Source organism: Dipteris shenzhenensis, chromosome 25 (genome assembly GCF_047967505.1).
Source record: "Dipteris shenzhenensis isolate YYH24624 ecotype China chromosome 25, Dip_SZ_1.0, whole genome shotgun sequence".
NCBI lineage: Eukaryota > Viridiplantae > Streptophyta > Polypodiopsida > Gleicheniales > Dipteridaceae > Dipteris > Dipteris shenzhenensis.
Genome location: NC_141620.1, coordinates 20,821,085 through 20,957,909, shown reverse-complemented (window position 1 = coordinate 20,957,909; position 136,825 = coordinate 20,821,085). Strand labels below are relative to the sequence as shown.

At 42.9% G+C, this 136,825-nt stretch overlaps 2 protein-coding genes and 1 pseudogene across 2 annotated transcripts; 1 reads left to right on the top strand and 2 right to left on the bottom strand.

The window, feature by feature from the left end:
* Positions 1 to 41,894: 41,894 nt before the first annotated feature.
* Positions 41,895 to 42,853, bottom strand: LOC147885587 (enoyl-CoA delta isomerase 2, peroxisomal pseudogene; annotated as a pseudogene).
* A 20,751-nt stretch (positions 42,854 to 63,604) lies between these two features.
* LOC147885586 (disease resistance protein ADR2-like) lies at positions 63,605 to 99,257 on the bottom strand. The gene is made up of 5 exons (XM_087396155.1): positions 98,715 to 99,257; positions 97,394 to 98,579; positions 95,712 to 97,208; positions 63,838 to 64,032; positions 63,605 to 63,733 (listed from the first exon to the last, which is right to left on the bottom strand). The coding sequence occupies exons 1-5, from the start codon at positions 99,251 to 99,253 to the stop codon at positions 63,605 to 63,607; spliced, it is 3,546 nt and encodes a 1,181-aa protein (XP_087252281.1). The 5' UTR covers positions 99,254 to 99,257.
* Positions 99,258 to 117,812: 18,555 nt separating this feature from the next.
* On the top strand, positions 117,813 to 119,474 carry TLP18.3 (thylakoid lumen 18.3 kDa protein). Its single transcript, XM_087396704.1, has 3 exons — positions 117,813 to 118,358; positions 118,462 to 118,654; positions 118,924 to 119,474. The coding sequence occupies exons 1-3, from the start codon at positions 117,924 to 117,926 to the stop codon at positions 119,169 to 119,171; spliced, it is 876 nt and encodes a 291-aa protein (XP_087252830.1). The 5' UTR covers positions 117,813 to 117,923; the 3' UTR covers positions 119,172 to 119,474.
* The last annotated feature ends 17,351 nt before the right edge of the window (positions 119,475 to 136,825 follow it).

Here is a 136,825-nt window from a genome sequence, read left to right as displayed (position 1 = left end):
CCCCCCTAGGTGTGAGGCCTTTGAGTGTGAGGATATGGGTGGATAAGGGGGAGCTAGGGCACAAGCACATTTACAAACGGGAGCTCGAGTTGCTGCAGAAGGGGTTGGTGCAAAGGGAGCAGAAGGGGCTGTTATTGCTGCAGAAGAAGCTGCTGCAGGACTGTGTGGGAAGGAGCTGTAGAGGCAGGGGGATGGAGAGCATGAACCATCAAGGGGGTTGAGAATTTGTTTCAATGAAGGAAGGGAAGGCTGCCTTTTTTTTTTGGGGGGGGGGGGGGGGGGGGGGGAGTTGTGCTTCAAACATGGGAATTCGTGCCCATTTTGGCATAGAGGGCTGGCTGCCTTGTAAATGGGTGGGCTGCATGGGGGCTGGAGTTCCTGCAATGGCAAGTGGTGCCATGGTTCATGCATGGCCCTCCATATGTCTACACTAGCGGCCATGTGCCATGTGCCACCTCATGGGCTTCCATGTGTCCCATGCCACATGGCATGGCTGCCACATCAGCATGCCACTTCAAATTGGGTGATCAATACTACTATGATTTTATTTCTGTTCACCCTTCTGGAAGTTAGCCCTATTCAAAGGGCTAGGGTGAGTTTGAGTGTGGTTAGCCCTCTCACATAACCAGCCTATTTGTTTGTCTTGTCTTGTCTTGTATCTCTTCAACTCTTTCATGTTCACAGGCCCACACCCAAGGCTTCTACAAAATTCTCTTTAATAGTTACTGGGTCGGTATAATTCTATGCATTTGATTTGGTCCCACATTTGGGTATTCGGGTGGGGTATGGTCTTTACATGTCTCATATAGCGATCTGTCTCAACTTGTGGGACACTAATGCCCATAATCCCTTCAATGGGGGTCGACCCTCAAATGCTACACCCTAGCCAACTAGTACCTAACTGAACAGTATGAAAACATATGCATTCTTTTGACAAACATCCTAAATTTATAGATCTTGAAATTTCCAAAATTTAAGATATTCCATGAATTACCAAGCAAGTGGATATGTGTTTTGTGAAGAGAAGTGACAGTTCGAGTTGCTACCATTAAAGAGTTGTCCTAGGCATTGAGTTTGCTGTGTTTCTTGAGAGCTGCCCTTTTGCATGTTGCTGCCTAAGAACTATCCAGTCTTCATGCTGCATTATGATTACTCTTGATGCTCAGTCATGACCAGCCTTCATGCTTAGTTTTACACAGTCATGTGCTCTCATTTCACAGACAACTTACAGCTTCTGACAGTCCCAATTCAAGTGAGCAAGGATAGTTTAGTTGTAGCCATCTCAAGTGTATTTTGAGCAGTCCACTCAGCTCCTACATCACGGAACTAGTCTTTTCTTGCACGCAATTTTTGCTAAGTCTCTTAATTTGCGTAGAATACTGGTAATAAACAGTATTATGGAATTAATGTTACAGAAGTTTGGAAACAGGGATCTACTGCAGGCCTCTTCCCTCAGGACTAGAGGGAGTTGTTTAATCCCACTTCACAGTGAGTATATTGTGTAGTTTGGTTTCAAATCTTTATTCTAATCCTCCTTTGTAAGTGTTTTTAGACAAAAAGGACCATGTATTGGAGATGGCAAACTCTCAAAGGGTTCAAAGTACCAAGGAAGGATGGTGGAGTTTGGCAAAGTTTAGTCATCCAAGGTCTTGAGGAATGATTGCCATTGGTAGGGGCGATCCCATGACTGAAGATGACCATGATAATGCTCCAAATTATTGTTTTTTTCGTTAACAGATCTGTGGAGAAGTTGAAATGAATAAATAATAAAAAGGGTGAGAATGAGGGGATAGGACCCCCATATCATAGTTACCAGGGAACGGCATTCCGACATCCGGAACGCCGTTCCAAGAAGCAAGGCGAAACCGGAACGGCCCCGGAATGTCCCAAAAATAAATCTATTTGAAAGTTTCAAATGGGTATTTTAGAGCTTATATAGAAATATTAAAGCTGTAAAATGTTAGTTTCTTTCATTTTCTACCATAGTTTTATGTCATATCATGATGTGTCGTGTATGAGGTCGCGTTTCAGTTCCCGTTCCCCCTTCTTGGAACGTTCCCGTTCCGACATCCAAATTTCTGGAATGTTCCCGTTCCTTGGTAACTACAATGATACATTGGTCAAAAATCCAGTCTGGAAATTTACTGTTATTAATAGTGCATGCCAATATAGTTTTCAATGTCAACATGTCTAATCTAGAAAGAAGTCCCACAACAATCAAAACTACTTCAATTAGAATAAAGAAACTGGTGATATATCTGTTTAAGAAAAAAATTTCAGCTTGCACTCTTTATATTTGCTTGTGCAGGTGATGGAATCTTCCCAACAACACTACTGACCTAAAAAAGCACTTCAATTAATATTTATTAGTACTTAGCTCTTAAAAGATAAAAAAATTCCAAACAGTTAAAATAGAAGCAAGAAGTAAGAATCCAAAAGGTGGCATACACATATTCTCAGGAAATCTTTTTATGATTGTCTATGTGCTCCTCAGATAGATTCCTCTATTTACTTGCCCTATATCGACATCTTTTGATATTGTAATTGCATGTTTCCTCTTTGGGGACTGCTTCTTGTAATATAAACATACATAAAGTTCCCTCCTTAATGAGCCTTCCTTGATTTTGTCAAGATCAATGTAAAAAAGATTATCATCTTGCAGCTTTGGATCCATCTTCACACAAATCGATCCTGAGTGTCCACCTGAATCAAGCCATCAAGTCTGATATACTTAGCATTTATTTTTATTGTAGTCATTTTAACCAATTCGCCCCTCTCCCTCCCTTTCTCCAATCTATTCTAACTTCTCAAACTCCCTCCTCTCTTGCTCAACTCACACCTCAATCACACCCGCAAACACATTCTAGATCCAACTTCCCATGTGATGTTTTTATGTCAAACTTGAGTGCCTCTTTTCTAAATAGATAATGGATAAATTTCTTTCCAAGTGCATCATTCCTAGATCCAATTTCCCATACTATGTTTCCTCTCTTGAACTTGAAAAGAATTCTCCTCAAGGAAACCACTCACATTTGGCACAAAAGATCACAAGGCATTTTACCATGCACTAGATAGATCACACCATCTCTGCCTTATTCTTACCAGGCGATGAAAATTATTTCCGAATGGGATGGCGCCTTTTCACAAACAAATAACCACAATGGGGATGCATATGTTTTCCAAATGGCATCATGCCTCTCCACAAATGAACAATTACAATGGGGATGCAAATAAGCACAGAGTTGCTAGAGTTTCTGTTAAAACAATAAAGAGCTGAGTTGCTAGGGTTTTGGTTAAGAAAATACGGCCAATAATACGAGTCTCTGAATTCAAACGTCATGATTCTAAGTGATGACTGATTTTGCCCCTATATGTGTCACATGCATCATTACTAATTATAATACTCCTATTTAATCTGTTCCTAGATTAAGATATTGTGTTGGCTTTAGTACTACTAATTGTTCAATTCCAATTCAAGTAATAGTCACCAGCATCTCAGCTATCTGCATGTAAATACCACCTAGGTTAGATGTGTGCAAAGTATTGTGTCCATCGAATATGATTTGCATGGTCGATCACGCATTATACACCGTTTTCCCCCTAGTGTTATGCACCACCATAAAAAAACATAGTCCTAGGTGTGTTATTCGAACAAGAACTTATTGTATGGGTTAGCGAATTTGTATGCAATTCCATACCATCCAGGTTGAGGTGCATGCAAAGTATTATTCCCATCGCATATGCTTTGAATGGTCGATCAAGAATTAAACATTGTTTTTGCATCGTTTTTGCCTTAGTGTCATGCACAACCATATAAAAACATGGTCCTAGGTGTGTTATTCCAACATGTACTTATCGGATGGGCGCTCCACATAGATATCTTGTATGCTCTCTCTCCACGCCTCTTCTCTCTCTCTCTCTCTCTCTCTCTCACGCCATGCTGCTCCCTCTCCATGCCTCTTCTCCCTCCACGCCTTGCTGCTGCTCCTCCTCGCCACACCTCACCATCTCCCTGCCATGCCTCTCTGCCACACCATGCTGCTCCAACTCCCCGCCATGCTTACATCTATTCCTACTGCAGATCACGGGAGCAACACCGATAATATCCTCCCAGCCAACCTTGCTGAAGCACACGAGCTTACAGAGAATTCAAATCCGAAAAAACATTACATGAATTTCCATCTCTTCTCTCTCTAGCTTCAACAAGCCCTGTCTCCCTAGATGGATCTAGATGCCACATGTCATCATCACAGGGCCTTCCTAATGCAACATTTCACCCCTCTCTTGGGATGCATTAATATCCTTTGCCCCTAGGCACATTCCTTGCATTAGGCCCTTAGCCTTAGATCCACCTAGTCTGGTGCTATCAACCCTCACCTAGGACCTTGACATTAATTCCCTCCCGATCATTTACATGAAGCGCAAACAAATAATTACAAACATAGATCCTTTAAGGGAAATGTCAACTGATTCTTCCGAGGTCATGCTATCTCGGCTAGAGCGTAACATTCCTTCCCTCTTCAGACATTAGCATCCTCGATGATAAAGTCTGGGAACACTCTCCGCAACTGGTACGCGGATTCCCAGGTAGCTTCGGATAGAGGGTGACCATGCCATGCAACCAACACCATGGGTATCTTCCGATTTCGTATTTGCATTGTTCCTCGGTCCAGGATTCTTGTTGGTTTGCGCCTCGCATTATCCTCTATCTCCTGAAACAAAACCACACCTTCGATTAGTGAGTCACCTATATGTAAAAATTTCTTTAAGCATGAAACATGAAAAACCGGGTGCACCTTACACCTCTATGGCAATTCTAATTTATAGGCTACCTTGCCTATTCTCTTTAGAATTAACCACGGCCCACAGTATTGAGGTGATAACTTAGCACACTCTCCTGAAGTCAATGACTTCGAGTGCGAAGGAACTCTGAGAAAAACTTTTTCTCCTTCCTTAAATACTCTTATAGACCGGTTTTCCTCTGCATACACCTTGGCTCTATTTATAGCCTGGCAGATATTAGCTCTCGCAAGTGCTAGCATCTCCTGCATCTGAACCACAAGGTTCACGGCACTAGGCACTTTCTGAGGTACTCCAACTATAGTTGGATTTGCTGGTCTATAACCATAGTTCAGCTCAAACGGACTGAACCCTGTAGAGGAATGTTTTCTATCTTTGTAGGCAAACTCCAACAATCGCAACCACTTGTCCCATGTATGTTGCCTCAATGACACATATGCCCTCAGCATATCCTCTAAAGTCTGGTTGACTCTCTCCGTCTGACCATCCGTCTCAGGATGATCCCCACTACTCATTCCCAACTCAGTCCTCAGTGTCTCAAATACCGCCATCCAAAAATGACCGGTAAATCTGACATCTCTGTCTGACACTATGGATTGAGGCAATCCATGCAGACGAAATATATGTCTAATGAACAAATCCGCTACTTGCGGGGCACTAACAGACTCTCCAGTTGGAATGAAGTGAGCCATCTTGGTTAGACGATCAACCACCACAAGGATAGAATCATACCCTCCTTGTGTCATAGGCAGCCCTACAATAAAGTCCATGGAAATGCTCTCCCACTTACTCAGTGGTATTTCCAAGGGCTGTAAAAGTCCGGGTGGCTTCACCCGCTTGGCCTTACTTACTTGACACGAGAAACACCGTGTCACATATTCATGAATATGCTTTTTCATCTTTGGCCAAAAGAAATCTCGCTTCACGAGATCATATGTCTTCTCGACCCCTGGATGTCCCGCACATGGGCTATCATGGCACTGTCGAATGACTCTCTGCCTGAGATCATTCTGACTAGGTACTACAACCTTGCCATTTCTTTCTAGCATACCATCCCTTATGGTATATCTTGCATATGTTTGGCCTTTTCTGGATGCCAGGTCATCCTTTTCATTTTCCCCGGGTTTTAACACATGAGCCTTAGGCCATAAGCTCTGGACAAACTCGTCCACCTTTTGAGTTTCTCTAATTTTGGTCATTAGAGCACTCTCTAATACCGTGAAACTCAGGTTGTGCATAATGCGAGACAACGCATCAGCAACCTTATTATCTTTTCCTCTTCGGTACCGAATCGTTAAATTAAACTCCTGCATGAGCTCTGCCCACCTAGCTTGGCGGCCCCTCAAGTCAGGTTCTTTACAAAAATGTTTCAGAGTATCGTGATCCACATCCACATAAAACTTTGAACCATACAAATAATGCCTCCATGTTTTCAAAGCATGGATAATAGCACATACAACTCCAATTCATGAGTTGGCCAATTCCTTTGAGAGGGAGAAAGCTTCTTGCTTTCAAAGGCTACTAGCCTTCCCTCTTGAAGGAGAACTGCTCCTACCGCAATGCCACTTGCATCGGTTTCCAGGAACAACGGTTTCTAGGGATCAACTATTTTTAACACCGGTCCTGTGACCACAGCTTGTTTTATGGTGTTAAAACTTTCTTGTTGATTCTGTCCCCAAATAAAAGGTACTTTATCTGAGGTCAGATCAGTCAATGGCGATACTATTTCGGAATATCCTTTGATATGCCTTCTATAAAACTGGACAAACCCCAAGAATGATCGCAAATGCGGTCAGACTCTGAGGGATTGTCCAAGTTAGTATCGCAGCCACTTTCTTCGGATCCATTTCTACCCCCTCTGGAGTAATTATGAATCCTAAATATTCAAGCCTAACCATACACAGTATAGTTTTCTTTTTATTTACATAAAGACTGGCTTTCCTCAAAGTATTGAACACTATTCTTAAGTGTTCACGATGCTCAATAATACTTTTACTAAATATCAGGATATCATCAATTAAATGTACTATGAACTTTCCGATATACGGACGTAGTAAATCGTTCATAAGCATGACGAATGTCGCTAGAGCATTGGTAAGTCCGAAGGGCATTACCAAAAACTCATAATGACCAAACATGCTTCTGAAAGCAGTTTTATGCACATCCTCGGCTCTAATCCGAATCTGATGGTAGCCACACTTAAGATCTATCTTGCTGAAAATCATGGCTCCATGTAATGCATCTAGCAAATCATCAATCTGAGCCACTGGATACCTTTGCTTAATAGTGATATTATTCAATGCTCTGTAATCTATACAGAGGCGAAACGTATCATCCTTTTTCTTCTTTAATATCACTGGCGAAGCAAAAGGTGAGAAACTTGGTTGAATCTGCCCCAACTTGAGGTATTCTTCCAGTTGTCTACGCACCTCCGCCTCTTCAGTAAAACTCATTCTATAGGGAGGTCTATTTACAGGTTCTGCCCCCGGAATTAGTTCAATTTTATGCTGAACATTCCGCACTGGAGGTAACCCATAAGGTAGTTCATCCCTAAAACATTCAGAGAACTCCTCTGTTATAAGATTAGCCAGCTTGGCCATCTCACCACTTTGCGTAACATCAGTGCTAACCGAAGAATCATCAACCGGCTCTACCAGCAAAGGAATAAAAACTCTTCTTGAGCTTTTCGGATTTCCATCATGGAAACCAATGGTCCCTGAGGTATATCTTTCTCACCTCTCAATACATAAAGCACATCATTCATCTTGAATTGATATACGTGCTTTTTCCAATCAATGGCTGGATTCTTCCTAGAATGCCACGCCATACCCAGGGCTATATCCGCATGAGCAAGCTTGGTCATTCCAAAATCAGCTTCTCAGCATAGTCCGGAATCCGAAGCTCCAACTAGGTAACCCTTTGGTCCCATACTTTAGTTGAACTTCCATCTGCCATCCTGACTGTATACGCATAGTCAGATGGACTTGTCTTTAATTTCAGCCTCTTCACGAGCTTGGAGTTAATCACATTGTGAGTTGACGCCGAGTCAAACAACACAATGACATCATGATTGGCCACTAGCCCTTTCATTTTAATTAACTCTATATCATTAAAGGCTGTATACCCCGTTGCTGCGAGCTTAGATAGGATGTTATCAGGTGCACTCGTCACTAGCTTAGCAACAGACACACATAACAAACAAGGTACTAACCTTTGAGAAGATCTCGCTAACTGAATCTGCATCTCTTCCGCTCTGGGACTTCCCTCCATCTCCACGTCGCATTCTGAGATCACCATCTCAGCCATCCGACGATTTTTGTTACGTGGACAATCCTTCCACTGATGAGGCTGAAGGTAACCAAAACATAAGCCTTCTCTCCTCGCTTTTTCCCTTTGTTCTAGGCTTAAGGGAGACTTAGACCAAGCCCGGGCTGCCATTGGGGTTACTTTCCTCTTCACTCCAATGGTGGTACTTGGTTTAGGAGTTTCAGCCGGTTTCGCCTGCTTGGCTTGACCACTCAGCTGAGAACCACTCCCTCTACTAATCCATTTCTTCTTAAACCCAGATTTCTTCGGATACCCATACTGTGTTCCGACCTGTGCAAATCCACTTGGCCTGCTGCCCTTGGCGTCTTCATAGTTCAGGGCTATGGCTATTGCATCATCTAACGTGTTCCCGTACTTAGCCCGAACTTCCATTTTTATTCGATCATTCAATCCAAATATGAAACCTTTCACTTGGATTGATTTAGGCAGGGGTTCATCAACCTTCATTACACTCTCTCGAAACTTATCGGTGTATTCTGCCACCAATAAATATCTCTGACGAAGGTTCCTATATTGATCCCAAGCTCGGGATGCTTCGTCAGGAGGTAAGAAGTGTTTCTTTAATTCTCTTTTAAACCCCTCCCAGGTAGTGGATGCTATACCATCTTTTTGTTGTTTAATCCATCACCGATCCGCTGCCTCACTAAACATGTGGGTGGCCTCACGGATCTTCTTGATGTCAATTTTGATTTCACAAATGGCGAACGCCCTGTCCCATTTGTGTAACCGGGTCTCAATGACATCGGAACTACGGTCGTTCATCCGACCAGAATACTTTTCTGGCCTGTAATTGGCAATATTTGGCACTTTAGCCTTCCTAGGCTTGACTATATGGACACTAGACTCCGGTTCCATTGGAGCCTTTCCCTTCTCATCTCGAGAAGGTCTGGCAGACATACTGTGTATCGCTCTTCTAAGTTCAGACTACCCTGCATTGGCCTGTAACTGCTGTGCTAATAACTGTTGCAAGGCATCCTCAAGCAATGCAATCCTGCCAGATAAGGTATGAGCTACTGGGCGCGACACTTGCTGGGTCGGCCAGAATCCTGACTCACCAGGGTCCCTCTTGGAAGCCCCTTCTTCTGCTTCCATTCAGTTCAATGGGTGTTTTGTTTTGTTTTGTTTTTTTTTTTAAACACCGCTAGAAAACTGTATTTACAAACTGATGCAATTCAGTGTACTGACACTCAACTCATATTACAGGATTGTATCAATACATTGAGTGAGTCATAATCAAAATCTAAAGTCAAACTATGATGACAATATGTAGCTACCCCTATGCAGATGAAGTCGGAGGCTATTATGAAGGTTGCTCATCAGGCTGCTGTGAAGGAGGTTACTCATCAGGCTGCATATATCCCAAATAGCGCTTTTCCCTATCCTAGGGAAGCTCCTGCAAACTAACTCTAACTGAAGCACATAGGCATAACCTCAAGCATAATCTGTCCCTGCTACAGCATCAAACCTTCATGCAGACTAATCACTTACGTGATCCTTTTTTTTTTTTTTGGAAAGCGGAGCATCAAGTGACTAAATCAAGAAAATAAAAAAAAACACCGAATTGACGAAGGCCAAAGAAAGCTCCCTAGTCGTTCGCTCCTGCATGATGGCAAATGAAACAATCTTTTGAAATCCCTCTGTCTCCGTTGATTCCGAGTTCCACTAGCTAATTCAACGAATAATAGGCTCTATTCCTTCCAAAAGGATCACAGGTAATCTAGACTGGATACACGCCTCAGCTCCACAAAGCAATTTTGCCTCGATTCAGAATCGCCTTGTTCAGAACATAATTGACAAAATGTTCTCTGCGAAGTCTGCTAACTATTCCACTGTCACTAATGAGACGATCTTTCTCTCTTGTATTTCGTCACTCACGGGCTATTCGTGTCGAAGTGTCTCCCCATTCACGAGCTACTGTTATGCCCACCGTAGACCACGGGCAGCACCAACCTTCTGTCGTAGACCACGGCAGCACCAACACCTTGCTCACGAGTTATTTCGTGATCACCCCTGACCACTTTAGATTACCTGCGCTCCAAAGCCTTCGCCTAACACCCCACACTCTCCTTGAGGCAGTGCGGGATGACCACTGAACAGCCACATCTATGCTCCACGCCTGCTATCCATCGTCACGGGCAGCCCCCTCCAAATTTGTCATCGCCTGTCGCAGGTCAACGTCGATCCCGTCCGTCCGTCCGTCCGTCGCATGGAGGTCACAAGTAGCCGAATCGCTCCACGCTCCTAGTACCTTCCCTTGGTCTCTTCCCTTGGGCTCTGATACCAAATGTTATGCACTACATCTATTCCTACTGCAGATCACGGGAGCAGCACCAATAATATCCTCCCAGCCAACCTTGCTGAAGCACACGAGCTAACAGAGAATTCGAATCCGAAAAAACATTACATGAATTTCCATCTCTTCTCTCTCCAGCTTCAACAAGCCCCATCTCCCTAGATGGATCTAGATGCCACATGTCATCATCACAAGGCCTTCCTAATGCAACATTTCACCCCTCTCTTGGGATGCATTAATATCCTTTGCCCCTAGGCACATTCCTTGCATTAGGCCCTTAGCCTTAGATCCACCTAGTCTGGTGCTATCAACCCTCACCTAGGACCTTGACATTAATTCCCTCCCAATCATTTACATGAAGCGCAAACAAATAATTACAAACATAGATCCTTTAAGGGAAATGTCGACTGATTCTTCCGAGGTCATGCTACCTCGGCTAGAGCATAACACTCCCTCTCTTCACGCTTCTGCTTGCTCACCCCTCTCGATGCCTCCTCTGCTCTCCAGGCCCCTGCCACATTGTGCCTCTCTTGCACCTCTATTGCCTGCCGCTTGATGTGCGCCCTCCCCTCTGCTACTGGCTACCCAAATCGCCATGAGAGCCCTTCGCCAGTACAAAAGCCCTCTAAGCTATTGCGGGCCCCTTCTCCTCTGACATTGGACAGAGACACCTTGCTGCCGGGGTGCCAAGGCCATTGGTGTGAGTCTTAAGGCTTCATAGCTGCGCAGGGGCTGTTCAACTGCGCCATAAGGGGCCCCGAGGCCCATAGCAGCTCAGATCAAGAAAGACTCCCATTATGGGGACAAAAGAAAGCTCACCCGACCAGAAAACAAGAGGGGATAAGGATCAGAAGTATAGCCTCATCTAGACGAAGGCGGAGAAAATAGAAGACCTGAGCGCCAAGGCTTGCATATCAACACTCAAGGGAATATGCAAGATGCAAGACACAGAATTCAAAGGCCTACGCAAGAAGCTGAGAGAGACTAGAGAAGATGAGCTCTCAAACCTTCGAGCCCAAATGCAAGATGAAATGAAGAAATGGCAAGAGGAGATACAAAACAAATGGGCATGTGAAAAAGGTAAAATGATGCAAGACATTACTCATGCTTTGGGTGAAAAAAACAGTAATTTGACCTCAAAATTTGAGATATTGGGAGCCCATGTTGATGCCCTCCAAAATGAGAATGACAAACTGAAGGCAAGTGCTCATTGGGAAGAAGGGGAGTTTCAGCCATCTTTTAATGAGGAGCTGAAGACCATTAAAGAGCAAATGCAGCATCTCAAGAATGCGAACGTCAGAGGAAGGGTACCAGATCATTGATATGCTGAAATCAGAGAATGAACAACTCAAGAAGGAAATGGCAGCTTTGCAAACAACAGTACAAGGGAAACACGCCGAGTTCACACAACAAATTATGAAAGGGAAGGCTGATATGCTTCCATGGAAAGATGTACTCAAGAAAGACACAACACCAAAGAAAAGGGAACTCATTTTTGAAACAATTGAGGAAGAGAAATGACAAAACAGCAAGAGTTTGAATGTGCTAGTCAGAGGCCTAACGGTAGGTTGTAGCCCCATGTCAGATGCCAAAATCCTCTTTGACAAGATGGGAGTAAGCCTCACTTGTGAATTAGCTTGGAGAGTGGATAAAACAGATGCACCAATGAGGCCTTTGTTTGTAAAGCTGCAAACAGCCATAGATAGATCCACCCTTATGAGTACACGGGTAGCACTGAAGGGGACCAAGATCTTTCTAGATGAAGATCTCACACTCCTACAACAAGAACAAAGAAAGGAAGGAATGGTGTGGGTGATGGCTACAAGACAAGAGGGGAAATGGGGCACTTTACAGAGATGGTAGGCTGATAATTCGAGAGAGGGTAGAAAAAGAAGTACGAGATGCAACAGGAGAAGGGGACATCACATGACGATGTCTGAATGATGGGGCGAGTATGCAAAACAAATTGAGGATGGTAGTGTGGAATTGTAATGGCACCCTATGGTCCGACCCAGGGGGGTTCTTGGAGACATATCATAATAGAGATGTGATCTTCTACATTGAGACACATGAGAGCCCATAGAGAGGGCTATCCACAGTGATAGGATACACATGGGAGTCTGCCCACAGGAAGGAATGAGGAGGGATAGTGGGGTACAAGGATCTAGAGATGTGGCTATTCTTTTTAGATCACATCTGAGGCCACTCCTTTCTATGATACGAAAGGAGGAGCATGCACAACACATGTGGATTCGGGTCCAGTTACCAGACACACAACCGACTTTCATTGCAGTAAGTTACTTTCCCCCAAACACATCATCCTATGCACGAGAAGTCACCACTGACGGGCACAGCCCATATGAGACTATTCATGATGATATCACGGAGTTCTCAAGACACGGGGACACTCTCCTCCTTGGTGACTTCAATGCACTACTGGGAACAGACAAGTGGGCATGTTAGATTTCGATAAGGATTCCCTCATAGTACCGGAGATGGATGGAGCAGAGTTGGGGATCGTGAGATAGTCATCAGATGCAGATGCACCAGTGACAGCGTATGGGAGACATTTACTCAAGCTGGGGGCTATACATGACTTGATCATATATAGTGGTCTCCGAAGATGGCCATCATTTGGCGGACTCACTTGTTTCCCACATGGAGGGGGGAGTAGTACGGTAGACTACCTGCTCGGTCCACTGGCACTCGCCCCACGGGTACATGACTTTATTGTGTCGCCCCCCCCACTCGGAGCCAACCACTCATATCTCACTTTCTGTATATCGGTCGCCACGCCAGCCATGAGGAGGGTCCCCCCACCACCCACTCATGTTCAAATCCATTTTGACTGTGCTCTTGACCCGGTGTACATGAGCCACCTGGCTTCTGAACTTCCAGTACTACTTGGTGATGGGATGGACCTCACACATGCATCAGACACTCTTATATTGGTGATACAAGATGTTGCCGCCATATCCTTTTCCACGACACGATCTGCACGTGTTTCAGCTGGGAAGATGCCCCAAAATCCATGGTTTGATGATGAGCGCAGAGAGATGAGAGCCCACCTTACACGTGAGATAGCACTGGGACATTTGACTCCACCAGAGGCACACTGGATCTCACGCTAAGTGACACGGCGTAAGAAGCAAGCTTTCCTTATGCACAGGATGGATGAGTTGATCAGTTATTTTCACAGAGGAGATCCTACCATGGGATGGGGACTCCTATCAGAAGGGAAGTCACTCATTCCCATCATAGATCCTGTAGTCTGGCACACATATGCTTGCTCTCTGTATGATGTCCCAGGTCAGGCACCACCTAATATGTCCTCTATGCCCAGACCCACCACATGTCACATGTTTACTTCGTAGAATGTACGAGCTGCCCTTCTTCGACTTCATAACCGACGATCACCAGATCATGAGGGACCGCATTGAGCATTTTGCGCATGGGCAAGAGATCCTGACCCCGATATTAGCACTGCTGTTCAATCATGCCGTATGCCATGGCTTCCCACCTAACTGGAGAACTACCACTATAATACCGATACACAAGGCAGATGATCCCATGGACACTAGGAACTACCGTACTCTTATGATTGGCCACACTTTGGCTAAGATATATGGATCGGTCCTAGAGAGGGAGATCAGCAGCCACACAGAGGGTCAAGGACAGCAGGCACTTGGGTAGGTAGGATTTCGGAGACAACACTCCACCCTAGATCACATGTCACCTTGAGGGCTATTATTGAGGAGTCGAAGTCGAGGCATCAGCATGTCTACACTTGCTTCGTAGATTTTCATAAGGCATTTGATACTATCCCACGCTCTCGCTTGATCAGGAGGCTACAGGAATTACGGCTCACATATATCATGATTTGGGGGGTCATGAGTCTATATGACTATATTAGAGGGAGGATACGTACCCAGGAGGCTTATCAGACTGGATTGAGAGCACCATTGGAGTCAAGTAAGGCTGTCCCCTATCACCAACTCTCTTCGGGATCTATAATGACGAGATCACTTCTTTTGTCGATCGACTAGGCGAAGAGGGTTCGCTCTTGGCTTACCTGATGGTGCAGATATTGTTGTATGCCGATGACATAGTCCTCATATCATCCTCAACAGGAGGGCTGCAGAAGCATCTAGAGGCTCTGGAGGTGTTCTGCAAGGAGAGAGACTTGACAGTTAACCTTGGGAAGACCAAGGTTATGGTCTTCAACACCTTGCGAGCAGCATCTCATCATCATAGTTTCACATACCGTGGCGAGCCTGTGGAGATAGTGCAGTCCTACACATATTTGGGAATAGTGTTCACTAGACCAGGTTTCACGGTGATCCATGCAGGTACGGCTCGACTCGCACGAGGACGGGGTGCTCTGGCCCGACTAGAGAGGCGATGCTTCCAGGCACACTTCCAGGACCTCCCGACAAAGGGCTGGCTCTTTGACACACTGGTGAGACCGACTGCCATGTACGCAACATCTTTTTGGGAGAGTGATATTTTAGCGACGGAGTGGAAGAGATTCAAGAGACTACAGGTGACCATGGATCCAGCATGATTCGGAGTAAACCCTCGATCCCCATCAGATTATACAGGCAGAGTTTGCCATGACCCCTCTCTAGGTTAATGTCATCTTTCAGACAGTGACATTCCTCCACAGAGTTTGGACCTTACCTTAGAGGAGACTACCGAGGTTAGCACTTGAGTCCTCCAGGTGACTAGCAGAGAGTGGTGTTGATATGGCATGGTACGCACAGATATCCACATGGTTTGGTAGTCATAGCATTCAGATGGACAGACTCCCCCCCTGTCAGTACAGCCTGGATGCATCACTCGAGATGATCCCACTAGATGAGATCAACCGTATCATACAGTTGGACCTCCTCTAGCTCCATAAATCTAGGGCTTATGGGGGAGAGGATCTCTCCACCAAGCTCTAGTTCTACCATGATCACTTCCTAAGGGTCTCAGAGCAAGGTCTTGTCATCATACCTTAGTATCTTGAGGACAAGAGAGTTTCACATGCATTGAGGATCGCCATTGGTCAGGTACGAGTCTCATCACATCAGCTACGGATTGAGATAGGGAGAGCTATAGGCATACCCAGAGAACAGAGGACTTGCACACTATGCCAGATGGGGGAGATCAAGATGGAGGAGCATTTTCTATGTGTCTATCCGGTCTACTATGAGATCCGAGGACAATATCACTGCCTCTTTTAGGAGGGGCATGGCTTTGGTCTACTCACGTGGTTGATACATTTTCATGATCAGGTCTGTGTTAGACTCTACCTACTTCAGTTGCACCGACAGAGAGACACACTGATGCAACAAGCCAGAGAGCAGAATGGACTGATGCCATAGGTCACCATCGACAGATCGTAGACTTTTGTCACAGACTTCTATGCATCGGAGTCAGCTACCAGTGTAGTTGAGGGAGAGGAGCTTGATGAGATGAGATCATCATGGATCACCTGTCCACCAAGATGCGGTCAGATGAGTGACACACACTCCACGTACAACACAGACAGCCCAAAGTACGCACGATCTATCTCATCCCTTCTCAGAGGCGACTGCCAGAGACGAGGCATCACCCTTGATGTAGCCCACCGGATCCAGAGATCAAGGAGACCACGCCCTCCCCCACGTTGCGAGACAGCTCGATAGACACAGATACGAGAGCTTCTCACATCTCATCAGAGTGCCACCAGGTTACCTGGATATATGGAACCTGAGCATGTACTCGAAGTGTTAGCCCTGAGTGCCTGACACGCTTCTGTTACTTTGCTACTATAGTATTTTGTTCACTAGCTAAGCATGTTAGCATTTTAGCTTTTACTTTCAATTTTCAGCAAGGGTCTTAGTGAACCTTTTGCTTCACCCTCAGTGGCTTGTATGAGGTACCTCTTGGATTCGCACTTTGTCTCATAGGCCCGCGAGGCATCTTGCAAACGTTAATATATATTTCTTTCTCTCTCTCTCTCTCTCTCTCACACACACACACACAGAGTAATCTATTTTTTGTAAGTTATTCACATCTCTTTTAGATATTTGAAAACCATACAAAGGGCCAGTTATCTGTGGCGCTGAAAGAGAAAACTGGCTATCATGCCCTTCCTGGTCCCAGCTCACTGCAAAGCTAGAAGCAGGTGCCAACAAACAGTGTGGAGGACCTAAACATTCCACACAGTGATGCCTGCACCTATCCCCCAAACACTATCCTCTGAAGACAAGTTAGAACTTTGGGCGAGCTATCAAGAGGGTGGCATTAAAATCCTAGATCTACCAGCATGCAAATATCTCACTGTCCACCAAGTATTCAGGAGAAACCATCTCTAGAGGCTTCCATATGCACATCAATCCTCACAACAATCCTAAGCAAGCACTATCATATCTGCATCTATAGCTTGACAAGTATTGGGCAACTACCTCCTAGTCGCATACCATACAGCACTGGCATGTACCATCCCTCTGCATTTGCTCTAACCATGGACCTATGGGAAGGTCACCATGAGCCACTAGCCACATGAAATAGGAAATCTTGTATGGCCAAAGGCTGATCGACAATCAAGACCAAAACTTGATGAGTACATGTGCAGCAACTACTGCTCCAAACAATGTCTCCTGAGGAACCAAGGGGAGTTACCTACCTACAAACATTTGCCAATGTGGGTGGTGTACAAGAAGAAGGTTATAGCACTGTCCTCTCGAAATACCCTTTCTAGGCATGCTAAAACCACTGTCAAAGCCAACAAGAGGGCGATAATAGACAACTAACCAGCCAACAAGAGGACAGTAATAGACAACTAACCAGTCAATTCTTTTCACATTAATAATATTTAGCAAATATTTCAAATACAAATTGGGAGCTAAAGTGCTCCTTCTAGAGACAAGGACATAGATTGGCCCCAAACCCTTGGCACCCCTTTCAATATTTCTTTATTACTTGGAAGACCTTGAAAAGGATTACACAGTAATCACGAATCACAAATCCTCTTGCATTCAGAGCATTCCACATTCTATTAGGCATCAATGCCCCTTTGCCTTAGCCCTGTTGGGCTCTACCTTCTTCTGGCATACAATAAATCCAAATATGTCCCAAGCACCTGCATAAAAACCTAGAACCGTTACTAGCAATCCATTCTAGATCACAGAGTTCCCCTGCCTGCCAACAAATGCCCACGGGACTGCTGATGTGCTCCAAGTCCGAAATGAAAGCATAAAAGATTAACCGACAACTTCAGAGCCACCAACTACGCTCATACATGAGCTATGGCATTCCAATTGGAGAGCATCTTCTCCACCTTGCCATGATGGCAACAGTTTGTACAAGCAAAGACAGCCTACCCGTACTTCCCTGTATGTACACTATTACTACAGCGATCTGTATGGATTTGGGCATCCGTACAGCCCCTATTTAACCTAAGCACCCATACAACTGTATGATTCCTGCACAGTGCAATCTGTACAGTCTGTGCTCAACCTTAGCACCCACACAACCATACAATATCCTGCGATCCATACATAGGCTTGCAACTCTGTATAGTCGAACTCATCGTCCTTAAGCAGTTCTATACACAACTATTTGTACAACAACTCCGTACATTGTAGTCCCGTACTCAGTCTCACGATCCTTACCACCATACTACAGCGTGTAACGGAATTTGCTGGTGCGTAGCCCGAGAACTAACCATACCTCCTACGGAATCCATTGTTTTCTCTTCTTTCGTCAACCAGCCCCATCGTGATTTCTTATTTGATTCTCCTGGGTCCTTCCATAGGAAACTTTGCCAAATGCATCCAAGCCTAGGGGAATGCGATGTGGTATCCCCTTCTCATTTGCCCCCATTGCCCCCTCTAGTGAGGCAATTTTTAGGACCCAACCAATGGCCCAACTTGAATTCTAAGGGTCCTTTGCCCCCTCTTTGGACCAACCCACAAATTCGCCCCCACAGCACTAATCCCTGGGGTCCTACCAGCATGCAAGTTCAAAAACTCATGCCCTCATGAGTCATGACATACCCCTCTCTTGAAACTGTAGCTCTCTCAAGGGGCAGCCCTGTGCGAAGTCACCGATCCCTTGAGAGTTAATGGACGTCTACGCCTGATGGCTCTATGGATATTTTATTGGATCGAATTCTTCGGACGATTCAGGGCTAATTTTAATAGTTCCTGTTATAGATCCACTAGGACGATGCAACTGGCTAATTCTTGGTGGCAGCGCAGTGATGACCTAATGATGATGTGCTATTGCGATGATAATGTGGCGATGCAATCGGACACGGTGTGATGATGATGTGGTGGCTAGTTTTCCGAGCCCCTCCCGCAGACCCTCCACGAACTGCGATGGTATGAGCAGCTCACGGCGGGGAAAGTGGTCTGAGGTTCTGCTTGTGGAGACCGAGGTGCTGAGAAGGCGGGCTCACAATTGCCAAAGCTGGTGCAAGAGAGTGGGGTGGAGCAACAAGCGAGGTTCCGGAACAAGTGCAAGGGTAGGAGGAGGAAGGAAAGTGCCATTCCTATCCAAAGAAAGGGGAGGCAATGCGAACCATGTAAAAGCTAGCATCTTGTTATACGTGTGCATGGTGCAAAGTTTCTTATATTAGAGACTATTATGTCATTTTCTTGGTACTTTTTTTACAACAAGAGTGTATGTGGGGAGTTCTAAGAGTTTGTCTTTTTTATGTTGTTTTGAATCATGGTAGTCGTGGTGGTAATTGAAAGGCTATGTATACAAGTACGTGGTTAGTCCAATAGGCTTCAATCATTCCTATGTGATTAATTTTTGTAGGTGCACTTGTCCAAATGCGATTTGTAAATTGTAGGTGTTTTGTTTGCTAGATGTAGTTGATGCTATTCCATGAGTTCTTTCTTTGGTGAATCTTGTAGCATGTCAAGGTCCAAGTCTCCAATTAGGAATGTTAGATAATGTGCGGGTTTTTGGTGTAATATTTCTTATATATTTTGTAAGAGAGTGTATTGAAATGGCATGCTTTGGTATGATATATTGCTACTATGAATATTGATTGTCTTGAATTTGGTTGGAAATGTCTTGCGATCACCTCAAGCCCTGATTGTGAAGCTAGGCAGAGTGTAGGCTTATATAGTAGTGAAGTGCCCATCTTGTTAAATGATGTTCTGCTATCATTAAGGCAAAGTATGTGTGATACTTGGAGATTGTAGTTGCTATTTAGTTTGGCGTGGTGGGAGTGTAATGACCTTGTGTTTAATTTTGGCAAGTTTGATTTAGCAAACAATTAGCCTTAAACACTTATTTCATTAATTTTGGACTCATATGTCTACTCTTGTGCTAAAATCTTTCCCAATTTAAAAGTTTACTTTATGAAAATATAATTCGAGAATCAAAAGTTTACTTTTTGGCACTATCATTTTCACATAATAAATTTCACAATATGTCTCTATAATGATGCACTACTAATGCAAAAACTTCGATTAAATCCTACTTTTCACTTCTTCTTTTTAACAATCCTATTTACTTTTTAAAAAAATCATGAGTTATTAATTTAAATCCATGAAAAATCACTTTCAAAATAAAGACTTATTAATATAATTTAATCCAAAAGAATGCACTTAAAACTTGATGTAAAAAACTATAACACTCTTGAAGTCCCAAAAAATTTTAAGGTTAAAAGAGGCAAGCGGCATAGAAGACTCTTTAAATGTGCTCCAAAAATAGTAAAAGCTATGCTTGTAATTTTACAATGTCATATGTTTACAAGAAATATTGCTCTCCATGAGTCTTTGGACAAAGGGGTCTGGTATTGTCATGGGCATTCTTCATTTGTGCTATCTCCTTCTACTTCCTCCTTAGCGAGCATCTTTAAAAACTCTGTAATGTGCGAAATAATGGGTAGTGGTATTCTTATTTTTTCTTCTACATCATATCCCATGTGCTTCCTTGTTTTCTTTGTCCTTGATTTCAAGATACTATGACTGTCTCTGTAGAAAGCTCTGAAACTGCTTCATGGTTTGGAACCCATTCCTTTTTCAAACAGCCAATATACAGTGTATTGTTATCGTGGTTCTCCTTCCTACCCCTTGGCTCATACCATAGTGTTGTAAATGTTACAACTTTTCCCTTGTCATCCATGCTCACATCCACCACTTTTGCAACCTAGAACTTAACATTCTCTACTCATCGTCCGATGGTCGAACTGCAACAAAGCAGTGGATGTCTATGTCTACTTCTAGCATAAACTCTCTCTTCCTTGGACCACAATATGGACGTGGGAGTAGCGAATCAAACTCATTCTCAAAGACATCAAATGATGGGCGCAAGTCGTTACCAACATTCGGCCAAAATAAAGGCCGTTTTGCCTTGGCATCATCTACTCGCATTTTCTCAAGGTCCTTTATCAATTGATAAGTCTTCTTAATTATAGCAATAGTGTGTTCCTTCCAAGAGGGCTTCCAATCAAGAAATCTACGAAGCATTTCCTCTTTGTATGAAATAAAATATTTTAAGCCTTCTATTTCACCTTTAGATTTCTCGCTGATTTCTTTTATAGGAGCCCATATTGGATGCATTTCTTTGCTCGGGATTGAAGTTAAGAGACAGTAAGGTTCTTTGGGTTTCCATATTATATCATGAGAATAGTGTTGCCACTACATCACTGGTTTTTCACCCTCCTTTAAGAAAAAGCGAAAGTAGTGTGGAGCGCTATGACCAATCAGGGCATCACCACCTTTTTGTATGAAAGGTAGAATAAAGCTCTTCCAATCATACATCCTTTCAACCATGGAGCATACCGTACCTTCCTTGCGACCACCAACTTGCCTTCCACATTTTCTTATCAAGTCATCCATCATCTCCATGTCCTTGTGTTTTAGCTCTCTTGAGACTGTGCTAAAAACCTAATCAATATTCTCATGTGTGTGTCCAACCAACAAAAACCCAACTTCAATCTCATTGAAGATTTGATGAGCGATTAGCATTGAGCAAAATGCAAAAAATAGTACATTCTTATTCTCTCGTCCGCAATTGTCTGCCTATATTCTCAAATTTGCTAGTAGGTGACCTTTTTCTGCATGTACACTGTGAATTGCCTTCATAACTGACATTACAACTTGATTGCTATCATGTAGATGCAAGGAATCAATCCATTTGTCTGTAAAAAACTTAAATCCATGCACTAACACTCTGCATAAATGTGTCTTCAAAAAGTATTTCCTTGTAGCTTAGGTGGAGTATTTATGAATCGAGGTAATGTTGTTGTGTTCAGATCCATACCATCTACAATAACGCACATGTACTCATTTGGATGAGAAATAGCTTGCTCCTTCCAAAATGCATATTTTAGTCTAGAATGCCGAACCGGTCCATGATGAAATTCTTTTTTTTAAAAATGATTTCTTTTGTTCTAGAGATGTTGCACTCTCAAGTGCTCGCTTTAGATCATCACAATCACTGCACTTGACATTTTTTGCCTTTTTGGGATTTTAACATGTACAAAGCTCTTCTTCCAAAGAGTGTAGAAATTGTGAAAAGATGTTGGAGCATGCCCTCTTTGCCTCTGTGTTTCTCCAATAGACTTAAACACTTCTTTTTTTGTCAAACCTATCGGAAGATGCACTTCATATAAATGGGGCTGAGGTAAAGCATTTTCATGAATGTAGTCGTTTAAAATTGTTGTTGCCGACAGTGTTGAGGCTCTTGTTTTGGGCCTTCTTGTGTTTCCATGAATGTTAAACTTTACTCCATACTTTGCTTTGTTTGCCAAATCCCAGTATGTGCCATGTGATAATCATGTAGTAATGCGATATGTATTATTGCAGATACTTTTTCCATTTATACGAGGCTTTATCTGTTGTTCGAAATTTGGCTTTTTCATATCATTTACCAGAAAGAAAGAGAGCCTCGTGAGTACGCATTCATTTCTTTTGCTCCCTCTTCTTTGCCACATCTGTTCTCTACATCCGTTGATGTCAAGTAAGTTAATGGAATGCATACAACTTCGCTTGCAACATGTAGATCGCATTGCTTTTAGCATAACATCTTCATTCAATACTCTTATTCTCTTTGGTTGCTTTTCTACATCTATTTAGACTTGCTTTCTTTTCATGCATATGTATGTTTGTTTCTTCAAGACGTTTGTACACTTCTCCTTATCAAATTTATTTGTCACTTTATTTTGATGGGATGTTGCATCCTTCATCTTATTACAATCAAAGTCAAATACTGAATAGTCTTTTGTTGTTTCTTTTGTACATCCAAGTTTTTGGAAATTCTACACTTCTCCCCGTTGAATTTTTTTATCATCGTGTTTTCAAGGGATGTTGCATCGTTTATCTTATCACTGTCAAAGTCAAATACCAAATAGTCCTTTGTTGATTTAATTCTTGTCCTTGAAGTAATCTTCGGACCATTTGAGTCAATATCCATGCCGTCCATGTCTGATAAGCCAACACTTTTGAACTCTTTGCCCTCCTTGACAATGTGTATAAATTCATCCACTCCAAATGAGACATCACTTCTGAAACCTTTTGCTTTATTGGTACCAATGAACTCATCCACTCTCGACAAGATATCACTTCTATAGTTAAGTGCATTGAAATCATCCAAGTTTGAGGAGACAATAGAAATGATATCTTTATCTTTCTCGACATGCGTGAATTCATCGACTCCAGATAAGACATCGCTTCTGTAGTCTTTTGCCTTCATAGTACCATAGAACTCACCAATGATATCTTTATCTTTCTCGATGTGTGTCAATTCAACTCCTAATAAGACATCGCTTTCGAAGTCTTTTGCCTTCATAGTACCACTGAACTCATCTACTCCTGATAAGATGTCACTTCTATAGAGGATTGCATTAAAATCTTCTAATTCTGAAGAGACAACACTTTTGATGCCTTTGCCTTTCTTAATATGCAAGAATTCATCCACTCCAGAGCAAGCATTGCTTCTAAATTCTTTATCTTTCTCCGTATCAATGAACTCGTCCACTCCTGATAAGATCTCACTTCTGTACTTGAGTTCATTGAAATCATCCACATCTGAAGGGACAAAGCTTGGCTTGTAAAGCATATTCTTTAAGTCCTTTAAAATTGTAGTATACTCTATCTTTGTCATTGAAAACCACATATCCCTTTTTAATCTTCAAAAATTGCATGCTCCATCTCAAATCTTTTCCTTCCTCATAATAGGGACCATCCAGTGACGTTATGTTATCATCCATACCATTATTAGTAACTTTCACAATCCTCATCTTCACAAATGACCACTGATCCTAGTGTTCAAACCTCAAAACTTGACCTTCCGCTATGTTCTTATTTGCAAATGATATCATTTGCAAAATATCTCCCACACTGAAATCCAAAGAATTACACTTTGTATTCTTGATGATATGTGTTGAATAAGTCTCATCTCTATCCCATGCAATAAATGATTTATTGAAAACATTATAAGGCATAAGTACTTCCATGTCTCCACACTTATGCTTTAGCTCAACATGTCCACTAAGAATCTTTGATACAATAACTGCAACCTTATCTTCGCCAAGTCTTTGAAAGTGACAAAGAGAATTTGGGTCACTATCATGGATTGTAGCAAATGCAACTACTTCTCTTTGGCAACATAATATCACCTCCATCTTCCTGTGGAACAATTATAGAAAATATTAGTCTCGTTTGAATATTTTTCCTATTAGTTGTAACTTTTTATTAAATTAATCTCTTTTATTTTACTTTTACTTTATTTTATTAAATTTTGATGGTGATACAAGGATACAAGCATTTAGCTAATAGAATCTCTAATTTAAATTTGTGATTTTACGGTATTCACATGCTTGCAAAGTGGCACGTCCATCCAATAAGTACTTATTGGAATAACACACTTAGGACCATGTTTTTATATGGTTGTGCATGACATTGAGGCAAAAACAGTATTTAATGCTTGATTGACACTGCAAAGCCTATCTGATGGACACAATACTCCTCAACCTAGGTGGCATTTACATGCTTGCAAAGTGGAGCGGCCATCCGATAAGTACATGTTGGAATAACACACCTAGGACCATGTTTTTATATGGTTGTGCATGACACTAAGGCAAAAACAATGCAAAAACAATGTTTAATTCTTGATCGACCATTCAAAGCATATGCGATGGGAATAATACTTTGCATGCACCTCAACCTAGATGGTATGGAATTGCATACAAATTCGCTCACCCATACAATAAGTTCTTGTTCGAATAACACACCTAGGACTATGTTTTTTTATGGTGGTGCATAACACTAGGGGGAAAACGGTGTATAATGCGTGATCGACCATGCAAATCATATCCGATGGACACAATACTTTGCACACATCTCAACCTAGGTGGTATTTACATGCTTGCAAAGTGGCGCGCCCATCCAATAAGTACTTATTGGAATAACACACCTATGGCCATGTTTTTATATGGTTATGCATGACACTAAGGAAAAACGATGTTTAATTCTTGATCGACCATAGACAGCATATCTGATGGACACAATACTTTGCATGCATCTCAATCTAGATGGTGTTGAATTGGGTGCGAAGTGGCGCGTCCATCCAATAGTACTTGTTCAGATAACACACTTGGGAGTGCATTTTTTGACGGTTGTGCATAACACTAGAGGAAAAACAGTATATAATGCGTGATCGAGCATGCAAAGAATATCCTATGGATAAAATACTTTGTACGCACCTCAACCTAGGTGGTATTGAGTTTTGTGCAATGTGACACGCCAATCCGATAAGTACTTGTTGGAATAACACACCTAGGACAATGTTTTTTTACGACACTAAGGCAAAAGCGGAGTTTAATGCTTGGTCGACCATGCATATCATATCCGATCGACTAAATACTTTGCACAGGTCTCTATTCAGGTGATATTGATGTGCATGCAAAGTGGCATGCCCATCCCATAAGTACTTGTTCGGATAACACACCTCAGAGTGCTTATATTGACGGTTAGGAGGAAAACGTTGTATAATGTGTGATTGAGCATGCAAATCATATCTGATGGACACAATACTTTGCACACATCTCAACCTATATGGTATTGACTTGCATGAAAAGTGGTGCACCCATCCGATGAGTACTTGTTTGAATAACACACCTAGGAGTGTGTTTTTTACATATGTGCATCACATTGAGGCAAAAATAGTGTTTAATGCCTATACGATGGGTGCATACGCCTCAAACTAGGTGGTATTTACATTCTTGCAAAGTGGAGCACCCATCCAATAAGTACATATTGGAATAACACACCTAGGACCATGTTTTTATATGGTTGTGCATGACACCAAGGAAAAAACAATGTTTAATTCTTGATCGACCATTCAAAGCATATGAGATGCGCACAATACTTTGCACGTACCTCAAGCTAGACGGTATGGACTTGGGTGCAAAGTTGCGCACCCATACAATAAGTTCTTATTCGAATAACACACCTAGGACTATGTTTTTTTATGATGGTGCATAACACTAGGGGGAAAACGGTGTATAATGCGTGATTGACCATGCAAATCGTATCCGATGGACACAATACTTTGCACACATCTTAACGTAGGTGGTATTTACATGCTTGCAAAGTGTCACATCCATTCAATAAGTACTTATTGGAATAACACACCTACGACCATGTTTTTATATGGTTGTGCATGACACTAAGGAAAAAACGATGTTTAATTCTTGATTGACCATACAATGCATATCCAATGGACACAAAAATTTTCACACATCTCAACCTAAAGGGTATTGAATTGGGTGTGAAGTGGCGCACCCATCCAATAGTACTTGTTTAGATAACACACCTGGGAGCATGTTTTTTTATGGTTGTGCATAACACTAGGGGAAAAACATATATAATGTGTGATCGAGCATGCAAAGCATATCTAATGGGTACAATACTTTGCACGTACCTCACGCTAGATGGTATGGACTTGGGTGCATAGTTGCGCGCCCATACGATAAGTTCTTATTCGAATAACACACCTAGGACTATGGTTTTTTATGATGGTGCATAACACTCGAAGAAAATAGTGTATAATGTTTGATTGACCATGCAAATCATATCCGATGGACACAATACTGTGCACGCATCTCAACCTAGGTGGTATTTACATGCTTGCAAAGTGGCGTGTCCATCCGATAAGTACTTATTGGAATAACACACTTAAGACCATGTTTTTATATGGTTGTGCATGACATTGAGGCGAAAATGGTATTTAATGCTTGATTGACACTGCAAATCCTATCCTATGGACACAATACTTTGCACGTGCCTCAACCTAGGTTGTATTTATATGCTTGCAAAGCAGAGCGCCGATAAGTACATGTTAAAATAACACACCTAGGACTATGTTTTTATATGGTTGTGCATGACACTAAGGCAAAAACGATGTTTAATTCTTGATCGGCCATTCAAAGCATATGTGATGAGCATAATACTTTGCACGCACCTCAAACTAGATGGTATAGACTTGTGTTCAAAGTTGCGCATCCATACGTTAAGTTCTTGTTTGAATAACACAACTAGGACTATGTTTTTTTAATGATGGTCGATAACATTAGGGGGAAAACGTTGTATAATGCGTGATCAACCATGCAAATCATATCCGATGGACACAATAATTTGTATGAATCTCAAACTAGGTGGTATTTACATGCTTACAAAGTGGCATGCCCATCCGATAAGTACTTGTTGGAATAACACACCTAGGACCATGCTTTTATATGGTTGTGCATGATATTGAGGAAAAAAAGGTGTTCTTGATCGACCATACAAAGCATATACGATGGACAAAATACTTTGCATGCACCTCAACCTAGATGGTATTGACTTGGGTGCAAAGTGGCACACCCATCCAATAAGTACTTGTTCGGATAACACACCTAGGAGCATGTTTTTTTAAGAATGTGTGAAAAAATGGTGTTTAATGCTTGATCGACAATGCAAAGCTTATCCGATGGACACAATACTTTGCATGCCCCTCAACCTAGGTGGTATTGACTTAGGTGCAAAGTGGCGTGCCCATCCGATAAGTACTCGTTTAGATAAGACACCTAAGAGTTTGTAAAGTTAGTGGTTTAAAAAAGGTGCGATTCAATGGATAGCCAATTTTGAGTAACAATTGAAATGAAAAGTATTTGTGAGGTTAGTAATTTAAAAAAAGTCGTATTTATTAAGAAAATAATTGAGTATAATTAATCGAGAACAATAATTGTGCTTAGTATGAAAGAGAGAGAAGGGTGAAAGGAAAGGAAAAGGAAAAAGACTAGTGAAAGGAAAGAAAAGGAAAAAGAAAAGAGAGGGGTAGAAAAGGAAAGTCTTAATTTGCCCTAAAGAAGTATAAAAAGGTCTTCTTCTCTTCATTCATTCTTATCTCAATCAGTTAGAGCAAGAAGGAGCAAGGGAAGAATCAAGGAGCCTATCTACAAAACTGAGTCTACATTCTATCTACAAAACCTTCAGCCACCTCAGCCAGGTATGGAGAATTTATATCCATGTTTTCTTTTCTTAAATATTTAAGAAATTAAAATTGAGAGAAAGAAAGGAGAGAGAAACGAATCTTTTGGTCGACGAAAAAGGAAGAGAAGAGAGAAAGAAAGGATGAATGGAAGGAGGGAACCGGACTGAAGGAAAAGGATGGGACTAGGATGGAAACTGACATGTGAGAAAGAGGAGCGACGCACAAGAAAGATCGCGATGGAAGGGTTAGACATGAGGGAATAAGGACAGAAGAAAGATCGCGATCAGCGGATGGAAAGAAAGATCAACAAGAAAGATCATGATCACGATTCCGACGGACTAAGGACGGAAGGGGCTTCCCTATCCCTTCCCTTATTCCCTGGCGGCCACAGCCGCCAGGGAATAAGGGAATGGGTTATCCTTCCCTTTACAAAGCGAGCGGGTGGGCATTGCATGGGGCGATACATGGGGCAGGAGGACGATGTGTGCGGTGGGACACGGGCGAGAGGGCGATGCACAGGTGGCTATTGCACCGGTGGATGGGCGGGTGGCGATTGCACCGGTGGGCGGGTTGGAGTGATGGTAGAATTTTTGGCGATTGTGGGCTATGTGGCGATGGTGGGCTGTGGCAATGGCAACGACAACGGTAATGGTGATGGCGGGCTAGTGATAGGAATGACGGAATTTTTGAACATAAATCAATCAAGTAGCGAGGACTACGAGAAATTGATGTTGTGGCGAGTGATGGACATTAACGTCGATAAAAATTTTGATTGAGCGGGATGGAGGGGAGAGAAAGAGGTTGGAAGAAATTGGGATGGAAAATCAAGTAGAAGTAGCAAAGAAGGGAGTGAGAAGAAATTGGGAGGAGCCAACTAAAAGTGTCGTACTCTTAAAAAATACAACAAAGAAAAAGAGTCGAAAAGATCTCTTACTCTTGTACTATTGTCGGTAAGAGATCTTGGGAAAGAGAATGTCGTGCAGGAAAGAGAATGTCGTGCGAGAGCCCCCACCTTAATCCCTTTCTTCCCACCCCTTAAACTCTCCAAACTTCCGTCTTCTTCCCACCCTTTAATTCCCACCCCTTAATCTCTCCAAACTTCCATTGCTCCTTCCGAATCTTCATCACAACGCGTTGCGGCAGAAGAGAAGGGATGGGATGATGGAAAAAAGGAGAGGGGATGGGCGTCAGAAGAGAGGCGATGGGATGGGATGGGAGGGGTAGTGATCCCTCCCTTATTACCCCTCCCCCTTATTCCCTGGCGGCCATGGCCACCAAGGAATCATGGCCGCCAAGGAATAAGGGGGAGGGAGTTATAAGGGAGGCGTAGGGGATTATAAGTAAAGAGTTAGTTAAGGGTAAGGGGGTTAGGCCGCTAGGGAATAAGGGGGTTATAAGGGAGGGTAGCGGATTATAAGCAAAGGGTTAGTTAAGAGGGGTTATAAGGGAGGGGTAGGGGATTATAAGTAAAGGGTTAGTTAAGGGGAAGGGGGGTTATAAGAAATGGGGTTAGTTAAGGGGAGGGGTTATAGGGAAGGGGGGTTAGTGAATTAATTAGTTAAGGGAAGGGGATTAGTAAATTAATTAGTTAATTAATAAAGGGAGGGTTATAGGGGAGGCGTTAGTAAATTAATTAATTAATTAATTAGTTATTAGTTGATTAGTTAATTAGTTAATCTAGCATAAAGTGGAGAGGCAAATCTACCATTTCATAATTTTAATTTCATTAGTTTGTATATCATTTTTTATTTAAATCAAAATTAATGAATTTAATATATAATTTTTTCAATTGTTAAATTAGGTTTATCTTAGATAATGTATTTATATTTTTAATTCATTTTACATTAAATTTATATTTAATTTAGTTTAAAATGTTTTACTATATATATATATATATGAATATATATGTATATATATATATATATATATATATATATACAAGAGGAAAAAATGAAGGATTTTTTTTATGTCTATCATTTTGCCATTTTATTTTTATTTATTTTACCTTAGTTTATAATTTATGTGTTTACGTCCTCTCTATTTCATGAGTTTGTAATTTTTATTTAATCTTTAATTTTTTATTCATTTTACATTCAATGTATATTTAATTTAGTTTAAAATATTTTGCTAAATTAAATATACTTTAATTATATGTGAAAAAAATCAAACATTATATATATATATATATATGAGAAAAAAAATGAAGGATATTTTTATATCTATCATTTCATCACTTTATTTTTATTTATTTTATCTTAGTTTATATTTTATGTGTTTAAATAATCTCTAATTTTTATTTAATCTTTAATTTTTAATTCATTTTATATTAAATGTATATTTAATTTAGTTTTAAATATTTACTAAATTAAATATACTTTAATTATATGTGAAAAGAATCAAGTTTTGTTTATAACTCTTGTCTTGCAAGTAACCTATTAAAATGAATATAAAAAAGAAATTATTTCTTGCATTTTCTTCGATTCGACGATTGGTATAGCTTAGATTAGCATAGATTAGTTTATCCATAGAGGAGAGAACTCCAAAACAATCAATCAAAGCCATGCTCAAAAATTCCTGACTAGTTCCTAATCGACGTCAGTCCTATGTTCACATGCGATTTCATACTCATAACACAACCCTATGAGCAAAGTTTCAGACGATAGATGACACATCAGAGTCAGAGTTTCAATGGGCATAGTTTCAGTGGACACAATGTAATTGTTAATGAGGGATCATAGTTTTATTTTTGCTCATCTCATTGTAAAGCCTTATTTGCTATTATTTTTTAATTTATGTACATATATTGAGCCTTGTAAAACCTTTGGGGCTATTTTTGATCATCCATTCAAAGATTTTGTTCAATGGACACACACTTAATTGTATCAGTGGGCACATTACAGCTTGAGGCACATTACAGTATGATGGGCAAAATGCATTGTCTTTCAGCTTGGGCACATTATAGTATGATGGGTAAAATGCATTGTCTTTCAGCTTGGACACATTACTGTATGATAGGCAAAATGCATCTTGGGCACATTACACTATGATGGGCAAAATATATTTTCTTTTAGTTTGTACTTTAATGCCTTATTGGCTATTTTATTAAAGCATTGTTTCTAAAGTCTTGTGAATTATTTTTCATGCAAGGTTTTCTACTATTATTGAGCACTCTCAAGAGATTAGAGCTTTTGTCTCTAGCACCACCTTACATTTCAATGGGAAAAAGTATGCCCCTGGTAACTTTGAAGGGAAGTGGACTCACATGCACATGGGAAGAAAAGTTTGGTTTCTCATTCAAAGAAAAACTGAGCTACATCTGATGATGTCGAGAAAAGATATGGAGCAAAATGAGGAGCCATGGAATGCAAGCTTCTCTAAGAAAGATATAACTTCTAGCATGGTTGTGGGAATTACTTTGGAACCAAATAGCCCATACTTGGATATTTTTGTATTGTTCCCTAACTTACTTCTAAAATTTTTCTAATTTATTAGTTTGATTTCCTTTATTTAATGTTTATTTCTTACTAATACTATAAAATTTTTTGAATAGTATATTTAAAAACCCTTCACTTTTTTTTATAAAAAAAATCTCTCCTTTATCTATTTTAACCGTTTATTAATTACCCCCTATTTTTTCATTCTTACCCCCTAATTGTTATTTTTAATTTAAACTAAACACCCCCCCCCCAACCCTGTCGTGATCTGCAGACCCGCCCATGTTTCACGTTGCATAACCTCTTTGACTCCCCATCTTCCCAAAGTCCCCACCTTCCCCGACTGTCCCTTCCCTGACTACCCTTCCCCTTTACCTATATATAAAGACGTGCCTCAAACTAGCCTTCCCCACCTCAAACTCCTTGGACCACAGCTGTTCTCCTCGTTCGGTTACACGTACTCCCTGCCCACAATTCTCGTTGTGTGCTCTCCTCTTGTCTACGCGCTTATGCACTCTACGATTGCACCGCCGTACCCGTTTTTCCTCCTTTTTGAGCTACATCTATGTTTGATATGGCCCTCAATACACCTTCATTTACTTCCCCCACCCATGTGCTCTCTGAAAATTGCCGCTTCTATTTCCCATGATTGTGGGCACGTGTGGTTCAAAACTCTCCATCGAGTTCAATGCTTCCTTCACCCTACATCACTATCATGGGCTCATTGGTTCTTAGTGGCTTTTATTTATGTACCTTCAATTTTACTCGTACCCCGCCCCCCCCCCCCCCCCACTAACTTTAATTTGGTTCTTTACTTTATTAAAACCCAACCTCTTCTCTATTTTTTCGCCTCTCTATTTATTTGGTTTGACCCTCTCTAAACTATTTTTCACCCCCTCTCTATTTGCATTATTCCCCTCTTTATTTCCTTCATTTCCCCCTCTATTTCACCAATACCCCAACCCCTCTCCCCCCCCCCCCTTCTTCTCTATTTATTCCCCTCTCTAATTATTTAGGTAAACCCTCTCTAAATTATTTCTCTCCCCCTTGTCTATATGCATTATTCCCCTCCTTTCCATTATTTTCCTTTATTTCCCCCTCTATTTATCCAATACCCTAACCTACCTTTTCCCCTATAATCCTTTTTTACTCCCTCAAACATTCTATGTTCTAACATATCTCTTTCCAATTTTTAAAAAAGATTTATTATCCTTCCCTTTTTTCTCCTTCTTTTTCCTCTGGTCATTCTCACATATTACCCTCATACTAACCTTTTATGCCTAGAGTTGTTCCCTTCAAAAATTACTTGTTATCCTAACCCATCGTTTTCCTTAATCTATTGTATTTTCCCTCCTCTTAGTTTTTAATCTTATTTAATTTCTTCCCATCCTCTTACCTACATTTACTTCTCCAATTTAAAATTTTTTACCTTGCCCCTCTCTTATTCTTCTACCTTTTTTCTTGTTTTTTATCTCCATGATCCTCCTTCATGCACTATCTTAACCATTTTTCTTTTCTCCCCACATTGAAAACTCTCACTATTCCACCTTTTTACTCCACCTCACACTTTCCAAACACATCTACTTAAGCTCTTACTTTTACACTGAGTTGCTTAGGGGTTTGGGTTAAGCTCCCATTTTATTGTGAACCCAATAACAAGGGAGGAGTGTTTATGACACCTGTCTTCCCAACTAAGGTTAAGCTGGTTCTTACCATGTTTTCTTATTGGATGGTGGCAATAAAAGATATGCTTATCAGGACTTCACCAAGCTCCAAATTTTTTTTGCAAAAACATTATTGTCATTTCTTATCAAAGCTCTTATATACTTTTTATGCAATTTCGTAGGTGTTTTACCTGCATACTCAAAGTCTTCCTTAATTCTTTATTGTTCTCTTTCCATCCTTTACCCGTACTCTTTTTTGTTTTCACTATGCAAAAGGGGTTGTTGTCTTGCCTTCCACACGCACACACACACACGTGTGCACGCACGCACATGCATACACACACGTAGCACGTGCATGTGTGTGTGTGTGTGCACATGCGTGTTTGCACATGCATGCATGTGTGCATGTGTGTGTATCTACATATTAATGTATACCAGAGGATAAAACCAGAAAACTCAAAAGAGTTCCCTTTTCCATATCTAAAGAAGCTTTTGTTTATCAAGAGCTAGCAGTTAAATGCTTATGCAACGGGGGTCCTAGTGGATACTTTGTATGGTTTAGTTAGGGATGCCTAACTAGCCTATGGTTTGCCATTCTAAGATGATTAGTGTTGTGGGTAATTCCATGTTAAATCTGATGTAGTTAGTGTTATTGGTGTTATGACTAATTATTGTACCTTAAGCACAATTATATTGGGATCGATTGATTCAGTGATTCATTCAATTGATTGTTGATAACTATTATAATCAGTGGCTTGAGTACAGGTGATGGAACTAATGATGAGGATTGGAATTAGTGCGACGGTATCAATTGAGGTGTCAAATGGTGCACTCATGGTGCATAGCACATGGCCATGAGCCAATTTTGTATTTCATTGATATTGTAAACCTTGGCCAATAATTGTGATAAAAGGCATAAAACCATTTTTAGATAAAGCAAGCCCAAAGTGGCTTTGTAAAAGTAATCCCCTACATTGGGGAAAAGGATACTTTTGGATGTACTATTTTGGGCTCTTTGCCTTGGAATATGCAATATAAATACTATATATGGGAAGCAAGAGCCACCATCTATAGGGGGAAGATTGGACCCCATTTGGCGTCGTCTCTCTTCTTTCTTCCTTGTTTCCTTGTTCTTGGTTTCTATGGTTTTAGTAAATAATGAATTTGTGAGCATGTATAATTTTAAATTTTGTTACAATTATCACATCACCAATAGCTAATACCTTATTTAAAAACCTCATACAATGATCCATATTTTAAACAGTTACTATATTCCCAAGAAACACCAAAATTAACACCAATCATAGTTTAATCCAATTGCTAGGATCTTAAAACCTGATACTTGCAATCGTGATAGTAACCACACAAGCCAATCCTAGACCTTGACTTACAACAGTAGTAAGACCATATATTGTCTTGCCACAAAAGGTTATAGCAGAAAACAACCCAAAAAAAGGTTTTTAAGCTTGCATCCGTAGTATACTATCAGCAATACTAGACAAGTCACAGTGCATCCGACCTTTCCGTAGACATTTTGTAAGTTACAACATCCACTAGGTTGTTTGGCAGCTCAAGTGAATCCCACGATCCATTTTTTTTGCAAATATATCCCAAACCAAAAGAAATTCACGAGTTTATTAAGGGAAAACCCGTTTAGACCAAGCGGACTCAACCCAAAATGTAGGGAAAACAACTTTACCATTCAACACTGACTATCTAGCCAAAGATCACCCCTGGAGTGCAAAAATATGTAGTTCTCAGTCGTGTACCTGATTGAGTGGCGATGATTGGGAGCCCCAATGCCATCTTGCAACGTGCGCTCTCACTTAAATAGTGAAGACGAAGAAAAACCTCTTTGTTATACAAATGCATCCACCAAATCTGGGAGCCAAGATAGCAAGGGACCGCATGTTCTCTACATTAAAACCCTAGCACCCTGCTAGCCTGTGTGCCAAGTGAAGCCAACTATAGCACATGCGGTTGAAGCTTCTAGTCTTTGTTATGTCTATAAGGGGTTTCCCATAAGCCCTAATATCCCATAGCATTTTTTCTAATATCCCGTGTGTGTGTGCGTGCATGCGTGCATGCTCCTAGGCACCATACTCTATTAATAGCAGTAGGCCCAGAGTGTGGGCCTACTACCTTAAAGAGTGACTATAGTGGGAGTGTGATATCGCAATCCTTGCCAACTTTTACTATTCAAAGATTCAATAACCAAGTTAGTCAACATATTCCGATGAAAACCATTTTACACAAACCAATGTCACAATCCTGCTACTCATCCCTACCATTTTGCAAGACAATGCCATGCAAAATTCCCTTGCAACAAGCTCCTGTGATACCAACACAACCACAATGTATGCGAATCCACGCTTGAAATCTAGGCCTCACAATTCTTACAAGTCTAATGCTCATTCCTTCCCTGGCAGACCCAGTAAATCATCCTCCAAGCATCCAGATCCTTAATCTAATACATACCAAAACTTTTATGGAGTGAAACCCCAATTCAAGATTTGTAAATAACTCATGAGACACAAGATTGCTACCATAGAAAAATAACAAAGGAAAATAAAACTCCCAATATGGAAACAACAATTATGTTTTTGATCCGGGTAGTCAAGTGAGCACTCCGATTGACAATGAGGCTCACTCAATTGCGTCCAAGAGTTCCTCAACCGAGGATGCTTTCATAGCCTTTTGTGCACTCCCCAATTCACAAGAGGATTCTAGCTCAACCTCGATCCTCGATAAAGGTGAATACGTGCTATCTCACCGCTCTATGCCATTTGACATCAAATTCAGAGATAATGGAGTCCAATAGGGTATGGGATTTGGAATTGCATCGATGAACTCTTAGATGGCAATATGGTTATAATTAATTTTGTCTAAAATGTTCCTAACCTAGTGAAGAAATTTATCTCTATTAGTAGCAATGTCGAGTCCAGAAAAATCCATGGAATTCCACCACACACACTACACTATACTCCATAAATTACCTACAGGTCAAAGCTATAGAGTCAATCGCCCAAAAGGTCGGCCGACTCTACTACCTCGAATGCACATCAATACCTTCACATGAAGTCTATAGTGCCACCCACAATAACATACACCCGTATTGTACACTACTCTGGCATTATAGAGTAGGCCACTTAAACCATACCACTGCATTTAATATCTCCAAATTGACTTGCCCTAAACTTTCACCTTCCTTTGACTACTCGCCTATCCATCTATGAGGAATATTTAGGAAATTGGCAAGCTCTAAATATAAAAGGCATGCCCTAAAAACTGTGAGACCATTACTGTTAATCCATATTGATTTGTGCGAATTACTAGTAAAATCTCTCACGAACAGCAAATACTTCATTACCTTTATAGATGATTACATTGGATTTACAATTGTATCATTTCTAAATGTATTTTTAAGCTTTCACCATTTAGTTGGAAATCAACTACACTATAAAATATAGGCCCTCTAGTCCGACAATGGCACCGAATACATTTTGTAACAATTCAAATCTTATTGTATTGATGAAGGGATAAGCCAACATCTAACAGTCCTTGATCATCCTTTGCACTGAACGCCGTAACCGCACATTACTGAACTCAGCTCGAAGCATGCTCACACCTCTCACATTTTGGGAAAAGGACATTTCAACAACCTGTTATATTTGAAATCGAGTTTATTCTCAAAGTGTCAATACAGTTCCCTACACCTTGTGGTTTGCAACTCCTCCGAACTACTTTACTTTCCCCATATTTGGTGCCATAGCCTATGCTTCTTCTATAATGAAATACCTGTTGGGTCCGTATGTGATGGTCCATCTTTCTTGGACCTTGTAAGGTCCAACACTAGCTAGTGGGCAAAACTTAACTAGGCATCTTTGCAGCAAAGATTATAGAGTCTAGCGGAAGGATTTGTAGTGAATTGGGCGTACACCATTTTCTAGTAGCATTCTTGTGCTATCAAAGGCAAACAGGTGCTAGGATGGGGAGATGGTTACTTCAAAGGACCCAAAGAAAATGGCATTGAAGCCACGGGAAAGGGCTATACTGTCGATGATGAGTAGCTTAAGAAAAGAGTTTTGAGAAGGGCCACAAGAAAAAAGAAGAGTTGCAACAATTCCAATAAGAAGGCACATAAACAAATGCTTGACAGAGCATACCGGTGGAGCATTGGGTAGTGAGATGGCAGCAACTTCATGAGCTTCATGCTAACTTCTCTATACCTCACCATATGCACGAAATCCTCTTCCTCTCTCTCTCTCTCACCCAGATGCCCTTCTTACACACTAACCTTCTCTTTCTTCTAGTCCATGGTGATGCCTTTCACCTTTTGCTTCCTCATCACAACAAGCCTTATGATAGCATCACCGCCCTTGAGTCCACGAGAGAGCTTGGCATATCCAGTGGTCCCCTCCTTTTTGTTTGGTAGCAAAAGGATTCCAGGTGCAACAAAGCTCATACCCTTTCCCCCCCAAAATTTCAAAGCAAAAATCCACCAGCCCTTCTTCTCAATTGTATAGTAGTAAGGAGAGCATGGCAAGAGGACAATGAAGGGTCTTGAAATCCACCAACAAAGCGTAATAAGGAGACAGCAAGAATAGCTTCACATACACTCATCTAGATGATTCAGTGTAAGCTCAAATTGATTTAAATTTGCCATATGGGAGGGAAAAGTCCAAATTTTCGAGAAGGAAGAAGACTCATGTTTCAATGTCTTTTCTCAATACATTAGCATAGGGTTGTGTATATATGCCTTCCCTATTCTTTGCATTGTTACGACTCTCTATCCCCGTGCTTGCTCTATTTCTACAAAGGGTTACACAAAAATGTACGAGATTAGATTAGGTAATTTCACTATTATGTAGTGTGAGCCCTGTTTCATCATTGGATTGCAACTAGTGTTAGCATTATCATTATCTAATACTATGATTATGTGTCAGATCATCTCTCTTTTAGGTAATTAAATGACACAATCACTTGTGTGACTTCAGGTGTGTGATTCATCTAAATCTTGTAGATTCTTCAAGGGACCCTGGGCTTTTAAATTGATAGAGTAAGCTTCTTCACAATCACGCATTTCCAAGGTTCAGCATTTTTCATTACCATAATAAAAATTCCTTCATCAAAAGAAGTCGGCTTCAACAAGTCATAGAGTAGAAGAAGCTTTAAGTACAAAAGAAAAGGAAGATGAAATTTCAACCTTAAGTAAAGAGCCACAATAAAAATTATGTGGATCCCATCATCCTATCTTAAAGTGCTACAATTATATGGAGAAGGAGATTTTGATTTTCCTTGTATGTAAAAATCATATACATGTGCGTACCTCAATCATAAACAAAATATAACAAATTTTGGGCAGAACTAAAATCAAAATTTTGATATTCCTTGTATATAAAATTTATATATATGTGTGTACCTCAATGACAAACTAAATAAAACATATTTTCATAAATGTATCCTAAAATTCACTTTGGATCTCACAACAATCCATGTAGAAATTCATCTATGAAGTTTTCATAAAAGCTAGACTAATAATATGTTTTAATATCCCTCCTTTTCTTTTTTCTTTTTTTTTTTGCAAGAGACCTACGTGACGGGCGCATACAATAATTTCAACGCTCAACTTGCAATACAAATATGACTATTGACATTCTGGGAATATGTTAGTCTCTTATATATTCGAGAGACTCGATCTCAAATACTAATATTCTCAATGCTCTCAATATTAATGCATGGGGAAGGGCCCGTTCCCTCGAGTTATAACTTTTTGGGGAAAGAAGCGTGCCGCCTCCCTACCCACTCTATATGTGGTTATACTAATTATATTATATATTATCATATAAAAAAATGTCACGCCTTGTTTTTTGCTGTCTTTTGTTTTTACATATCATGGACCCAGATTTCCATGAGGTTTAGCACGTGGCGATTGGTGCTTGAATCACGCTAACGAAGAACATCAATTTGACGATAGGAGTTGACAACGGAGAAACAACAACTATTCGTAGCCTGGAGTGGCATGAAACAACATGCATATTGACAAAGATTCATGCCATATCTCATCCACAAGTGAGCCTATTGTTCTTAGACGTTCGAAGCACACATGTAAAGTCTTGAATGAGACATCATACCACAAGACAACATTACTTGCATACGCCATAATTGGACACAAGTCACAGGGCTACACTATAAGGCAAGGCATTGATCATCATACACCAATCATTTGCTCTAGGATTAACATACGTCATGCTTTCTCAAGTCACGAGTCGACAAAATATTCGTATCTTGCATAACATAAAACCAATTGACTTCATGTCCATGCCTTGTATACCACCACCACAATAAAATAAAAAAATGGTCATATCCATACCTCAAGCATTGATTGTACCTCACATCCCCTCTTACCAATAATAATAAATAAATCTAGTGTTAATACTATATTATTATGACTATATAGATACATTTTAAGAAACAATTTTCAAACTTGGGCTTTAAAATAAATTGAAAAATATAATTCATTTGTTGCAAAAATTTAATAGTTAATTCATACAATAACTTTTTTTAAAAGCAGGTACAAAAATCATATTTCTTTTTACAAACATGGCCAGCACAAAAGAGGTATGTCGATATGCATTAGTATTTTTCCTAAGCTTCAGTCTATTTGTAGCTCTTCCAAGAACTCAATAAAAAAGCAATAGAAACAATAGACGAAGAAGAGCATGCTCTAAAGAAGAAGAAAAAAGCAAGTAAAATTTTCTTCAATGACAAACAAATGAGAAGAGCGAATGTAGCAGTGATACTACCATAGGAATATATCTATGGATTCGAATCATATGAGTGGTATCATCCCCTAATAGCCAAGGCAACCAATATCTCAAGAGATAGGCCAGAGGAAGCAACAATCTCGCAGATGGATTAATAAAGCATATTACACAAAAACTATCTGATGCAGAGGAGCCAATAGATGAGCTATTACCTCATACAGAAGCGCAAATAATACCTAGAAAATACACCAAAGGGATAGCTATTTTTTGCATAAGAATGCTACACTTTGGGTTCAGTGTTGAACTCGAAGAGCTCACCGATCTAGACAAGCAAGTAGCTGATAACATATTGCAATAATTCAAGGATGCATACGGTGTACAATAGGGTTAATGGCTAGTAACCATTTGAAAAGATCGCATATTAAGCAATACTATGGAACATCGATGACTATATTTCTAGCTCCGAGAAAGCCAACTACTCAATTTACAACCCTATCCAAATCAATACCTTCTTTCTTATTTCATATTGTCATACAATTACTTTAATGCTCTTTCATGGTTTATTCAACTATTTGTACATTTAACACAGATACAGAGCCTTCCATCTCAAGCAACAATGACACATCGGTAATGAAGTTTATCTACTCCATCACTTGTCTAGAAAATCGAAAAAAATATATTGACCAAACTATAGATGCCGAAAAAAATCTAAAACGACACAAGACTAACCCACCAACTAAAACGGTCGATGATGTCCACAGGTACATTCCATTTGATAAGCACTTCAAAACAGAGATCCGCATCGACTTGAAATAAAAAGGAAGTGAATAAATTAGAGCATCAGAGACAACATCGAGTTCAAAGGGTTATAAAAACATAAAATAATCCTTGCAAGTTTGAGAAAATATTACTACTTAAAGCACAACCAACTAATTTGAATGACAAGCGTATTTTGCTGAGTCCACTTTCAAGCATTCGTAATGCATTTCATATCGTTAATTCTTTCTTCTTAACTTATTTTCGTGTAGTAATATAATAATTCATTTGTTACATGTTCATTCTTTCATGCATTGACATTATCAATTACGCACTCATGTAATGACAATTCAAAATTTGTGTTATTATTTACCTACTTCATTTTAGTATTAAACATTGGCGTGCAACTTCATGACTTTAATTAACTTACGCATTAATATAAATGCAATTTCAATTTTATACATTGATCTACATAGAATTTCAATTTCATTCTTTATAAATGCAATTTCAATTTTGCTAAAGCATTCATCCTTTGTTCTTACTTTATTATGATTACGAGACACCCTAGTTATACCCTTAGGTGGCCTACCCATCCTAGTTCTTACTATGATACAAACTTTGTAATGTGCCATGACATAGTGTGCTTGTTGAGTTGGTGAAGACCGACAAAGTAGTCACGGAGGTAGGCATGGCAAGTTTCAAGGAGTGTGCTACATATGTCGCAACATAACGCATTGGACTAGTTCGAGAAAAGGATGCCTAGCACACGCCTTTAAAACTGACAAGTGCACACTAACCAATTCCTTTACTCTATAATGGAGAGCTATGAGCAAGTTTTAAGAGGTATAGCAATTAAAAGGTAAGCTTTTAGATTGTGGATCCTTTATTTTTGCTTATTATCCATTTTCATTCGAAGCCAAAGATCCTTTTTGAGGTAATTTATAAATAGAGTGCTACACAATTCGAGATAAACTACTAGCAATACTCTTTTATTTCTTTTCAACATAGAGAACCATAAGAGACACATCAAGCCAAGTTACCCAAGTAAGATGACACACATAGCATTTTGCAATAGACTATATAATAAAGCTGTCTGTACTCTTCAACAATCATACCTTCAACTTTCAAAAACTCGATTAGTTTCAACAGACTACGGTCTACAAGCAGATGACACACAAATGCAATATGCTTGAGCTGTCTGTACTCTCGTTTCACCAACAATCGTAGCTTCAACTTCCAAACTCAACCAATTTCAATAGAGACTACAGTCTACAAGCAGCTAAAACTGCACATTTCACAAGAGGGGAGTCGCACCTAGTCATTACACACTACAGAAAAAATTCTTTTTAGCAAAACAAATTGCAAAGAATGCTTGTGAGGAAGATCGGTTACTATAAAATAGTCGTGTAAAAATAGCAAGCTTAAGCTTGATCTGATAGGATCCTTCATAATGCAAGGCAAGAACAGTAATATTCAGTAGTGGTAGATCTGTGGATCCACAAGATATTAGAATAGCTTCTGCGAGAACTAGATGCGATTGTTGGAAGACTCGGTAAAAAGAAATCCCCCTGAATGTGATTCTTGCTGCAATTTTTCAACAAGTTCAGGATACATGGAGAGCCTGAGACCTCCATAAGCAGATCTCTCCCATGGTCTTTCAGCGAATTTTGTTGCTTCTTTCGGGTTTCAGAGGAGTTCTCGTGCAGCGAGTCTATTAGACCTGCTTCCATAGCCATGATGCCTGTATACTTGACACCTTGTAAGATCATATCCTTGAAGACCTTTGGGGTGACCTTCGACCTGAGCAGCGCAGCAGAACCAGGAGGTAGCACAAAATTAATGTCAACCGCGCTCGAGTACAAAAACCCTCGATCCTTCCTCATAAACCTGTGATCGTGAGCCATGGCAAACAGCAGCCCACCCGCCGCTGCGTGGCCGCATACAGCAGCATAAGTTGGCAAGTTCAGCTTGAGGAGGTCCAGGACGAGCTTCTCAAGCTCGCTGAGAAGGAAGGGGACCCTGGTTTTGGGCTCCGACTGAGTCCAGTCGAGATCAAGGCCATTGGAGAAGAACTTCCCGTCGTTGGTGGTGACGAGGGCACGGGCATCGGAGGCAGCAGCCGCGGCAAGGCATTGGCGGATTTGGGAGCAGAGGGAGGGCGAGAAACGGTGCTCTGAATCGCCAGTGAGACGGAGGACCAAGACGCTACCAACTCTCTCGAGAGAGCACATTCTGAAGGAGGAGGAGGAGGCAAAATGTTTGAGGAGTGAGATGTGATGCCAAGGATCTTGAAATTGGTTTCTAAATTGGAGTAAAGGGCTCTGGCGGTGCAAGCAGAACACTTTAAACTGATCACACTGGTTACCTTTCACCTCAAGGGTTTTTGTTTGGTGTTTGTTGGCATTGTGGCACTATCCCCCCTCCTCCATCTGTTTCTTGTCACTCATCATCCAGTTTGTCAAGGTCACCCACTTGACTTAGAGGGTATTCCCACGCGTGCCCACTCTCGCATCTTTGCCACGCTCGCATATTTGCCAACCTCCTGGCGCAGTGGAGCAAAGCCTCGCAATCACTCCCACGGCCAAATTGTTGCACCTGCAACTTTCCAAACTCTCCCGAGGGGCCCCAGTGTCAGATATACAGCCTGCATCAGACAATGACCTCTTGCACGAATTCTCTGTTCAACAATTAAATAACTTTGTCTTTTGCAAACCTGCATTCATCTTCTTTACTGAAGAGGCACGTGAAATCTGAGCAAAGAGTGATTGCATCATCAATTATGCTTGCAAAGCTGGCATCTAGTGCCCCCAGCCCCGATATGCCCATTTAGAGAGGCCATATTTCCGTCTCCAATAGGGTCTGGAAATGCCAGATCGCAACACCGTGAGGGCCGAGGCTAGATCATGGGAACAATTCAAACCTGCGTTGGTTTGGGCATATTTGCCACCTTGTGCCAACGTGGGAACATACTCTTACTCTAGCTCCAAGCGACTTAGAGGCCGTTCCCGTCACTACTATGTGAGCGGGATCGCCATACAATGCCCACACTCCCCTTGTTCCCCCTTAGTGCCCCAAACTCAGCATTTTTCTGCCCCACTAGAGATGGGGTTTTTCATTCTCTAGCCGAGCGATACGGGGCTGGCTGACAAGTATTTTTGTATTTTGTGAATGGTGGCTTCATTGTTGGGCTTCGATTGGATGACGAACGGCTGGAGATTGTGGCGGAGGTTCCATTCAACGTTGACGATCTACTTAAATTTGACACGGTAAGCTCCTAGCTTCATGGCTGAGATGTTCCCACCCAACTCCAACGCTTACTCCAAACGTAGCATTCCCACTCAATTAGAGTTGAGCAGGAATGTTCTCTTAGAACCCCAACGCTAACGCTAGGGACTCAGCAGCCATCACACTCGACAAAGAGCATCTCGTACTCAGACCTCCACCGGTTGCACTGACTGCACAGTCTACACTATGCAAGAAACAATTCTCCTCCAAAGCTTAAAAAAACTACATTGAAGGTGGCCTTCACACCTGTTCCTCCAGTCCCGCAACCCAAGGCTAGGCTAGACATGGCGATTTCAGCAAGGCTACCTTGGCAAGCAAGTGCTGAGTCAATGAAATGGGGACGTGAAAGCAAGCTGCTAGCAGTGCTAGGATAACCCTACTAACACACGAGGGGAGGTACTCTTAAGAGGTCCCTATGCAACAACTAGGGTACAGGTTCCAAGCAACTTAGAAGGTACAATTAGAAGGGAGAAAAATAGATTTTATACTCCCCCCCCCCTCCTCTCGCAACTGTCATCGCTCATCAATATCTTCGGTCCATTCCACACTCGCTATTATTGGCCTTGCCATGGGACTATGGGGAGATGGTTGGTATTTGGGGCCCACCAGGCCATATGGGTTTTTGTGTGTCGTTGGTGAAGACTGACCTTGTTAAGGTCATTAGTGTTTTAAATGGCTTTAAAACATTAAGTTAGCTTAGTCTTCTTACTATCCAACTACTCTTCATTCCATTAAAGGCTTCATTTAAAGAAGGGCCATGGTGGTTTTGCCACCTTAGTTTTAAAAGAGCCATTTCTCTATATGGCCATGTCACTCTCCAATACACATCATACTTGGGATAAAAAGCGTTCACCTTTCAATGTAAACAAGGTGGCAAAAACATTATAAGAGAAAAGGGGGAAGAGGAGAGGAGAGAGTCTAAAAGGGAGGAGAAGATAGTGAGGGGGGGGATTCAAGAGGGGTGAGAAGGGGGCGAGGAGAGAGGTACAATGAAGGAGAGGAGCAATTCACATAAGGGAGTTAAGGAAGTAGTAGGGAATTGCCTCTGGGAGGCGATTTTGGGAAGAAACTGGTTGAACTCGCGACCGGGCCGGGTAGGCGGGGAGCCAGTTAACCTGATTTTCGATTGAGAATCGTTGATTGGAGGTGATTGTTGATCGTCGGTGATAGCGGGGAGGTGGCTTGCCATGTGGCATTGTACTATTGGAGAATTCGTGATATGTCCCAAGTGGCTGAATTTGATTGGATTGTGTGGTGGCGAAAAGACAAGGTAGGTGCATGGGAGGGGCGATGGCAGTATGTCGTTGGCAATATTGTGTGAGCCGTTAGATCTAAGAAAGATCTAAATTTTTAAAAGGCATTTTCCACACGTCGTTAGATATTTTTTAGATCTAACAGCTTCAATTAGGTGTGGTGGGTGCACGCCCCACATTTAATGTCAAGTCATAATGAGAAACGCTCATGTGGACATCAATGGATGTACGTAGGCATTCATTACAATGGTCTTGGTCGACTTTACCGGGTGCTGGTAATTTATAATGGAGCACCTTTTCTCCTTATGAAAGCATGCACGATCAATGGCCAGGATTAAAGCTCTATTGACTCCCGCCGTTGATGGAAGTGGCATGTTGTCATATATTTAACTATCCCAGGCCATGCATTTATTAAAGGCTCACTTAATGAGCATCTCACCCTTTCTTTACAATGACCCTCACAATACCTTAATCTAAACCTTTGACTATAGCTAATTTGATGTTAGACTAGTGAAATCTTCCATAAATCTTGAGCAAGGCAAACAAGGTGGCAAAATCTTACGCGGGCTAAAAAGGAGAGTCATGTAATTGCTTTTAATACTTTAACAAATATATGATATCATCGACTTTAATGTTTATAGGAGGTGTTTAAATAATGTCCCCAAAGCAATAAATAGCAAGGTTAAAACACAATTTCACATTCCTTATGAACACTACCATCTCTCCCCATAGCACTAGAGTCCTTATAGAACAATGCAACCCTAAACTAACACTAACACAAGAATTACAAGAAGAACCAATCAAAACCTTCTGGGATATCCCAAGTGTGATGATTGTATTTCCAACACATAAATGTCTTTGATAGTTTGAGAACCAATCTTAGGAGAAGCACTTGTTGTCACCAAGGTCGAATGGTCTATCATGGACATTTATTATCTAGAGTTGGATCAAGATCATGAAGCACCCAATATCACCACCTATTTAATGGATGGAGGCCTTCATCTCCATCTAAGTCCACCTATGATTGCTCATCAAATTCTCAGAGTTTTATTTTCCATCATAACCTCCAAGATACTATTTGATGGATGCGTCTACATCCATTTCTTTCAAGTTTTAATGATTGACAATGCACATTAGTCCTACACCTTGGGGGTTATGTTGCTAAAAAACCCACATCAAGGAACATTCCTCATTTGAGCTATTGAATCATAAAGCTCCAAGAATCCGCCTATGATTTCCCATCAAAATCTTAAGAACTTTCCTCTTTGAAAAACTCTTTGATCATAAGCTATTAGATGAATAACAGCACCATAAAGTCATAAGAGACTGCCAAAAAAGCAAATAGACCAATTGAAGTCACTAAGAACATCCTCTAGGACATCATTGAAACAAACCAAATTAGAAGAAATACTAACAATCTTACCAAAAGTATTCTTCAAAGTAGGATGGCACAAAACACCACTCGGAAGACCAACACACTACACCATGGGTTCCTAGATATAAGCCAAACCATTAACTACCAAGGTGATGTCTTAATGGGGTTTGTCTCCCAACCCCTATCAGTGTTGTAGTGTAAGGATTAATCAATTCCTACTATACTTATGTAGCCGTCAAATCAGTGCGAACAAGGGACAAGAGGCAAACCATAGTTTTACTAGTTCATGCTATTGGGGTGGCATTATCAAGTATACATTACAACTTGCCCAAGTTTGAAAACCATTTCAACCAAGTCTCAAAGAGAGAATTTATTGGATACATTCAAATTAATGCATAAGAGGTAAGCCCACATTTAGGGCCGATGGAAAATGACCGTTCTTGTTGGAATAAGTCCCCTATAATTTTAAGGTTTGGGTTGCTTGAAAAAAAAAGAAGTAAATGCATCTTGTTTGCATTTGCAGGTTTAATTCTTCTTGTGAAATGGTATTAGAGTACCATGTTGAAAGAGCTTGTGAACTCTACACCTCCATCAAAATGCAAAATGGGCCTTATAAATTGTAATAACAAGTTAGTCAATAGAACAAATCAGCCAACGATTAGTGGTGGGTTGGCTGGCCTAAATTAGGGTGTACGATTAGCAGTACATAGGTATGCCATGTAGGATGTTAGTTAGCCTACTTGCAAGCCTAATGGCTAGCTAAAATGGACACCTTTCTTACAAACGTCCAATTCAATGAGCCTTTAGTAAGCTGTGTGGTCCATGATATTGAATGAAACTCATAGTGGATGTGTAGTAAGAGAAGTGGTGCAGTAGAAACAGAAGTTTCCTACATCTACCATTCTAAATGTGCATATGGTAGCACACTTGGATGTAGAGTTTGGACTTGATTATTTCCAATGTTTTGAAACATTATGTAATTTTGTGTATTATTGTCTACATTGTCCATATTCCATATCTTTTTGAGAAAAAGAAGGTTCATATTAGAAATAGTTCATATGATATACATTGATGGTTCACAACAGAACCGCGTTTTTGTGTATCTCATAACAACTAAGAAGAAAGCGTGAAGCTGCTTTAGTCTGTCTCAGAGTCAATCTCATAGTAAATAGAACCCTTGAAGTGGCACTCTTGATTAAAATTCTGACGATGCTCCAGATCGTGGTTCTTGATTTCAGCAAAGAACTACGCAAGGTCGTTGTCATAGATCTTCGAGGCCTGCTAACCATTCAGCAAAGATAAATTCTGCGTCAGTAATCTTATCATTAAATTGAAAATCATTCCTGGCAATCCACACAAACCATAATGCATGTGCTTGCACTAGTGCCTAGCATGAGTGTTTGACTTTAGATGCATCTCCCAACAAAATTGCATTTTGGTTGACTGGCTCTCCTACTTGCATTTGGACTCTCTTCCAGACTTTCCTAGCTGAAGGGAAGGCCACAAAAAGGTGGAATACATCTTCCCGTGTGTCCTGGCATCGTCGGCATTTGCCATCTTCTTTCCGATCCTGAGGCCTCTTGCATTTGTCCAGACAGCTTTCAGCATCACCAACCAAAGCAGCATTGACATCTTCTCCGGGATTGCCTTGGCCCAAATATAGTGAAATCTTCACTTCCAATATAGCGTAGAGTCAGAGATGTTCCAATGGGAATTTAGAACTGGAATCAGCTCGTCAGTAGAGTCAAATGGAGTGGGAACATGGAGAAGATGTGGAGTGAGGATCTAGCTAAATTCTAATGCATAATTCAGGACTGAGCCACCCTTCCACTGAGTGTCTCCTTCCCAAAGAGCTATTTTGTTAGTAACAAAGATAGCGTCTTGGTTTGTCAGCCTGAATTCTCTCTGAATTTCAAGCAAGGTCTTCCATATGATCTGATCCCTATGCCATAGTTGCCCCCAAGATTGAATGCCCTTGTTGGACAAGACGCAGGCTCTAGTAAAGTCAGTGTTGTTGAGTAGAGCCTTTCTATGTATCACAGATGCCTAGATAGAGTCAAGCTTCATGAAAGAACCTTTGCCAGAGAAGAGCACTTGCTTTTTGATAGATTCAAGTGCTCTCCATAACGACCTCCATAGATCGCTGCCTTTAGTGGAGCAGGGTTCTGAGCATAAGACAGCAGAAAGAACTGGGTAGTTCTTCCATCGATTTGACTTGACAGGACGAACGTGTTTGAAGTTACGAGCGAGGAGCTTGGCCCAATCCATTTCCGAATTCAGAAGGACCTTGAGAATCCATGTTGTTGCTAATTTCGCCGCCGCCTGCTTTATGTTGTTCACTCCTAGCCCCCCTTCACTCTTTAGACGTGTGCAGGAATCCCATCTTACCTTGGATATTCGGTTGTAGCCTCCCCACAGAAAAGACCTGCATTTAGTGATGAGTTTATCAAGACCCGCTTGACTAGGATGCCTGCAGGACAAGTAGAAGATGGTTATGGGGTAGAGGCAATGATTGGGTACCATCCTTCTTCCTGCTAAGTTGGATTGAAATCCTCTCCACTTATCCAATTTTGAGTTGAACCTGTTAAGTACCTATTCCCATCTCTCCTTCATTGACACATCAAAACCCATGGGTATGCCTAACAGTCTGAAAATAGTACCTTTTTGAGTCAACTGACAGCCCAGATGCTCCAACTCATCTTGAGTTTTCCCGCTGCCCGTGCAATACCCTATTTTGCTATGGTTGATGAGCAAGCCAGAGGCTAACTACTGCATCACCATCTGTTTACCATTGGGCAACTCAATTCCTTTTAAGGATCCCTTAGTAGTCTTTTCTATCAATAGCCAGCCTAACGAGTCAGCAACAATAGAGTATAGTAGTGGGGCAATGGGACACCCTTGCCTAATTGATATTCTCAGCTGAAAGATTGAGGACATCTCGCCATTAATGCAGACCTTGGCCGTTGCATTGGACAGTAGTAGCTTGATCGCGGCAACAAAATTAGGTCCCAGACCCATGTCTGTCAAGGATTGTAGAAGGAAGGTCCAGTCAATCCTATCATATGCTTTATCAAAGTCTATTTTGATGAAGTAGAAGTCTTGCTTTGATTCCCTGGCATGCTCACATCCTTCCCAGACATTGACAATAGCCTCAAGGAGGTCATATTCCATATCTTATTGAGCTTAGTTGATAGTATGACAAGAGGACAAGACTAAATACTTGTTATATTTGTGGAGGCAAAGGTAAAAGCGATAGGTGTAGGAGTGGAGTGGTGAGTAATACTTGTAAGGATGTGAGGTTGTCGATTGCTTGTGGGGAGATCTATCAATATCCTCCAAGATCCACAAGATAACGCAAAACATCCACTTATAGTTGATAGTGAGGGGGGGGATTCAAGAGGGCTGAGACGGGGGTGAGGAGAGAGGTACAACAAAGGAGAGGAGCAATTCACATAAGGGAGTTAAGGAAGTAGTAGGTAATTGCCTCTAGGAGGCGATAAGAAACTGGTTGAACTGGCGATCGGCCGAGTAGGTCGGGAACCGATTCAGTTGATTTTCAATCGAGAATCGCCGATTGGAGGCGATTGTCGATCGTCGATGGACGGCAGGGAGGTGGCTTGCCATGTGGCATTATACTATTGGAGAATTCGCGATGTGTCCCAAGTGCCTAAATTTGATTGGATTGTGTGGCGGCGAAAAGACAAGGTAGGCGCATGGGAGGGGCGATGGTCGTTGGCAATATCGTGTGGGCCGTTAGATCTAGAAAAGATCTAATGATTTTAAAAAGGCATTTTCCATGTGTTGTTAGATCTTTTTTAGATCGAACGACTTCAATTAGGTGTGGTGGGTGCACGTCCCACATTTAATGTCAAGTAATAATGAGATACGTTCACGTGGACATCAATGGCTGTAAGTAGGCATTCATTGCAATTATCTTGGTTGACTTTACCAGGTGCTGGCAATTTATAATGGAGCACCTTTTCTCCTTATAAAAGCCCCCACGATCAACCTCCAGGATTAAAGCTCTGTTGACTCCCGCCGTTGATGGAAGTGGCATGTCGTCATATATTTAACTATCCCATGTCATGCATTTATTATAGGCCCACTTAATGAGCATCTAGCCTTTTCTTTACAATGACCCTCACAATACCTTAATCTAAACCTTTGACTATAGCTAATTTGATGTTAGACCACTGAAATCTTCCATAAATCTTGAGCAAGGCAAACCGGGTGGCAAAATCTTACGAGGGCTAAAAAGGAGAGTCATGTAATTGCTTTTAATACTTCAACAAATATATGATATCATCAACTTTAATGTCTATATGAGGTGTTTAAATAATGTCCCCAAAGCAATTAAATCATCTCATTCATTAATGAGAGGGTGACAGAGGCAACACGCTGGGAAGCGAGGAGATCAATGAAAAGGGAGCAAATGAGCAAATAATGTAAGGGCACAAGGGCCCAATAATTTGGGAGGTGGAGTAAATGAGGAGTAGTTCCCTTGCCAGACCCCCCCAGGGAAAGTCTTACAAGTCACCTTAATTAATGTCTAATCATTAACCACATCTCTAAGAATTCAAGCCTAACAATAACAAAAAAGAGGACACAGTCCAAAAGACCCTAGCAAGGTTTTAACACAATTTCACATTCCTTATGAACACTACTATCTCTCCCCATTTCATAATTTTTAGGACCAAATTTGGATGCTCTACGGCGAAGAAAACACAATTTCACATTCCTTATGAACACTACCATCTCTCCCCGTAGCACTAGAGTCCTTATAGCAACAGTGCAAAAAGCAATGCCACCAAAGATGCAAGAAAAGTCTAAACTAACGCTAACAAAAGAATTACAAGAAGAACCAATCAAAACCTTTAGAGCTATCCCAAGTGTGATGATTGTATTTCCAACACATAAATGTCTTTGATAGTTTGAGAACTAATCTTAGGAGAAGCACTTGTTGTCACCAAGGTCGAATGGTCTATCATGGACATTTATTATCTACAGTTGGCTCAAGATCATGAAGCACCCAATATCACCACCTATTTAATGGATGGAGGCCTTCATTTCCATCTAAATCCCCAACCATAGATTTCTTCAAGTCCACCTACGATTGCTCATCAAATTCTCAGAGTTTTCTCCACTTGAAAAACCTAGGTATTATTTTCCATCATAACCTCCAAGATACTATTTGATGGATGCGCCTACATCCATTTCTTTCAAGTTTCAATGATTGAAAATGCATATTAGTTCTACATGTTGGGGGTTATGTTGCTGAAAAACCCACATCAAGCAACAATCTTCATTTGAGCTATTGAATCATAAAGCTCCAAGAATCCGCCTACGATTTCCCATCAAAATCTTAAGGACTTTCCTCTTTGAAAAACTCTTCGATCATAGGTATTAGAGGAATAACACCACCATAAAGTCATAAGAGACTGCCAAAAAAGCAAATAGACCTATTGAAGTCACCAAGAACATCCTCTAGGACATCATTCAAAAAAACCAAACTAGAAGAACTACTAACAATCTTACCAAAAGTATTCTTCAAAGTAGGATGGCACAAAACACCACTCGGAAGACCAACACACTACACCATGGGTTCCTAGATATAAGCCAAACCATTAACTACCAAGGTGATGTCTTAATGCGGTTTGTCTCCCATCCCTTATCAGTGTTGCAATGTAAGGATTACTCACTGCCTACTATACCTATGTAGCCATCAAATCAGTGCTAACAAGGGACAAGAGGCAAACCATAGTTTTACCAGTTCATGCTATTGGGGTGGCATTATCAAGTATACATAACAACTTGCCCAAGATTGCAAGCAAATTCAACCAGGTCTCAAAGAGAGAATTTATTGGATACATTCAAATTAATGCATAAGAGGTAAGGCCACATTTAGGGCCGATGCAAAATGACAGTTCTTGTTGGAACAAGTTCCCTATAATTTTAAGGTTTGGGTTGCTTGGAAAAAAGAAGTAAATGCATCTTGTTTGCATTTGCGGGTTCAATTCTTTTGTGAAATGGTATTAGAGTACCATGTTAAAAGAGCTTGTGAACTCTACACCTCCATCAAAATGGGCCTTATAAATTGTAATAACAAGTTAGTCATCAATAGAACAAATCGGCCAACGATTAGTGGTGGGTTAGATGGCCTAGATTAGGGTGTGTGATTAGCAGTACATAGGTATGCCATGTAGGATTAGTTAGCCTACTTTTAAGCCTAATGACTAGCTAAAATGGACACCTTTCTTACAAACGTCCAATTCAACAAGGCTTTAGTCAGGTGTGTGGTCCATGATATTGGATGAAACTCATAGTGGATGTGCAATAAGAGAAGTAGTGCAATAGCAATAGAAGTTTCCTACATCTACCATTCTAAATGTACATATGGTAGCACACTTGGATGTAGAGTTTGGACTTGATTATTTCCAATGTTTTGAAACATTATGTAATTTTGTGTATTATTGTCTACATTGTCGATATTCCATATCTTCTTGAGTGTAGTTGATAGTATCACAAGAGGGAAAGACTAAATACTTGTTATATTTGTGGAGGCAAAGGTAAAAGCGATAGGTGTAGGAGTGAAGTGGTGAGTAATACTTGCAAGGATGTGAGGTTGTTGATTACCTATGGGGAGATCTATCAATATCCTCCAAGATCCACAAGTTAACCCAAAACATCCACTTAGAGTTGGATACCCCTGTGGAACCTGAATGTGTATGACAAAATATCCCTTTGGAACCTCGGTGTATGTGACAACATGCCACATGTATTCACCTACTTCCCAAGATATTGATACTAATGTGATTCTTCTTTGATTGGTACAGTTGTGTCTTACTTTATTGACAAGCATGGATAGCACGTATTCTTAGAGATCCTCAAGTTTTAGAGTAGCATTTGTGAAGGTCATCAATATTAAGAATGGTCCATTTCATCTTAGTTTTAGGTTGGGCTTCTTAGGACCTAACCTTGAGTTGTATAGTGGTACAAGCATACCCTTCTTGAGATGGTTCTTTGCAATGTTCCTTTCATCTCCTTTGTATCACTTATTGGATCCATGTAGGGTAATTGGTCTAGCCTTGGACCTTTTTATATTGCCTTTGCATCACTGAGTTAATGATTAGCCACCACTTGAAGGCTTGGGGCTAAGAATTGCAAAGGCACTATTACCTCTAGACCATACATAATCCACTCGAGAGGGCATCAATGATTTGTCACCTAAAAGACTATTCGGTATGAGCACAATGCAACATTCAACTTGAAATACCAATCAATCCCCTATTGAGGTTGATTGCCTTGGTGAGTATGGCTTTGAGCACCTTATTCATTTATTCAACCACTCCACTACATTAGGGGTAGTATGTAGCAACTACTTAGTGCATAGTCATGAATTCTTGAGTAAGAATTTCAAATATTTGGTTCATGAAAAGGATCCCTTGTTGGTCACTAGCAAAATTGATAGAGCACAAAAATCTACAAATGATGTTCTTAGACAAGATTCAAATTGTGATTTTACTAATTTTTCATTCATAGTTGTCATACAAAGCCTTAGATTCAACCCATTTAGTGGCATAGTCAGTAGCTATGAATAGGTACCTATTATGAGCAAGTTGGGTGACTTGCTTGAATGGTCCTATGAATTCAAGCCCTCATCTTTGGAATTCTTCCCATGGTCAACTTGGATTCAATGGAATATGATTATCAATGAGAGGATATCCTATTAACATACATATGTAGTACTAATGGGCACATCTTGAAATAGATTTCCCCACAATAGGCCTACTTGGTGAACCTTTCTCGCAAACGAGCTCATCTCCAAGTGTCTCCCTATGAATCCTTGGTGCACTTCTCAAGAATAGTAGATTACTTTCAAGGAGCCAAAAGAGCACCTACCCTTAGCAAGTAGTTAGTAGGTGCAGCCAAATCTTGAAGCCACCATTCGCAAACATGCACATCGTACGGAGACTAGGTAAAGGAGTGAACATGGAGGAAGCAACATCCCAAGCCAAATCTTGAAGTCACCATGTTAGCACAAAGTTTGTTGACATCCAAAACGGCACCTACCACCCCCATCGACACCAAACATAAATGTTTGGTGTGTGGTACCATCCAAGCATTGTCAAAAGAAGAGTATAAAAGGAACAATGCATGATGAAGATAGGATTGTTACTCCTTGTTGTTGTGATCAAGATTGGAGTCACGAAGTCTGACAATTGATCATTGGAAAGAAGGGTGTGCTAATTTGACCATTGAAAGTCCCTTTCTTTCCTTTGATTGTGCAAGGTCCAATTGTTTACATCCTTCCAGGTCCTTGTCCGTTCACATTCATCCACCACATTATGAACGCTCCTTTAGAAACTCACTATCTACGGTACCTCAAATGAAAGACTCATTATTTAGTCTCCAAATGGCACCCTTTCTTGCATATTTTGTAACGCAAATAAACTGAACACATATCCAAGCAAAAATCCTACATGTTAGCTGCAATTCATAGTGAACATTTTTTGTGATCATGCTATGAAATAGTATCTACTTGATGTACCAACGAAGTAAGATGGGAACAAGCAATGTGAACAATTCATTAGTGAACTTTTTTTTGGATCATGCTAGAAAACAAAATGCATTCGATGTACCAGTGAAGTGAGATGGGATCAAGCAATGCAAACAAAATTGCAATAAATGTCAAGACTGATGGATGCAAGAACTCATTGATGTGGCAAAGATACTAATGGAGGAGAGAAGAAGAATGGATGGCAAGATTGGATGAACAAACTAGTGCATTCTGAGAAATCCAAGAGGTACATTGACAAATTGAGCAATTTGAAACTAGAAATGATACCTATGACCAAAGAGGGAGTGAAAAAAACCAAAAGGTTCGAGACTCCACGTCCCAAGGAGAATCAAGCAAATTTTAGCAAGAAGAACTAGGATGGGTTGTTTTGAAAGCACACCATAAGTCCACAAAGAATAATGGGATGAAAGGGTGGAAATCCTCATCCCCATTTGCAAAGTTCTATGCAAATGGCAACAATATTGCAATGGAATATGGAGGAAGAGTACTTGATGTACTTTCCAAACATGTTTATTGATAAATCCATGAGTGGTTTATCCATATGGTCATTCCACTTGAGATAATTGAAAGGAGCCTTAGGAAAAGCTTTCGAAAGGAGCCTTTCTAAAATCTTTCCACATGAGTTCACCAAGGAGGATGTGATGTTGAAGCTTAACGGAATCAAACAAAAATGTGGGGAATCAATGCATGACTATGCAGCATGAATGAATGTGCTGACCAATCAACCAACCAATGCTCAAGGTGAAATCGCATTGTGTTTGTGGTTGTTGAGTCACCAATGGTAGAGAGTAATGAAACATGGCAATCACAAATTCAATAAGGACATACAACAAATCGCTTCACAAGGAAGTTGCTGTCAAGAAGGGGTCATTTAAGTCATTGATGAACCCAAAAGAAAGAAGAGAGATATCCTCCCATGATGTGGATAATGAAAAAGAGGAAGAACATGAATTGGTTGTCAAAGAAGACACCAAGGTAGAGAAAGAGGAGCTAAAAAAATATTCTAAAAGAAATGGGAATACAAGGAAATCAAAAAAGGAGAAGTTTGGTGCCACAAGTGCAGAGTGGATGGACATATAGCAAATGCATATGAGTTAAGATGATATTGCAACATATGTAATTGTTTGGGCCACATGACCAAAGAATTCTAGCTCAACAAAATCAAGAGGACCAAGTGAAAAGGGAGGGTAGAAAGAAGAAAATCAAAGAACACTTCTATGGGAAGGTCACCATAAGAGCGGATGTCGACTATAGAAGCAACAGCTAGACATGCTACAAGGAGCATGTGACCAGGATGAAAATTCACCAACCATGGGGTTCGTATTGTAGAAGTGGAAGCAAAGGTGGTCACTGAATATCAATGGCAAAGACCACGATCCTCAAAGAGGGAAAACTTGAATGCTTAAAAGTGGAGGAAGTGTATGCCAGTAATATAGAAGATAAGCTAATCACACTAAACATTGTGCTGATAGCAACCATAGGTGCCATGAGGGAAGCAACATGGATGATTGAAATCCAAGCATGTCTTTTCCAAACAATTTCATTGAAGACAAAGGGATAGAGTTCAAGAAGAGACAATGTATTGCATTAGTTAAATCAACTTTAGTGGATGAATCTAAGAAGGACAAGCAATCAAGAAGATAAATGTGGGTTCATAAGACACTGAAACTAATACAAACCAATTCCTCAGGTGGTCACAGAATATCAATGGCAAAGAGAAGTATCCTCAAAGAGGGCAAACTCAAACGCTTAGTAGTGGAGGAAGTGTACACCACTAATATAGAAGATAAGCTACTTGCACTAAACATTGTGTTGATAGCAACCATAGATGCCATGAGGGTAGTAGCATCGAGCCAAAAATGTCTTTTACAAACGGTTTCATTGAAGCAAAGAGGGATAGAGAGCAATTCAAGAAGAGCCATTGTCTGAATCAAAGAAGGGAAAGCAATCAAGAAGATAAATGTGGGTTCACAAAAGAAACTAAAACTAATACAGACCAATGAGGAATTTCCCAAAGAATTCCTAGAGCAATCCTAGGAGATATTTCTGCAATACAAGGATGTATTCACATGGGAGGATGCAGATCTGAAGGGTTACCACCATCGCTCATCAACTTTGATCTCAAAATCAAAGCACACCAAAGATATCAAATGAATTCCAAATATTTTGGTAAAAGGATGAGCTTGATTAGCTTAAACTAAGGGTAGGATTCATCTATGCAATTGGCTATTTTTTATCGTCATTGTGAATCGAAAGCTAAGAGTCAATGTGGAATATAGGAAGCTGAGCGAGCAAACGATCAAAGACCCACCTTTACCCTTCACCAATAGCATCCTCAATAAAGTAGTGGGGCATGAGATGTATTCATTCATGGATACAACTAGATCATATTGGCTAAGGAAGATAGAGGGCAAAGCAACTTCATTATTGGGTATACTCAAGAAAAGTGATGTGATTTGGATTGAAGAATGCAGTAGCCACATTTTAATGACTCATGGTGGAAACCTTTCATTCGGGTTGCAAAATACACCAACCATGTTCGAATGATAGATGATATGGGGAACTTCCACCACAAATACATCAGCAAATCCAAGACATCTTCTTGGATGAACTTTTAATCTACAATATAAAGCTAACAAAATTGAAATGCCTAGAGAATTTGTTCAAAAAATGTTGGGAGACCCAAATCCCCCTTAATCCATACAAGTGTGTATTCTATGTGTTCCCAAGAGTCTTGCTTGGGCACATGATTTTAGGTGAAGGCATTGTGAATGAAAGCTCAAAGATTGATGCAATTCAAAAATTCAAGGAGCCAATCAATGTCATTGAGTGGAATGCCCAATGAGGTGAATCATTCCAAGTTGTATAGGAGATGCTAGTGAAGGTGTCAATATTCCAAAAGATAGATTGGAATAGAATCTCTTGTGTACATGCTAAGAATCATCAAGAATGATGAATGGCTATGTTCTTTCTCAACTAGACAAGAATAGTGATTCCCCCATCTTCAGTTTTGCCACTATTTACTAGGCAATCCATTCGTATTCTTTGTGCACCCCTAGGCCTTGCAAAACAATCATTAAACCAAGGCTCATTAATATTCAAATAAATGATTCTATTGTTGTAGGAAGTCAATTTCAAGATCATTCACAAACCTAGTTTCTGTCACTATAGCATCGGCAATTAAGGTCCAAAGAAGAGATGGATGATGATCTTCCTTATGTAAGGATTTTCACTATCCTTTGATGGACTTGCATCTTTCCACATGAGAGAAATTGTCATGGTCGTGGTACATCAATGAGTAGGATGTCAATTCCCCACTGATGTCATAGTCAAGAATATACCATCTATGCAAATGTCAAAAGCCGATATTTGTGAATGAGTGGATAGGTCAAAATTTCCAAGATCCAATGCCATTGAACATGGGATCCCTTTCAAAAATAGGGGTTAAACTCTATTGGGCCATTCAAGGTTCTAGCATATCCAAGTGGCAACAAGTAAATAGTGGTTGCAACAAACTATGCCACTAAATGGACCAATTCAAAATCCTTGCATGAGAACACAACATGAAGCACACAAAGGTCTTTGTATGAGAAGATAATCTTTAGATTTGGATGCCCAATTGATATCATGTCCTACCAAGGAATTCACTTCAACAATTGGGGTGATTGAAATCTTGACGAAGGAATTCCTCATTCAGCATAAGAAATCAATGACCTACTCCCAAGGGCAAATAGATAAGCTGAAGCACCAAATAAGATGCTCAAAGCCATTCTTCACAAGCTACGATGAGCATAGAAAGTATTGGGAACACAAACTCTAAGAAGCACTTTGGGGATACCAAACTCATTCAAGGTCACTACAAAGCAGCATAGGCCATTCTAGTTGGCATTTAGTCTTATTGCAGTGGTGCAAGTGAAATTCCTTGTGCCTCGCATAAGGGTAGGAGTACAACTTACAAATGGCAAGTGAATGGCAAAAAGAGGCTAGATCAATTGTCCAAATCCAACGAATTACGATTGAGGTAGCTTGGTTGCAAAGTATAATTCAGTGAAGGAGAAAAGCATGACATGACTGCCATATCAAGAAAGAGATTTCAAAGAGGGCATGCTTGTGTTTTTTTATAGTGCCCCATTGGGAGCGAGAAAACAAAGTCTCCTTTGAAGATGGTTTAGGCCTTATCAAATCAAGCATTGCTTTGATAATGGGACTAGCATCCTGGAAGATGTTGAAGAGAATGAATTGCCAAAACATGTCAATGGAATGAAGATCAAGGAGTTTTGGTTGAAATTAGTATTTGTTGTTGTGGAGGGACCCATGGTAACCAATTGGATGGGACTAAAGGAAAAATTCATTCGAAAAGAACAATTCTTTCTAAAAGCAAAATTCATTCTAGGAGCACAATTCATTCCAGTGAAGGGACCCATGATAAACAACCGAAGAGGCATAGCTTGGCCATTTCAAGTCAAATCAAAATTAATGGCATGAAGGTGCTAATCATGCATGGATATGACCAAGAATCTTCAAAGGGAGAGGTCATTAAATGCCCGTCATGCGATGAAATGAGGAAATCTCATGATGAGGAAGGCATCATGAGTGGAAAGGGCACTGAGTTGATAGTAAACATTGCAATAAATAGATAGATGGGTAACCTAAACTCTTTAGTATTTGAGCCCACCATATTTTCATACATTCTTTTTTTAAAACACTAGTTACAATCAGGGCGCTCTTGCTTTTTCCTACGAACTCGCATCACCTCCCAACGTTCGCAGTAATTTGCATTCATTTGCAGCCTTCTAGTATATCTTCTAGATTCATAGCAAAGGGGCATCGAAGCCATGAGGGCATGACTAGAAAAACAACTGGTTGTGAAACCCCATAGCAAAGGGATTCAACAAGTCAAACAATCGAATGAATGATGGGAGAAAAGAAGCGGTATGAGTGAAGCATGAAGAGATCCATTTGCAAGCATGGACATCGGCTAGATAGAGACCAAGTAGAGGAGCAAACACAGAGTAGGCAAGGCACCAAGACAAACCTTGAAGCTAGCATGTTAGTGATAAGTCCACCGATAGTTAGAAGGGCACTAACGAGTAGGTGCAACCAAATGTAAATGCTTGGTGTGTGGGATCCACCAAACATTGTCAGAAGAAAGAACATAAAACAAACATAGCACGATGAAGAGCGGGTCATTACTCATTATTTTTATCTTTAGGGAGTGGAGCCGTGAAGATAGATAGTCAACCATAAGAAAGAAGGGGGTGTGAGTTTGGTCATTGAGTCATTTGTACTGCCTTGGAGAAGAAAACCAAGTAATGAATATAAAATCCCATTTTTTTCATTCGTTGTATAAAATCCAATTGTTTCCATCCTTTCATGTCCTTCTTGATTCGCATTCATCCACCATGCTACAAATGCTCATTTGGTAATTTGCTATCTGCACCACCTTGAATGAAAGGTTCGAGGTATTTCCTACAAGAGTGGAACCAAGTAATGAATAGAAAATCTCTTTCTTTCCATTTGTTGTGCAAAATCCATTTTTTTGCATCATTTCATGTCTTTTTCTCATTCATCCATCATGCTCATTTCGTAATTCGTTGTCTACACCACCTTAAACGAAAGGTTCATTAGGCAGTTTGGAAATGGCACTCTTCCTCAGCCCAGACATAGATGAATCAAACACGCATCCAAGAAAAAAAACCTACATGTTAGCTGCAATTTGTAGTTATCATACTTGTCTAGCAATGTCCAAATAGAAATGATGCTATATCTCCACCCTTTTAAAGCTATCTATCATCTACATTCTTGAAGTCTAAATCTTGCACCAATAGCATCCAAAATGCATTAGCATGCCTTAGATAAGTCTTGTAAATCAAGATCTAAATAGAGCTTGATGATTAACATAGAACAGAAATGGATTATCAAGCACAATGCCAAATTGTTTGCATACTATACACCATACCATGTGCTTCATGCTCCATGATTGTGCAATTGCACTCATTGAATTAATGTTTGGTTGCTGTAGCTGGATAGTCTATTTGTCCTTTTAGGTTTATGTATAGGCTTGAGGTTGAATTCCTACAACACAATGTCATCCAACACACTAATCTACCTTAGACAATTGTTTTGTAAATTAGGTTTAACATAGCCTGGTAACGAAGATAGAATAGAAATGGGTTACCGAGAAGATATGTGTAACATAGCTTGGTAACTAAGATAGAATAGAAATGGGTTACCGAGCACATAGTGCCAAATTTTTTGCACATCATACATCTTAACAATTGCTTGACATTCAGTGGTGTTGCAATTGCACTAGGGCCAACAAGCTAACATTGATTGGCATAGTAGATCAGATAATCGACTTGGCCAACAAGTGCTTCACACTCAATGGTGTTGCAATTGCACTCGGGCCAACAAGCTAACATTGATTGGCATAGTAGATCTAATCATCGGCTTGCCCAACAAGTGCTTCACACTCAATGGTGTTGCAATTGTACTAGGGCCAACAAGCTAACATTGATTGGCATAGTAGATCAGATCATCAACTTGTCGTTTAGGCTAGGCCAACATTGTGCCTATGGCATAGCCAGATGCATCCACATGTACATGGAAATTTACATTCTACGTAGGTTGTCACAAATGATTGTGGTAGTTGCTTGGTTGTTTAGCATGAATAGTTACCCATACAAATAGATCTTCCTCCCTGTCACCTGGTGAGTTCATAATGTGGCTCATCCATTTGCACAATCTTCCTTGTGAATCGTAAATCAAATTCGATGACATTGATTAACGAGTAGAGTTGCTACAAGTTGATTGGCTCAAGCATTTTTACAATCACCATGATTTCTCTAGACCTTTCAGTTATAATTTTGTATTTGGAAATGAGATAATTTAGCAAAATTTTTACATTGAAAAGGCATTTTATAGGGATATGTTTGCAATTGTGGAAGCACATGAAAAGTGCACATCTTTGGTGGTGCATATGCACTCATCCACATAGATTGCCAAAAATTTTGTGAGACATTTTGGAATAAATATTGGAAGGTAGATGTTCATTTCGAAGTCCTAATTGTAATTGTTGTACCCATGCATAAAGGTAAATAGCTCATGGCTTGACATTTGTTCCAGTATGCCATTTGTGAAAGGGACCAATAATGGATCAGGCATGGTTTGTGCACTCAATTTTTGGTAGTCTACACACACATAGAGCTTACCATTCTTCTCAAGCACTATCATGATAGAAGATAGGCAATTAGTCTCATCAATGGCACATATAGAATCGTACTCAAAGGAATTGGGCTAGCTTTGCCTTGACTTGTTTGGCTTAATTTGGGTTCATTTTGAACTGTTGCTACCTCATTGGTTTAGCATCAACTCCCAAAGAGATGAAATACTTTTGACATATCTTACGGGACGTTCCTTCGAGACCATATAATCCCACAAAAATACATCTTGGTACTTTGTGAATAGGGCTCACATTTGGCTTAGGAAGTTGGAGCCAAGTCCTAGCTTACCCGCACCGTACATGGTTTGACCTATGTACACAAGTTTGATTATTGCACCAACTCAAGGATAATGTCATCTATACCTAAACGGTGCGCTGCAATACTGGGGTTTCCTTGATCTTGCATTCACCTTCCTAGTCTTTGAGGAATTGATCCAACTACAAGTCCCATTGCTTAGCAATCTTGTCAACTTATTGAGCTTCTTTGAGCTCGATTGTGACTTGAACAATCTATCTTACCCATGGGTATGATGTTCATTTCCATGAGTCAAGTCTCAACATTTATTTGGTGTGAATTGGTCCTTCGATTCCCAAATCTTGGTGCCGATTGTGTTCGAAACCTAACATGGCTTAGCAGGTATCTTCACGTTGGTGTCCTTGGTTTTGATTATCACCAATTTAGCTCCCTAGTCTTGTAAAACCTTTTCCTTTTAACCCATGGCCTCCTTAATAAGAGAGGGTAGATATTCTCTTCCATTGCTAGCACATGACACTAACCATGTAGGATAGTCCTCCAACATTAAGGCACACAATCTTGCAACATGTGCTTGACTCTGAACTGGTCCTTTCTCGACTTGAATCAAGTTGCTCTTTAGGCATCCTACTTTTTAGTGCAACGTATTGTGGGGTGGTTTGGGACTACCTCAGGAGGAAGAAGACATCTCTCTCTATAAACCCACTAATAGAAGTCGTGCATTTACGACATGAACAATATTATCTTGATGCAGAAAGTAATTTCCTGCAAGAGCAGGAGTGATCACACCTTCTTTTGACAATCAATGCAATGAGGGACCCAGACTGAGCTTCTTTCTAATATGTAGTGATCCTCAGTTGAAATGCACTGTATGACTAGTTGGAGGGTTTGAATGTCATACTTTGTCAAAGTACTGCATACCCAGCTGAGGGAGCATACTGGGTCAAATAAAGCACCAGCGAAACTGGCCGCAGAATCAACAAAACAATAGCGACTTTTGTGAAACAAGGATCAAATGAAGAAGTAATCGGGTTTACTTTCCTCTCTCAAATAAATTCCATCTCCTTCAATAGCAAGATAACTGTAATCAGATGTGTGGATTAATAGATGCTTGGCAAATACTTTGTGCTACATGCTCATTAGAATAACCACACAATTGTTCACTTTTCTTACATGATAGGAGATCCAGGCCTCTTTCAGACCATGCGTAGCTGCTATGACAATAAGCTCAGCACACCTGGATACTGGCATCTGTGTCTGAAATTACACAGCTAGAGCACATTATTACAGATCTGACAGGTCTATTAAAAGCTGCACAATTTCATGCTCATGAACCAAAAATGGAAACTATTCGAACTAACCTCTGATATCTGAAACTTGCTTTTTGCTGGCTTTTCATGCAGTTGAGGCGAGGATGTATCAATAGGACCAGGCCAAACAACTGTTACCTTGATACCTTTCTGGTTTATCTGCTCAACAGCAAACACTTTGTTGAATCCAGTCATAAAAGTTTTGAAAAAAGATTGCCAAGTCCAATTCAAGCACGCGCATTCAAACTGCAACCACAAAGTACATAAAAACATGCAGTATGGCATGACACAATAAGCTGCAAATATCGCATCTTTCCCACTGAAGGACATGGTCATTTTGTAGAATCGTGCATCTAGCTTCCATAGAAAACTGAGACAGCAAATTGAGTTGCAAGTACCCAGGAACTTCCTGTCTACCAAATCATGACAGATTAAAACAAGATTCCCCTTTTGGAGAGGGCATTTGATGTGAGGGACATAGGTCTCTATACATAGCATCTCTAAAGCCTATGGGGTTGCTCTAACCTAGACCTGAGATTTGTTCCATAAATTGGTCACTCTTTTGCAGAAAACCAATTGGATGATCAGAAGCCATGACAGGAGCACACTCCATACGTTTTCAGATTTTGGTTAAAACTCATACACTGCACATGACCAAGGCAGGATTGTAGGTTTTTATCTCACAAGCGATCTTGCTCGGAGGAATGCCCCAGAGTTCAAGAGTATAATTTTGCAAAGCCTTCAGCTTAAGTTCTGCAAGCAAAGATTCTCTCCTCTCCCTCTTTCGTCCCTTCTTCTCTTCACTTGCTGTGCCTTCATCTGGGCTTTTGAACAACCTGTTTTGGGCTGTCAAACCCCCCTTTTTCCCGTGCTCTTGGCCACTTTTCCAACCTTCCTTTGCATAGTATTTACACCTAGGGATTGTGATCTTTCGAACTCCCTTCTGGTCCTGTCCACCACTTAAGGCCCTTGGTTCTGTTCATTTTCTGAGGGAGTCTTGAACTGAAGCCGGCTCTCTCAGGCGGCGCCTTTAGTTATGGGAGGGTAGACCCTTGCGTAAGGTGCAGTGGGATCGAGTGAGTTCATCCCAGGTTGGGCACTTAACAGGAAATAGCAAGCCTCCCGAGGTCCCAATCCAATTTCCCCTTCTGTCCCAACCAGCTTTTCCACCATGAAGGGGCCACCAGTGGCATAGTAGGAATTTCTACCAACCGTTTTGGAGTTTTTTTGGAGAGCTTCAAGGCCTCATCCATAAAAAGGTGCCTGTAACTGTCACATCATGTGGAGACTAACCACTAAAGGAGCTTGGTGCCTAGAAAAGCTGCCTATAAAAGGAAGTGGTCATCTCCAAAAATTAGAGTGGATTTCGCCGTCTTCATTTCTCAACCACTATAACTGGCTCCCTGCCAATCTGGGGATTGTGGTCTTAGGCACCTCATCTTGTCACCCTATTGTACCCATCAGTCCCTCGAACAGTGGAATAAGTATTCTACCGGCCTTCCTCCATCGTTGAAGCGCAAGCTGCCTATTTGCAATCCTCAGTGACCTAGGCTCCTTCTCCCAAAGCCTCTCCATGGAGGCAAGGTCTCTCTTGAGGGCTCCCTCCCCCTCATAGAGGATATGCTTGCGCTAAGTGCCTACATTTGGAGCTCTGCATTGCTCTATTGAAGGGCATCTGTTGTCCTAAGGGAAACCCTCTTGTGGTTGAGCCTCTCCCACTATCCAAATCTATGTGATGGCTTGGCTAACCTCCTCCTGATAGAGGTTATTGGGGATCCTCACTCCCCTCTAGGGAGGCCCTTGGCATGGATGGTCCGTAAGGACACGAATCATGCGACATCGTCATGCTTAGTAGGATATCTCTGGTACCACCTCTATGTATGGCCCAATCCTCAACATTGAAGCATCTAACCTCTCTACAATAAATCATAATGGTGAGCGATCAAGGTGATGTTGTCCAGAGGAAAATTTGAGACTACCCTGGAGTCTAGAGAGCTGGTTCCCGCCAAGGGTCCCAGCCTCTAATAGAGAAGATGAACTGCTCCAATTACCACACTCTGTTTGAGGGATCTTTGAAAAGATGTGCCACTAAGCTTATCCTCCACAAACTCGAGGTCATATAAGTGACCCCCAACAACCCAAGCATCTACATTAGATAAGTTGCTAGTCAATTGGCGCCAGAATGTGCCTTGCTGCTATTGATAGGATGACTGTAGAAGTCCAACATCCTTGTCTTGAGATTCCCAACCCTTAGTCCCATCAAAACTAATCTGCTCTCAATAAGCTAAATGTTACGAAAATTGTATTCCTTATATTTCTTGCTATGGACATTATTTTATTTTAGTTGAGTGTGACTAGGCAAAATATTCCATAGGAGCGCACCGCGGCCGGGGTCCTAGTGGATGCTTTGTATGGTTTATTTGGGGACACCTAACTAGACTGTGATTTGCCATGCTAGATGGTTGGTATTGTGGGTGATTCCATGTTAACACTGATGTTGCTATTGTTATTGGTGTTAATGTGTGGTTATTGTACTTTGAGCACAATTATATTGAATCGATTGATTCGCTGATTGGTTCAATTGATTGTTAATAACTAATGTGATTGGTAGCTAGTACAGGTGATGGAACTAGTGCCAAGGATTGGAATTAGTGCAAGGATACTGATTGAGGTGTCGCACAGTGCATAGCATATAGCCATGGGCCACTGATATTGTAAACCTTGGGCAATATTTGTGATTAAAGGCATAAACCATGCTTGGATAAGCAAGCCCAAAGTGGCTTTATAAAAAGCATGGGACATGATTCATTGTGGATAAAGTGAGCCCAAAATGGCTTTGTTTTAATAAAAATTCTCTCTTTTTTGCCTCCCCCCCCCCCCCCCCCCCCCAAAAAAAAAAAAAGCTTTGTAAAAGTAATCCCTTACTTTGGGGAGCAGATTGGATCCCATTAGGCATCGCTCTCTCTTCCCTTATTCCTTTATCCTTGTTCTTTGCATTATGATTTTTGTCACTCATCAATTTGTGTTATGGTTAATCTCTGATTTTTGTAACAGTGATATCAGAACTTTGGTACTCTCTTTGAGGAAGTAGATTGGGAGGTACTTGTGAAGAGAAAAGCTTGGGAAGAGTGCTTGAAGCAGCAGTCCCCATAAAGCTCGCATTTTGTATCAAATTGAGTGCCAAAGCAGCCCAAAGGCTAATTGAGTATTTTCAAAGGGCAAAAACAAAATAGATTTCTGTCGCAGAGCAGCCAAAAGCTTCGTGAAGTTCGTTTTTGAACACCCGATTCTTCACCGAATTGATCTCTGTCTGGCTAGGTCTCTTAGTTGGCTGCCCACTAAGCCTTCTAGCAAGACCAAGGCTGTTATTACAGCAAATTTTAGGCACCATGCTCAGCCTGCAGCCCAAAACGTGCACCAATTCGAGCGAGAGATACTTTGATCAGCTTTCTTCACGAAGCGGCCTCAAACTTTGGTCAAGGCAGTTTCAGGAGCTTAGCAATGGGATTCAAGAAGCTCAAGGCCAACGGGTAAGCGGATGAACGGGGCTGATCACCACTTATCAAGGAGAATCGTCAAGCTATTTGTTGCATTGATAAGAGCTTGATGGGAGAGATGATAAGAGTATGAGCTATTATCAGATAAGCTATCATCTTTTGTTTTGGCTTATCACCCCACTACCCACTTTTCGACTCTATTTAAAGGTTCTAAAATCCCTCTATTCATCCTCCCACATCCTATTTTTTTTCCAAAGAAAAGAACCTTCTATTAATGCTTGAAAGACTTCATACAAAACAGCAACCCCGAAGGTGCTGAGTATGGAAAAAAATCGAAAAAGGCTGAAAGAAAAACCGGCCTGTTCCAGAGAAACCCAGCTCACTGCCTAGGGGATCTCTGGTACTTGGGCTAACAGCCAGGTGGGGGGACTATACAACTAGCGAATCCCTCGCGGAGTGAATATGTAAAAAACTCCTGCAGGCCAAGCCTTGCAGAATTGAGCGCGCCTCGCGACAGTCGCCCTAGAGCCTGGGGTACCACGCTCCCAGGTGGAGCGAAGGGTGTAGGTGATATCCTGCCAGATGGCGACCAAGGTAGCCGAGGGTGGAACCGGATGCTCACCTATCACCAAACTGCAGCGAGCAACCCAAATGTTCCATGCAGTGATACTGGCTACTACCTCCCATACGCTATCCTCCGGAGGAGGAGGAATGAGGCTATCAGGAGGGACCGTCTCATGGAGCTCTATCCTCTTAATGCTCTGACCCTGTATCCGGTAAGCTGGGCAGATCTCATCAATCTGGAACGCGTGTCCTCCCTCAGTCAACCAAGCCACTATCCCCCATGTGTAGTCCCTCTTAAGGCTCTGCATACGGGTCATAATCCTAAGGGCTCCCATCCAAATCCTCGCTGCGCTACGATAGCTCCAAAGGCAGTGAGGGATCGTCTCCAGAAAACCAGCAGAGCAGCAATGACACTGCCCCTCCACCTGCATTTGCTCCAACCACGGGCCGATGGACAAGCCTCTGTGGGCGGCGAGATAGAAGAAGTAGGAGATCTTCCTCTGTCGCAAACTGGACCATAACCGCGTCGAAAACCTGGAACAGACCTCCCGGGGCACTCTTTGGGTCACCCCATGCCTCTCCCTCAAAGGGATCCACATCAAAGAGTTCATCTGAAGCCTCCTGCAAATCCACGTGGTGTAGGAAAAAAAGGGCACCTCGTCCACCTACTCAGCAAGGCCACCCCTTGAGAGCCAGAAACAATCTCCCGAATCCCACTGGTGGACCTCCCTCAAGGACCTAGCCTCCTAAAGCCAGAGGCGCCATCTGGGGGCATCCTGCTCTAAGATACTGGGAGGATCAATGTGCCACTCCTTCCCCAAACGTCCCACCACTCTAATCATCTGCCAATGAATCCCATCCAGACTCCCATTCATCTCTGGGTCTCTCTCAGTGAGTGCCTGGAGTAGGCCTCCAGGTCCTACACGAAAAAAATCAGGCTGTGTGCTGCCTCGCTGCATCATCATCCTCAAGGGAGCAGCAATCCGAGAAAACTAGCCTAACCATATACTGTCCATCCACACGCGAAGTCCCTCCCACTAGGACTCGAGGATGGCTAGGTCAATCTCTCTCATCCACTACCCTGCCCCTCACAAATGCGCTAAGGCGTCAAGCCTCGCCTTTGCCTCCATGGGTAATCTGCTCCATCTACCAAAGGAGCCGAACGGTCCACTATCCCACTCTGCCCAACCAATGTGAGTCCGTTGCCCGAGCATATGGCCCTCTTGATCTCTGATCTTTAGGTGCCAAATAAGGGGCTGATGCTCAAACTCCTCTCTGCATCTGGGCTGAGCACGAATGAGGCTCCCTGCTAATCTCTGCCAGATCCTATGGAGGTTGCTCATCAAGGGGAATCCTTCCCCGTAAGGGGGGCCTCTGAAAAGATCCATCTGTGTGAATGTTTCCATTGCCCCCCAATGCGTGGGATGTTCCTGAGAAGCCCTTGCTGTAAGAGGAGCTTCCAAGACTCTGCACCTGGGGTGAGGCTGCGAATAACCAACTTGCCCAAGAGGGCTCTGCTCTACATCTCTGGATCAATGATACGCAAGCCTCCCAATGCATGTGGCATGATCACCGTCTACCAAGCGACCCGGGCTCTAGTATTCCTCGTGCCGTCCGATACTGCCCAAAGGAAGTTTCGAACGAACAGTCGGAGCTGCCCAATGCACCCTCTATGAAAACATCAGCAGGAGGTGATATACTGGGCTGTGGCAGGAAGGACCTGGTTTGCCACTAAGGCACGGCTCGCTAGGGAGACTTTGATCGAGCTCCAGTAGAGAAGCTTGAGCCGAATACTCTTGAGGATCGGGATGATCTGCTGCTCTGTTGTAATATCAATACCAACCTGGCATCCGAGGTATCTCACTATCTGGCCCCGCAGTATCCATCAAATGCCAAAGTCGCTCCCCCACTCTCGAATCTCCTGTGTCTCCTCAGAGCCTGTGAAGAAACCTATGGATTTTGTCTAGTTGATCTGTGCACCCGAGGCCTCACAGTAGATAGCCAGGGCTCCCCTGACTCTCTCCAAGCTCGTTGTGGTGCCGTCTACATACAAGGCCATGTCATCTGCAAACTCAGAGTCCAGCAACTCCTCCTGTCTGATTGGGAGCCTCAACCCTGTGAGGCCCACCACCTGTGATCTCAAGTAGTAACCCAAAGCCTCCGCCACAAACAAGAAGAGAAAGGGAGTGAGAGGGCAGCCCTGGCGGACTAAGCAAGAGAGAGGACAGGCCTCACCTATGTGTCCTCCAATAAGCATCTAGCTAGAGCTCCCCGCATCAAGCACAGAAACTCTTATGATCCAGTTGTCCTAGAAACCCAATCTCCACATAGTACCCTCCAGGAAAGACCACTCCACAGTCCACCCTGTCGTAAGCCTTCTCAAAATCCAAGAGAAGGACGGCCAAGGGCTGTGACTCCTCCCTGGACCAATCCACTGCCTCCCAAAACATGAAGATGCTACCTAGAATGCTGCACTCCTAAATGAACCCGATTTGTGTGTCGTGAATGATGTCAGTAAGATGGGGCCGTAACCGTAAACTCAAGACCTTGGCGAGGATCTTGTATGCAGTATCAAGCAAAGTGAGCGAGGTCGCTCCGCAGTGCCCGCTCACGCTCTTGAAGAGCCCTCCTCCGCCTAAGGACATGAGCCTAGAACTCCTCATTGCTCCTTTGGATCGCATTGGCCACCCACGAAGCCCAACCCTCACAAGGTGCCGTCTCTGATTGCTGCCAAATCTCTGCCATGACCTGCTGAATCTCCTCGTCCTAAAGGAGGTCCTCTGGAATGCGGACCCCCTTTTGCGGAAGACCTCAACGGGGCTGCTCTAGGTGGAGTACTACTGGAGAGTGGTCTGACATCATGGTGCCTGCCAGAATCCTTGTAGAGCCGCCTCTGTGTAGTGCCCGGTCCCCAACGTAGAAGCGGTCTAGCCTCTCAAGCAGTCCATCATGTCTCCTCTATCTGAAAGAGAATAGGAGGTTGCCAGGTATCCTACTGAACTTTGGCTCTCGCCATGGGTCTCTACCACTGATCATGAAAATGAACTGCTCCCAGGTGCTCCGTTCTATTGCTAGCATCTCAGAGAAGGAGGCACCGCCCTGCTTGTCCTAAAATCCAGGTTGTTGAAGTCCCCTCCAACAATCTAAGAGTCTATATCCGGAAGACACTCTGTCAGCCTCCTCCAAAAGGCCGGATGGTGCCCTCTGCATGCTGGGGCATACACGTTCAAGATCCCAATCCTAGACTCTCCCATCCTAACTCCCATCCAAACTGCTCGTCCTGGGATAAGCTCGCCCTGATCATAAACCTCTGGAGCCACTGTCTGTGAGACTAAGATGCAGACTCCTCCGCTCTATCCTACTGCACAGGACCACACCTCCGGGTCTCTCCTCTGGAGAAGGTGTTGTCGCCGCCTAATGTCTGATGCTAAGAACATATGCTCCTAAATCAAAAGGATGTCCACTACCCGCCCTACCACTGCCCTCTGCAGCTCCTGTCGAAGAATCAGGTACTGCGGTTGACTATGAGCACAGTCATGGAGCCCGTGCACATTCCAACTCACTAAGGTCCAGCTCATGAGGACATGGATGTAGAAAACAAGGCTCTCCTATGAGTGGGTGCATGTTCTAGAAAGACTGCCTTATGTGACTTTGCCGAGGGTTTGGAGGGCGAGTAGTTCGTGTTGGTACGTTGGCGTATTAGGGTGGACACCGGCTCAATGCCAATCTTTCATTCCCACTTCATCATGAAGAAGAATTCCACCCCGAACAACTCCGCACACTTCTGAAGTGGCCAGTAGTATGCCTAATCAGCCTTTGCCTCAAGCAGCAATATGATAACTCCTACAGCCAAACCACACATCGGCTTCTCTCTCGTGAAGCACAGCTGAAAGTTCATCTCAGTACCATGAGCATGCCAAAGGTCCAGTCCCTGTGGCCCCATCCACTCATCCATCATGCGTGAAATTTGATCTCCCAACATAGCATCAAACACCATTGGGGACCACTTCTCCAACCCTGTGGAGGCGAACTGGAATCTCCAAACTAGGTGTGTGGGGGCCTACTACGCTGATCAAACCCCCTTTTCGGAGCTGCAAGATCACAAGCGTTACCTCCAAGGGTAGAGGGTAAGAGTCCAGAATCTCTAGATAATTCTAGGGTCCCAATCTCCAAAAGTCCTGCGGTAAGGGACGCCTAGGCAGAAAATTGGGAGCTGCTGACTGGGAGGACGAGCCCCTTCCCTCTGGATCCCCCTCGAATGGAGAGAGGGAACGGGATGATGCAATGAGGAAGCGGAAGGGGGCGCTGTCTTATGCTTGCCTGCTGGCAGGGGAGGAGAGGGAGGTTGAAGAACCTGCTAAGGAGGTGGAGAGGGGAGCGGCGGAGCGGAGGGAGGGTGGCAGAGTGAGGGCGATGGGTGGTGAGGATGACCATAGTAGGAGGGGTGAGGGGGCGGGGGAACCTAGGAGGGAGGGGAGGGTCGGGGGGAGTAGGGGCTACCACAGGCCCCCTGCTGATCAGGCTCGCTGGTGCTTTGAATCCACTCCTCCTCAACCGTTGCTAGGCTAACGTCTGTAGCTTCCGCCATCGCAGCATCAAGATCTCTTGGGGCTCGTTGCTGATACAAGGGTGAATGCGGACGGTGGGCCTCCATCACGAGAGGATCACCTAGATGAGCAATGGCCCTTGCCGTTGGGGGGGTCTCCACGTATGGGCTCCTGCTGCTGCTCCTCCTCAGGTACCTCTCGAAAAACTCTCTCCCTCTCTCTCTGCGTATAGCCCTCTGTTTGCGGCACTTTCGGTCCTGTTTGCGGCACTTTCTCGGTCCTGTTTGCTTCGTTTCTTTTTCTTTTTAACCTAGGTCCAATCCCCTTCTAAAGGGGTCACCCAGGGGGTCTAAGACTCCTGCTGCTCCTATCTAGGGGGGTGTTGGGCTTGGCTTGCTGACTATGCCTGCTCTGCGGGGGTGGGGTGGAGTAGCTCGACCTTGGCCGCGGGAAAAATCTCTAGCTAGGTGACCCATCTGTCTACAACGAAGACACTGACCTGGTAATCCAGAAATCTCCACTTTAAATTTATTATTATTTTTTTCCAAAGAAAAAAACCTTCTATTAATGCTTGAAAGACTTCATATAAAACAGCAGCCCCAAAGGTGCTAAGTATGGAAAAAAACCACGAAAAGGCTGAAAGAAAAATCGGCATGTTCCAGAGAAACCCAGCTCACTACCTAGGGAATCGCTGGTACTAGGGCTAACAGCCAAGTGGGGGGGCTATACAACCAGCGAATCCCTCGCGGAGTGAAGATGTAGAAGACTCCTGCAGGCCAAGCCTTGCAGAATCGAGCACACCGCTCAATAGTCGCTCTAGATCCAGGCATACCACGCTCCCAGGTGGAGCGTAGAGTATAGATGATATCCTACTAGATGGCAACCATGGTAACCGAAGGTGGAACCTGATGCTCACCCATCACGAGATTGCAACGAGCCACCCAAATATTCCACGCAGTGATACTGACTACCACCTCCCAAATGCTGTCCTCTGAAGGAGAGAGAGGAGCTAGGCTGTCAGGAGGGACTGCCTCATGGAGCGCTATCCTCTATATGCTCTGACCCTGTATCCGGTAGGCTAGGGAGACCTCATCGATTTGGAACGCGCATCCTCCCTCCGTTAACCATGCCACCATTCCCCAGGTGTAGTCTCTCTAGAGACTCTGCATGCGGGTCATGATCCTGAGGGCTCCCATCCAAATCCTCGCTGCTCTACGGCAGCTCCAAAGGCAGTGCAGAATCATCTCCAGGAAACCACCGGAGCAGCAATGGCACTGCCCCTCCACTCACATCTGCTCCAACCACGGTCCGATGGGCAAGCCTCCGTGGGCGGGCAGCCAGAAGAAGTAGGATATCTTCCTCAGCTGCAAACTGGACCATAGCCGTGTCCAAAACCTCGAACGGACATCTCGAGGCACTCTTTAGGTCACCCAATGCCGCTCCCTCGAGGGGGTCCACCTCGAAGAATCCATCTGAAGCCTCCTGCCAATCCGTGTGGTATAAGAAAAGAAGGGCATCTCATCCATCTGCTCGGCAAGGCCACCCCTGGAGGGCCAGAACCACTCTCCCGGATCCCACTGGACCTCCCTCAAGGGTCTACCCTCCCACAATCAGAGGTGCCATCTGGGGGCATCCTGTTTTGAAATACTCAAAGGGTCAATGTGCCACTCCTTCCCCAAACGTCCCACCACTCTGATCATCTGCCAGTGAATCCCATCAAGACTCCCATCCATCTCAGGGTCCCTCTCAGTGAGCGGGTGGAGTAGGCCTCTAGGTCCTACACAGTAGAAGCCGGGGTGTGTGCTGCCTCACTGCATCATCATCCTCAAAGGGACACCAATCCGAGAAAACTGCCCCAGCCAAATGCTATCCCTCCAAGCGTGAAGTCCCTCCCACCAGGACTCAGGGATGGCTAGGTCGATCTCTCTCATCCTCTGTCCGGCCCCTCGTAGATGCGCTAGGGTGCCAAGCCTCACCTCTGACTCCATGGGTAATATGCTCCATCTGCTGAAAGACCCGGCCGGGCCGCTATCCCAGTGTGCCCAACCAATGTGCGTCCGCTGTCCAAGCATACGCCCCTCCTGATCACAGATCTCTGGGTGCCACATCAAGGGTTGACGCTCAAACTCCTCTCTGCATCTGGACGGAGCACAAAGGAGACCCCCTGCTAGTCTCTGCCAGACCCTGTGAAGGCTCTGCATCAAAGGGGAACCCTTCCCTGTAAGGGGAGCCTCTAAGAAGATCCACCTATGTGAGGGCTGCCACTGTCCTCCGCTGCGTGGGGTGTTCCTGAGAAGCTATCATTGTAAGAGGAGCTTCCAAGGCTCAACACCTGGAGTGAGGCCCCGAAATACCAACTTGCCCAAGAGGGCTCCGCTCTGCATCTCCGGATCTATGATACCCAAGCCTCCCAGTGCGTGTGGCATGATCACCGTCTGCCATGCGACTCGGGCTCTAGTATTCCACGTGCCGTCCGATCCTGCCCAAAGGAAGTTTCGAACTAGCGGTCGGAGCTGCCCAGTGTATCATCTGCAAACTCAAAGTCAAGCAGTTCCTCCTCCTGTCGGATTGGGAGCCTCAACCCTGTGAGGCCCGCCACCTATGATCTCAAGTAGTAGCCCAAGGCCTCCGCCACAAACAAGAAAAGGAAGGGAGCAAGTGGGCAGCGCTGGCGGACCGAGCATGAGAGAGGAAAGGCCTCACCCGTGTGTCCTCCGATAAGCATCTGGCTGGAGCTCCCCGCATAGAGCGTTGAAACTCCTCTGATCCATCTGCTGTCTGAGAAACCCAATCTTTGCATAGTGCCCTCCAGGAAGGACCAGTCCACCCTGTCATAGGCCTTCTCAAAATCCAAGAGAAGGACGGGCCATCGGCTGTGACTCCTCCCTGGATCAATCCACTGCCTCCCAAAAAGTGAAGATGTTGTGCTCCTGGACAAACCCCGTCTATATGTCGTGGATGATGTTGGTAAGATGAGACCGTAACCGCAAGCTCAAGACCTTGGCAAGGATCTTGTAAGTAGTATCAAGCAGAGTGATCGGTCTCCACTACCATATGTCTGACCTATCTCCCCCTTTTGGGATCAAACAAATCTATCCCCTGCTCAACCCCTGCTCAAGGACTAAGGGAGGGAGCCCGTGTCAAAAATCTCCTGGCATGCTAGATGCTTTGGAGTGGAGATAATCTCCCAGAAGTTCCCGAAGAAGGTCGAAGTCAAGCCATCTTCTCCAGGACACTTCTGGGTCGGGAGAGCCTTGAGGGCTTTCCAGAGCTCCTCATCTGTGAAAGGCTCCTCAAGCCTGCTACATAAATCTTGTGAGACTACTGCCGGAACGTGGTCCCAAACTACCTCTCGGGCCACAATGCCAGCTGGAGTCATCCTCTCCGTTTGAAAGAGCTGGCTATAAAATCCTGTGGTCATGTCTAGAATCTCTTGTGGGTCAGTGTGCATGATGCCCTGCGGATCCTGGAGACGCTGCAGCTGTGTGCCTGCCGATCAGGGCCAAGTGGTCTCGAAGAACTGCTTCGTCATCCTATCCTCCTAATGTACCCCTGGAAGAGTGGTAAGAGAACTCAGCCCGCCGAATCTCCGTGTCCTGAAGCTCAAGGCGAGCGCTATCGAACCTCTCTCTAAGCCACCGAGAGCTTGGGTCTTGCTCCCTGAGCCTCTCTATTGAGGCGAGGTCCCTCCTCAAAGCCTGCTCACGATCCTAAAGCATCCCCCTCCGCCTAAGGGCGTGAGCCTGTAACTCCTCACTGCTCCTCTGGATCGTGTCGGCCACCCATGAAGCCCAGCCCTTGCCCGGTGTCATCTCTGACTGTTCCCAAATCCCCGCCATGACCTGCTGAATCTCCTCGTCCTACAAGAGTTCCTCTGGAATGCGGAACCCCTTCTAGGGGAGACCTCAGTGGGGCAGCTCTAGATGAAGTACTACGAGAGAGGTCTGACATCGTGGTACCTACCAAAATCCCAGTAGAGCCACCTTTGTGTAGTGCCCAATCCCCAACATAGAAACGGTCTAGTCTCTCAAGCGGTCCATCGTGTCTCCTTTGTCCGAAAAAGAATAGGAGGTTGCTAGGTGTCCCACTGAAATCTGGCTCTCACCACGGGTCCTTGCCACTAATCATGAAAATGAACTGCTCCCAGGTGCTACGCTCTACTGCTAGCATCTCAGAGAATGAGGCGCCACCCTGCTTGTCTTCCCAAAACTCCAGGTTGTTGAAGTCTCCTCCAATCCAGAAGTCTACATCCGGAAGATTCTCTGTCAGCCTCCTCCAAAAGGTCGGGCGGTGCTGTCTGCACGCTGGGGCATACACGTTCAGGATCCCAACCCTGGACTCTCCCGTCCTAACTCCCATCCAAACTGCCCGTCCTGGGATGAGCTCGCCATGATTGTAGACCTCTGGAGCTTAAGTCTGTGAAACCGATATGAAGACCCCTCCACTCCGTCCTACTGTAGGGGACCACTCCTCCGGACCTCTCCCTGGAAGGAGGTGGTGATGCCGTCTGATGTCTGCTGCTGAGAACATATGCTTCTGAACCAAAAGGATGTCCACTGTCTGCCCTACCACGGCCCTCTGTAACTCTTGCCGGAGTATCAGGTACTGCGGCTGACTACAAGCACAGTCGTGGAGCCCGTGCACGTTCCAACTCACTATGGTCCAGCTCATGAGGACGGGGGTGCAGAGAACAAGGCTCTCCTGTGAGTGGGTGCGTATTCCAAAAAGACTTCCTTAAGTGACTTTGTCGGGGGTTTTGAGGGCGAATAGTCCATGTCTATGCGACGACGTACTAGGGTGAAAACCGGCTCAATGCCGATCTTCCATGCCCACTTCATCATGAAGTAGACTTCCACCCCAAACCGCTCCACACACTTTTGGAGGGGCCAATAATGTGCATGATCCATCGTGGCCTCAAGCGGCAATCTAATAACTCATGCTGCCAAACCACACATCGGCACCTCTCGTGTGAAGCTCAGCTGGAAGTTCACCTCTGCCCCATGGGCGTACCAAAGATCTAGTCCCCGTGCTCCCACCCACTCATCCATCATGCGTGCTATCTGGTCTCTCATAATAGCATCAAACACCTCTGGGGTCCACTTCTCCAATCCTATGGAGGCAAACTAGAAACTCCAGATGGCATGTCTAAGAGCCCACTGCATTGATTAAACCCCCCTTCCGTGGCTGCAGAACCATAAGCGTTACCTCCAGCGGTAAAGGATAGGAGTCTGGGATCTCCAAGTAGTTCCAGGGTCCCAACCTCTAGAAGTCCCGGGCAATGGGCGCCTAGGCTAGAGGTGGGGGGCAGCTGACCTAGAGGACGAGCCCCGTCCCTCTGGCTCCCTCCCTGGGTAGGCCTGATGCAACGGTGAGGGCGCTGAAGGGGACATCATCTTCCCCTTGCTTGCTGGTAGGGCTGTCGAAGCCTGGGGAGGGGGGGGAGGCTGAGGAACCTGTTGCAGAGGTGGAAGCAGGGGCAGGAGGAGGTGGGGGGCCGGAGGGAAGGGGACGAGTCGTGAGGGTGATCACAGCAGGGGGCGGGCGGGGAGGGAGGGGTGAGGGAACCCAGGGGAGGGGGGGGGGAGGAGGGGAGAGGGGGGAGGGATCTGGAGGGGAGGGGGGGGGGGAAGGGGGTGATCGCAGACTCCCTCTGCTGCTCAGGCTCACCGGGGCTCTATATTCGCTCCTCCTCAACCGTTGTCTGACTATCGTCCATCAACACCACATCAAAAACTCCTGGGGTTCGCTGAACCTCTGCCATGTGAGGAGAATCTAGTTGGGCGGTGGCCCCTTCCGCTAAGGGAGGTGGATCCCCACGCAAGGGCTCCTACTGCTAATGCTGCTCCTCCTATACCTGCGGCGCTTGCGAGCCTGCTTTCTTGGTTTCTTTTTCTTTTTAACATAGGTCCAATCCCCTTTTGAAGGGGTCACCCAGGGGTCTGAGACTCCTGTTGCTCTTGTCTGAGGGGGCGTGGGACTCTGGTTTGCTGGCTCTGCCTGCTCTGTAGGAGAGGGGGAGAGGCGCTCGGGGGTAGCCACGGGGCCAATCTCTGGTAAGGTGACCCATCTGTCTGCACCGAAGACACTGGCCTGGTAGCCCAAAAATCTCCACCTGCTAGCGAAGTGTGCCCCCCTCAAGGGTCTCAAGGAGGATCAACTCTAGGAGGGACTCTGGGCTCTCAACCACTAGTCTAATCTTGAGGACTCCATCATCTGCTACAACTGAGGCGGCCGACTCTGGCGGGGACTCGAGCACAATGCCAAATACCCGACCAATGGAGGGGAGACTAGATGCGGGCCAAGGAGGATGGGGCTCTGCTCCACGAGTGTCAAGGGAGTTCAGTTGGATGAAGAAAATGCCTCTTCCATAGATGGTGACCTCTTGAATGTGGTCGCCCTCTAATGTCAAGCTCGCCTATATCCACTCTTGCACCTGTCTCTGTGTAGGCGTGAGGCCCACAATTCTGCCCACGAGCACCTTGTCTTGGAGGGATTGAACTACCTGCTATACCTATTGGTCATTGTGACTCAGATTGGGCTGGAGATGTTGATTCTAGGAAATCAGTTTCTCTTTAGGTTCAAGTATCTTCTCTTGGATTAGTAAGAAACAACCAATAGTGGCATTATCTTCTACTGAGGTTGAGTACAAGGCAGCATGTTTTGCTGCTTGTGATGCTTGCTTGTCAGCTGGGGAAAGAAGAACCTTAAGGGCTGTGGGAGTCGAGGGTGCTCCAATAGAGCCCCTCTGGCCAGACCAAGGGTCACCACCAAGATTTTCTTTCACCTGAACAAGCACAAGTGCTCCCGCTGTAGGGAGGAAGATGAGGAAAAAAGGAGGAGAGGAAGAAGAGCGTCTGAGGGGGAGGTAGAGGCAAGGCATAGAGGCGGAGGAAAGAGGTGGAGAGGGCGGGAGGGAAGGTAGAAAGGAGAAGGGGAAGGAGAGAGGAAGGAGAGAGGAAGGAGAGGAGAAGGGAGTGATGAAGTGGAAGGAAGGTGGGGGGGAGCGCCTGCGGGGGGAGGAAGAGGGGCGGAGGAGGGAGGGAAGGCGAAGGAGAAAGATGGAGGGGGGGGGAGCGGAAGGACAGGGCGCGCTGGCGGGAGAGGAAGGGAGGCGGCAGGATGTGCGAGGCGAGCGAGAGAGGAGGCGAGGAGAAGGAGCGGCAGAGCCGGGGCAAAGAAGCAGCACGGGGGCGCGAGAGCAAGATGGCGGAGAAGAGAAATCTCCACTCACTGCCGAACTGTACCCCCTTCAAGGGTCTTTAGGAGGATCGACTCTGGGAGGGACTCTGGGCTCTCAACCACCAGTCTGATCCTGGGGACCCAATCATCTGCTACCACTGATGTGGCCGAATCTGGTGGAGACTCCAGCACAGTTCCAAATGCTCGACCAATGGAGGGAATATGGCTCTATATTCCTTTGGGAGCGCTGGAAAGCAGGCATAACCGAAAAACGGGGAACATGGTGTGTTGTGTCCATGTCCTCCATTGTAAAGCCATGGTACCAAGGGAAGAGGTATACCATATGCGGGCCAAGGAGGATGGGGCTCTACTCTACAAGTGTCGAGGCAATATCGGAGGAGCTCAGATGGATGATGAAGATGCCTCTTCCATAGATAGTGACCTCCTGAATGTGGTCACCCTCTAGTGCCAAGCTCACCTATATCCACTCTCGCACCTGTCGCCTTGTGGGTGTGAGATCCACAATTCTACCCACGATTGCCTTGTCATGGAGGGATTGAACTACTTGTTGTATTTGTTGCTTGTCGGCTGGAGAAAGGACCTTAACGGTTGTGGGATTCGAGGGTGCTGCCACAGAGCCCCTTTGGCCAAACCAAAGGTCGCCACCAAGATCTTCCTCTTCCTAACAACCACAAATGCTCCTACTGCAAATGAAGAAGAGGAAGGAAGGAGATGAAGAGAGGGGGGGGGGGGGCGGGGTGGGATGAGGCGAAGAGGAGGAGATGAAGCGAGGGGGGATGGAGAAGGCAAGGAGGAGGAGGCGGAGAAGGGAGGTAGGAAAGTAGCGAGAAGAGGCAGCGGGGGGAGGCGGGGTGGAGATAGCAACGGGGGGAGTTGGGAATGGAGGCGCAAAGAGGGCAGAAAGGAAGCGGAGGGGGAGGCAGGGGAGGAGGCGGAGGGGAGACAGAGATGGAGGCGTGGGGAAGGAGGCGGAGGCGGAGGTGGCGGTGGAGGCAGGGAGGGAAGCGGGGAGGAAGGCGGGATGCAAGCGGGGGAGAAGGTGGAGGCAAGAGATGGTAGGGACGGTGGAGGCGGAAGGGGTTGAGGGGAGGAGGGAGAAGGTGGGAAGGGTGGGCAGCAGGAGCAGCAAGCAGGGAGCATCAGCTTCCCTCCACAGCTAGCCTCGTCAATCCATCCTCCCACATCCTTGCTAAAGCCTCGCCATGAAAGATTGAAAAGTGACATGCCCGAGAGTCTGAAGGCTACAACTATTCTCAACTAGAAAAGCTTCAAAGGAGTTTCCACAAAACATTTCACCTTAAGGACCATCATGTGATTTGAATCGTGGAAATTACTAAAGTCGACGACTCTAGAAGACTTTTTGACTAGATCACGAGCGAGATAAGTGGATGCTTTATTGAGGATATTTGTTAGTTTTGTTTTGTTTTGAGAGCCGGCTTTGTTGTGTGAAGCACTTACACCCACCAACATCTCATGGAGAACACTTTTCCCCCACCTTATTTATTCGGTGCCACCTCAAGTGTGGACTCTCTAAACCAAACGAAACTCAGAGAGCGGAGAAGATACCAGGACCTTGACGGACCTAGGCATGCGGGACTTGCCTTCGGCCCCCAGGCCTCCAGCTCACCATGCTAGGTGTGCCCAAACTCTGCCTAGTCTGTGCCCATCCAAAAAATCTGTGGCGCGTACACACCAAGCGCCTTGTGCTCAGCTTCCTCATTTTTATGGGTAAGCTTCTGTCAAACGATGAAACACTACGATTAACTCAAGAAAACTTGGGCAGCCAAGCCTCCCTACCCACGCAAAGGCAAGCCATTTGCAGAAAGGTTGAGAAACCATCTCATAAAGCAATTCATTAGTCCGACCAAGGCAACATCTGGTGTGTAAACGCCTTGATGATAAACCACATTGCATGTAAAGTAGTTTAATTTGGAAGGTTACTCTCAAAGCTTTAGATTCTTTGTATGTCTTCCTCTGAGCTTTGCAACCAACTAAGCACCATCCCTACGTGGAACCACCTGTCCTACTTGGCACCCCCTTCCTACGTAGCACCACCCTTCATGTAGTGATGCAAACACACCGAGGCCTCGCCATCTTGCAAAAGGGGCGTGCGTCTTCCTGGCACAAAATGGTTGGTTCATTTGTTTGCCTCCTTTGTCGCCACCTAGTCTGAACCCAGCCTGTGAGGGTCCATCTTGAGGTGTACCCAAGCTCCACCTAGCCTATGGGTAGCCAAAAAGTCAATAGTGTGTGCGCACCCATTACACACCAAGCACCTCGTGCTCTACAGAACGTGGTCTCCTCATTTTTAGCGCTTCATCTACACGTAAGTTTATGTCACCCAGCAATTCACTGTAGATTGAGTGCCCAAACATGGGTCCTCTCTGCCCACTCAAAGGCAAGCCATGTGCATAAAAGCTGAGAAACCAACTCCAATGGTGCATAAAGCAAGATTATGTTTTGAATGAATTCATTAGTCCGTCCGGGGCAACATTCGGTGTGTAACCACCTTAAGGATAAACCAACATTGCATGTGACGTAGTTTAATTTGGAAAATTACTCTTATAGCTTTAAATTCCTTCAGGTGATCTTACCACACTTTGTTTTGACAACATGAGGAGCATTCCCTTCGAGTGTTTCATGCCAGGACCATATTACTTCATCACAGGGAAAATTCTCAATCGTGAGATAGATCTTATTCAAAAAACAAGTTGTAGATATATTCACCAAGCCACTTTCTCAACCATTCAACTCCTTCTTGTAGCACCTTGGTATTTCCTAGAACCCTCGACAACTTAAAGGGGGAAGTAATTGTATACTATGTACATATCTTTTTCACTATGCATTCAAATTGACTTGTTCAAGCTGTAATTGTTTATCCAATGCAGTTTAAGAGGGGTGGTTTGAGCATAGAATTAATTGCACTAGATAAGATGCAATCCTATCATTAACATATAGATGGAAGGGAGCAAATACTTATCCAATTTGAGCGCCACATCCTTCACTAAACACTTCAACACCATATTAGTAATTTTGGGAAAATGAAATTGGGAGAGAGAACCTTACACTCTCCCATTTTAGGATCCCTTCCTCATACTCTCATCATCTTTTTGGCCCATCTTCATCTTGGCTCAAGCAGAGTGGATCTCTTGTTTTATACATAGTGGATCTTTGTTTGTTGCTGTGTCCATTGTTTCATTAATTTTGGGAATCTCTTGTTGCATTTATAATGGTTCTTAGACTAAGAATGTCAACTTCAATTAATTTCATTTTTGTTATTTTAGAGAATTTAATTTAGAGTGTTTCATTAGTTTTGGGAATGATGCATATGATCTTTAATTCTCTCATTGATTTCATTTTAATGAGAAAATAAGTGAGATGTTTCATTAACCTTGGGAATGAACTATTTATTGTGTAAACTCAAAAATTTTGTTCAATTACAACTACCCACCTTAAATTATTTAGTATTTGACATGAAAACCTGCAAAGTATTGCAATGCCATACAAGAGAGTTAACTTTGTTGAATTATCAACACATTTATATAATAGTAGCCAGTATAAAGATATAATGCTATTTGTTTAAAGAAGTGCCATGAGTTAAGCTAAGCTTGTTATTCATCAGAACATTGTTAATGGCAATTGTTACACATTCAACCAATAGAAAGGAAACAAGCTTAACTACTCAATACTAGCCAAAATTTAAAGACAACAACACCTTAAGACCATTTAAGTGTTAGCTCAATCTACACTCTTGTCGATTACTTAATCGACTTGTACTAGGCTTGCTTCTGCTTTCTAGGTGGAATTTTGATCTTCTTTGGCTTCTTCCCTCCTTTTGGTGTCCAACTCCATACTATTGAGTCTGCTTGCTTTCAATGTGTAGGTCCTTGTCATCATTGCACATCCGAAACTTCTCCCAACAATTTGCATACACTTCTTCCTCACTTGCATTCTTCTTACGTGAACACGGTGCCCAACATTTTTTGGTCTTCCATCGGCAATTATCGTGAGATGGAAAATTAAATATTATCAAGTTCAAGGCCTATTTAGGATTTTTAGTCGGATGGTAAAGATGAATCCTATCTGTCACACTGATTGTGTTTTTTTTATAAAGCGTAGCGTTGCTCTGTTTTTGTTCTCAGACACACAATCTAGACCCCTTCATAGCATCATGGGCATTGTAGGGCTAGCTAGTGTCAATGACCCCCAAGTAATTGAGAATGAAATCATTCAACCCTCTCTTGTTAGGCAAGCTAAAGAGGGTGCATAACCTAGCAAAAAGAAGCGTAGCTAGAGTGAAATGTGCCCTAAAGGGTTGATCGTTGTAAACTCACTCCAAATCAATAAAGACTATAATTTTCAATCGATTTCTTTCTTTTTTATTCTTTATTTTCTTTGAATTGCATGTATTTAAATTGAGGTTGCAAAGACAAAGGAAAATATTATTTTCTGTTATTATTGCCTTTCTTTGAATTGCATGTAATTTAAATTGAGGTTTCAAAGACAAATGCAAAATATCTTTTTCTTTTTTCATATTGCATGTAGGGAAAAGGAAATTGTATTATATTTATAGGAGCAAAATACAACATTTAGAATTGCCAAGGCGTAGCACATACACCATATCTAACCATCGCTCAAGGCGTAGTACAAAAAAAACCTAACTATTCTTGGTTCTCCTAAGCCATACGATGAACTGCATATCCTTCGTGGTCACAGTGACCCTCCTCCTATGGATGGCAGCCAGTTGGACATCATCCATGAGGTCTATCAAGTAGGCCTTAGCTGTGTGCTATAAGGTAAGAAGGCATAAGATGCAATATGCCAAGGGGCCTCCCCCACCCCTATTGGACAACTATTCGTAGGGCCCTGGTTGATGTCTTGCATGGCCTCACGAATGACTTTGGAGAAGCTCGCCTTCGAGATGAGCAGATCAATAGAATTTTGATACCTATGGATCTCCCAAAGTGCCACGCGGCCTCATTTGAACCTATACCATCTCCCTCAAGGAGGACCTCTTTGGCCTGGACGTAGAGGTACCTGTTGTGCTCTCCTTGGGGGTGCGCGTGGACCATGTGTCTGTGAAGGAGGGCATGGCTACTATGGACGATGTTTTTGCTCTTGGTTGTTCTTTGACCTCTGCTCCTGATGGCGTCAGCACACCCCTTCACTTTCTTCTTCCCTCTCTGTCTCCGAGTCCCAGTCTTCTTCTTGCCTCTCTAGCTTCTGCACTGGAAGCTTCTCACATCAGAGTTGTTGTCGTGAGGGGGGTGGGCAGGAGGGTGAGTCACTAAAGGAGCTCTCCTCTTTTGGCATGACGGGTGTTCCTAGATTCGTCACCTTCTACTTTTTCCTGGCCATGGGGGATGGATAGAGAGGGAGAGAGGGTACGAGAGGCAGAGAGGGGGATGGGGGATTGGGGCAATTGGGAGGGGGTGTGGGAGCTCTTAAAACAATGAAATGAAAATGAGCACCAATTCCTTTATATAGGGCCCAAAACCCTAATTTTTAAAAATACTTATTTTCGACATAAACTCCTAGGACATAAACTTGGCGCAACCTTGAGCTGAAAAATTATAATTAACATCCAATAACTCAAAATTTTCTTTCTTCATTGCAATTCCTTCGCTTTATATAGGGCCAAAAACCCTAATTTTTAAAAATACTTGTTTTCAACATAAACTCCAAAAGCATAGAATTGGTGCAACCTAGAGCTAGAAACCTATAATTAACGTCGAACAACTCAAAGTTTTCCTTTTCATAGCTTGATACACTAACTTTACTGCAGATCACAGAACTAAAATTACAATAAATTCTAAATTTTATGAATGAGCATCCACATTGGAAGAGTGTACGCCATCAATTTCATTTAATTTGACTCCAGCAATATGTGCCCTTCTCTATGATGGGTTGCACACCACCTTGCATTTTGTCTTGCATTTGATGAATTGTATATTCTTCTTCCACGTTCAATGTTGGCATCTCGCACTGCATGGGATACTAAGGACTCTTTGAATGCTAGTGTTGTAGCTGCTATTAATTTGATATGCTTGTACCACCATCGAACCAATTGAACCATCAAGCTCGACCTATTCTACCACCCCCATGTTGGGATGCTCTATTATACACACATGCTTACCAAGTGCATATACATTGTAAAGTGATAGAAAATAAAATTGATATCCCATACAAAGATATCACACAAACCATGATTATATTCTACCCAACATCTCAAAATCTGTTTCAAATAATCTTTTGGAGAAAATTATACACATAGTAAGAGTGTCATGACAGCTCTTTCTTGTAAGAAAGCCTCTATAAGCTCACTTTTCATGAAATTTCTTTCGCAACAAACAAATCTTTCAACATTTTCAAATGATGCAGTACAAGAAAACAACACAACTACACAAAACAAAGTATAATTATTTCTTCAAAGTTGCATCATTTCCACTGTCTTGCATTGTTCCAAAGGATATCTCATCTCAACCTCCATGAAAGCTGCCTGAATAGATCCCAAAACTTTACAAGCTCTTCAAAATCATGTCTCCTTACAGACCAGTGTTGAGATATGGACAAAAGAAAGATTGTTTTACATGCATAGCCAAGTGTAATGCCTCAAAATCAATCTTCTTTCAGCCTTTCTCAAAGAATCTCATCCAGTAGCTCCTTCTAAGCTCAAAACACCTCGCATCATTCATGGTTCATCCAGAACATTGATTGCCTCGAGTCTTTGCATGAAAATGATTTGAGATCGCAACAAAATCTTAGATCAGAGATGAAGTGATGGGATTTGAATGAAAAGCACCCAAGATAGAGCAAGAAGAAGGTAGATCAAAAATGTTGAAAGTTTTGAAAGAATGAGAGTGAAATAGGAGGGAAACACAAGTGAGGAAGGGAAATGACGATTTTGGTGTGAGATTCCATTGCATGATAGGGAGAACAGAGAGAGAAGCTTCCTACTCAAAAGAAAGGAATAGATTTGAAAATAGGGTTGGAGCAAGAGAAATTTGAAATGGAGCTCCGAAATGAGGGAGAGGGAAGAGGAATGAGAGAGAATGAGAGGGGTCAGGTAGTTGGATGGGAGGATTTAGTTTCATGACAAATGGTGCAAGTTTGGTTGAGAAACTAGGTTTTTTAGTTTGGTTATAGTTCAAAAACGTGGTGGGATGGTGTGGTAGCAAGTGGGAGCTCTACATCAAACTTTGGTCCATTTGAATAAAGAAATAGGAAATTCGGGCCTTTTTTAAATTGCCTTTCACTAGCCAATATATACTCAATTTTATTCACCTTATACTTTTATATCACTAGCCCAAGGGCTCTCTTATAGGGCCCCTTTTTTAGTCCAAAATTTTTGTAATGAACACAAAGAACCCTTGCATTTGTTAAGGAGTTGTGTACGCCATGTGTATTACTAGGGTATTACTTGTGGTGTGAATTAGTTATGTGGGTTGTGCACACAGCTTGTCTGATTTGCGTCACTTTAAGTGTCCTTGTGTGTATTTTGTTTGCTATTGTGATGTTTGGCTACCATGCCTTATGTTTTGAACACACTTTTTTGGGTGAAATCATGTGTTGCACACACCCATAAAACATGCCCAACAATACAAAGCATGGTACATAGCAGCATTGACACAAACCCAAGACCAACAAAGCTCCATTAACAATCAAGAACAAGCAAGCAAATAGTTTGTAGCACTGGAGCAAAGCCCATTTGGGCTAGTAATAAAGGTTATTAGAGAGCTTGGAATAGTTTGTAAAATGTACGAGACATAACAAACAAACTGTAGAAACAAAATCAGAGACCCTCGAGGTACAAAGGAGGAAAACTACATCTGTAAAAAAACTCTACACATGGTAGCATCTAGTGGAGGTAGTTGGATAGTCTCAGTGGTGAAATCCAAGTGTCTATACTCAAGTGGCTAAGGCCATGTAGAGCCCAAAATGTTAAAGGTAGTTGCTAGAGACCTATGCAAGCACTAAAAAGGGCTTGCACATTCCCAAGATCCATGAGTGTTGATATCCATTCACATGTCACAAAGGGCTTATAGGTTCCCAAAGGTTGATGGTGGTCCCAAGAGACTCGTGCCATTCTCCATATGTAATTCTTGAAGGCCTTGCAAATTCCCAAAGGTTGATGGCATTCTGTGTTATTGCTCATATCTAAGCAAAGGGCTTGTAGGTTCCCAAAGCTTAAAGGCTGACGGCAATTTCAAGAGACCATGCAATTATTTGTAAACAACTCCTTAAGGGCTCGTAGATTTCAAAAGGTTGATGGAAATTTTGAGAGACTTGTGTAACTATAGGTTGATGGTAGTTCCAAGAGATTCTCCATGCGAGTAACCTGACCCATCTATGATAGGTTAGGGACCCACATCCTCATGTTCCTTTCCCTCTTAAACCAAGTAAATATCATATCTCCCCTCCTTCATTTGTCTCCATCCCTCCTCTTTGCAAACAATTCCTACTAACATTATGATTTCCTGCTCATTGTGGACATTTCTTTTTCTCAAAATGCATCATATTATTCAAATCGTCTGTCGTTTCCTTCCTTCAAAAACAAAAATGTCAGTCACACGTATTGGTCACAAAACATATAATTACAATGACTAATTGAGACAATGAACTATCTCTAAATTGGTCTCAAGAATAGGGGATAACCTTCTTGAAATGATCAATATATCATTACCAACTCATTAGTATTTGATCAATTAAAGTGCATAAGCTCTATGACTCTACTACTAGCTGTAACTTGAAACAAACAAATTTGAATCACACAATCCATCCCCCAAAAATCTGACTTAAATCACACTATTCATCCCATAAAATTTGTATAACATAGAGCAACTACCACAACACTTGAAACTTCCAATCTCAATCATACACCAAATTCCATACAAAAAACATTTACCAAAAACCTTCTTCTCAAGGGAAGGGCTTTGGGGTTTTGACATGGTGCTCTGCCTAGCATTAGGAGTTGCAAATTTGATAGGAGGTTGCTCAAGATGACCTTATTTCTTCTTCAGCAATGGTCTGTCAAGAAGGGAAGCATTCTTGGCACCCGTGGGACTACCTCTCGCTACGGGAGCCCACAATCCAGCAGCCGAATTCCTAGCATACGATTCCTTTATCGAAGTGAAAGCATGCCTATCATACGACTTTGTCTGCATTTTCTTTGGATTTGCAAGGGCAAAGCTAAGCCATTTGGTGAACTCCGAGGCCTCATGATGAAACCCCTCCCCCTCCAATAGCAATTGAACATCCATGAGGGCCAAATCAAGCTTTTCGATGTCCTTGAAGTCCTTGGCGTGTCGAAAGAGCACTCGAATCGGGGATGAGCTTGGAGCACAAGGCTGCACTCACTAGTAACTGCATCAAATTGTACAAGCTTCATCTGTATCAAAGGAAGATAGTGTGGTTGGGGTGGTTGGGGGGGGGTGAGCTTGAGGGTTTTCTCATACTAATCCATGGCCCCCTAGTAATGCTTGCTCTGGAATTGACAATTGCATTCCTCCCTGACCTCGTAAGTGGGGCACAGGAAGATGATAGCATCAAGTCGATTTTGGGAACAGAGCATTCTTCTTCTTGTTGTTGGGCTTGCCCATGGGGGAGGAGGGGGAAATGGAGCAGGAAAGGGGAGATAAGTGAAGAAGAAGACAATGACAAAGAAGAAGACGAAGAGGAAAGTTCAGGAAAACTTGGCATTTTCAAGCTAGAAAACTTTTACACTTCGCTTGTGAATCGTGAATCAACTCCGCATGCAAATCATGAATCAAATCGGTGTGATCTGTGCGAAACGTGAATCAAATCAGTGTGATTTGTTCAAAAAATAAGATAAAAGATGTAAGTCTTGAAGGCCTTGCAGACTCTCAAAGGTTGACCGCATTCCATGTTATTGCTCATATCTAAGTGAAGGGCTTGTAGGTTCCCAAAGCTTAAAGGGTAACTGCAATTTCAAGAGACCGTGCAAGGGTCCATTCGGTTCAGCGTGATTAGTTGTGCTAACAAGGTTCATATTGCAGTTTCTCTAAGGCATGGTCAAATTGATCGGATTGTTTAAATTTAATTACATAGGTTAGTATGTGGTTAGAGGGTTATAATGGGCCATTAGGGTTGGGGTTTTGTCTTGTAGTGTAGGTTGTATGTGATTCTGTCTTCTTTTGACGGTCGTGTTGCCCTGCACGGTATTTGCGTACTGGGGCATGTGGGTTTGTCGGTGGTTGTGGTGGCTTCGGCATCCTATTCGAGCTATTTGATGGTGGAAATGGATGCAGCTTCGACATGGAGGTGGACAGATGTATTCATCGACTGTGGAGATAGCCACCCTCTGATCAGACGAGCCAATCTTGGCTCTATCTCTGCTGATGAGGGGCTAAGGAAACATGCGGGGGAACCTCGTGCCAAGTAGATCATTATTTGTGGCATCATTTGTAGTATGTGTGTAGCTTAGGACCTCGGGTCATATTCCGATGAGAGCCATAGGCTTAAGTGTGGTCAGCAAACATAGTGCATGCATGTGTGAAAGGGACGTGCATCATCATGATTGGGGTAATGAAGGCTTTCGCCTTCATTGGGGGTTGAAGGGTTTAGGAGAAGTTTGAGGGTTAGAGGGAGGTTCCAAGGTTTAGAAGGAGGTTCCAGGGTTTAGAAGGGGTTTAAGGGTTAGAAAGAGGATCCAAGGTTCAGGATAGAGTACATGGTGGAGAACTCGTTTCCCTCGTAGATCATGGAGGTCAAGGGTTGAGGGACTAAGGGTTTAGGGAGATCATAGGGGTGGGAGTGGAAGAAGGTGGAGGAGGGAGGAGGAGGAGGGAGGGAAGGGAGGAGGAGGAGGAGGAGGAGGAGGAGGAGGAGGAGGGAGAGGATGGGTTGCAAGGTTGGAGGAGAGGGGAGGAGGAGTTGCAAGGTTAGGACATGCTTTTGGACGTGGAGTGCAAGGAAGCATGGACACTTGGAGATAATTTCTTGGAATACCAAAGTAGAACTCAACACAATGCCCCAAAGAGTCCGGGCTTCATTCCATTATGGGTTATTTATACAAGTTGGAGAGCTTCTCTCTCTGCATGTAGGAATTGTAAGACATTCTCTCTCTACATGTAGAACTTGCATATAGAAGTTGCATGTAGGAGTTGCAAGTTGCATTTTGCATATTGGAATTGAATGTTGAACATGCATGTAGGACTTGCATGTAGAGCATGCATGTAAGAGTTGCAAGTAGAACTTGCATGTTGAGGATTCCTAAGAGAGATTATTCCTAGCCTTATGCAAGTACAAGTGGAGCTTTGCCACTACTCTACACACACATTATGTGCTACCTAAGTCGATGTTATCACAGAGACAACAGATAAACATGACAACCATGTGTTGGAAGTAGCCAAGAGGCTATACAAGGTTGATGTGTATGTGTACAAAACCAATGCTAAAAAATAGTCAACAATGTATGACTTTACATGGGTGGCATATGTGCGTGCAAATGTGCAACAATCCTGAATCCAAAAAGGAGAACTCTGCTAAGTGTCACAATGTGTGGTGAACTACTGAATGCCAAGAGTACTGAACTCGTGTCAGATGTGTGAAAGTGTCATCGATGATAGATCTGATGGGACTGAGACCACTGGGAACTAATCGGGTAATGTGGCAATGGCTTACTTGGCTTGATGGAGTTGGATCTCCTCTATGGCAGTGCTACTCTACATCTAGACTACACGTTGAAGCACAAAATGCAGCAAATGAATTTATCTTGATTCATTTTAAGTGTTGGGTATGCTGTAATAGATAAGGAGTTGGTTTCGATGATGAGGATTTGATGATGCTAACCTATGCATAATGAAAAATACAGATGTGAGGTTTTCATCATGTAGAGCATGATCTGGCATAATTTTTTGTTTTTGGATCACCTCCAAATTCCACTTGGATAAGAAGTTATGGGTTCCGGAAGGATAGCCAAATTTTGATCCCGAGAGGGTAATCAAAATGATGATGCGGCATTGTGGGTCTCATGCTGTGTGGAAAGGTGTGCCGACATGGATACTGATTGAGCAAGATGACTGGGCACTGTGTTTTCTAGGCATCCTGCTTAGGTGGTCACGATGATGTGGTTGAGCTGATGCCATGTCAATGCTTATGTGGTAGTGTTGACATGGCATTTAACCGAGGGTATTGACATGGCAACTAAGGTGTCATGCAAGTGACATGGCACTCAGCTACTACCACGTGGCATGGTGACATGGTAGGATAAACTGTAGATGCTGTGGCACGAAGGGGGTCTTGATGATGTGATAGTATGGCCAAGGTGCTGACGTGGCAAATAACTGGGAATGAGGATGTGGCTTATGGAGAGCCTTGCCAGATAAGGCCAGCTGACTGATGTGGCACTAAGGCTGATGAGGCAGTCAATAACAAATCTTTGAGATTCTGATGGTATCTTAGAGATTTTGTCATCGTCTTCAATAATGTTGCATCGTCGGCCGAGCTATCGACTGAGTTCAAGCGTTGAGAGTCGGTTGGAGCTCGTTGGTGGTTGTGAATCTTGTTTGGAGTCGTTCCCTTGGTCACCTTGGGATGATGGATCTCCGTGAGGACTGGTGGCGCTAAAAGGCCATTAGGAGGGTATGGCTTGCGGCGCTGATGGCAAGTGCATTTCGGTTGGCCGTTGGTCGTTGCTGTTCGTTTTAGCTCTCCTTTGTCGTAGGACGTAGAGACTCATTGCTAGCGTGCTGTTCTTTTAGCCATGGGGGCCATCGTTATCTCGACTATTGAGGGGGTGAGCCACGTCCACTATTGCTAGCAGCTATGTGAGCGTAGCTATAGGAGGAGTATAGGAGGCTCATTGTGGGCATTGTGGAGTCATTTAGTTGTGGATGAATGAGTAGTTAGGTGGAGGCTTGCCCGCTGTTCCTTCGGGGTCATGGCTGAGTTGTTGACGATGGAGCTACTTACCTTGCATGAGAGCTTTTGTGGCATTCGTTAATGGCTGCTCGGTGGTTGTTGAGGTGGCGCTCATTGGAGGAAGCTCTAAGTCGCTCTTTATCTCTCCTGCCTAGCAGCCGCCTTGCGGCAACCGATCACTTGCCTTACTCCCTTGAAGACATCAAGTTAGAGAGCAGGCTTTCCGTGCCTTACTCCTCTGAAGACATCGAGTCAGCACAGAGCAAGCTTTCTGCACTATTTGATGCCTGGAACAAAAAGCATAGCAAGCACTACCTTGCTAGTAGGGCTCCGAAGAAGGAAAGACGCTTTGAAATAGTCAAACAAAACTTGCAACAAATTCATCAGAGGTCGATTGCTTTGGTAGTTTTAGCCATTCTGTGTCCTGGCTAGTCATTGGCGAGGAGCTAGTTTGTTGCAGAGAGCTCAAATGTATTGTGGACACATATTGGCAGACAAAACCCATGTGTTTCGAGCTCCAATCAATGATGTGACATAACAATAGCAAATTTATTGACGTGCTACAATCATTCCAAAAATGCACACACATGAGTTGTGACATCGATTACATAAATAGAAATTGCTTCAGCCCATGCCTCAAGATCACACACCCCCTCACTTGTACTACACTAACTCGCAGATGAACAAACATAATAGTCATTTGCTATAGTTTTCGATAGACAGAAAACACATCTTCAAAGAAATAGACCACTACTCGCATCAACTATACAACTAAGATAAAATACTCGAAGACCCTAAAGCTACTATTCGTTTACATACAATTATCGAAATAAAGGAAGGTATGCTAGTAGAATTATGCTTGGGCAGTATCAACCAAAAGGACGGGTTAGGAAATGGAGCCGATGTGATTTTCCTAACTTCCAGGACTCACATGGGCAAGGACATTGTCTAGATACTTTTTTTGATGCAGCAGGTCAGAATGCAAGCAAGAAATGACAATGTCAATGCTTTCGAACTACAAATACACAAGGACTGGACACCCTTGTACTGAGCCACCAAGGAAATCCAAATAGGGCCATGTTAAACTAACATTCTCACATGAGAGCAATTTCCTATCCAACCAGTAGTAGCAAGAACAATCCATCGAGCTCAAAGACTGACGTTAGAGAAGGTTGCTTTCTCTCCGAAGGGAGTCCGTTCTCATGGCCTAGCGCATACAGCCTTGTCATGGGTGAAAGATATCTAGAACTTGTATTTGATAGAACCGATACAAAATGAGAGCTTCCAAGTTGAAGATGATATTAAAAAAGAGTAGACTAAACTTGAAATCGCCTTGGAAAACATGAGTATAGACGTAACGTAGAGAGAAAAGCCACTACAACGTCCTACTTCAACCCTTAATACTAGGTCCCTTTTGAAATACATATCTGATATCAAGGGGACCATGCATCTTATGGATTCTGATATTATTTGCTTGCAATAAACGAAAAAGAGACACCCAAATCAATTCTTCCCACCTAATTTTCACATTGTGCAGAACTACTTGCTCTGGACAATGCACCGTAACCACAAGGGACAAGAGTGGATATGTGGAGGTTAAGAAAGTAGGAGATGCAAAACAAAACACATTTGTTATGTGGGAGGATCAACGTTTTCTTGGGAAATTTGGAAACCACCCAAACAAAAGGAAAGGTGGTTAATATAGATGGAATAGAGCTTGAAGGATTTGGTGTTACAAGAAAGAGAAACAAAAGGAAATCATGGTTACTATGAAACAACAATATCCATCCCACAACATAACGTTGTCCTCCATCAAACGTAAGGTAGCGAGCATAAGGAAGCATCCAATTGAAATAGGTGACACAACCCTATTATTGCAATAGACTAACACCGACTCGAAAAGCATGTCAATAACGCCGAACGCTCGCAGGAAGAAGAAGTAAAGAATATGTATTGATGATAATGTGAGCAACCAAAAATACATCAACATATTCGGCAAGTCATCGAGACATGTGAAAAAATATATAAGGGAAATAAAACACACTCCTTCACATCATTGCTTATCATGCAAACTAATGGTATTTAAAAAGAAAAGTGTCCAGTTACAAAGAAAATGTTCGAGTGGATAACAAATAAGAGGGGGAATCGAAGAGCAGGCTCGGGCCGAATCATTACAGAATCTGCCATGACTGCAAGAAGGCTATTAAGCTCGACAGCTTGCCCAAATATTTCACACCCTTGCAGATTAATTTGAATGCTCCACTCCATGTTGTGGAGATCCTAAATGAAGTGGAAGACAATTGGTGGCACCGAGGTTAGCATTTACACAGGTTAGAGAAATGAGCTTTAATGGGCGGCTAGGTGTCACTCGAAGCATTGTGAATGTTTTAGTTGACACAGGTAAAGTGCAATGTGTACTGCCTCACTTCCTCAAAGAGGAGTATTCCATAATCATCGTGATCAAAGAATCAGAAACCCTTGGGTGTTTTTAGAGACACCAACAGTGAGGAGCTTGATTTTCCTACACACTGTTTTGGCTCTCCCAGGGAGATCGGTGATAGCAAACCAACATATTTGGATATAATGAAGTGGGAAATAATGCACAGATCTTTAAGGTTTGCACATAATATCACGAATTAGTTTTTCAAATCTATCAAAGTTCTAATCCAGCAAGTGATGCAATCTATATGGGTTCAACTAAGAAAAGGCATGCTACAAAATAGAAGACTATGTGCAAAACATGTCAAAAACAACACGAACATCGAGCAAACATATATAGACCACCATCAACAAAATACAATATGTTCATAACATACCTTCACAAAAAACTAGTGGACAAAGTGAAAGGTGGCTACTCGTGTAATAGATCATAAAGAACTTTTGAAGAGACTCCAGGTTCCCAAAGGTTGATGGCAGTTTTGAGAGACTCCTGCAATTGCGCATATACAACCTCAAAAGGGCGTGCAAGTTCCCTAAAGTTGATGGCAATTTTGAGAGACTCGTGCAATTGTACATACACAATCCGAAAAGGGCGTGCAGGTTTCCCAAGGTTGATGGTAGTTTTGAGAGACTCGTGCAATTGCACATATACAACTTCGAAAGGCATGTAGGTTTCCAAAGGTTGATGGCAGCTTTCAGAGACTCATTCAATTGCCTATATTCAACTTCAAAAGGACGTGCGTGTTCCAAAGGTTGATGGCAATTTTGAGAGACTCGTGCAATACTTCATACTCACCATCCGAAGGGCATGTAGGTTCCCAAAGGTTGATGGCAGTTTGGAGAGACTCGTGCAATTGTCCATACGCAACCACGAAAGGGCGTGCAAGTTCCCAAAGGTTGATGGCAGTTCGGAGAGACTTGTGCAACCTTCCATGGACAAGTTCCAAAGGGCGCGCAGGTTCCCAAAGGTTGATGGCAATTTGGAGAGACTCGTGCAATTGTTCATATACAAGCTCCTAAGGGTGTGCAGGTTCCCAAAGGTTGATGGCAATTTGGAGAGACTCGTACAATCGTCCATACACAATTCTGAAAGGGCGTGCAAGTTCCCAAAGGTTGATGGCAATTTGGAAAGACTCGTGCAATCATCCATAGACAACTTCGAAAGGACATGCAGGTTCCCAAAGGTTGATGGCAATTTGGAGAGACTCGTGCAATGGTCCATAGACAACTCCGAAACGGCGTGCAGGTTCCCAAAGGTTGATGGCAATTTGGAGAGACTCGTGCAATGGATCATATACAACATCGAAAGGGTGTGCAGGTTCCCAAAGGTTGATGGCAGTTTGGAGAGACTCGTGCAATTGCTCATATACAAGCTCGAAAGGGCGTGCAGGTTCCCAAAGGTTGATGGCAGTTTGGAGAGACTCGTCGAACCGTCCATAGACAACTCCGAAAGGGCGTGCAGGTTCCCAAAGGTTGATGGCAGTTTGGAGAGACTCGTACAATCGTCCATATACAACACCGAAAGGGCGTGCAGGTTCCCAAAGGTTGATGGCAGTTTGGAGAGACTCGTGCATCTGCTCATAATCAACTTCGAAAGGACATGCAATTTCCCAAAGGTTGATGGCAGTTGCAAGAGACGTTTCCCATCTTCAATCGAGAACTCGCGAAGAGATCGCAGATTCCCAAAGGTTGAGGGTAGGTGCGAGAGGCGTGTGCATTTCTCCATCCGCAGGTACTGGAGGGCGTGGAGATCTCCAAAGGTCGACGGCAACTGGGAGAGTCTAGTGCAATCGGTGAGATGCAAATGCTCGAGGTTTTTAAGATTCCCAAAAGATGGCGGCAGAGCCCCGAGTGCAGGACACTCCAAGTGCTTCAAGAGAATGGCAAATCCCAATTTCCCAGGAAGCGTCTTCATCGGCACAAAGTCACGTCGGGGTACATATTCTGTCAAAACACCGCTCCGCTTTCGCTTCCGACCTGATTGTTGGTGCTGGGTGGCTATTGCGGAAACGTCAGGACTTGTGGCTGCACTTGTGACGCTGCTGCAAAACTTGAAGTCGCTGTCGCAAATTTGCAGCACCGTAAGAAACTGCAGCTTCAATTGTTGAGGTAGAGGATTGGAGGGTAAGTGTGGCCACTTCAACCACCTGAGTTGCAGCTGGGTGAGTCCCTGAGGATTACCCTCCAAGAGTGTGCCCTTGAGGAACAGCAGTTGCAAGGACTTCATTCGGGAGAGGAGAGCGGCATCCAGCTTAGCCATGGAAGTCGACAGCCCGCGTACCTTTGTAAGGCCCTGAGGTCACAAAATCGACTGATACATCACACACTAGTGCTATCAACGCAATTTATCTGTAAAAAGCGCGCATTTCAGCTTCTAAGCAGCAGCACTCCATAAGTTAAGTTGCAGATTTCCTTATGTGTTGAAAGAAACGGCAGGAAAAGAACGCTCACAGTTGCCAATACAACTTACATACATACCTTTCCGCTTCTCGCCAGGTTTTCCAAGTCGACATCATCCCAAATCCGACTCCATTCACCTCTCTCTTTGAATTCCCTGCGTACAATTACCCTGCCCAATTCTCTCAGCTGATTATGCATTCGCATTGTCTTGTGGCCATGCTTCCAATCAATCTCGTACTTCCAATCAATCTCTACCAGACAACGCCGCTTCAACTTCTCCATACCACTTAGAGGGTAGCTTTTCGTACTTTCCCAGAAATACTGCGCACAGCTCTCTTCTTCTCCATACAGCAAGCAAGCCACATCTAGAAACATCTCTTTCTCATTTTCTTCCAGGGCATCATAACTAATCTTGAGTCTGCCTGCTATCTTTCCTTCTGTGTAGTGATTATCCCTTAGCTTCTGAATTGTCTCTTGCCAGATTTGTAACTGCCTTTCCTTGCCCTCATTTCCCCCGAGATAAGCATATTGACCTAAGTGCGCTCCAAGCGCGACAAGAGCAAGCGGGAGCCCATCGCACTCGTCCACAACCGCTGCCACCAAACCACAGTTCTCAAAATCGCTTGGTGGATCAGAGTTGCCGAAAGCGTGTAGAGAAAAGAGCCGCTGGGACTCATAACCATTCATCCGTCGAACATGATACGAATCGCGCTTAAACGCAGCACAGAGGTAGTTAGGATGAGGATATACTGCTTGATCCGTAGCAGTAACGAGGATGCGGCTACCTAAACAAAGGGCTTTTAGATCTATAATTTTTGTGATATCTTCGAACTCCTTTATATCATCCAATACAATCAAAACCTTCTTCTCCCTCAAGCGGACTTTCAAGAGCGCTCTTCCTCCGTCGATGTCGTCCTGCCGGTCCTCATACTTGTCAAGCAACAAATCATGGCGCAGAGTATGCTGTATGTGGCTCAACTCCTTGTCCCCGCAATCTTTCACGAAGCTTACTGCGTGAAACTCCTTGCCTGCAATGCTCTGATGAACAGCTTGGGCAATGACCGTCTTGCCAACTCCGCTCATACCATACATTAGGACAAACTTTACAGCACTCTTTTCCTCCAAGCATAACAGCTCCACAACTTCTTGGACCCTTCGTTCTAGACCAACTGGGTGGAGCACTACATCGACGCGCATCCAACATCTGGCGTCTATCTCATTTACTATCGTTGCTACGACTTCTTCCACCAAGTTGCCCTCGAAACTGCACATGAGCAGGATATCATGATCAAATAGTGCGAAATGAGATAGCTTCCACAGCGCGTTGCGATTGATGGATGAAAAGCTAAAACCTGACATGAAAACTGTATACGAGGATGAGAGTCGACGAAGTTGTTACCCGTTGTAGGTCTCGAGCCTGAAGCCGTCTAGCCAAGAGGCATATTTCAAGGCATACTTCCACCGATCGATACTGTCTTGGCTGTGCTCGCCTTTGCAATCAATATCGAGGTGAGCTTTGAACGCCTTTGCAATAGGTCCGTTTTCATTCTGAAGGTCTTCTGCTGAGACTCTGCGCAAATCTTCCGATTTCACGTCAAAGAACACCGGGATAATCACATGGTCATTGGAGGACCGGCAACATTCCACGGCTTCCGCAAGCTCGTCTAGGCACCAATGAGAAGCAGCATAATCTTCAGTGAATATGGCCACAAAAACGGTTGCTGCGCGGGCGGCTTCCAGCATTTCAGGACGAACGTTCCCTCCTTTGGGAAGCTCCTCTGCGTCAAAAAATGCTGTGATCCCACGTTGCTTGAGACCGACGTAGAGATGACTGGCAAATCCACGCTTCATTCGCAAGCCACGATGGTTAATGAACACTAGATGCGTACCAATAACCTGGGCTGCTTTAGGCATGCTCATGGCAGAAGAACTTGCCATTGGAATGGTGATTCACGTCCCTCAAAGAGAACTAGGCTAAGATTTGGAGCGAAACTCAAAAGCTAGGGAGAAACTAGACGAGGAGGAGAATATATGAAGCTAGGGAGAAACTAGACGAGGAGGAGAATATGTGATCCAGAAGTGCTTGGAGTGGGGAGTGGGGGGGTGAATTTATGGTGGAGCAAAGGAAGGAGCAGAGAAAGCTCACACACGCTCAAAGGAAGGAGTAGAGAAAGCTCTGCCATAGAAAAACAACCTCCACTTTGGCAAAATGCAAATCTCCCACCCAAGATTTTTCCTGCCCAGCTTTCAAATATGGTAGGTGGTAGCTCAAGCATGGCACCGCCCAAACACTTTTCATGGCACTTGGTCATTGCTTTCCAAGATGGGACGGTGGGGTTGTCTACAATCTCCAACAACTGTTTTTCGAGAAACAGTTAGGCTGATACTATGGGCTGATACTATGGGCCCTGACTCCACAAAGATTTACTTTGGACCATGGGGCCCTACATGTCCTCCCACTAAGGGAAGCTAGGGCACAAGCACATTTACAAACGAGCACTAGACAAACACATAAATCTTTAAAATCAAGCAAATCAGAAATGGCCATGTGGTTATCATCTATTCTTGACCGCCTCCAATTTTTTTTACCACCCAAGAAAAATCCTCTGCCCAAACTTTATTGGGATGCCACATAAGCACGTCCGCGCCCATTTGTGAAACCATTTGAGGGCGAACAATCGAAATGACAGCATGCTATTCGCGGATGTCATCTTTGTTGGGATGCCCACGCCCGTTTGTGAATCCTACCTTAGCAGCAAGAATAGGACTAGGGCAATCCAAAATCTTAGCCAGGATTGGACCATAAAAATCATATAAATGCTGGTATTTACAAATAAAACACCAAATTCTTGCCCTTAAAATTACAGGCAACCTGAAATCCGAACCAAGATTTCTCAATTTCAGTCGCTATTTTTACACTACAAGCCGATTTCTGTGAGCACCGGAGCAGGCCAAGGTGCCCCTAGATAGAGCCAAACAGGCACCTACTTAGCAAGGCGATGGCCCATCGTACAAATCTTATCCTCGCAAGGTCAATTAGGGTGCTCCTCGGTAAAGAAAAATGAGTGATTGACATGGTAAAGCTCGTTGAGGATTAGGGAAAGACTTTTGGTGGTGGAAGGGGTGGTACAAGTCTCTTGACAACTTAGTTAAAAATGCCCACTTGAGAATTGTCTAATGCCTTTACTAGCCAAATTGGATCGTCCCACTCAAGTGTCCTTAACAACCCAAGGTTTAATGTCAAATGAATGTCAAATTTTAGAAATACCTTCAAATTTACTTGCAAATTTCAAGGCATTTTAATTTTAAAAGATGCCTTAAAGTTTTCAACTTCAAGGTTTTTGTATCTATTATGAAAAATATTTTCTATGAACACCTTTGATGGACACAACCAAGCAAACCACCCTTTTTTAAAAATAAAATAAAATAAAGTTGGCCTTCTTTGTTGAGTGGCGAATGGCTCACCTTCTCTGTTGAGTGCTGTGGACCACCAGATGGACTCGTAGAGGCTACCGTCGCCTCTAAGCCCTTTCCTCCCTCTCCACTTGCATAGATGCACACAGTCCTTCCATGCTTGAACCATTCCGATGGTAAGGTCGGACCCAACGATCTTGATGGGAAACATCGAGAAGAGTTTGTCGTCATGCCGCGCCATTGCTCCATTTTCTTAATTTCTCTTTGATTTTACTTTTGAACCAATCGAATCTCTGTCGATTGGTAACCCCTACCCCCAGCGGTGTGCCTAGGTACCTGATTATTTCCCCTCTGGGTATCATTTGGACCCCTAGTCCTTTCACCCACTCCTCTGGCAGGTTAGGATTCGTTCTAATCAGGAAGGTCTTCGACCAACTGCACCGGGAGCCCGAGGCTTTGCAGAACACGGCCTTTGATTCTACTTGCTGCAACTTCATGCTTCAACATATGAATCAGGAGGACAGTACAGATAGCAAAGAGTAGGGGCATCAATGGACAACCTTGCCTGATCGATCTGCTCAGGTCGAATCTGCCCATCGCTTTGCCGTTAATACAAAGAACTACAGCGGCATTGCCAAAGAGACAACTAACCTTACGAATGAACTTCGGCCCAAACCCCAGTTTCTCCAACACTAGCAAGATGAAGTCCCACCTTACTCGGTCATAAGCCTTGTCAAGGTCGATGCCAAATAAGAGGATATTTCAACCGGAGGACGAGGCATGGTCAAGCTACGGCTACATTCAATATGTTTTTGTAGATGTCACGACCTCTGACGAACCCGTTCTGCTCCTTATCCACCACCCCGTAGCAAACTTCTCTTATCCTAATCGCCAGCGCTTTAGTGATTACCTTGTAGGTAGTACTCAGCATTGTGATTGGCCGCCAGTCCCCCACGTTGAGTCTGCTCTGTCGTTTTGGAAACAGCTTCATGAGACCCGAGTTCACGTCTTCCAAAAGGTCACCTTGGATGACGGCTGAGTTTGCCATGTTGGTGAGGTCTTGATGGATGAGGTCCCAAAAGGCTCTGTAGAACTCGACCGTGAGCCCGTCGGACCCGGGGCTTTATCAGCTACCAAGGTATTTAAAGCTTCCTCCAGTTCTTTAGTGCTAAAGGGCCGCCCAATGCGATTTCTTTGGTACTCCGACACTCGTGGTGAGATCCCTTCCATTAACTGTTCCATGCAGGCACGCCAACCGTCATCTTGAATGGCCTGCTTACCACAATTTCACTCAGGCCCTGTCGGAATACCTCCGCTATCTGCCAAATGTCGGTCACTACATCCCCCTCAACATTAAGTACCTTATCTATGGACTCTCTTTGTTGATTTCGCTTCAGGGCTTTAGAGAAGGTTTTGGAGGGATAGCAGTCCCCTACCCGCAGCCACAATTGATGACTCTTGATTCGTGCCTTCTCCACTTCATTAAGCTCCCAATCATGCATCGCAATCTCCACTTTGGCTTGCAGACTTTCTATGATTTGGTCTGTTGGGCTGTCAGCAGCTGCCGCCCTCAGAGCCTCCCTGGCAGTCACGAAGGAGGCTTTTCGTTGTTGGCCGTTGTCCTTGAGAGCACGATCCGCCTCCTTCGCTTTAGATACTACCCTGCGGATAGCTAGGTCCTAATTTCAGCAAGGGTCTAGGCTTCCTGGCTCAGTCGGTCGATCCTTCCAGCACTTACAAATGCTCCGGCAAAACTCCCTTGAAGGGTATGTCTCTGGGTCTGTCAACTTGACACGGCACCGAGAACTTCCAAGACATTGGAACATGATTGGAGAGGGCGGTGGAGATAATGCATCCCCCTGAGAACGGTCCTCTCATCCACCAGCCTTCGCCCGACGTGTAGATTCTATCTAGGTGGCCCGCCCTGAAGTTCTGACCCAATCTCCAATTGTTCCAGGGGAATTCGGGCTTCATTTTTGAAGTTAGGTCGCAAACATCCACTAGAGCGGTTTCCACAGTCATCTCTTCGCACGCCTCCAGTTCTCCCCCTATAATCACTGCGCCAAGGTGAGACTGATCCTGGAGCAACTCGGTACAGTTCCAATCGCCACCAAGGAGCCAGTGATCATCCTTCACTTCATTTTTCAGCACCCGCCAAAGTTGGGATCTCTCTTGGGCCAAGTTCAGGGCATAGATGCTACCTACATTGAAGGAGAACCCATCTTTACACATCCTTACCCCAATTACCCAACCCTCCTGCCCCCTAAGGATCTCCCGGGGGTGAAGCGATCTATGGACAATCACAGCCTCCCCTCCCCTCCCTCTACTCGGGCAATTGACATAACAAACAAATCCTAATTGCTTGAACGCAATCCACCAGCCATCCTCGCACCCACATTTGATTTCCTGTAGCATAATTATGTTTGGCTTGCACCTCCGAATAACGTCCAGGCACCCCTTTTGTTTGGATTTGCTATAGCAGCCTCTAACATTCCGGCAAAGCATGTTGATCCCCGTGACAACCTCCTTACGTGGACTTCCGTCCCTGTTGATCTGATTAGTGGGTGAGGGCCTTATACGCATCCTTGAGGAAATTGAATCTATTTTCCCTACTTGTCGAAGCGCCTCTTGTAGCATCCTTGATCCTTTTCGAGAGTCCCCTGTGCACCACTCGAACTGTGCCAGACCCTTTTTCCTGCTGCGTAGGCTTCTCCTCAAGGGCTCTTTTTCAATGATAGGCATCCAGAAGCACCTCCTCGTCTTCACCATTGTTCTAGGGGAGTGACTCTTCCTGCATGCCCGATTTCTCCACAAGGGGTGTTGAGCTCTCTTTCCCCATGTCTTTCCCATCGCGATTGGAGTGTTCCTGTACTATTGCCTCATGCGAGGGTGCTGAATCACACACTTCCTTACAAGGAGATGCCTTACCTTTCTTTCCGACAAGTTGCCATTGATCTCGATGGGGGGAGGATATAACCTCCATCTTGCCATTGATTTCGATGGGGGGAGGATATAACCTCCAAGCAAACCACCCTTATGGGTGTTGGGCCCCTTTCCCTTCACCATCCACACTAGCCATAGAGCCTACCCAATGATCATTACTTTACCTTTGGCCATAGCCCAAGACACAAATTAAGACTCCATTATCCTTGAATGCTACTCTTAATACCTATTTCATTTATTTTGGACAAATATGCTCTTCAAAATAAATTGTATAATTACTTTTGAATACAAATTAAGAAAAGAGGATCCTCTAAATTTTAAAAAAATATCTAAAAATTTAAGTTTAAAGAAAATACAAGAAAATTTATAATAGAAAAGCGATCTTAAAACTAAACAAATTTTGAGAGCATTATCAAATAGAGTAAAATTACAAAAGGAGTTGATGACATTACATAAGATTAATTTACCAGGAGAGTCATATAAAATCTCCAAGACTTAATAATGGTATGAATAAACACCTTACAACATTTCAAAAAGGACCATGATTTATATCCTCTGTGTTAGAAGCCACTTGTCTTATGCTTGCCTATAAAATTGTCCTCATTTAGAACATATTTCTTAAATATTGTCAAGGAATGAGCAATTCTTCTCTGCAAATCATTTTGTCTTCATACAATGGATGCGACTTCATCATAAGAATGTGGCCAAAAGCATGCGCTAGTCAGAAAAGTGCAATCAATCTACTTAATTGGAGTCCCATTCAAGTCCTTGAAACCTTTTATTCTTTGGAGCTCTTACTTCTCTTGGAGCTTATGAACACACAAAAATTATGGTGTTAATGGTTCATGTGCTCACTTGTGCTCCTTGCAAGCTCTTTTTCATTGAGTAACTCACTCTAATATACTCATCATACCTTGCTCCAATTGAGATATTATTGAGAAAAGCTCCCTTTCAAATATGAAGTAATATGAGTGCAAAAGCAATATGAAGTGCACATAAACTATAAGGTGAGATCAAAGTAGTAGCAACTAGAAGGAAGGCAACTTTTACAATGAAAATGACATGAGACGAAATTGCATGGCTATAAGGTGAGAGTAATTATAACGTGATGAGAATGATTTGCCAAAGATGTGTAAACTCTGAGGAGAGTAAAAGAATATGAGAATGAAGCAAAAATGGAGTAAATAAAGAAGTGCTTCCCTAATGACTAGGAGATGAGAATGCTCTACATACCAAGTTGCGGGTGAAAAATAAAAGGTATTAAGTTTGTCAAGTTTCCCTTTTTTTTTCCCGGTTTGTGATGAGTGGCAAGCACCCTCGACGTGGTCGTAGCGTCATGGTGAGGGGTGCATGGTTGACATACAGAGTGTGCATGGGTCAACAGTCTCATTGAAGAGACCTTGTTGCGACCCCCCTAGGTGTGAGGCCTTTGAGTGTGAGGATATAAGTGGATAAGGGGGAGCTAGGGCACAAGCACATTTACAAACGGGCCCTCGAGTTGCTGCAGAAGGGGTTGGTGCAAAGGGAGTAGAAGGGGCTGTTATTGCTACAAAAGAAGCTGCTGCAAGACTGTGTGGGAAGGAGCTGTAGAGGCAGGAGGATGGAGAGCATGAACCAGCAAGGGGGTTGAGAATTTGTTTCAATGAAGGAAGGGAAGGCTGCCTTTTTTTTTGGGGGGGGAGTTGTGCTTTAAACATGGGAATTCGTGCCCGTTTTGGCATAGAGGGTTGGCTCCCTTGTAAATTGGTGGGTTGCATGGGGGCTAGAGTTCCTGCAATGGCAAGCGGTGCCATGGTTCATGCATGGCCCTCCATATGTCCCCACTAGCCGCCATGTGCCATGTGCCACCTCATGGGCTTCCATGTGTCCCATGCCACATGGCATGGCTGCCACATCAGCATGCCACTTCAAATTGGGTGATCAATACTACTATGATTTTACTTATGTTCACCCTTCTGGAAGTTAGCCCTATTCAAAGGGCTAGGGTGAGTTTGAGTGTGGTTAGCCTTCTCACATAACCAGCCTATTTGTTTGTCTTGTCTTGTCTTGTATCTCTTCAACTCTTTCATGTTCACAGGCCCACACCCAAGGCTTCTACAAAATTCTCTTTAATAGTTTATGGGTCAGTATAATTCTATGCATTTGATTTGGTCCCATGTTTGGGTATTCGGGTGGGGTATGGTCTTTACGTGTCTCATATAGTAATCTGTCTCAACTTGTGGGACACTAATGCCCATAATCCCTTCAATGGGGGTCGACCCTCAAATGCTAGACCCTAGCCAACTAGTACCTAACTGAACAGTAGGAAAACATATGCATTCTTTTCACAAACATCCTAAATTTAAAGATCTTGAAATTTCCAAAATTTAAGATATGGAATAAATGAATTACCAAGCAAGCGGATATGTGTTTTGTGAAGAGAAGTGACAGTTCGAGTTGCTACCATTAAAGAGTTGTCCTAGGCATTGAGTTTGTTGTGTTTCTTGAGAGCTGCCCTTTTGCATGTTGCTACCTAAGAACTATCCAGTCTTCATGCTGCATTATGATTACTCTTAATGCTCAGTCATGACCAGCCTTCATGCTCAGTTTTGCACAGTCAGGTGCTCTCATTTCACAGACAATGTACAGCTTTTGACAGTCCCAATTCAAGTGAGCAAGGATAGTTTAGGTGTAGCCAGCTCAAGTGTATTTTGAGCAGTCCACTCAGCTCCTACATCAGGGAACTAGTCTTTTCTTGCATGCAGTTTTTGCTAAGTCTCTTAATCTGCGTAGAATACTAGTAATAAACAGTATTATGGAATTAATTTGGAAACAGGGATCTACTGCAGGCCTCTTCCCTCAGGACTAGAGGGAGTTGTTTAATCCCACTTCACGGTGAGTATATTGTGTAGTTTGGTTTCAAATCTTTATTCTAATCCTCCTTTGTAAGTGTTTTTTGACAAAAAGGACCATGTATTGGAGATGGCAAACTCTCAAAGGGTTCAAAGTACCAAGGAAGGATGGTGGAGTTTGGCAAAGTTTAGTCATCCAAGGTCTTGAGGAATGATTGCCATTGGTAGGGGCAATCCCATGACTGAAGATGACCATGATAATGCTCCAAATTATTGTTGTTTTCGTTAACAGATCTATGGAGAAGTTGAAATGAATAATGAAAAGGATGAGAATGAGGGGATAGGACCCCCATATCATAGTTACTAGGGAACGGCATTCCGACATCCGGAACGCCGTTCTAGGAAGCAAGGCAGAACCGGAACGTGGCCCCGGAATGTCAAAAAAAAAAATCTATTTGAAAGTTTCAAATGGGTATTTTAGAGCTTATATAGAAATATTAAAGCTGTAAAATGTTAGTTTCTTTCATTTTCTACCATAGTTTTATGTCATATCATGATGTGTCGTGTATGAGGTCACGTTTCACTTCCCGTTCCCCCTTCCCGGAACGTTCCCGTTCCAACATCCAAATTTCTGGAATGTTCCCGTTCCCAGGTAACTACAATGATACATTGGTCAAAAATCCAGTCTGGTAATTTATTGTTATTAATAGTGCATGCCAATATAGTTTTCAATGTCAACATGTCTAATCTAGAGAAGTCCCACAACAATCAAAACTACTTCAATTAGAACAAAGAAACTGGTGATATATCTGTTTAAGAAAAAAATTTCAGCTTACACTCTTTATATTTGCTTGTGCAGGTGATGGAATCTTCCCAACAACACTACTGACCTGAAAAAGCACTTCAATTAATATTTATTAGTACTTAGCTCTTAAAAGATAAAAAAATTCCAAACAGTTAAAATAGAAGCAAGAAGTAAGAATCCAAAAGGTGGCATACACATATTCTCAGGAAATCTTTTTATGATTGTCTATGTGCTCGTCAGATAGATTCCTCTATTTACTTGTCCTATATCGACATCTTTTGATATTGTAATTGCATGTTTCCTCTTTGGGGACTGCTTCTTGTAATATAAACATACATAAAGTTCCCTCCTTAATGAGCCTTCATTGATTTTGTCAGGATCAATGTAAAAAAGATTATCATGTTGCAGCTTTGGATCCATCTTCACACAAATCGATCCTGAGTGTCCACCTGAATCAAGCCATCGAGTCTGATATACTTAGGATTTATTTTTATTGTAGTCATTTTAACCAATTCGCCCCTCTCCCTCCCTTTCTCAAATCTATTCTAACTTCTCAAACTCCCTCCTCTCTTGCTCAACTCACACCTCAATCACACCCGCAAACACGTTCTAGATCCAACTTCCCATGTGATGTTTTTATCTCAATCTTGAGTGCCTCTTTTCTAAATAGATAATGGATAAATTTCTTTCCAAGTGCATCATTCCTAGATCCAATTTCCATACTATGTTTCCTCTCTTGAACTTTAAAAGAATTCTCCTCAAGGAAACCGCTCACATTTGGCACAAAAGATCACAAGGCATTTTACCATGCACTAGATAGATCACACCATCTCTGCCTTATTCTTACCAGGCGATGAAAATTATTTCCGAATGGGATGGCGCCTTTTCACAAACAAATAACCACAATGGGGATGCATATGTTTTCCAAATGGCATCATGCCTCTCCACAAATGAACAATCACAATGGGGATGCAAATAAGCACCGAGTTGCTAGGGTTTCCGTTAAAACAATAAAGAGCTGAGTTGCTAGGGTTTTGGTTAAGAAAATATGGCCAATAGTACGAGTCTCTGAATTCAAACGTCATGATTCTAAGTGATGACCGATTTTGCCCCTATATGTGTCACACGCATCATTACTAATTATAATACTCCTATTTAATCTATTCCTAGATTAAGATATTGTGTTGGCTTTAGTACTACTAATTGTTCAATGCCAAGTCAAGTAATAGTCACCAGCATCTCAGCTATCTGCATAGATATCTTGTATTCTCTCTCTCCATGCCTCTTCTCTCGCTCTCTCTCTCTCTCTCACGCCATGCTGCTCCCTCTCCATGCCTTGTTGCTACTCCTCCTCGCCACACCTCACCATCTCCCTGCCATGCCTCTCCGCCACACCACGCTGCTCCAGCTCCCCGCCATGCTCCCGCTCCCTTCCACGCTAGCTCCTCCACCCTGCCCGCCCTGGCACGTTGCGCCTCTCTTGCGCCTCTATTGCCTGCCGCCTGATGTGCGCCCTCCCCTCATGGCTTTGGTCTACTCACGTGGTTGATACATTTTCATGATCAGGTCTGTGTTAGACTCTACCTACTTGAGATGCGCCGACAGAGAGACACACTGATGCAACAGGCCAGAGAGCAGAATGGACTGATGCCACGGGTCACCATCGACAGATCGCAAACTTTTGTCACACACTTCTATGCATCGGAGTCAGCTACCAATGTAGTTGAGGGAGAGGAGCTTGATGAGATGAGATCATCATGGATCAGTAGTAGGACTATCCACCAAGATGTGGTCAGATGACACACACTCCACGTACGACACAGAGAGCCCAAAGTACGCACGATCGAGGTTGGCCTATCTCATCCCTTCTCAGAGGCGACTACCAGAGACAAGGCATCACCCTTGACGTAGCCCACCGGATCCAGAGATCAAGGAGACCACGCCCTCCCCCACGTTGTTGTATGTGCTTCAGCTATTTTCTTAGTAATGAAACACCAGATTTTTGCGTATTTAGTTTTGCAAAGGATACTAAGTTTGACGATCCACAATTTGTTGTCTCTAAGCTGGATAAAGAGTGGACAGATTTTCTTAATCAGTTTAAAGAGTGTTTATTTGACTCATTGCTAGGGGAACTTCCACCTGAGAGGCTTGAGGATCATGGGATTGATATAGTGCCAGAGAGTAGAGAGAGCATCTTTTATATGGGCTGAAAATCAAATTGTAGCATTTGAGATGCTAAAGGAAAAGCTTACTTTGGATCCAGTATTGATCTTGCCAAATCTTCGAAAAGCTTTTGATGTCCAAGCATATGCATGTGGAAAGAATGGCCTTGGAGCCGTCATTATGCAGGATGGATTGGTGGTGGCCTATGAGAGTAGGAATTTGCAAGATGATGAAAGACATCTGGGAATCTATGAGAAGGAATTGCTGGCTATAATTCATGCCCTTCTTACAGGGAAGCACTATTTACTTGGGTTTGATTTCACAGTGCAGATAGATCATCAGTCTTTGATATGTTTCCCACTCAGAAAAAGTTATCTGAGAAGCATATGCATTGGTCCTATTCCTTATGGATGTTTCACTTCCAGATAGTGCATGTGGAGGGTAAAAAGAATGTAGCAGCTGATGCATTATCAAGGACCTCAGGTTTCCGCAATAACCATTGCCTACCACAGTGGGTTGGATGCAATGAAGGACCAGTATGCTCAGGATGAGGATTTCTCAAGGATTTATGACTAGTTGTTTGATAGTCAGCGTCATGAGCATTATACTCTCGAAGACAGCTTTTTTATGATGCATGGTCGCCTTTGTGTCACAAAGCGTGATAGAAAGTCATGCTCCACTGTATGCAGAACATAGAGGCATTGATGCCACAGTGAATGCAGTGGAGCACTTTTTCTATTGGCCAGACGGGATGTGGATGCTTTTATTAGAACTTGCATCATCGGTTAGAACGTAAAGTTTGACCAATAGAAGGCACCTGGATTGTTGCAGCCATTGCCAATCCCAAATAGACGGTGGAGAGCATGGGGAATGATGGTCTTTGGACTATTATCTTTTGGTTCAGCAAGCAAGCACATTTCATTCCATTGAGGAAGAAAATTACAGCGGATCACATGGCAAGATTGTTTATGCAGAACATTTTAACTATCATGGGATGCCTCAGTCTATCGTTAGTAAAGAGACCTGCGCATGACAAGTCTATTTTGGAGAGGGGTCTTTGAGAATATTGACACTACTTTGAAGTCTTCATCTTCTTTTCATACTCAGACAAATGGGCAGTCCGAAGAGGCTAATTCCACTACACTTTACTTGCTGAAATGATATGTGTTTGAGCACAAGACACAATGGGAGTAGTATTTGCCCTCAGTGGAGTTTGCTTACAATAATATTGTGCATACTTCTACCGAGAAATATCCATTTGATATAGTCGAAGGAGGAAGGAAAGTCTCATCTAAGGATAAGATGTTTGAGGCTGATAAGTATGTTGAGAGCATGGATGTGGCATATGAGAAGGTGAAGCAAGCTCTCCAAAAGACTCAAGCAAAGCAAAAGAAAGCAGCTGATTGTCACCACCATTCGCTAGTGTTTAAAGAAGGTGATTGGGCTCTTATGCATTTTGAAAAGGCAAGGCTAAAAAATAAGGACCGGTTGTTTCCCAAGCTGAGTATGAGAAACTATGGGCCTTTTCATATTTCAGAGAAGATCAATGATGTAGCTTACATGTTCAAGCTACCAGATCATTGGAGGATTCAAGTGCTTTCTATGCAAGTCTCCTTAAGCCTTTCCAGGGGGATGTGTCAGAGGATATGCCTTTTGAGATGCACCCAGAGGTTGAGGAGATGGATGAGATCCTAGTTCCAAAGCTGATTTTGGCACATAAGGAAAGGAAGGTAAGAGGTAGAGTTTTCTGTCTCTACTTGGTGAAATTTTGGGGAATTATTCACCATTGATCCAAAGTGGCTAGAGGAGGATGATCTAGTAGATACACCTCAACTGTTACAACTCTATGTGGAAGCTTTTCTGCTTGAGCCAATTTTGTTGTGGCTTCTTTAGGCTTAGGCTAGCGTAGGTCTGGAGCATTGCCTATTGCTCAAGAGAGGGGTAGAACCTCTGTTGCTTTGATATAGACAGGCTCAGATATCTAGAGGTCGCTTGGTGACATTGTATGTTTATCACCCGAGGTACTATTTGCTGATAGTATATCTACCTTGGGACTTCTACGATCAGTGTACTAGGCTCTCAATAATCATATATGCTATGTCTGTTTGTAATACATGCTTCTAGGATGGTATACACATGTATTTCAGTTATTGCATATCATTGTAACAACCAGATGCAATCGAGGTCACTTGCCATATTTCAAGAGAGGGGTATGTCATGACTCATGAGGGCGTGAGTTTTTGAACTTGCATGCTGGTAGGACCCCAGGGATTAGTGCTGTGGGGGCGAATTTGTGGGTTGGTCCAAAGAGGGGGCAAAGGACCCTTAGAATTCAAGTTGGGCCATTGGTTGGGTCCTAAAAATTGCCTCACTGAGGGGGCAATGGGGGCAAATGAGAAGGGGATACCACATCGCATTCCCCCAAGCTTGGATGCATTTGGCAAAGTTTCCTATGGAAGGACCCAGGAGAATCAAATAAGAAATCACGATGGGGTTGGTTGACAAAAGAAGAGAAAGCAATGGATTCCGTAGGAGGTATGGTTAGTTCTCCGGCTGCGCACCAGCAAATTTCGTTACACACTGTAGTATGGTGGTAAGGATCGTGAGACTAAGTATGGGACTACAATGTACAGAGCTGTTGTATAGACAGTTGTGTATAGAACTGCTTAAGGACGATGAGTTCGACTATACGGAGTTGCAAGCCTGTGTATGGATCGTAGAATATTGTATGGTTGTGTGGGTGCTAAGGTTGAGCACGGACTGTACAGATTGCACTGTGCCGGAATCGTACAGTTGTATGGGTGCTTAGGCTAAATAGGGGCTGTACGGATGCCTAGATCCATACAGATCACTGTAGTAATAGTGTACATACAAGGAAGTACAGGCAGGCTGTCTTTGCTTGTACGAACTGTTGCCATCATGGAAGGGTGGAGAAGATGCTCTCCAATTGGAATGCCATAGCTCATGTATGAGCGTAGTTGGTGGCTCCGAAGTTGTCGGTTAATATTTTATGCTTTCATTTCGGACTTGGAGCACATCAGCAATCCCGTGGGCATTCGTTGGCAGGCAGGGTCTAGAATGGATTGCTAGTAACGGTTCTGGGTTTTTATGCAGGTGCCTGGGACATATTTGGATGGTTATTGTATGCCAGATGAAGGTAGAGCCCAACAGGGCTAAGGCAAAGGGGCATTGATGCCTAATAGAATGTGGAATGCTCTGAATGCAAGAGGATTTGTGATTCGTGATTACTGTGTAATCCTTTTCAGGGTCTTCCAAGTAATAAAGAAATATTGAAAGGGGTGCCAAGGGTTTGGGGCCAATCTATGTCCTTGTCTCTAGAAGGAGCACTTTAGCTCTCAATTTGTATTTGAAATATTTGCTGAATATTATTAATGTGAAAAGCATTGGCTGGTTAGTTGTCTATTACCATCCTCTTGTTGGCTGGTTAGTTGTCTATTACCGCCCTCTTGTTGGCTTTGACAGTGGTTTTAGCATGCCTAGAAAGGGTATTTCGAGAGGACAGTGCTATGACCTTCTTCTTGTACACCACCCACATTGGCAGATGTTTGTAGGTAGGTAACTCCCCTTGGTTCCTTAGGAGACATTGTTTGGAGCAGTAGTTGCTACACGTGTACTCATCAAGTTTTGGTCTCGATTGTTGATCAACCTTTGGCCATACAAGATTTCCTATTTTGTGTGGCTAGTGGCTCATGGTGGCCTTCCCATAGGTCCATGGTTAGAGCAAATGCAGAGGGATGGTACATGCCAGTGCTGTATGGTATGCGACAAGGAGGCAGTTGCCCAATACTTGTCAAGCTATAGATGCATATATGATAGTGCTTGCTTAGGATTGTTGTGAGGACTGATGTGCATATGGAAGCCTCTAGAGATGGTCTCTCCTGAATACTTGGTGGACAGTGAGATATTTGCATGCTGGTAGATCTAGGATTTTAATGCCACCCTCTTGATAGCTCGCCCAAAGTTCTAACTTGTCTTTAGAGGATAGTGTTTGGGGGATAGGTGCAGGCATCACTGTGTGGAATGTTTAGGTCCTCCACACTATTTGTTGGCACCTGCTTCTAGCTTTGCAATGAGCTGGGACCGGGAAGGGCACGATAGCCAGTTTTCGCTTTCAGCGCCTCACAGATAACTGGCCCTTTGTATGGTTTTCAAATATCTAAAAGAGATGTGAATAACTTACAAAAAATAGATTACTGTGTGTGTGTGTGTGCGTGTGAGAGAGAAAGAGAGAGAGAAAGAAAGAAATATATATTAACGTTTGCAAGAGGCCTCGCGGGCCTATGAGACAAAGTGCGAATCCAAGAGGTACCTCATACAAGCCACTGAGGGTTGAAGCAAAAGGTTCACTAAGACCCTTGCTGAAAACTGAAAGTAAAAGCTAAAACGCTAACATGTTTAGCTAGTGAACAAAATACTAGAGTAGCAAAGTAACAGAAGCGTGTCAGGCACTCAGGGCTAACACTCCTAGTACATGCTCAGGTTCCATATATCCAGGTAACCTGGTGGCACTCTGATGAGATGTGAGAAGCTCTCATATCTGTGTCTATCGAGCTGTCTCTCCCTTTATTGAATGGAGCCTTGGAAGCATTACCTAGCTTCCCTGCTTTCTTAAAGCTGTTAGACTTACTGCTCTTGTAATCGCCATTGGTCTTTCCAAGCAATAACGCATTTTCAATTAGTTGAGACATGTTGGTTACCCTTGTCTTTGTGCAGCAGTCTCTGATTTGTTTGGGTAACCCACAGTAGTAGTTTTCAATTTGCTCCAACAAAGGCACATGCTGTTAAGAGCTAGCAGGCAATAGGGCTTCCCAAGACTTTTTATTATACTCTTCTAAGTTATGACAATTGGCTGCATCCAACTTATGCTATGCTGTCATAACATCCACCTCAAATGTAGTGGTCAGCCCAGTAGCTGAGAATACCTGTTTGAACTAAACCCAATTGGTCAGTGCTTTGTTCTATAGCAACAAACTACTCCACCACTCTAAAGCATTTGCCTTTAGAAAGGTGGCTGCCTTATGCATTTTAGAGGACTCAGTGAAGTTTCCTCCTGAAAAGGCTGCATTAAACTGCTGCACAAAAGTCAAAGCCTTCAACCTATCTTGAGTCCCATTGAAGGTCTCAAACTTCACTGCTGTCCCACCTTCCTTGTAATCCTTTACCTTAGCTTTGGGTGTCAAATTGTCATAAACAGGTGGCTGTAAAAATGGAGGATGCATCGCATTACCTCCAGCCTCTGTCCTGCATTGCCACTACCCATTGGAGGGTTTTCCAAACCAACATTGGCATTCCAAATGTACCCATGGGAACTCCAAAATTACCTTGCATTCTTAGCTGCATGCCAATATTTCCATACATTATGTTATGCATTGCAGGTTGCATACCCCCAAACATATTCCCTTGCATTCCTTGCATACCAAGCTTAGCCATTGGGTAGTTTCCAAGCATTCCAGGATTATCTACAGCTTGATCAGCCATTGCTAGGAACACCGAACCACCACCAAAATACCCTGGATGCAAAGAGGGTCGGGGAAAAGCTTGCTGCCCTTGATTTGCATTCTAAAAATTATTCACTTGGCCATGCATATCCATACCAGGTTCATGAAAAGCTTGTTGCAATGGAGCACCTTGTGCATTTGGCATTATTGAGGGCGGTCCATTCAATGGCATCAAACCAATTGACTGTTTTTGGACCCCACTGGACTCTCTTGCATGAGAATGCCTCTCTCTCTCCTTAGACCTCAAAGGAGCATGCATAAACTCAAGAAACCGTGGGTCCTGAGTGAGCTGTGTGAGTGTTCCACTGCACTTATCAATTGTGCCTTAAACAAAGCCTCTACATCCTCGGCCTCTTTTGACCCTTTAAACTGAAAGGCACTCACACCAAAGGGATTTACAACTTACTGTGCCTCAACACTCTGATCATCCTAAGAGGCTCCCTCATGCATAGATTGCTCACCTTGCTCATCTTGAGAGGACTACCCTTCCATATCCCAATCTCCATCAGTGTAAGACATATTTGCTGAGTTTTCCTTGCTGTAATCTGATTATAGTAGGGAATACTTCACCAAAGACAACCATAGCCTCCCCTCCTTAAGAAAGATGGTGATGTCCTGGCAACAGCACCATGAAACCAGCCTTAAAGCCAATAAGAAGTCTATAATAGACAACTAACTAGCCAATGCTTTCACATTAATAATACTTAGAAAATATTTCAAATACAATTTGGGAGCTGAAGTGCTCCTGCTCAAGAACAAGGACACAGATTGGCCCCAAACCCTTGGCGCCCCTTTCGGTATTTCTTTATTACTTGGAAGACCCTCAAAGTGATTTACAGAGTAGTCACAAATCCTCTTGCATTCAGAGCACTCCACATTCTATTAGGCATCAATGACCCTTTGCCTCAGCCCTGCTGGGCTCTGCCTTCATCTGGCATACAATAAGCATCCAAATCTGTACCAGGCACTTGCATAAAAACCCAAACTGTTACTAGCAATCCATTCTAGATCACACAGTTCCCTGCATGCCAACAAATGCCCACGGGACTGCTGATGTGCTCAAAGTCCCAAATGAAAGCATAAAAATAACCAACAACTTTGGAGCCACCAACCAGGCTCATACATGAGCTATGGAATGGAGATACTCCTAATATGGTAGCAAAGTCACTAGGAGTAAATTTTTTGCCAAAATTTAGTCTCCAATTGGAGAGCATCTTCTCCACCCTGCCACGCTGGCAACAGTCCCATACAAGTAAAGACAACCTACCCATACTTTCTCGCATGTATGCCGTACTATAGCAATTTGTATGGATCTGGGCATCCGTACAGCCAATATTTAGCCTGAGAACCCGTACAGCTGTATGATTCCTGCAATCCATATAGTACATGCTCAACCTTAGCACCCGCACAGCCATACAATATCCTGCGATCCGTACATAGGCCTGCAAATTCGTGCAGCTGAACTCATTGTCCATACAGCAGCTCCGTACACAACTGTCCATACAACAGCTCCGTACATAGCAACCCCGTACTCAGTCTCATGATCCATGCCAACATACTACAACGTGCAACTCACTGAATTTGTTGGTGTACAGCTTGAGAACTAGCCATACCTCCTATAGAATCCGTTGTTTTCTCTTCTTTAGTCGACCAGCCCTGTCGTGATTTCTTATGTGATTCTCCTGGTCCTTCCACAGGCAACCTTGCCAAATGCATCCAAGCCTTGGGGGAATGCCATGTGGCATCCCCTTCTCATTTGCCCCCATTGCCCCCTCTAGTGGGGCAATTTTTAGGACCCAACCAATGGACCACCTTGAATTCTAAGGGTCCTTTGCCCCCTCTTTGGACCAATCCACAAACTCACCCCCAAAGCATAAATCCCTAGGGGGAAAGTTTGCACACACCCACCTCCCATGGCCTTGCCCACTTAGCTTTCCAGGGTCCTCCCCACACGCAAGTTCAAAAACTCACGCCCTCCTGACAGTCAAGGTCCCTACTATAGCTCTCTCAAGGGGCAGCCCTCCTAAGCTAAAGCCTCGACGAGGCATACTCCTCCCTGCATGATCTTCGGTAAATGGTCCACAACTTCCCCAATCATCCCACAACTCTAAACCTCTGCCACTATAGGGAGTCCAACAACTAGTCATCCACAAGGTCAAGGAGAACTTTGGGGGTATAATAAACAAAAGATGTTCAAGGCTTGAATAAGGATGGTATTAGGCTAGGCATGAGCCCAAACAGTACACCAAGGGGTTGGGGAAAGGCCAAAACCACTGTCAAGGGTTCCACTGCAGCTCTCTCAAGGGGCAGCCCCGTGCGAAGTCACCGATCCCTTGAGAGTTAATGGATGTCTACGCCTGACGGCTCTATGGATATTTTATTGGATCTAATTCTCCGGACGATTCAGGGCTAATTGTAATTGTTCCTGTTATAGATCCGCTAGGACAATGCAATTTGCTAATTCTTGGTGGCAGCGCAGTGATGACTTAATGATGATGTGCTATTGCGATGATAATGTGGCGATGGAATCGGACACGGTGTGATGATGATGTGGTGGCTAGTTTTCTGGGCCCTTCCCTTAGACCCTCCACGTGAGGGAATGGACCTTGGGTTAAAAACTGCGTTGGTATCAGCGGCTCACGACGGCGAAAGTGGTCCAAAGTTCGGCTTGTGGCGACCGAGGTGCTGAGAAGGCGGGCTCGCAATTGCCAAAGCTGCTAGTGCGGGGTGCAAGAGAGCGCGGTGGAGCAACAAGCGAGATTCCGGAACAAGTGCAAGGGTAGGAGGAGGAAGGAAAGTGGTCTAGAATATATGGAGCGTTATCCAAAGGAAGGGGAGGCAATGCAAACCATGTAAAAGCTAGCATCTTGTTATACGTGTATCTTATCTTGGTAATCTATTCAGTGCATGAGAAAAGCTTGAGCTCAGCTTTCATGGCGACACTCGCCCCTCCTTCCTCTTCCTCCTCCTCCTCCTCTCTTTGCTCCAACCTCCTCCCCAATCCCTTCCCCTTCCTCAAACTCAAGCTCCCCCTCCCCTCCCTTCCCTCCCCTTCCTCCTCCTCCAGAATCCTCTCCCACTACTCTCCCCCCGACCTTTCTAAGAACTCCTCCTTTCGCCTCTCCACTGGCCTCGCCTCATTCGCCCTCTCCTCTGCCCTCTTCCTCTCCCCTCTCCTCCCCCCCCCCCACCTCGCTCACGCTAGCGAATTCAATATCTTGAGCGACGGTCCCCCCCTGGAGTCTCACGTCGTCGACGATGCCGGTGTTCTCAATCGCGTCACCAAATCCGACATTAAACGCTTGCTTTCTGAGTTGGAAGATCGCAAGGGATACCATATTGACATGGTCACTCTGCGGAAGCTGACAGTACCGCTCTCCCCCCTTGCAAAGAAGAACCCACTAGTTGTCTTAGCGAATTAGCTGGCGAGTGTTATCGACTGATGGCCTTTAATCGCTCTCTTGCTGGCAGACCAAAGCGGACATCTTCGAGTTTGCGGACCAAGTTCTGGAGAAGTGGTATCCTTCAATTGAGGAGGGAAACAACAAGGGCTTGGTTCTGCTCGTGACGACGCAGAAAGAAGGCGCAGTTACTGGCGGCCCTGCATTCATCAAAGCTGCGGGAGACAAGGTCTTAGAAGCCGTTGTGGCTGAGAATTTGCCGGGTATGTCAATAATTTTGGGCATACTGGCTTGCCGATGTTGCTCATTACGATCGAGCGTGCTATTTACTCATTCTCGTGATCAATGCGAGTGTGTATGGCGTGCTGACAAATCGAGTGTCTGAACTCGAGCAGCTTTCTAGCGGTGTTAATTATTTCTTTAGATCTCGGAATAGTTCTTTGTGGCTGCTTTTGTGTTGTTCTGGGCCACAAATGAATGGAGGATAAGGGTTCGATTGTAGATATTCTCACTGACTGTGAATTGAGTGCAGTCCTGGCCACTGAGGAGAAGTACAACGAGGCTCTTTACAGCACTGCAAAGCGGCTTGTTGCTGCGCTGGATGGTTTGGAAGATCCTGGGGGTCCAAAGTTTCAGGAGACCAAGAGGGAGTCCAATTTCAAATCTAAAGAAGAGACAGACGAGAAGAGAGGCCAATTCTCATTAGTCGTGGGGGGTTTACTTGTTATTGCTTTTGTAGTGCCAATGGCTCAGTATTATGCTTATGTGTCAAAGAAATAGAATGCTGATTTGTAGTGTTGGATATATAGCAGCATAAAGCTTTCTCGGCATTGAGCGGTAATATATGTTCTCATTGAGAAGAACCATGCATGACATGTGAGCATCTTGTTGCTGTCACTCGTGATACACGACCTGTACCAAGACCCCGGGTTGGTTGATCTCTGAAAGAAGTTTTCTGTTTGCCCTATTCTGGTTTAGTTTTCCACCTTATGTGAGATAATCAAGAGCCAGAACAAGATGATCTGTAACAAGACCCCGGCTGGTTGATATCTGGAATGACTTCTCATTCCGGTTTCTTTTTCAGACACTGTGCAACTTAAGGTATTTGGATTACTTTCATAGTTTAAAAAGTGTTGTAAATGAGGGCTTTGTTTCACCAGATTCGTTTGTGCAGCTTTCAGCTGGATATAATGAGCTTTGGAAAGCCACATTCACTGTGCAATTGTCTTATAAAGAAAAAAGCTTTGTCATTGTGCAAATGCCTGTAGGATGTTTCTAAGATCACTTCGGAGAATATTTTGTATCTTGCCTGATCACTTTTTGCTTGATGAGACTTGGGATGAACCTTGCAACAGCCAGGTATGCTTGACAGAACTCTTGCGCAATGAATCACACACCTCTCGATCGTATGCAATCCCTCACACGAATACAATTTGTTTCTTACGGCTTAACTACCTCTCTAAGTGGGGGAGTAAAGTAATAAGCTTGAGGTGGCAGCATTCCAGAGGGGTGCAGAGGCTTTGAAAAATACTTACCCAGCTATTTTTGAAAGCTAGGAGGCTGCCAAAATGAAATCCAAGGTTTAAGATGTACGGAGCCCTTGATTGCACAGTACAAATATGGCACTGTGCGACATTTCTTATATGCCATTTTCTTGGTACTTTTTTTATAACAAGTGTGTGTGCTAAGTTTCTTATAGAGACTATTATGTCATTTTCTTGGTACTTTTTTACAACAAGAGTGCATGGTGCAAAGTTTCTTATATTAGAGACTATTATGTCATTTTCTTGGTACTTTTTTTACAACAAGAGTGTATGTGGGGAGTCCTAAGAGTTTGTCTTTTTTATGTTGTTTTGAATTATGGTTGTCGTGGTGGTAATTGATAGGCTATGTATACAAGTACGTGGTTAGTCCAATAGGCTTCAATCATTCCTATGTGATTAATATTTGTAATGTGATCAATTTGCAATTTGTAAATTGTAGTAGGTGTTTTGTTTGCTAGATGTAGTTGATGCTATTCCATGAGTTGTTCTTTCTTTGGTGAATCTTGTAGCATGTCAAGGTCCAAGTCTCCAATTAGGAATGTTAGATAATGTGCGGGTTTCCGGCGTAATATTTCTTGTATATATTATAAGAGAGTGTATTGAAATGGCATGCTTTGGTATGATATATTGCTACTATGAATATTGATTGTCTTGAATTTGGTTGGAAATGTCTTGCGATCACCTCAAGCCCTGTTTGTGAAGCTAGGCAGAGTTTAGGCTTACATAGTAGTGAAGTGCCCATCTTGTTAAATGATGTTTTGTGTTAGTGTTTGTAGGATTGTGTGGGTTTAGGCCTATTTCTCCAAGCGTGTTACATTGAATTGCCAAGATGTTGAGGTCATGAGTCTATCCATTTTGCCTTTCACGCACGTGTCTATAAATATGATCATTCTTTCGTGCTTTGGCAAGGTTTAAATTTTCTTTATTACGTACCCTTGAGAGTGCTATGTATATGATCCCATCAATTGGTCAGCTAGTTGGATCAAAAGATTAGCTTGCTAGCGTTAATTTTTATGCAGGATGGGTTATTCTTGTTGCATCGAATATTGTGTTCCTATGATGGTTTAGTTGGTATTTTTTCCAATTTGTATTTCTTTTGTAATCGAGAGGATCTTTATACAATTGTCTTCTTTGTTGACATTTATGAACACAAGTGCTATGACTTGAGAATTGAATTCAGATGATTGTGATCGATAGAAATTTTGTTGTGGTTTAAAAGCTCCATATACAAGTCTATTGGCCGTGTTGTAATTCCCTATGCACAACTCAATGAGTGTGTCTTTTTTAAATTTTATTTCCTGGTGAAGTTCAACAGCCTTGCTAGGGTTATCATGCAAGGAGGAAATTTGGGACAATTTCTGTGTCGTTCATCTTTGGCATGGAAAATACAATTGTCTCCTTTGCTTGTAGAAATATGTGCTCATTATGTGCACTCGTTGGCTTGTTGGTATAGAATAGATGTGGTAATGTTAAGTTAAGCGATGTAGGCTGATAACATATATAATTAATCGTATTTATGTCTTGTTGTTCTTGTATGTTTATTCTAATTTTGTTTAGGATGTTAATAAATGCTAGATCATCTTGTTGCATGACGGTCGTAAGATGGTATCATTTGATGTGGTCCTTCTAAAAGTTTGCTTTGAACGGATTTTTCTTGTTGAAAGACCCACTTGTCACGAACATGTGGTAATTGGTATAGGTATGTAGTTATTATACTGTCTAGGCCTTCAAAAGGAATGCTATGCACGTGTATGATCACACACCAGGAATCTAAATAGCCAAACTCAATATGTAGAAATAATATCTCAATTTGAAGTAGTATATATTCATATAAAATCGTAGCATGAGTGTCTTTGTGCTTTGAATAAAAAAAACATGGCTATCTCTACAAGTCACGTAAGTCGAGCTTTTTACATAGCTCAATGCCTTGTCGTTATCACTATCGTTGTAGAGGATATTGCCAAGCGTGTAGTTATTGGTAGCCTTTTCTATTGTACTTTTCAGACAATCAACAAGTTGACAAATGGAGCCATGCATTGATATCGTTCTTGTTTAATGTTCTCCTCAACAAATCTCCATGCAACTTTTATTGCTTTAGAGCTAGCATTGTATATGTTTACAAGATGAACTTCTTGTATCCCCATAAAATCTAATGTCCCAATGATCTAATTGATTTCTCTTGAGATTATGAGGATACCTTCTAAGGCAGAGTCAATTTTATTGTCTATGATTGGTGGTTGTAAGCTAGATAGCCAGTTAAATGTGCCACCCAACCATGTATAGCAATATCCATAGAATGATGAACATGATCGTGGATCTCCTAACCATGAAACACCACTATGTCCTTCTATACTTGTAGTAGATCCATCATATGAAAGTGTAGCTATACTTGTTCTCTGGAGATATAGCATTGCTTATCGTGCAATGGACCAATGTTCTGGTCCAGGTCTCCAAACCTCGATAGCATCAAGCATAATATAGAAAGTCGAGCCTATATAAGAAACCTAAGTGAGTTAACTTTTCCAAGCTCACTACATATTGAGTACGTTCAATAAATGAAGGGCTGAATGAGAGTATAAAATCATATAAGTTCTCACCAGTCACTATCTCAACACGTCTATTGTTCTCAAACCACTGCATCTTAATGTTAACGAAGCTCTTCATACTACCATGGTCTTTTAATCTGTAGATTTGTCTCATGAGCTCATCTCGCAATTCATATAGATATTCAGCAATTGTACTATGATTAAGTACTACATTTTCAAACAATGAAAACACTGATGAGCTTGCCGTTTGTCATTTTGATGTATAGTTTTGGCATGCTTGAGATTTTTACAAAACCAATATATGTCCAATAATCCGCTAGAGGAAATTCCCAAGTAGCTTCAACTTGGTATACTAAAATTATCTTTAGACTAGCCAAAGCGATGATCATGCGAATGAAGCCTAACTTCTTATGCATTCTTGCATTTTGAAAGAAGTGTTTAGTGATGTTCTTCTCGCAAGAACTATTATAAAGAAAGTCTTTAAAATTAGCCATAGGACCTACATAATAAACAATAGAAATAGATGCTTGCTTAATAGATGTTCAACAGTGTATAAATGCCAAAAGAAAGCACAAAAAAGAGCTATCACATATACAAAATATTCAATGGAGCAACAGCATACTATGAGTTTATATACAATAGAGTAGCATACTATGAGTTTATATTATGTCAATTTGTTTTGGTACATCGAGAAACTATTTTGGGAACACATTGTAGTCCATTTCTTCTCTTGGCCACATACACATTTCAAGATCAATTCTCCATGATGAAAATAGATAGCATGGAGTATCTAGTGATATGCACTCCTTTGGATCCTTTTTAAGCATGGCTTTGGATATGTATTTGATTAGTTTAACATTTGTTAACCTCATATGTCTACTCTTGTACTTAAATCCTTCCCAATTGAAAAGTTTACTTTATGAAAATATAATTCGAGAATCAAAAGTTCACTTTTTGGCACTATCATTTCCACATAATAAATTTCACAATCTGTCTCTAAAATGATGCACTACTAATGCAAAAACTTCGATTAAATCCTACTTTTGTACTTCTTTTTAACAATGCTATTCACGTTTAAAAAAAATCATGAGTTATTAATTTAAATCCGTGAAAAATCACTTTCAAAATAAAGACTTATTAATATAATTTAATCCAAAAGAATGCACTTAAATTTTGATGTAAAAAACTATAACACTCTTGAAGTCCCAAAAAATTTAAAGGTTAAAATAGGCAAGAGGCATAGAAGACTCTTTAAATGTGCTCCAAAAATAGTAATGGCTATGCTTGTAATTTTACAATGTCATATGTTTACAAGAAATATTGCTCTCCATGAGTCTTTGTACAAAGGAGTCTAACACGCAGCCTTTTCAATAACTCAATTCTGCCTTTACAAATGTGTTAAGTATAAATAGGTAACTAGTTTGTTTGAATGTCCGATTCATCGTCACTTGTTGCTTGGATGCTTGAATGGTATTGTCATGGGCATTCTTCATTTGCGCTATCTGCTTCTACTTCCTCCTTAGCGAGCATCTTCAAAAACTCTGTAATGTGTGAAATAATGGGTAGTGGTATTCTTATTTTTTCTTCTACATCATATCCCATGTGCTTCCTTGTTTTCTTTGTCCTTGATTTCCAAGATACTATGACTGTCTCTGTAGAAAGCTCTAAAACTGCTTCATGGTTTGGAACCCATTCCTTTTTCAAACAGCCAATATACAGTGTATTGTTATCGTGGTTCTCCTTCCTACCCCTTGGCTCATACCATAGTGTTGTAAATGTTACAACTTTTCCCTTGTCATCCATGCTCACGTCCACCACTTTTGCAACCCAGAACTTAACATTCTCATGCTCATCGTCCGATGGTCGAACTGCAATAAAGTAGTGGATGTCTATGTCTACTTCTGGCCTAAACTCTCTCTTCCTTGGACCACAATATGGACATGGGAGTAGCGAATCAATCTCATTCTCAAAGACATCAAATGATGGGCGCAAGTCGTTACCAACGTTCAGCCAAAATAAAGGCCGTTTTGCCTTGGCATCATCTCCTCGCATTTTCTCAAGGTCCTTTATCAATTGATAGGTCTTCCTAATTATAGCAACAGTGTGTTCCTTCCAAGAGGGCTTCCAATCAGGAAATCTACGAAGCATTTCCTCTTTGTATGAAATAAAATATTTTAAGCCTTCTATTTCACCTTTAGATTTCTCGCTGATTTTTTTTATAGGAGCCCATATTGGATGCATTTCTTTGCTCAGGATTGAAGTTAAGAGACAGTAAGGTTCTTTGGGTTTCCATATTGTATCATGAGAATAGTGTTGCCACTGCATCACTGGTTTTTCACACTTTAAGAAAAAGCGAAAGTAGTGTGGAGCGCTATGACCAATCAGGGCATCACTACCTTTTTGTATGAGGTAGAATAAAGCTCTTCCAATCATATATCCTTTCAACCATGGAGCATACTGTACCTTCCTTGCGACCACCAACTTGCCTTCCACATTTTCTTATCAAGTCATCCATCATCTCTATGTCCTTGTGTTTTAGCTCTCTTGAGACTGTGCTAAAAACCTAATCAATATTCTCATGTGTGTGTCCAACCAACAAAAACCCAACTTCAATCTCATTGAAGATTTGATGAGCGATTAGCATTGAGCAAAATGCAAAAAAGAGTACATTCTTATTCTCTCATCCGCAATTGTCTGCCTATATTCTCAAATTTGCTAGTAGGTGACCTTTTTCTGCATGTACACTGTGAATTGCCTGCATAACTGACGTTACAACTTGATTGCTATCATGTAGATGCAAGGAATCAATCCATATGTCTGTAAAAAACTTAAATCCATGCACTAACACTCCGCATAGATGTGTCTTCAAAAAGTATTTTCCTTGTAGCTTAGGTGGAGTATTTATGAATCGAGGTAATGTTGTTGTGTTCTGATCCATACCATCTACAATAACGCACATGTACTCATTTGGATGAGAAATAGCTTGCTCCTTCCAAAATGCATATTTTAGTCTAGAATGCCGAACTAGTCCATGATGAAATTCTTATTTTTTTTAATGATTCCTTTTGTTCTGGAGATGTTGCACTCTGAAGTGCTCGCTTTAGATCATCACAATCACTGCACTTGACATTTTTTGCCTTTTTGGGATTTTAACATGTACAAAGCTCTTCTTCCAAAGAGTATACAAATTGTGAAAAGATGTTGGAGCATGCCCTCTTTGCCTCTGTGTTTCTCCAATAGACTTAAACACTTCTTTTTTTGTCAAACCTATCGGAAGATGCATTTCATATAAATGGGACTGAGGTAAAGCATTTTCATGAATGTAGTCGTTTAAAATTGCTGTTGCCGACACTATTGAGGCTCTTGTTTTGGGCCTTCCTGTGTTTCCATGAATGTTAAACGTTACTCCATACTTTGCTTTGTTTGCCAAATCTGACAAAACATGTGTGCCTCAGGATCTATGGAGCGCTCTAAGGTGGATGGAACTTATGTGGAAACATGATGAAGAGAGTGCTCATGACATGTACCTCAAGTCAATTAGGTTCCAAGATAGATTAGCTTGGACTCATAAAGAGAATCTTGAGATAGTGGAAAGTGCTTCATTGATATTACTTCAAATGAACCTCCCTTTTATAGGTGAGGGTACTTACATCCATTTGCTTGCTCACATGTGGGATATCTCCTCCATGCCATGTGGCAGCTTGCCCTTTACTCATACCTTTGCTCTACATGTGCTCATGGCACCATAACTCTCAACACCTCCCCTTGGTGCCATAATCCTTTGGCTACTGCAAGGTGGTTGTGGGGGTTAAAGGTCACTGTGCCTTAACCCCGGTTATGTACAATACTCAAACACATATATAGATGAATGAAAAAGAAGATTAGGGTGGTTTTTGCACCCACCAAAACTTGTGTGGCTCTCTGTCTCTCTCTCTCCTTCTTCCGTTCTTGCTTCCGTTGAGAGCACTCTCAACTGGTATCAGAGCCCGGGTGATCTAGCTGAGCGTGCGTGAATGCTTGAAGCTCAGCAGCTCTGTGGGAGGAAGGAGAAGCTCTGTGGGAAGCTTTGTGGGCGACTTTACTTGCATCCGAGTATGCAGAGACCTTGGAGGAACATTTGGAAAAGTCACTTTGGCTTTGCGAAGTGGTTTTGAGAGCCTGTTAAGAGCTTTCAAAGAAAAAGTCGTTTTTTGAGCTTTTCCCTGTTCCGTGCAACGACAGAGACTCCATATTGACTTGTAGAGGCAACTATTGCTTGCTTTTGGTGTCCACTTCACTTCAGGAGCTTGGAAACACCTTCATTCTTGAATCTGGGATCATTTCATTGGATTTCTGACTCACTGTGTCAGTTCCTGCGTTTTTTGCCCGGGTGTTGGAACTCAAGTTTGGAGCAACCATTTGCAGATCTGTCAGTTCCGGTGGACTCAGGAGGTCCTAAAACTTCTATATTGCTCATCATTCGCACTCCGGTGGAGTTTACAAACAGCTCTGTTTCAAAAAACGTTTTTCAGCCCGTGTGTTGGACCCAGTGATTGAGACCACGGTTTCCAAAACCGTCTGTCCCATTGCGTTCCGGACGCCCAAAAACCCCTACCTATCAGTTCTTGCACGATTTGGTGGAGGATTTTCAGAGTTATAAATCTCTCTGTATTCGATTTCGTCTCTTTGTTATGCATTTTTCATACTAAGGTTTTGAAACCTTAGATTTATGCCACATGGCAGTGGATAAGTGTTGACTCCCATTTCTCACTCATCGGTTGGGATTTTGGAGTTCTGGCAGAAGAGAGATATTTGCAGATTTTCTTGCCGAGTCCGATTATGCAATGGCGCCCATGTTTTGAGGCATCTCAGGTTCTGTTTTCAGCAGCAGTCATTACCGTGGGACTATGATTTCTTGAGCATACCTTATGCAGATCACTCTGGTTGCAGGTTTGAGCAGTGTGCGCTCATTCGTGGTATGCATTGGGTTGCAGTGGATGATTTATAGGCCATTTGGATGCATTGCGGTCCTTGTTGGATGCATTGATAGGCCCAAATTGCCTTGTGGGATGCTATTTTTTATGGACGCTTTGCACATGGATGCTATTTTATGCTGAGGGATAGCTTTGACACATTGCTGGTGATGCACTGATAGTGCTATGCTCTCTTGGATGAGATATTATTGATGCATATGCCAGTGGACGGTGTTTATGCTTGAGTCATTTGGCACTTATTGGCATTTTCTTTTGGGTCAGATTTGCTCATATGGATGCATAGTATATGCACATGAGTCAGATGCATCTTTTGATGCTTTGAGCTTTGAGTTTTGGTGATATTTCACTCTATTGTGGCATACACATTTGGGTGCACCTGGTATTTGGTGTGATTCTCTCTTGAGGCACTAGCATTTGGGATTTTGCTTTATTTGCATCATGGCATCCTCTTCCATGTCTGAAAAGGAGTTTTTCAGCATTAAAAAGTTTGATGGGACAAACTTTTCTTTGTGGAAAGAACAGATAAGGGATGTGCTTATTCAAAAGAAGCAGATTAAACCCTTGGCAGGGATTGAAGCTAAGCCTGCAAATATGTCTGAGGATGATTGGAATGAGTTGGATGCATTAGCAAAGTCTACTATTAGACTTCATCTTGCAGAGTCAGTTTATTTCACAGTAGTAAATGAGCAGACTACGGAAGATTTGTGGAAGAAACTGTGTGCCACTTATGAGAAGGAAACTGCCTCTAATAAAGTTTACCTCATGAAGGGGTTGTTTGAGCTGCAGATGAAGGAAGGGGTCTCCATTGCTTCTCACTTGAATGAATTCAATATTATTTTCAGCCAGCTTCAGGCTCAGAAAATGAATTTTGATGCGGAGACTAAGGCAATATTTCTCTTATGTTCATTGCCATCCTCATGGGATACCTTCCGTACAGCTGTCAGTAACTCTGCACCTGGTGGAGTACTGAAATTTGATGATGTTGTGGGTAGTTTGTTGGCCGAGGAGATTAGACGGAAGTCTATGGATGGCAACAAGCAAGATGCAGCCTTAAATGTGCAAAGGGGTAGATCACAGTTCAGGGGGAAGTCCCAAGAAAGAGGGAAGTCTCGTAGCAAATCTAGGGCACGGAACATTGAGTGTTACCATTGTGGCAAGAAGGGCCATATGAAAAAGGATTGCTACAAGCTGAAAAGAGAGCAAAAGGATAAGAAAAAGAATGCAAATTGGGGTGCAAATCAAAAGGAAGAGAGTCCAAGGGAGGACAAAGGAAAAGTGAAGATCGAGGAGATCAATGCAGTCACACATGATAGTGACAATGATGTTCTCTTCATGTCTACTTTATCTGCAGAGTTGCTTACCACTTCAGATGATGCATATTCCCAGGATTGGATTTTGGATTCTGGTGCTTCATTCCATGTTACTCCCCATAGGGAATGGTTCTCCACTTATGATAGTGGAAAGACAGGTTGTGTGCATCTTGGAAATGACTATGCATGTGACATAGTGGGAGCAGGTGACATAAAGTTTTCTTTTGCAAATGGGTCTGCATTTGTTTTGAAACATGTGAGACATGTGCCTAAGCTAACCAAGAGTCTTATTTCAGTGGGTCAGCTAGATGATGCTGGTTTTTACACCACTTTTGGCTTTCAGAGTTGGAAAATTCAGAAGGGCTCTATGCTTTTGGCCAGGGGTGCCAAGTGTGGGACTTTGTATCCCTTACATGTATCAGGGGTATTTGATCATGTTGTTGCAATAACCGAGCAGCCAAGCACTTCTTTGTGGCATTGCAAGTTGGGGCACATGAGCCAGAATGGAATGAAACTCTTATGCCATTTGGCTTATGTACCGCATTTGAGTTTCTCTGATTTTGAATTTTGTGAGCATTGTCTCTATGGGAAGCAGACTAAATCAGCCCATAAAAGAAGGGGAAAGAAAGAGTTTGAAAAGCTTGATTTGGTGCATTCAGACGTATGTGGTCCCATGCCTACACGGTCATTAGGCGGGGCTGAATACTATGTGACATTCATTGATGATGCAACTAGGAAAGTGTGGGCTTATGCTATAGCTCGGAAGAGTGATGTGTTCCAGGTATTTCAGAAATGGCTGGCCTTGGTTGAGAATCAGTCAGGTAGAACGCTTAAATGCCTACGAACTGACAATGGTGGAGAGTATCTCTCTCATGACTTTCAGCATTTCTGTGATACACGTGGGATTAAGAGGGAGCTCACATCCCCTCGTACTCCAGAGCAAAATCCAGTTGCAGAAAAGATGAACCGTACCATTCAAGAAAGGTTGCAATGCATGCTTTCCAATGCAAGTCTTTCTGGTAGTTTTTGGGCTAAGGCAATGAAGACTGCAGTGCATGTGATCAATAGATCACCTAGTAAGAGTTTGGATGGTGGTATTCTTGAAGAGGCATGGAGTGGAAAGAAGCCCTCTTACTCTCATTTGCACATATTTGGGTGTGAGGCATATGCACATGTGCCAAAAGAGCTTCGAAAGAAGCTAGATCCTAAGTCTAGGAAATGCATCTTTCTAGGTTATGGTGAAAGTGGAGAGATGGGCTATCGTCTCTGGGATCCAGAAGCAAAGAAGATCATATGCAGCCATGATGTGGTCTTCAATGAGAAGAAGATGCATAAGGCACCCATGAGGGATGTGGAAATGAGGAGAATCACTTTCCAAGATGTGAATCCACCTGCCTATGTTGATAGACAGCAAGCTGTCCATGCACCAAATGTGTAAGAAATGGTACCACCAAGTACTCCCACAGGTATACAATCAAGGGTAGATGATGGATCATCTATTGGTGCAAATGATGAGCCAAATGTGGCTGATATGCAAGTGGGACAGCAAGCTGAAATGCCCTTGAGAAGATCATCTAGAGTGTCTAGACCACCTGATAGGTTTGTTCCAGGGGTAGACTATGTGATGCTTACTGATTGCGGGGAGCCTTCTTGCTACAAAGAGGCTATGATGCGTGAGGATCAACGCAAGTGGGAGTATGCTATGCAATCAGAGATGAGTTCACTTATGAAGAATAAGACTTGGGACTTGGTTTCTTTGCCACATGGAAAGAAAGCATTGCCATGTAAATGGGTCTACAAAATGAAGGTCACAGGTGATGATGTGCCTAGGTACAAGGCCCGTTTGGTTGCTAAAGGGTTCAAGCAAGAGAAGGGTGTGGACTTTGATGAGATATTCTCTCCGGTTGTGAAGATGACCACACTTAGATGCATGCTTGGACTAGTGGCATTAGAGGATATGGAGCTTATGTAGATGGATGTCAAGACAGCTTTCTTGCATGGGGATTTGCATGAGGAAATTTACATGGTGCAGCTGGAAGGCTTTGAAGAAAAGGGCAAAGAGCATGTAGTTTGCAAGCTGAAGAAGAGTCTCTATGGTCTTAAGCAAGCGCCTAGAGAATGGTATCAGAAGTCTGATGCTTTCATTCGGTCCCAGGGTTTTAGAAGGAGTGAAATTGATCACTGCCTCTACACTAAAAGGGCTAAGGATAGTAGCCTGATAATCCTGGCACTATATGTGGATGATATGCTATTGGCTAGCAAGAATACTTATGAGCTAGATGCATTAAAGGCCAAGTTGCATGAGGCCTCTGATATGAAGGATTTGGGATTTGCAGGTCATATTCTTGGTATGCGCATCACGCGTGATCGGAGTAGGAAACTCCTTTGGCTTTCACAAAAAGAGTATGTTACAAAAGTATTGCAGCGTTTCAATATGGAGGGGGGGAAGGCAGTGAGTACTCCATTGCCTCCATATGTGAAACTGAGTCATACAGATAGTCCCAAATCAGATGAGGAGAGGGCCATGATGGCCAAGGTTCCTTATGCATCAGCAGTTGGGAGTCTTATGTATGCTATGATAGCTACTAGACCAGACATTGCATTTGCAGTGGGAGTTGTTAGCATGTATATGGCTAATCCAAGAAAGAGGCATTCAGAGGCAGTTAAGTGCATCATGAGGTACATGAAGGGTACTAAGGAGATGTGCATTTGCTTTGGTAAAGGAGACATGCGTGTACTTGGGTACACAGATTCAGACTATGCAGGGCATGTGGATAGTAGGAGATCCACTTCTGGTTATGTGTTCACCTTTGCAGGTGGTTCAGTGTCGTAGATGTCTCGTGCACAGAAGTGCATTGCTTTGTCTACCACAGAGGCTGAGTATGTTGTAGCCACAGAGGGTTGCAAGGAGGCTATATGGCTTGATCGGCTAGTGGGAGATTTGGGGATTCATACAGGTGTACCGACATTGCATAGTGATTCCATGAGTGCTATTCAGCTAGCACGGAATCCGGTCTTTCATGCAAAGACCAAACACATTGAGGTCAGGTACCATTTCATCAGGGAGGTACTTGAGGACAAGCGCATAGAGCTTGTCAAGGTTCATATAGATGATAACCCTGCAGATATGCTAACGAAGAGTCTACCTAGTCAGCGGTTTGAGTATTGTCGTGTATTGATGGGCATTGGATAGTATGCTCACTAGTTGTTCTCCCTTAAAGGCACATTGTCCTTTAAGTGGGAGGTTGTGGGGGTTAAAGGTCACTGTGCCTTAACCCCGGTTATGTACAATACTCAAACACATATATAAATGAATGAAAAAGAAGATTAGGGTGGTTTTTGCACCCACCAAAACTTGTGTGGCTCTCTGTCTCTCTCTCTCCTTCTTCCGTTCTTGCTTCCGTTGAGAGCACTCTCAGCGGTCAGATGTGAGTTACATTCCATCATCTCCCCTTAGTGCATGCATTGCTACTTAAGGTGGTAAAGTGTGGTTTACATGTCAATACCTCCCCTGGGTGCTTTCATAGCTACTCTCAGGTGGTCAGGTTTGATTACAAAATATAGGCAAGATTGGCAAGGTTTTTGTTTCTCAATACATTTTGTTCCTGTCATTCTGCTCATGGCTTGATGATGACTCCATGTAGTTGACTTGTTCGTTCTTCAATCTGCAATCTTCTTCCTTGTGTAGCTTCATGCATGATGCTTTGTTCTTCCATGTGCCTTGATGCTTTGTGTGTGGATGCCATGCTACCTGCTATGGTCATCTCATGCACTTGTGCTTTTGGCATGCTTATGACAATGATGTGTGCATTCATGCTTTGCTTTATCATTTGTTGCAAAGGTCTCACCAATTGATTTCTTTCAATATTGGCAGTGTCTAATTGCATACAATGATTCTGATCTGGCAAGCGCGTAGAGCTCAAAAAGACGATCACTTTTCCTTTTTGGAACATGTGCAAATTCTTCCTGGATTGCAAGTTACGGCTTGTTGAAGGTTTTGTGAAGAAGAGGGTCTTTAATGATGTGGCACAGGGATTCACATGCTGAATTCCATACTGTGCTTAACAAGAGGCTATGTGCTTAGAAGGCACTGCTGACTGTGCATGCTTATGTGGCAGTTAACCAATCCTAACTCTAACAATGGTGGGTTAAGCTAACCAGACCATAGTTTTATCTACCACGTGTCACATCAATTAATTAACCCTATCCAAAAAGTAACCTTACCCTAGTCAATTTGACCCAACCTTATCTGCCACATGGCAGAAGGAGGTTTAGAGAGAGAAGTTGGCTGGCTTCTTCATGGTGGAGGCGACGACTCGCAGAGGAGGAGGATGGCGCACGATCTCCGATGGCGTGGAAGAGTCAACAATCTGTCGATGATTGTCTGTTCATACACGTCGAGTCGCTGGAGAAGCTTGGCGTGGCTGGCCGTCCATTGGCAGTATGTGGAGAGCTCCTACCTCTAGAGCCTGGTTCGTCCGTCTGTAGAGCCGTGAGCAGCGTCGCTTGTGTTTGAAGGAGTCGGAGCTATCGTGAGGCTTATTAGAGCTTTGGAGGAGGCGACTATGGAGGAGTCCTGGAGGTCACTGCTGTTGTCGATGGAGAGCCGCTTATTGCAAGGCGCTGGCATTTCGTGGAGCGACTTGGTTGTTGGACGTGTTTCAGCACTGGGAGTTGTTTCCTTGCAATCTCAAGAGCGTGGAGGCGGCTATTTTGCAGCAGACTCATTAATAGAGCAAGTAGACTGGTCGTTGAAGCTGGTCAAAGAAGATGCTATTGGCTTGCTTCAGAGTCGTTGGAGATGAGCTGATTTCGTTGCTTGATGGCAGCTCGTTGGAGCTGCTACTAGCTGTTGTGAGCCTGTCTGTTGTTGATGAAGAACTTCTCTATGTCGGCTTGCACAAGCCCATGCAATGCTCCTTTGAGTCCCAAGAGGCTCTTGCGCCTCCAACAATAGCTCATTTTTGTGGCAACTGGCTATTCAGGCTGGTTGAGATATGCCTTTGCTGAAGGAGTAAAGCCGCCTTTGATGAAGGAGGTCTTTGGAGTTGAAGGTCGAAGCTTTCGTTGCGGGATGGAGCTCAGTCGCTTTGCTTGTAGCGCTGCTACTTTGTGCTACTTTGCTTGAGTACTTGTTGCAAGCTCTCTTGAAGGCTTCTCACTGAAACCCAAGCATTCAAACACTCTACAACCCTCACTTAGCAGCTTGAACAAGAAACAAGGACACACCCTCAGCAATTTGCACACACACCTAGGAAAGCCTCTCTTAGCATCTTTGGCACAAATTTTGAAATGTGAGCGCCATGGGAAGGAACTCGGACATTGAGTTAGTCCCCAAAAGAATATGTCTCTCTGATTTTAAAAATTACTTAGAATGAATCTCTCTAAATGAAGAACTCTCGAGATCTAAAACTAATCTTACATTTTATCTAGGAATGGGAGCAATCCTAGTGAACTACTAATGAGCTAAACTAGGAGACCTAGACCTAAGCTCTGATACCATGACAAAACATGTGTGCCTCAGGATCTATGGAGCGCTCTAAGGTGGATGGAACCTATGTGGAAACATGATGAAGAGAGTGCTCATGACATGTACCTCAAGTCAATTAGGTTCCAAGATAGATTAGCTTGGACTCATAAAGAGAATCTTGAGATAGTGGAAAGTGCTTCATTGATATTACTTCAAATGAACCTCCCTTTTATAGGTGAGGGTACTTACATCCATTTGCTTGCTCACATGTGGGATATCTCCTCCATGCCATGTGGCAACTTGCCCTTTACTCATACCTTTGCTCTACATGTGCTCATGGCACCATAACTCTCAACAAAATCCCAATATGTGCCATGTGATAATCATGTAGTAATGCGATATGTATTATTGCAAATACTTTTTCCATTTATACGAGGCTTTATCTGTTGTTTGAAATATGGCTTTTTCATGTCATTTACCAGAAAGAAAGAGAGCCTCGTGAGTAGGTATTCATTTCTTTTGCTCCCTCTTCTTTGCCACATCTATTCTCTACATCCCTTGATGTCAAGTAAGTTAATGGAATGCATACAACTTCACTTGCAACATGTAGATCGCATTGCTTTTAGCATAACATCTTCATTCAATACTCTTATTCTCTTTGGTTGCTTTTCTACATCTACCTAGACTCGCTTTCTTTTCATGCATATGTATGTCCATTTCTTCAGTACGTTTGTACACTTCTCCTTATCAAATTTATTTGTCACTTTATTTTGATGGGATGTTGCATCCTTCATCTTATTACAATCAAAGTCAAATAATGAATAGTCTTTTGTTGGTTTCTTTTGTACATCCAAGTTTTTGGAAATTCTACACTTCTCCCCATTGAATTTATTTGTCACCGTGTTTTCAAGGGATGTTGCATCGTTTATCTTATCACTGTCAAATTCAAATACCGAATAGTCCTTTGTTGAATTAATTCTTGTCCTTGAAGTAATCTTCAGACCATTTGAGTCAATATCCATGTCGTCAATGTTTGATAAGCCAACACTTTTGAACTCTTTGCACTCCTTGACAATGTGTATGAATTCATCCACTCCAAATGAGACATCACTTCTAAAACCTTTTGCTTTATTGGTACCAATGAATTCATCCATCCACTCTCGACAAGATATCACTTCTATAGTTAAGTGCATTGAAATCATACAAGTTTGAGGAGACAACAGAAATGATATCTTTATCTTTCTTGACGTGCATGAATTCATCGACTCCAGATAAGACATCACTTTTGTAGTCTTTTGCCTTCATAGTACCATAGAACTCACCGATGATATCTTTATCTTTCTCGATGTGTGTTAATTCAACTCCTAATAAGACATCACTTCTGAAGTCTTTTGCCTTCATAGTACCACTGAACTCATCTTCTTGATAAGATGTCACTTCTATAGAGGATTGCATTAAAATCTTCTAATTCTGAAGAGACAACACTTTTCATGCCTTTGCCTTTCTCAATATGCAAGAATTCATCCACTCCAGAGCAAGCATTGCTCCTTTATCTTTCTCCGTATCAATGAACTCGTCCACTCCTGATAAGATCTCACTTTTGTACTTGAGTTCATTGAAATCATCCACGTCTAAAGGGACAAAGCTTGGCTTGTAAAGCATATTCTTTAAGTCCTTTGAAATTGTAGTATACTCTATCTTTGTCATTGAAAACCACATATCTCTTTTTAATCTTCAAAATTTGCATGCTCCATCTCAAATATTTTCCTTCCTCATAATACGGACCATCCAATGACGTTATGTTATCATCCATACCATTATTAGTAGCTTTCACAATCCTCATCTTCGCAAATGACCACTGATCCCAATGTTCAAACCCCAAAACTTGACCTTCCGCTATGTTCTTATTTGCAGAAGATATCATTTGCAAAATATCTCCCACACTGAAATCCAAAGAATTACACTTTGTATTCCTGATGATATGTGTTGAATAAGTCTCATCTCTATCCCATGCAATAAATGATTTATTGAAAACATTATAAGGCATAAGTACTTCCATGTCTCCACACTTATGCTTTAGCTCAACATGTCCACTAAGAATCTTTGATACAATAACTGCAACCTTATCTTCACCAAGTCTTTGAAAGTGACAGAGAGAATTTGGGTCACTATCATGGATTGTAGCAAATGCAACTACTTCTCTTTGGCAACATAATATCACCTCCATCTTCCTGTGGAACAATTATAGAAAATATTAGTCTCTTTTGAATATTTTTCCTATTAGTTGTAACTTTTATTAAATTAATGTCTTTTATTTTACTTTTACTGTATTTTATTAAATTTTGATGGTGATACAAGGATACAAGCATTTAGCTAATAGAATCTCTAATTTAAATTTGTGATTTTACGGTTTAGAATTATAAAATATAGTATAAATAATTTAGTATTGAGTTGCATGCAATGTGGTGTGCCCATTCGATAAGTACTTCTTTAGATAACACACCTAGGAGCGCGCTTTTTGACGGAGTGCATCACACTAAGGCAAAAACGGTGTTTAATGCGAGAATCGACCATGCAAAGCATATCAAATG

What these genes read in the sequence shown, in the direction of transcription:
- TLP18.3 (XM_087396704.1), top strand. Translation starts at nt 117,924, where the DNA reads ATGGCGACACTCGCCCCTCCTTCCTCTTCCTCCTCCTCCTCCTCTCTT. An exon ending in TCACTCTGCGGAAGCTGACA is followed by an intron (nt 118,359 to 118,461) that starts GTACCGCTCTCC and finishes TCTTGCTGGCAG; the next exon opens with ACCAAAGCGGACATCTTCGA. An exon ending in TGTGGCTGAGAATTTGCCGG is followed by an intron (nt 118,655 to 118,923) that starts GTATGTCAATAA and finishes AATTGAGTGCAG; the next exon opens with TCCTGGCCACTGAGGAGAAG.
- LOC147885586 (XM_087396155.1), bottom strand. Translation starts at nt 99,253, where the DNA reads ATGGCAAGTTCTTCTGCCATGAGCATGCCTAAAGCAGCCCAGGTTATT. An exon ending in ACCTGGCGAGAAGCGGAAAG is followed by an intron (nt 97,209 to 97,393) that starts GTATGTATGTAA and finishes TTGTGACCTCAG; the next exon opens with GGCCTTACAAAGGTACGCGG. An exon ending in GCAAGTTTCAGATATCAGAG is followed by an intron (nt 63,734 to 63,837) that starts GTTAGTTCGAAT and finishes GTGTAATTTCAG; the next exon opens with ACACAGATGCCAGTATCCAG.